Genomic DNA, 135818 nt, shown 5'->3' with positions numbered 1-135818 from the left:
ATATGCAGCTCAACTCACAAAACTTACTTGATATTTTCCACACAACAGCAAGATCTAGAACATCTTGTCCATTCCAATCATCGTATGGGAACTTTCTACGTGCAGCCCAAAATACACAGGGAATCCAGGAGAACACATTATAATAGGTATGGGAACACAGTCTGAACAAATAACTGGCCTAACAGTAAAAATTATTCAGCCCCTACTTATCAACGCTGACTAGTAATGTCCCGAACAGTTCGCTGGGAACACGCGCGATGTTCGGTCCGCCCCCTATTTGTCATCATTGAGTAAACTTTGACCCTGTACCTCACAGTCAGCAGACACATTCCAGCCAGTCAGCAGCAGACCCTCCCACCTCCATAACGAATTGGGGGCGGACCAAACATTGCGCGTGTTCGCTGGCGAACTGTTCGGGACATCACTAACGCTGACCGCTATATACAGAACCCCAAAACGACCTACAAATACTACACTGGTAAACATGGACATAGATCTTTCTACAGTAATGTGACGGATCACATTGCACCCCGACTAGGTACTTCCGTCTATCGCTGCTTCCCAGTACTTCCGAGTACAATCAGCACTGCACCAGAACACCACAACCACCGCAGAACTCATGAACCGCCGGAGCTTGGTTGGGGTCTTGCCGTCTTCCACCCACTCTGGACCCAAAACCAGGATCTAGCTTCTAGTAGGCAGATCTTAGTCCAGAGAGCTGGAACAGCTCTTACAAGAGCTTAGTGATTATACTCTGGGGAGTAGAGTGATTATAGCAATCCCCAGATTGTAGGTAGTTCTCCAATCCCTCAAACCTGAGCCAAGACTTCATGAAGGGTATAACAAGTCTGTTTAATGCAAGCACTTAAAATTTATACATACAGTTAAACCCCCAACAGACTCATTTACATACATTAGGTTACATATAGCACTATAGTACAAGGAAGGGTGGGGTCAGACAATATCAAGGGCTTATGGGAGATTGAGGAGGGGCAAAGCAGCATGTTTAAACTGGTCTGGCAGTGTCCCTGGGACAACACTCTGCTAGGGAAACAATGGGACAGGAAAAAGTGGGAGGGGAAGAGGCACAGACGAGCAATACACTCTGAGAGATAATTGAGTCAGGAACTGTACAAATTCTATCTCCAGGTACAGAAAAACACACAATTTACAAACACCCCAAAAGTACCCCCCAAGATCCATGGAAACCCCACAAGGGTCACATCCTCGTATAGCCTTGATCTGGGTGACCAACATATCCAAAAATCACCCAGATCGGTTCAGTGGTTTTTTGTTTTTTTTGAAGTCACTTTTTAACATGTCTTTTTGCAGAGCCCATAGTCTTTGGCAATAGGCTAGCCTGCAGGCCCCTCCAGGAACACGTGGCAGAGGCATTTCTGCCACAAGCCAAATAAGTCACAGGGGCCATAATCACAAGGCAAAAGGCTGGCCATTAGTCCTCTCCAAAAACCAGTGGCGAAGTTGCCTTTGTCACACATCTTCCCTTTCCAGGGGAGACTAACCAGGTACCTGACCTTCTGTTAGTCGTTACCGGAGTTAGTCGAGTAGCCCACCCACATCAAGCAATTACTGGACCTGCTGACTCCTGTTGTCTGTCTCCGCCCTATAGCCAGTAATACAGCCGCGTAGTGGGGGAAGATGTTAGTTCCTGGATCAAGGACCACGGGAGGGCAAAGGCTAACTGTGCTCTGCCCAGTTGCCAGCGCTTCTGCTGGGGTGACCTGCAGGTAGTCAGGCCCAGGGCAAAAGGAAAGGGGAGGGCAGAGGCCAGCAGCGCTCTGCCTTGATGCCAGCTCTTCTGCTGGAAGGGGGTCAGTGGGTATGGTAGTCCCATCCAGTAACCCCAGAGCCCGGCTGGAAATTGGCTTTGGAGGGGAGACATCGCTTACCTCCTCCTCCTTGTACCCCTGTGAGGTTAGTTGGAGATCTGGACAGGCTGTCCAGCATCCCTGTAGATCTGGTGCAGAGACCACGGTCCCATCTGCACCATCGGGGATAGGAGTGCCTCCCCTCTGTAGCTGGGGAGAGGGACTGGTTGTCTCCTCACCCTGTAGGGTAAGCTGCCGCTGGGGAGAGAGGGCGATTTGCTCCTCTCCCTGTAACACATACTGCCGCTAGAGAGTGAGACTGACCGTCTCCACTCCCAATAGCTTGTCCTACCATTGGGAGAGACTGTCTCTTCTCCCTTTAATGTAAACTTCCGCTGGGGAGGGAGACAGGTTGTCTCCTCTCCCTGAAACTCACTCTGCTGCTGGGGAGGGCTGCCGGTTGTCTCCACTCCCTGTAGGATACACTCCCGCTGGGGAGAGAGGCCGGTTGCCTCCTTTCCCTGCAATTTACACTGCCACTGGGGAGAGAGACCGACTATCTCTTCTCCCAATAACATATTATACCGCTGGGGAGTCAAACCAACTATCTCGACTCCCGGTAACGCTGCCTGGTGCCGAACTGCTGGCTGCTGCTGGGAAGAGGGGCTGACAATCTCCTCTCCCTGTAACCCTGCCGCTGTGGAGAGAGACCGGTTGTTTCCCCTCCCTGTATGGTACACTGCCACTGTGGAGTAGGACTGACTGTCCCTACTCCCGGTAACTCCGGCTGTAGGTGGGGATCTGGGCCGGCTGCCCAGCATTCCTGTAGGGCCAGTGGAAAGACCTCAGTCCCATCTCCACCTGCCGTCTGTAGGTCATACCAGAACCAGTCTATGAGGTTCCCCCCTGCGGTAGCTGGTAGGGAAGCAGGGGGTACCTCAGCCAGGTCTTCCCTACTAACTTCAGTTTCCTAACTATGCCTGGATTCGAGAAACGCATGGACATGCGGAGAAAAAGTATCACTATGCAATAACTTATGTTGAATTTACCAAATTACCGTACGGTAGGGGCAGCATTGCCGATGTAGGTGTAGTGGCTGGTGCCTGCTCTGACTACTTAAAACGTGCAGGCTATTCAAAGACTTGCCAGTTGTGAGGGATTGTGGATCTTTCTATGCACATGTGCCAAGATAATTTAAGCAGGCCCCCACTCCCTGTAGTAATGCTGCGAGTATTAATACCCTAACATGAGTGTTTTGGTTTTCATGGAATAAGTGTGACGTAATAGTGACTGTGCGAATGATATAATTCCGTAACCAGCTCTGTAAGAGCCAGGAGTTTGGTCAGAAGTGTTGATGGAGAGTGCAGTTGATGATTGTTAACGTTGAGATCGGGATAGTGTATCTGCAGTGATGTTATGCCCTTCTTGGACCAGCGCTTGAACCTAAAGGTTAGTACTCTGTCCGGTATGGGGCTTGATACTTTCCGAATTTGCCCGTAATGATTAATGTACGTTTCTTGTAAACAAGAAGGTCTCTAAGAGAGAACCTGGAAAGTACATCCCTACGGAGATGTGATAGCCAGATTACTAGGAAGCGTGAATAAATAATAGGGAAAGTGGAAAGAAGAACGTGACTCTGCTTACCCTCAATAGAAGATGGTACGCGTATTTTGCTTGAGAGGGAAGAGCCTGACCTATGAGTAATATCTTATATGTAACATCTGATATCTATAGACTGAGAAAAATTTGAGAATACGGTATACCTGTGGAGATTAGGGGGGCAGATGAGGAACTTCTACGTAAGGTAGCAGACAATATGAGAGAAGTGAATTCCCCTTAGAACGAAAGCGTAGACAAAGAGCATGAATGAGGAGGAATCCCAAATTGATGAGAACGGTTGAAAGTATACTTGCGGTGGACCATGCATGGGTCAAGTATAAGGAACTTGACCTCTTGACATCCTGTGTATAATGGTGAATTTGGCGAGTAACCTGTGGGTTTTAGAAGTGCCCAGGCAGAGTGGCAGAGTGATACCTGAACGATTGAAAATAAATGTAGATGCCAATGAAGGACCACGTACCTGTAACACGAATAGTATATAAACAGTGAGCCTTGGTGACAGCGAATTGCTGGGAGACCCCTAATGGTCCAATTTGAAATACCTTATAAATGCTGAGGGGATGCGTTGTAGGTTGAGAGGCTGGAGTCTGTCGAACACGTGAGCCATACGAGGCCTAAGGTAAAATTTATGTAAAAATATGAGTGACAAACCAACAAATACCTTGCAAGTAATTTAGGGGTTAACACGTTGGTCGCCTGAAAAGGAAGATTAGTATAAGCGACGAGTTAGCCAGGTGTCGTGTGTACTTAACCGTGTATAACGTGAAATTAAACCTTATAGCAATATGTTGTTTAAAAATTCTAGGAATTATGAAACTCTAGCATGAATGTGAATTATGAACTTGTGACGTGGCCATAGTTCTTTGCAGGTAAGTGCTTAATATGTAGGCCCGACTGGAACTGGAAAATGGCACCTGATGAAACCACCGATTGTGATGAGGGTAAATACAGTGTCCCATCTACAAGAACCCATCTTTTCTTTCCATTAGACACTGTATTTACCCTCATCACAATCGGTGGTTTCATCAGGTGCCATTTTCCAGTTCCAGTCGGAAGCATTGCTTCCCTGTTTCTCTCATTTTTGTCTCCATTTTTTGAGGTCTCTTCATATTCTATGAATACTGGAAAGGACTGTATAATCATTTGTAACCTCTCCTAAAGTTTTACAGGAGTAAGTGTTTTATTTTATTTACAAGCGCTCCACCCTTTACACCGTTTTTGCATGTATTTGCTCAACAGTGTTTTTTTTGTACGTCATTGATTGTTAGTAGGTGGGAGAGTTCCTACTTTAGGTGTGTTAGCTGCTACTACTTAAGTGTATACTTTAACATTTTTATTAAGCGCCTTTGATCACAGAAACCACATTCTTTTCACTTCATTGTAATAATTGTTTACCTGAGGAAGTTAAAATCCCTTTGGAAATCTTGAAATGAAAAGGAATGTAGTAAGACATATTTAATAAAGAATTTATGTTGCGTATGTTCAAAAGCGTTTTGAGAACTTTGCGAGGGTCAGGCGTACTGAGACAAGCCCCTAGTTGATATTGAGGGTTTTTTAATTGTATTCGGTAGTCGTAATGAAGGCAGAGTGAGGCCTTGATATTTGATATGAACATGAATGAAAAACATAATGTTTGAATACCTGAAAAACTTAAAATTTACATAAAAACTCTGTATGCTGTATCTTTTAAGTAGACCTGCTAATGGCTTTTACCTAAATGTTTTGTAGTGATTGACGTAGACGTGTTTGAATGTTAGTCAATGTTAAACTCTCTTTTCTCTTATTTACTCACAATGTGTGTAACTTTATCATCTAATGCGACCGAAAGTGTATAGCAGCTTATCGTGCTTACAAACATGGTTAGGTCTATCTGTGCGAATACACCAACTTGGACGAGAGGTATCCGCTGCACCTCTTCTCTGGGGATAGATGCCATAACATATGTAACCAGTCACACACTCAGATCTTTAGATTGCGATTAGACATGATATGATTGCCTGTACTTTGCTGAAAGCATACTTTAATGTTTATCTTGTTAACCTATGGAACAATGTACCCCTTTTTCCGGCCTACGAGCCGACTTGATGTACTCGCTATATTTCAATAAACAGATTTTCAAAAAAAAAAAAGAATGTTAGTCAATGTATCTGTACCTAATGTTAGTTTAATGCCAGATGACGTTTGAAACTTAGTATTACTGTAACATGAGGATGAACAATACTACGATCTGAATTGGATAATGAAAAGAGTTTACCTGAATGGATTATACCTGAAAGGTTCAATATTTATTTTATTTTTATTTACTTTTTAAGAAAAGGGGTAATAATCGTATTAAAGGGTATAAATCAGAAACTGGATGGGCTGAAAACCCACTAATGGGTTGCCAAAGTAATGAACAGTACACCCAATTGATGAATTACAGGCGGGATTTAGTAGTTTGTGACCACATAAATTAACCTAATAGTACTTGCTACGTAACGCTTTAAACGTGAATCTTTCTACGTTTAACTATATGTATTCTGACTTGCGTACATGTGATTTTAAAACAGTTTTATAGATAACACAATTCTCTAGTATGAGCTTTATATCTGAACAGAAAGCCACGAACCGTAAACCCCCTGAAATGTATAACAGCGTAAATGAGGATTGAGCATTTGTTGATTTGACGCGGTACGTCTGTTTAGCCTTTATCATTTCGAGAGTAACTGTATATGAACAACCTTCGTTCGTTTCCGAGGGGTCGAAAACCACAGAACATTCGTTCCCTGGAATAAAGACAATCCTAGCATGGTGATCATACAGAAACCCCTGGTGGGAGAGAAATAGTAGTTAACGAAGCATTAATATTTATATGAATTTAAACAAATGACATGATCGAATGTACGAATCATATGAGGAAATCAAATGCATGCGAGTGACTTGATTGAAACCAGTATATTGACTATGCGAATGAAGCAGGTGAGGTCATCTTTACACCTTCGGGGACCCTAAAGGGGCCGACCAGCTCTCTTCCCATGATTCCGGGCCAAAACATGACTCCACCATTGCCTTGTTGACGTTGCAGCCTAGTTGGAACAGGATGGCCGTCCACCAACCATCCACTACTTCATCCATCTGGACCATCCAGGGTTGTACGGCATTCATCAGTGAACAGGACTGTTTGAAAATTAGTCTTCATGTATTTTTCTGCCCAATGCAGCCTTTTCTGTTTGTGAGCATTGGTTAGTGGTGGCCGAATAGAAGGTTTATGCACAGTTAAAAGAGTCCCTAAATGAAAGGCCCTGGGCGTCCTTGCCTGCCTCTGTGAGGGCGAGGTTGGCCAGTTTGGGTTCCAACTAAAACAGAATAGCTTTACTCCTTTCAATGGACAGGGAAGTGTTTACGCTGCCCGCAATGCAGATAGCCCTCTGCACCCAGCCACGGAGTTCCTCTGGGTCAACTTGCCGGTTCTCGGGTCTGGTGATTTCAGCCAGGTCAAACAGTTTGGCCAAAGGGCCAAATATGTTGAGATGTTTATCTTGGCATGGTTTAAGTGCTGAATCTAGACCCATTTTGGAGAGGAATTGGGTTATCTTTGGGTCCACTACAAGGGTCTCACAGATTTTGCCAGGTACCAATGGTCTTGGGCATCCCGCCCTTAGTTTATTACACGCCTCCTTACTGAGGGGGCATCGTACCCAGTTTTCACGGTAACGTGCCACACAGTCTGCCGGGAGCCATTCCGCCAACCTCGGATGATGGAGAGCATCCAGGTCAAACATGGGCTCCCCAGACGGATCCATGAAGGTGGAACCCACAGTAGCGGGGGAGTCGCTCCTAGGGCCCCTCACAACCAGGGGCCAAAAGGGTCAGATTTCTGCCCACAAAATTCATCATCGGAGTCATCCACAGACTCTGCGTCTGCCTCCTCACTAGACCCGATTTCTGAGTCGGAGTCACTCTCTTGTTGTGCTCTAGCACATTTCCACTGCCGCGCCCGTTCTGCCTGGCGCGGAAAGGCTCTCTTGCGTGACATAGGCATGCTGTCATGGGTGGCTGTAGTCACTCCAGTCGTGTTGGTTCTGGAGGACGGGAGATTTGAGTGCCTGGATTTGGCAGTAGCCTTTTTTGGTGCCTCCCCTATAGGGTCAGTAACCGGGCGCGCTAAGCATGTCAGTGTGGCTGAGCCTTCTGCGGCCAAAGGGCGTGCAAGTAAGGCCTGTGAGATGGTCTGGGAGAGGACGGAGGACATGGAGCCCATAGCAGCCATAATGGCGTCAGAGACTGAGCGCAGTAGCACCAGGGACTGGGTCTCATCAGACAGGGGCATAGGGTCCCCAACAGAAGAAGGGGAAGCAGAATTGGAAGAGGAGTTATCCAAAACCTGGGGCATGTCCATCTCCCTAGGGGAGGAGGGTCTGGCAGGCACTTTAGATCTGGGCATGGTAGTGCTGTGAAATATTCCCCAACAAAAGAATAACAACTATATAAACAGTATAATTGTATGGGATAAAGCTAAAATTAGAGTAGAGGAGACTAGCAGGAGTTAATCACCCCAAACTAGTATAACCTAGGAGGGTATAGTTAGGGAGCTCACCAGGATCCAGACCGGCAGATAGGAAGAGAACACGCACAAAGTCAGAGAGACAGGAAGTCAGGAAATGGCCACCGGCAATCTCGCGAGATTTGCGGCCAAAAATATAGTAAATTTGTCAAGTTTAAAGAGCCAAACGTTCGGCAAAAAAGAGATGAATTCAATGGGATAAATAGATGAAAGTAATGAATAGGAAACAGGCGAATGCACTGACTGTTCGAATAAAAGTAGCCGAACGCGGCAAAACAGACGAATGAAGTGTTCGAAAAAAACAAACGAATGGCATGTGTTCGTGACAAATTTGCTGAACTGGTTAGAATTCTTTCACGAAAACAACCGAACAGAACGGAAAACAGGTGCAAAAGTGGCGCCAAATAAACGGAGAGAGGGAGAAAATGGAGCCAAAAAGGAGCAATAGAAACTCAAATAACAATAAATAAATGATATAAATAACCAGAAATCAATAAGAGAATACTAGTATGTATGAGAGAAAATTTGTCATGTACTTATCTTTGGTAGGAGCAGCAAAGAAAGGAAATGTGTGGGGATGTGCTGACTATTATACTGGGACTTGCTATGGGTGTGGCCTATCACTATGGTTACCATTTTTCTTACTGTTGTATTCTTTGCTGCTATTGGTGGACAGTAAAGAAAGGGTTAAGCAATATGAGCCTCCATGTCTGGACATAAAATAGTAATTTGTTGTGTTTGCAGCATATTTACTGAAATCAAAAGCTATTTCAATCAAACTTATAACAACATTTTAACTTTTTAAACATTTTAACAGGTCACGTTACATTTTAACATAGGACCCCTTATTTGATAGCAGCTTCACAAATCTTGCATCCATTGAACTTGTGAGTTTTTGGACAGTTTCTGCTTGAATTTGTTTGCAAGATGTCAGAATAGCCTCCCAGAGCTGCTGTTTGGATGTAAACTGCCTCCCACCCTCATAGATCTTTTGCTTTAGGATGCTCCAAAGGTTCTTAATAGGATTGAGGTCAGGGGAGGATGGAGGCCACACCATGACTTTCTCTCCTTTTATCCCCATAGCAGTCATTGATGCAGAGGTATTCTTTGCAGCATGAGATGGTGCATTGTCATGCATGAAGATGATTTTATTATGGAAAGCATAGTTCTTCCCTCTGTACCAGGGAAGAAAGTGGTCAGTCAGAAACTCCGCATGCTTTGCAGAGGTCATCTTTTCACCTTTGGGGACCCTAAAGGGGCCGACCAGCTCTCTTCCCATGATTCCGGGCCAAAACATGACTCCACCACCGCCTTGCTGACGTCGTAGCCTTGTTTGAACACGGTGGCCGTCCACCAACCATCCACTGCTCCATCCATCTGGACCATCCAGGGTTGCACGGCATTCATCAGTGAACAGGATTGTTTGAAAATTAGTCTTCATGTATTTTTCTGCCCAATGCAGCCATTTCTGCTTGTGAGCATTGGTTAGTGGTGGCCGAATAGAAGGTTTATGCACAGTTGCAAGACTCTGGAGGACTCTACACCTTGATGTCCGTGGGACTCCAGAGGCAGCTTCAAATATCTGTTTGCTGCTATGTAATGGTATTTTAGCAGCTACTCTCTTGATCCGATGCATGGATCTGGCAGAAATCATCCTCAATGTGCCTTTATCTGCACAAACCCGTCAAATCACAGAGCCTTAAATAACCACCAGTTTAAAGGGGTAGTGTAAAGGAGTGGTGACAAAACCATTTAGGGAGTAATTAAAATGAGCCATATAGACAGAATGGCAAAAACAAGGTAATTCACAACAAAATATGAAGAAGCTAGAGAAATGTACAACTTAGTATACACTTTAATAAAACATTTGTCAAACGCAATGTAATTGGAATAGACTCACCTGGGAGGCAAGCAGCAAAGAAAGAGGGAGTGGGAGGAGCTTGATAGCACTATTTTATTCCATGACTGTACACTCTGATTGGTTAATGTTTTTTTCACTACTGTTAACTTTTTCTTTGCTGCTGGGAGGTTCAGTAAATAAAGATAAGCAAATATTAAAGGGACATTATAGTCACCTGAACAACTTTAGCTTAATGAAGCAGTTTTGGTGTATAGAACATGCCCCTGCAGCCTCACTGCTCAATCCTCTGCCATTTAGGAGTTAAATCCCTTTGTTTATGAACCCTAGTCACACCTCCCTGCATGTGACTTGCACAGCCTTCCATAAACACTTCCTGTAAAGATAGCCCTAATTAGGCTTTCTTTATTGCAAGTTCTGTTTAATTAAGATTCTTATCCCCTGCTATGTTAATAGCTTGCTAGACCCTGCAAGAGCCTCCTGTATGTTATTAAAGTTCAATTTAGAGATTGAGATACAATTATTTAAGGTAAATTACATCTGTTTGAAAGTGAAACCAGTTTTGTGGCTGGGCTGCCACAAGTTTTGTGGCTAGGGCTGCATAAACAGAAACAAAGTGATTTAACTCCTAAATGACAGTGAATTGAGCAGTGAAATTGCAGGGGAATGATCTATACACTAAAACTGCTTTATTTAGCTAAAGTAATTTAGGTGACTATTGTGTTCCTTTAAGCCTTCTGTCTTGCCATAAAATTGATATCTTATGACCTATCACCTATACAGTGTAGCACTTATAGAGCTATTAGCCCAATCTCCGCCTTAGATACATTTCTTGGCGTTTTTTGAAATAGTATCTATCTGGTTTTACTTTGTTGCAATAGGCATTACCCTAAGAATAGCTAGCTAGCTGCTAAGCGTTGTGTAACCGTTTTACCATTAGCTGATGATATATTATAAATAGACTTTCCTACTGACGTACATTAGCATTTGCCTTACCCGTGGCTATTATAATATAGATATCATTGAGTTACCCATGTCTATATTGTGGTAATTATTAGCCTCTTTACTGTAGCCATTTCTGTCGGTACATCTTATAGATTTATAAATATTTACGTTTTTTTATTTTCACTTATATCACTTGTATATAGTTTATTGTGTGCTGTGTGCTTTCTCTCCAACTCGGACTTTTAAATTACTTAATAAATACTTGGTTTTAGATATAGTTTGTTTAATTGTTACCCTCTCCATTTTCTTTTTTCTTTGCTATTATTCCCACAGGGGTTATCCCCCACAGGGAGAAGTGTGACTCCTGGCTCCACTTCTTTTCTTTCATTTCAGCTTATCAATACGCCAATAGGGAATATATTTATTTAATTCTGGATCATCAATTAACTGTTGTTGCTTGGCTAGTTTTGGGAATCTTGAATTCACAACTCAAGGCAACTTATCAGAAGCATATGCAACAGGTATTAAAGTTAATTATCAACCAGCCTAGAAATTTTAATCTGATTAGTGCTTGAATAGGTCTTTGGAACCCCTCAATGCCTCTCTTCCTAGAATCATACATTTTTTCTTATCAAACTGCTTTGACCAGGGTAAAGTGTATCGGACTATTAATGTGTATAGATAAGCTATTTCTGCCAAACATGTATTTATTGACCATTTACCGGTTGGTAGACATAATTTGTTTGCAAACTCATGAGAGGTATATGCATGAAATGTATTCTTCACCCTAAGTATTTCCATACTTGGAACGTCTCTTTGATTCAAGATGTTTTTGATTCTAGGGGGTAATAATGGAAATCAGTCATTAAAATTTCTTTCCATTTAATTTGCCATTCTGTGTCTTATTTCTTTAACCCAGATGTTAAAGCTCTTGATATCCACAATAAAAGTTTTTCCCCAGATGGAGTCAATTTGTTAGGCAGTAAGACACAGACAAAACTAATTTTCTTCTGTATTTTATCCTTCATTTGCTCACAATCCTAAATTATGTGTTGTTCGTTGCTTAAAAATTTCTGAATTGAAGACCGCTCCATTCAGAACCTCTAACTTTTGATTTCTTTTCATAAACCTTACCTTCCAGTATCTAGACCCACTATTGATAGATGGTAAAAATCTGTTATATACCTAGCAGGCATTCTTGTCAATCATCTATGGCTACTAAAGCCTATCATACTGGTGGTAGTCTTCATGACATTTTATATACACTTTTCTTCCCTAAATGACACAATATCAATAATCTATGTTTGGCAATACCACCGATTCCTTAAGGTGGTGCTATCCCAACACGGACTTAGAATCATCACCAAAAAAATGTCCGAGACTGTTATTCATAAACCTTAAATTCCAATAAGACTCAACTTAAAATTAGAACACCGAGACTCAGTCTACCAATATTAGCTTAGGTTCACCCCTTAGGTTTAGACTACTTACGGCCAAACATGTCCGCCATCATTTAATGAGTTTTTTTCGCCCATTCATATTACTTCCATGCATCGATCATTAAATATTCTTAATACTTTTCATATTTATATCCACTATTCTTTATTTTACAAGTTCACTTTTCGTTCTAAACAAATCTTTTGTTTCAGAGATCGGGACTCTACATTGATGGGTTTAGTATCTGGCTTCCTAGGGTATATTAGAATTTGGGGTGTACGAATACTAAAAAAAAAATGTGTGCAGAACCCTCCACATGCTGACCAACTGTTAACAAATGTTATGTATATGCTTGTCAAAGCTGTTTGGGCATGACGAGCCCACTTGTTATGTTTTACTTGCACGCAAAAATAAAGAATTAAAAAAAAAAAAAAAAAGAATTTGGGCCTTGGGTTATTACATCTGGTTAACTCTAACTTGACTAACTGTTGGCATCTTTTACCCTGGGCTTTCTGACATGGAGGGAACATGTGCTGGCTGTCAAATATGCAGGGACTAGCTACCTATGTATTTTTGTAATATTTAGTATATTATAATATTTAGTATATTTTTTGACAAGTGCAGGGACCAACCAGCACATGCACCCTCCATGCTATTCCAAATACAAGCCAATATACTTAGGGTGGAAGGTTACAACTGTTCAAAACCTCTGATGACTATCTAATTTCTTGAGAAACATTAAACAATACAATATTAAACTTACCCCTCATTGGGTTTTGCTATTTCAAGTTGGGAATTACCCTTTAGTGACATCTAGCGGTGGATTAAAAACATTACTTCCCACTATCAAAATAAAGGGACACTTTTTCGGAAAACTGATTAACTTTGTATCAATTGATTTCTGTCACTAGCAGTGTCCTTGCCTCCTAGGAGAAACCAATTAGACTTCGCCAAATACGACCTTTTTAGAATGCGGTGCCTCGGCACTGTATGTCTAATCAACTATCTTTTACAACCCATATACGGTATATGTTTTCTTTGGAAGTTGTTCATCTTTAATATGTACTCAATTCTTTACTCTTCTATTACTTTGGAGTATGTATATATTCTGAATATCTCTATACATCCTTTTTAGGATATTTTAACTATATCTAAGAAAAGTTATATTTTAGGATTCATTACTCAAGTGTCTCACCACACTTGATTTATTGATCTATATTCTCTTAGGGCTTAAACCCCCTAGTTACAGTGGTGGAGCATTTCTGTCCAACCATTTTCTCTACCTATCACCAATAGTGGTGGACAAGAAAGACCTCCATTTTTTATAGTCTTCATTACATCCTCAAACCAGCTGATAATTCTCTAGAATCCACATTTAAATATATTTTAAACCTTCCTCCTCACCTTCAGTATGTATGTGTTCAATTAGATAGTTTCTAGCTTTCAACTAGCATAGTATGAGTCCCTTGTCTTAATTAAAATTCCAGATTTTACTTTGTTTACTTTTGTGCATAAAAGAAAAGCAGTTACAAATGTATTTGCAATGCCCGGACAGCATAGAGAATTACTATAACTTCAAACATTGTGATATCAAGGCATGACATGTAAATACAATGCACAATTTTTATAATAGTAGGAAGAATGGTTTTGACAAGCTAGATAACTGAAGAAGCTGGCATGTAGCCACCTTCATATCACAAGTTAGATAATGAGTCAAATGGAAAGCAAAGAAAGAAAAATAAGTGAAATAATAAGGGAGCTATCCAGACTAGTAAGGTTATATGACATGAGTATTAGTATACTGATCGAGTGAAAACTGGCCTTGTTTTAGAGGATTTGTGGTGTTATCTTAGGACTACGCAACCCGAAGCCTATGGGAGGGAGGCTGCTGATACAAAAAATCAAGAGTTCACAGAGCCGCAGGCGGGGTCCCCACAAGCCTCTGGCACCGTTGCACTCCGAATCTCATTCACAGGCTTCAGGTAAAGTCCATGACTGCTGACCCTCTCCCTTTACCTTCCGTTACCCTTCCCCCCAATAACTCACAGACAACCAAATTGTGGGTAAGGGCAACGACCACAGCTTTTATTATTAAGCCAGCATAATTTAAACCAACTGTCAGCAGCTGCTAACATAACAATTCTTCCAGAGCCTCTTCAGCCTGAAGTCCATCCTCAACCAGACCAGGCTGCGACTCCCCAAGCCCGTCCGGGCACTGCTCTCAGTTCCACTTGCTGGCGAAGGACAAACCACAGCTGTGACAAAATAAACAGAAAAAGAAACCACACCAAACACAACACATATAACAATAACATATCCGTATTCACACCAACCCAGGGAGGGTGGGCGGGAAACAGCACTGCTAGGTTCCCTCAGCGTGCTCTCCAGTGGTCTGGTAAGTATTACCCAGTGTCCCCGGTCCAGGTGCATCCCAAACATTGTATCCCCTTGTCGCCATGCCAACCTCTCCGGGCAGCAGTCATGCTCCCTCCTTCTTAACCACTCCGGGGGTTGGCCTTGACTGCTGACCCTCTCCCTTTACCTTCCGTTACCCTTCCCCCCAATAACTCACAGACAACCAAATTGTGGGTAAGGGCAACGGCCACAGCTTTTATTATTAAGCCAGCATAATTTAAACCAACTGTCAGCTGCTGGATTTTCCCAGCAGACCGCTAACATAACAATTCTTCCAGAGCCTCTTCAGCCTGAAGTCCGTCCTCAACCAGACCAGGCTGCGACTCCCCAAGCCCGTCCGGGCACTGCTCTCAGTTCCACTTGCTGGCGAAGGACAAACCGCCACCGCAGCCTCTCCCTTATCCCTGGAGAGGACTGCGTCCCCCCCGAAGCCAGCGCCTGTTCAATGGCTAACTGTAATCCCACATTAAATATATCCAGCCCAATTTAGTTTAGGTGGACCCCATCAGCCATCATTATGTTTGCGTTGTTCCCTTCCAGCTCCACATGACGAGCCATAAAGCCACCCAACCTACGCACAAAACGTGAAATCGTCATGTTGAACCGCCGCCTGCCGCGCTTCACCGCCCTGGCGGGTGGCAGCGCCCCCCAAGCCGGACGAGGAATGACTTCAGACCACACCAGTGTGCCCTCGCTGAAAAGCGCCATACAGCGAGCCAAGTCATGCTTGCAAGCGTAAATTAAATCCACTGCACGGCACTGTACCAAGTCATTCCCCCCGGCATGAAGTACCAGAACCACTGACCCTGTCACGAAGCGACGGAGCGCGACACACTCCGGATACACTTGGTGCCACTCCAAACCCCGTATCCCCCGCCATCGAACCCTAACCTGCTCATGCGGGAGCCCTAGATTCCGGCCATATGGTCTCTGCTCGGCATGCCTAGCCGCCCAATAAATAAATGAGTGACCGATGGACCACACTCATGTTGTCCGTGCGGAAAACCACCTGCCTGTAAGCGAGCTCCTTCCCCTACAATTCCCCCACTGCCACCACAATAGGGAAAAGCTTGAGAAAAGTCAAGTTACGTATCAGGTCCACCTCGTGCCATGCCGCAGGCCAAGGCTCCGCACACCAACGTCCCCGAAAAAATGCCACGAAGCCCAAGGAGCCAGAGGCATCCGTAAACAACTCCAGGGCCACATTAGATATCGCTTCCCGTCACCAAAATGTCCGACCATTGTACCCTGCGAGGAACTCACTCTAGGCATTGAAATCGTCCTTAAGCCGCTTGGTAACCCGGATAAAATGATAGGGAAGACTAATGCCGATGGTAGCCAGAGACAGCCGTCTACAAAACACCCGACCCATAGGCATGATCCGACATGCAAAGTTCAAGTGGCCCAACAGGGATTGCATCTGACGAAGCTGCACCTTCCGTGCACCCCTCACCCGATCAACCATGGTAGTAAGGATCCCCAATTTATCACTGGGCAAACGAAAAACCAAGCTGATGGAGTCAATCTCTATACCCAGGAAGGAAATCACCGCCCTCGGGCCCTCCGTCTTGTCCTCTGCCACTGGAACCCCCAAATCTCGCATAACTGCCTTAAACTGTCCCAACAAATCCTCACATCGCGAAGAATGTGCCAGACCGACGAACAGAAAATCGTCAAGATAGTGCAACCCATGGGAAGGCACATATCGTAGAAAAAATCCCCTTGAAACTGACACCCCAACAAATGAAAACAGGAAGGGTGAACTGGGAGCAACCGAAAGGCCGATTGAATATCCGAACGAGATCCAGAGCCCGATCAAAAGAAGCGTATCGGACCCGACTATCCTCCTTCGCAATCCCGTCGTTGACAGAAGCCCCCGCTGGAAAAGACAGGTGATGAAGCAGCCGAAACACCCCCGGTTCCTTCTTGGGAACGAGGCCCAATGGGGACACCCGCAAATTATCAAACGGAGGAACGGAAAACGGTCCCGCCATCCGTCCCAAGTCCACTTCTTTTTTCAGTTTAGCCGTCAGCATCCCTTCCTTACCCCGAATAGAGGACAAATTGTGCGCAAACGACGCATCCCCCGACGGAGTAAATGGGATCCTAAAACCGTTGGTGAAACCTTCCCAAAGCACCCGCGCGTCCCACGGAAGCAGTCTTTCCGCCCGTACCGGGGTCCTCCCCCCGAGGAACGTCATCCTTTGATGCTGTCCTGGGGAGGGGTTTTCCTCTTCTAAAACACCAAACCGCCGGGTGAGCCCCACCACAGTGGGAACACTCATGTTTAAATCGACAACTGTTGTACCACCTGCAATGACTCTCATTGAAGAGCCAGCAGATGCCCTTCTTGATCCCGGCCGACGCTCCACCAGGAGCCGAAGGAAAGGACGGTGTGGCTGGACAGCATCATGAGAAGCAACCAAAGATTACCATCTTGCATGCCAAAATGTATGTGCGGTCGCAACCAATCCTTGCAACCAATTACCGAAGGTACGGGGGAGCTCCTTACCTTTTCCACTCTCCGTCGCCTCACCGCGTCGCGGTTTATCAGCGGATTCCCTATCAAACGGTACTAACGATATGAGGTCCACATACTCACCCTTCAAGATCTTCTCCCTCACCTCTAGCGACACATGCATCCCCAGGGGGGCCATGTCACACACCGGCCCCCCTGCAGTACCCTCCATAGTACCCAATGGAGCGTCCTGCGCAGCTAAGCCAACCTGCCCTAAGCGATCTAATACTAAGCGCAGCAATTTTATGACTTCCCCTGTAATCCCTTGTTCTAGCCCAGAGACCCCCTCTGCCCCTAACCAAGCGCGAGCGCACTCCAACTCACTGTTCTGGAGCAGGGGTCTCTCCATCAGCTCCACATCTGAACCATCCGTCAGTATAGGTCCTGTGGCCAGCCTGCCAGCTGCCCCTCCAGGGGCCTGGCGGCTCACCCCCATGTGAGCTCCAGATCTTCTGGGGTGGATGTGTGGAGGGGAATCCTGTGTCCCTCCCTCCTCTCTGACTGCAGAAACACCTTCAGGTCTCCTGGGGTTATGAAGAAGTGGAATCCTGTATCCCTCTCCGCTCCCTGGCGGTCCAAAGAGGCACTGGCGAGTTCCTCCGCCGGCCCGCTTGCACCCGCTGGCCATCTCCACTTTCGGGGGGCCAGCGGTGCTCCGTTTCAGAATCCCCGGATCCATCTTCACCCGGACTTCCGGGTTCGGCAGTGGCCTGTGACGTCTGCACTCCCTGACCCGCAGACGTCACATACGCGCCACCAGCGTTCCGGCGTGCGGCGCACCGCCTCTTCCGGCGTGCGGCCGCACGCCCTGACGTCACATCTGCCGCAGCCGAAAAAGAAGGGTGAGGATTGCGCGACCTCACCTCTGCCACAGAGCCATCATGTTATATATGTTGTTTCTATATATTGTATACCTTTTCAAGTTTGTTTGCACTGTACTCATTTTTGCTACTGTGTGAGTAGTAAAGAAAGATAAAGCATAACATGTCAGGAGGACTTAATACAATTGTGACTTTGTCACTAAAGTCAGAAAAATCTAGAATTGTATTAAATCTAGCAGTAAGTTGGTTATGTTTATTTGTTTTCAACATTAAATACATATTTATCTGTAAAAGGTGAATTTCATGGGCCTTGTATATCCAAATACTTTAGTTACCCCAGATTTGCATCCTGTTGCATGTCCAAAATACAGCAACACCCCACATGTGTACCTGTCAGATTTGTATTAGCTGTCATTTGAAATGCCTGAAATGCCAGAGGAGCTGTTTGTTGAAGTGACACTACCAATGTCACCATTTGTACTAACCTCACACTTTAACACTATTTCTAACTCCAACACTATTTAACACTAATCCCACTACTTATACACTAGCGAACTTTAATTAACCGTTAATACTTTTTATTTTTACATAACTTTTAACAATTGCATTACTTCAAGGAGATGCAAATTACATTCAACAGATGTTCAGTGAATGAGTATTTGGTAATTTCTCTGTCTGTTTGGATAAATAGCTGTTCCTTTTAGCATTTTTGTTGTTGAGTAATCGTATATCAATACATGTTCAGAGGGTGAGATTGAGTTGCTTAAGTTAGCTATGTACAATCTATTGCCCATTGGTTTTTAACCTAAATACTTAAATAGTTTAAGGATTTTTTGCTTGCGTCATATTTGGTACACAAAACAGGAAAGAGAGCTTCCCTAGAGATAGTTAACCATTTAACCTGTACAACACGGTGTGCTTTAATGTATGTTCTATACAGGGGTGTTGGATTTTCTTAGTAAAAATATATCTCTCAAATAATGGATCGCTGTATAGTCATGGTGCTCCAGGCCTTGGGGTTGGCCACAACTCTAGTGACCGATTCAAAGAAGCAAAAAGGATTCAGACATTTAATGTGTTAAAGTTTGAGAGTTTTTAAATGAAGCACTACACAAGGCAATAACGGTGTGATAAAGGTCATGGTTTGTGAAAATTGTGGCTGAAAAGTTGCCTTGTGTAATGCTGTATTAAATGGCTGTCTAGGTTTAACACAATGAATAAACGGAGGGCTGCTTGAACTTACCTGAATATGCATAAATAAGGTGCTGCTGGGTTACCTGAATATGTGTATCGGTACTTACCTTATCCAGGGGCCGGTCGAGGTCCTCAGTTCCCGCCGCACACGGCTCGCTCGGGGCTCAGATGACGGCGGGCACTGACCGCGGGATGCGGTCACGTGTCCTGCCTAGCTCCAAGAGCGCGCCGCGCGTCTCGGGCACACTCTTAAAGGGGAAGTGGGAGCCGAAAACTAAACCGGTCTCCCATTGTCCCCTGTCATCCCACATTCCCCATACACTCACATTTTGGGGGCGTGGATATGACAGGGGCCGATCAAATTAAATGTTAGGGTATTTATACTTACCTCTCCCTTAACTCCGTGCCCTATCGTGGTTTCTGTTTCAGTTCCCTTTAGCGCTGGTTGTGTTCAGTTGTGATTTTTTGTACTTGACCTTGGCTTTGTATCTGACTCCGTTTATCTCTTTATCCCTGTTTTGTCCTGTTTGCCGGCTTACTGATTACTGTGTACCAGACCTTGGCTAGTTCTTGTTTTCACTGTCTCTTTGTACCCTTGACCTCGGATCGTTTCTGACTCTGTATTTCTCTCCTCTACGTCGAGTCCGGCCATTCTTGGGTCCGGTAAGACGTATCTCTGCTCTATATTGTCAATTGTTGGACTAAATCTTGCGAGTTGGGGTAAACTACTGTGACATTATGCATAAACAGGGTGCTGCTGGGTAAGTGTGCTAGGCTGGTAGTGTAGGACCTGCCAAAGATGGGGTACATTGACGTTGTGGCAGGCTCATGCAATGTATGATCATATAATGTAACTAAACCCCCATTATTTTTTGCCTGGATTAGGTGTTTTAAAAAAAACAAAAAACTAACAATCTGTCAGCACTGGAGTTGCTGTTTAGGGGATAATGGAGTGCGCTGGATTTTTTTTTTTTTAAACACAATGAGTGCCTGGACACATTTTGCTTCTTTTAGCCTAAAATTGAAAGCATTATTTTGTTGATGTATCACTGAGTGCTGTATCAAAATAATAAGTAACGCTCCATTGGGAGTACATATGCGGGCTCCATTCTCTCTGCCCGGACCTCTGGGCCTATCTTGTGTTCTATGATTGAACCCTCAAAAATTTCACGAGAATTTACACATTGTTATCAGGTTGCAGATAATGGGAGAACTGCTGTGATTTTGATCACTTAGATGGCAAAATCTCTTTTATTAAAATCAGTTTGATAGGAGCTCGGAGAGATGGAATATGTCTCCGTCAAGCTCTGCTTCTGTACGTTGTGGTGTTGGCTCTTTTAAAAACACATTTTTTTATTTATTCAAATATTAGGTCAAATGTGTAAAACATTGGTACACACAGAAGTAGTGGTAGGAATAGCACAATAATCCATAAAATGTGGCTCAAATCTCCAGTTTTTCTCTTGAATTTATTAGTTTGAAATTGCAATGAAATACTTAACCTAATTTGTGTATTTTTCAGAATTTGTTTAGTCTATATTGCATAATGTCTTAGTTATAGCATGTCTGTTTCTTAATACTGTAACTGAACATAGAGCAAAAAAAGATCTCTTAATTTATCAAGCAAACTTTAGCTAGTCCTACGTGACTGTGCTGCATCGTCTGTGCTCGTTTTTACCAAAATATTCACTGAATAAGAATCCAGACATGTCTTTATTCTGTGAAATGTAATTTTATATTTAGGGCAACAAAATATCTAACCAAGATTTGTATAATGTCAATCCAAAAATCAAACTTCGTCCTCCTAACAGTAGAATAAATATCAAGTAAAGATGTCAAATATGAAGCATGAAAGAAAGATTATATTTAAGGGTCATTGTTCGAGGGACATTGCGGGATTTCATGACATGTCTACCTGTCCATGGGGAATGAATCTGGAATAGTTTGTTTGTTGTAAGAATTTTCTGAATAACATTTTCTGCTTGCTTCCTTCCAGTTCTCATAGTGGTGTTGTTCCTGGGAATGTCAGCCAAAGGGAATCCCATGCCCAGGTCAATAGTGGGAATCTGCCAGCTGGTTCACACAACAGTGCGTCAGTCCCACTTAATCCAGGAAAGCCGGGCGGTGAGATCTGAAACGGAATAAACGGATTGAGCCGATCCTACATAAAGAACTTGAAATAAGTCTTTTTTAAAAAAAACAAAAAAAAAAACAACAAAACTGCCAAGAAACAGAATAGCACTTCTGATGATTTGTAATCAATTGATACTCAAGTGCATCTCATCCTCAGAAAGAGCTTGACAATAGTACAAGGAGTCAGAGCAGCAAACAACACTGTTTTCTGCACAAGAGGCGTGAGACCAAAACAAACAGCACTCTGAAAAATGTACTTGCACGTTTTGTCTAACATGCAGCATGCAGAAATACTTACAGGTGTGAGAGTTATGAGAATACTACCACAGTCCTCTCCAGACCAGCCGACCCAATGGGGATCATTTACTAAACTAGGAACTTTGTAGAGTAGTAAGGGGAAGCAGATTTCAGGACAAAACAGGGAACATTTAAAAAATTTCCAACTATGTTGGCAGCTATTTCAGTCTAAAAATGTGTCATTTCTTTCCTCTCTACAATTTCCAGTTAGTGAAATCTTAATTTCTCTTAAAATTACACCAATGAATAAACCATTGAACATCACCTATAACTTGTTACTCATTTTTTAATTTTTGCTCTAATTTGTAAAATTACATCAACCCATGTATGACCAATGGTGTTTGTAATTCTGTCCATTCGTGACTGAGACCTTCTTGGCACGTTTGCAATTTGTGTTTCACCATAAATTTGTTTATTCTTTCAGTGCGCCCATACATACACTATAACATGTGTAATAGACAGATAGGGCTGTCTTCGAATACCTCATATGTATATGTAACACAGCACTAATTATGTTGGAAGCAAAAAAACTTAAAATGTGGAAAAAATATGAAAAAATAAAAAATACTTTTTTCACAGATTTGTGCACAAAATAATCTCCACGCAGATAGTGGACCTAAAGAAATAACTTGAAATAGAGTCACATATTAGTCCTAATTGTGAAATTATCTCATAATTCTAGGATTTCAAAATTTTTTAAAAAAAGAAATACGGATAATATGTTAAGGATTGAAATGTGGTTTTAGAATAATAGCCACTACACAAAAGGAAATACCGTATTTGTAAATGTAGACCCACAATGGTATTTAAGTATGAGAATTTTGACAGTCTTCATGTAACCATTTCATAACCAACCCAGCCAAAACTGTTGGATATATTTCATTTTTTGTGTGCATTTTTCACACACATTTCATTTTCAGATTAGTTCCACATTCCACTTATGGTGAGATAATAGTGGAGGCCATTTCTGAGTGATTCCCTCTCTGGTTATTAGGAGGTCCTGAGAAATTTTACCTCTACAATTCTATAACTTCCACCTTAATATTTTAACAGAAACATATTGAATGGTTACCATTAATGTTTTTTTCTGTCTGTTACAGTTCTGTTCTGTTCTGTTACATCTGCTTAGGGTCACTATAATTAGCTGTATTAACCAAGTATTTTGGAACACCAAGAGTAGAGAATAGTGATAATACATAAATATGTTTTCCAGTATGAATAGCAAGGATAGGCGAAGTATTTTTGCTCTTTGACACATGATAAACCAGAGACATGCTGTGTTAAATGTGCTCTTATTGTACATTTCCATTTAAATTTTAATATGCGGGTTTTTTTGCATTAAAAAAAAAACAATACAATTATTCACCAAAATATAAAAAAATCCCCAAATAAAAAGTTACCTGCACCATTTGTCAAGGGTTCAAATATAAAAAATATAACATATCAAATATAAGTTACATTTGGTATTGTAGACTATTTAGCAGTTACCTATTTTACTCATTGTGAAAGGTAATAATGACGTAAGGAGTGCATGATAGGGATAAGACAACTTCAGTATCCTGAACATAGAATAAGACAACAACAAAAAACTAAAACAAATAAACAAGATAGAAAGTTAAAGAAAGAGTGGAAGGGATGTGTTCTAATGATTTTGACTTCCTGAAGTAAAAAAGGTTAATGCCAAAGTAACTCACCACTTGTGTTCCAGATAGCACTGTATGCGCCACTGGATCCGTTCCTCACAAATTCATTGACATAAGATTTAGGATCAATTCCTGAGGTCAGGATGTCGCTTAACAATGCTATGTAGGCAATAGCCAGACGAAGTGTGTCTATCTTGGAAAGGCGCTTTTCATAGGGAAATGTGGGGACTCTGCTTCTGAGCTCCTCAAAAGCAGAATTAATGCTCAGCATTCGCCTCCTCTCCCGGACGTTTGCTGCCTGTCTGTGCACTTTGCCTGGGACGCTTGGACAACTACATCCTTCAGTTGAGATGTCCCCTTCTATGTCAAGGTTTGCCATGGGAAATGAAATGTCAGGGCTCAGTTGGGGCAGTAGAGGTTGAGGGGGCAAGGGTCCTGCTGAGGCTATTAAGTCCAGTAGGCAGTGGTCCAGCATTGACTGAGACTCAAATGTGTGGTCTATTTGACTCCACAATTGACTTTCATCTAACTCTTGTGTATCCCATACAATCTCCTCCATGATATCTGAAGTTACCTGTTTACACAGGTTATTTAATCTAACACTGATAAGAACAATCTGAGAGTATCTGCTGCCTGTTGGGTTTAAATACCCTTTACATTCTCTCCCAATTCTCTCTCTGTCCCTTACGGTCTTTGTTTTTTTCCTTCTAAGCTAACTAAAGATTAAACGATGCTTTGGTTCCTCAATGAAAACTCATTGCTTTTCTATGGACTTTCTCTGTCAAAGAATACACAGGGTGCTCATGATATGGGCAGGGGGTGTAAGAGATTAAAATTGAGTGTTTTTTGGGTAGCAGAAGGAGGGAGGCCTAATTTAATTAATCTAGACACTTAACAGTCTGTCAGGAACATATGATGTTTTGTGTCTCATTAATTGGGATCACAGCTTGTGCTCTTGTGGACATTGTGAGTGACACCCAACACTATGCAGTAATTCCATGGAGGTACACAGATATCAATACATACTACAAAGCATGTCAATCTAACTATATGTCATCCTCAACTGGATATCTAGTCATTCTGATGCTATTTTTATATTTTAGTGGCACTTTATATTAAATTGTTCTTACTATTTATTTATTTGACTCTTAAATGGCTCCTATATTGTTCTTGGTATTTAATTATATAGCCCTTGTGCCTAGTTTTGCCGGCGTTCAGTCTGAATGACAGGACGTTTGGGAATATTGACAGGAAGCATCGCAAGATCACGGAGGAAAGGTGAGAATTGTGGGAAATCGCTCTGACTACAGGAAACAGAATATTTTGTTCCTCCGCTGGTCAGAGATGGTCAGGCGTAGGAAACATTCATAAGACAAAATACTCCCTGCTTTGTCTTATGTTTTAAAGAAAACTAGAGCAGATAGGAAGAAATGAAGAACATATCCTGACAGAGGGATCACTCACCTGAACATGCATCCATTATAGGGTGCTACTGGGGCAATAATATACAAAATACACATTGTTTATTGTTTAGTGAATTAGCGAGTGCGCTGGATTGTGTATTTTGTATATTTTGGCCCCAGCAGCACCCTATAATGTATGCATGCTCAGGTGAGTGCAGCCCTCTTGGTTTCATATATATATATATATATATTTGGGAGTCCAGGCCAACGCCTTGGTTTTGCACCCCTCCCTGTTACAGGTGCCTCATTCCAGGACCCTATTTAGCCTTGACTTGCAGAGAGTCCCAGTAAGGAAGCATTTCCCAAGTAAGTGGATTAATCTCATAAGAGCAGACATTAGACTGTGAGAGTAGGACCTGCCAAGAATGGGGTACATTGACGTTGTGGCAGGCTTATGCAATATATGATCATACAATGTAACTAAGCCCCCATTATTTTTTGCCTAGGTGACGTTTTTTTAAATAAAACTATTACAATCTCTAAGATTTGAAAACATTGTTTAGTGAATTAGCGAGTGCGCTGGATTCTGTATTTTGTATATTTTGGCCCCAGCAGCACCCTATAATGTATGCATGTTCAGGTGAGTGCAGCCCTCTTGGTTTCATATATATATACACTTCATCTGATTTTTGAGTAAACGTATAGAATTGTTCTATATCTGACTGCATATATTAAGTGTACGCATGCACTTCCTAAAAATAAAACCTACCAACTTACACCCACTGACCATTTAAAAGAGGGTAACACTGAGATAGTCAGCTGTCAATTTTGCTTTGCTGTGATCCCTGCAAACCATACACTGACACATGATGTTTATCGTCTACAAAGAAATGCCTTAGAGTTATACATCCTCCCAACTCCAATGTGATCCTCTTGTAAATGGAAGAGAGTTTTGGAAGTTGAAGTTCATCAATTGCCACAATTTCTGCACCTGCAACTGTATGTATTTGTTCTTGATTCAGCAACAAACTGCCTATTGTGTATAATGTGTGCAGTAGCAATGTAAATACTGCATTATTTATTCTATTCGTTGTTTTCAAAAATGTGTCTAGTTTCACACACACAATTTATATTTCTAGCTCCACATTAACTCACATTGTTTGGAAGGATCCCTTAATGTATCTGCTACCTGATGTCAGAAGCAGCTGACTGCAATCAACAGGGGACAAACCGCATTTGTCAGTAACAGACCTCCATTGCAGACTGCTGAGCTCTTTTAAGTAGTATACTCTGTTTGGATCAAATCATGGTAACAGTGCTGGTCATATAGACTGAACATGGAAGCAGTGGCGTCTCCAGGTTTCATACTTAGGGGGAGGCACACAAGGGGCCAGAGACAAAAGTAGGGGGGCAGTTATACAATGTGTGTGTGTGTAATATATATTACACACACACGTATACACCCTGTTTCAAATTATTATGCAAATTCTATTTAAGTGTCACAAAGATTAAATATTTAGTTTTTCAGTTTAACTCATGGATGGCATTGTGTCTCGGGGCTCTTTTGATCACTGAAAACAATCTCTGACATCTGTGATAATTAGATTGCCAGGTGAACCCAATTTAAGGAAAAACTACTAAAGGAGGGTGTTCCACATTATTAAGCAGAGCACCATTTTCATGCAATATGGGAAAGAAAAAGGATCTCTCTGCTGCCGAAAAGAGTGAAATAGTTCAATGCCTTTACGAGGTATGAAAACATTAGATATTTCACGAAAACTTAAGCGTGATCATCGCACTATTAAGAGATTTGTGGCTGATTCGGTTCGTGCAGATAAAGGCACATTGAGGAAGATTTCTGCCAGATCCATGCATCGGATCAAGAGAGCAGCTGCTAAAATACCATTACATAGCAGCAAACCGATATTTGAAGCTGCTGGTGCCTCTGGAGTCCCACAGACATCAAGATGTAGATTCCTCCAGTATTGCAACTGTGCATAAACCTTCTATTCGGCCACCACTAACCAATGCTCACAAGCAGAAACGGCTGCATTGGGCAGAAAAATACATGAAGACTAATTTTCAAACAGTCCTGTTCACTGATGAGTGCCGTGCAACCCTGGATGGTCCAGATGGATGGAGTAGTGGATGGTTGGTGGACGCCCACCCTGTTCCAACAAGGCTGTGACGTCACCAAGGTGATGGTGGTCATGTTTTGGGCCGGAATCATGCGAAGAGAGCTGGTCGCCCCTTTAGGGTTCCCGAAGGTGTAAAGATGACCTCTGCAAAGTATGTGGAGTTTCGGACTGACCACTTTCTTCCCTGGTACAGAAGGAAGAACTATGCTTTCCGTAATAAAATCATCTTCATGCATGACAATGCACCATCTCATGTTGCAAAGAATACCTCTGCATCAATGGCTGCTATGGGGATAAAAGGATAGAATGTCATGGTGTGGCCTCCATCCTCCCCTGGCCTCAATCCTATTGAGAACCTTTGGAGCATTCTCAAGCAAAAGATCTATGAGGGTGGGAGTCAGTTTACATCCAAACAGCAGCTCTGGGAGGCTATGCTGACATCTTCCAAACAAATTCAAGCAGAAACTGTCCAAAAACTCACAAGTTCAATGGATGCTAGACTTGTGAAGCTGCTATCAAATAAGGGGTCCTATGTTAAAATGTAACGTGACCTGTTAAAATGTTTAAAAAGTTAAAATGTTGTTATAAGTTTGATTGAAATAGCTTTTTTTTTTTTTTTTTTTTTTTGTGCAGGTGGTTACAGGATATCGACATACGCCACAACAGCGTGATTCAAGGTATACAGAAGTTAGGCAGTGGCATGAAATTTTGGAAATTTTTATATATTTAGAACAAGCTTGGTTAAACGAGATATTGTGTATATTTGTGTGTGTTAGGATGAATAACAGTCGATTGGGTGTCGTTTATATAATCATGTTGCTATCAGTTAGATTGAAGTTGTGTGCACATTTTAAGATTCAAGAATGTTAACCCTGTTATACATAGTGATTGGTGTCTAATTTTGCATGACAGTTGGTTGTGTTCAGGGTGATGCGTAATGTATGGAGATATGCCCAGTGGGTTACAGGTCGATGGGATTGCACCTTATAGGGCAGCCAGCCAGATATCTATGTATAGTTAACAAGATGTTTTATGTCCCAGGGGCAGCAGGATGTTGTATGTCCCAGGGGGAGCAGGATGTTGTATGTCCCAGGGGGAGCAGGATGTTGTATGTCCCAGGGGCAGCAAGATGTTGTATTTCCCAGGGGCAGCAAGATGTTGTATGTCCCAGGGGCAGCAAGATGTTGTATGTCCCAGGGGCAGCAAGATGTTGTATGTCCCAGGGGCAGCAAGATGTTGTATGACCCAGGGGCAGCAAGATGTTGTATGACCCAGGGGCAGCAAGATGTTGTATGACCCAGGGGCAGCAAGATGTTGTATGTCCCAGGGGCGCACTAAACCTCCAGTTGTTGGAGGCAATGGTATATACGTGGTTAGGAAGGTAGCCCCACCATATATTGCTTGGTATTCGTTAAGCTAGGCAAGGTAAACAAAGAAGAACATTATGCTCACAGACATTTAGAATTCACTATAATGCGTTGGTTTACAAGTTATGCATGTTGCCCCGTTTGGTATGTTGAGGTAGGCGGGGAGCATTATTATCCCGTGGAGCCTAGCATCATGGTGGTCTGTTGTCGCTGTCATCTGTGCCTTGGTAAAAAAAGTTCATCTTTTTCGGGTACAGCGCTGATGAGGTTACGCCAGGGTAGTGGAGTGAGATGTGTTCTCGGTTCTCCATTGTGTTGAAGTTGTGTTGCTTTGTGGCGTCTTCCACGCTGGTTAAAGTGTGGTCTTCCGTAAGTGGTGTGCGGCTCGTTGTGTGGGAGACCTGCTTCCCGGCTTGTCTGGGATGGAGGTGTTCGCTTGCGTGCCTTCAGTGTGATCCTTTGTGGTGCGGGTACTGGTTTGCTGTGCCCCCGGCTTTTCCGCATGATTTGCTTGATTTGGGCCAGCATTGGAGCTGTGGTCAGAGCCCCGGATCGTGTCCCAGAGGTTGTGTGTCTTGTCGGGGCACTTTGCTGTGAGTTTCCCTCTGGTTGTTGTGGGTATCGGTCTGGCTTGAGCTTGTGAGCGCTTTGTGTAGTGGGACCCTGATACACACTGACACAGAGCAGAATAGGGACTGTTCCTCCTACATAGGGTCACTTGGCAGATATGGATTGACACCTGTCCTCAGGGACCCTGATACACACCGACACAGAGCAGAATAGGGACTGTTCCCCCTACATAGGGTCACTTGTCAGATATGGATTGACACCTGTCCTCAGGGACCCTGATACACACTGACACAGAGCAGAATAGGGACTGTTCCCCCTACATAGGGTCACTTGGCAGATATGGATTGACACCTGTCCTCAGGGACCCTGATACACACTGACACAGAGCAGAATAGGGACTGTTCCTCCTACATAGGGTCACTTGGCAGATATGGATTGACACCTGTCCTCAGGGACCCTGATACACACTGACACAGAGCAGAATAGGGACTGTTCCCCCTATGTAGGGTCACTTGGCAGATATGGATTGACACCTGTCCTCAGGGACCCTGATACACACTGACACAGAGCAGAATAGGGACTGTCCCTCCTACATAGGGTCACCATTTTTAGCCCAAGGCAGCTCATCTCATCAGGCCTTTTTTAGTCAAATGTATCGCCCAGTGTCAGTCCCTTTGGGATCCATCCCTCATTCATCTTAATAAAGGTGAGGTAATCTAGATTTTTTTGACCTAGGCGACTTCTCTTCTCAGTGACAATACCTCCTGCTGCACTGAAGGTCCTTTCTGACAGGACACTTGAAGCGGGGCAGGCCAGAAGTTCTATCGCAAATTGGGATAGCTCAGGCCACAGGTCAAGCCTGCACACCCACTAGTCAAGGGTTTCATCGCTCCTCAGAGTGTCGATATCTGCAGTTAAGGCGAGGTAGTCTGCTACCTGTCGGTCGAGTCCTTCTCTGAGGGTGGATCCTGAAGGGCTGTGGCGATGCGTAGGACTTAAAAAGCTCTGCATGTCCTCCATCAACAACACGTCTTTAAAGCATCCTGTCCTTGCCGGCGTGGTCGCGGGAGGAGGAGGAGGATTACTTTCACCTCTTCCCCTGTTAGATTCCCGTTGTGCTGTGACATCACCCTTATACACTGTGTAAAGCATACTTTTTAATTTATTTAGCAAATGCTGCATCGTTTCCGACTTGTTGTAATTTTGTAACATTTCAGCCACTTTCTGCTTATACCGGGGTTCTAGTAGCGTGGACACCCAGTACAGGTCGTTCTCCTTCAGCCTTTTTATACGAGGGTCCCTCAACAGGCACGACAGCATGAAAGACCCCATTTGCACAAGGTTGGATGCCGAGCTACTCATTTCCCGTTCCTCCTCAGTGATCTCAATGAAGGTATGTTCTTCCCCCCAGCCACGTACAACACCACGGGTACCAGATAGGTGACAACGAGCACCCTGGGATGCCTGTTGTGGTTGGTCTTCCTCCTCCTCCTCAAAGCCACATTCCTCCTCTGACTCCTCTTCCTCACAATAATCTTCCAGCGTTGCCGCAGGTCCAGCAAGCAATGCTGATAAGGCTGTTTCTGGTGGTGATGGTGACCACAACTCTTCCTCTTCCTCTTCACGCTCATCTACGGCCTGATCCAGCACTCTTCACAGCGCACGCTCCAGGAATAAAACAAATGGTATGATGTCGCTGATGGTGCCTTCGGTGCGACTGACTAGGTTTGTCACCTCCTCAAAAGGACGCATGAGCCTACAGGCATTGCGCATGAGCGTCCAGTAACGTGGCAAAAAAATTCCCAGCTCCCCAGAGGCTGTCCTAGCACCCGGTCATACAAATATTCATCAACGGCTTTTTCTTGTTGGAGCAGGTGGTCGAACATTAGGAGTGTTGAATTCCAACTTGTCGGGCTATCGCAGATCAAGCACCTCACTGGCATGTTGTTTCGCCGCTGGATATCTGCAAAGTGCGCCATGGCCATGTAGGAACGCCTGAAATGGCCACACACCTTCCTGGCCTGCTTCAGGACGTCCTGTAAGCCTGTGTACTTATGCACAAAGCGTTGTACGATCAGATTACACACATGTGCCATGCACGGCACATGTGTGAACTTGCCCAACTTCAATGCCGCCAACAAATTTGTTCCGTTGTCACAAACCACTTTGCCGATATCCAGTTGCTATGGAGTCAGCCACTTTTCCACCTGTGTGTTCAGGGCGGGGAGGAGTGCTTGTCCGGTGTGACTCTCTGCTTTCAAGCAAGTCAAACCCAAGATGGCGTGACACTGCCGTATCCGGGATGTGGAATAGTACCTGGGGAGCTGGGGGGGTACTGTTGATGTGGAGCAAGACACAGCCGCAGAAGAGGACTCAGCCGAGGAGGTTATGGAAGAGGATGGAGTAGGAGGAGTAGAGGAGGTGGCAGCAGGCCTGCCTGCAAGTCGTGGCGGTGTCACCAACTCCTCTGCAGAGCCACGCATTCCATGCTTGGCAGCCATCAGCAGGTTTACCCAATGCGCAGTGTAGGTGATATACCTGCCCTGACCTTGCTTTGCAGACCAGGTATCAGTGGTCAGATGAACCCTTGCCCCAACACTGAGTGCCAGACATGCCATTACTTCCTTTTGCACAATCGAGTACAGGTTGGGGATTGCCTTTTGTGAAAAGAAATTTTGTCCGGGTACCTTCCACTGCGGTGTCCCAATAGCCACAAATGTTTTGAACGCCTCAGACTCCACCAGCTTGCATGGTAAATGCTGGCGGGCTAATAGTTCAGACAAGCCAGCTGTCAAACGCTGGGCAAGGGGGTGACTTTCTGACATTGGCTTCTTACGCTCAAACATGGCCTTGACAGACACCTGACTGTGGGCAGATGAGCGGGAACTGCTCAAGGCGAGAGACGGAGTGGCGGATGGTTGAGAGGGGGCAAGGAGGACAGCAGTGGTTGACGTGGCTGAAGATGCTGGACCAGGAGGAGGATGGCGGCTTTGAGTTTGTGTGCTGCTTGTACTCATGTGTTGATCCCATAGGCGTTTGTGATGTGCGATCATGTGCCTACGCAAAGCAGTTGTACCTAGGTGGGTGTTGGACTTCCCACGACTCAGTTTCTTTTGGCACAGGTTGCAAATGGCATCGCTGTTGTCAGAGGCAGACACACACAAAAAATGCCACACTGCTGAGCTCTGCAATGACGGAATTCTGTTGGTGGACACAGCCTGCGTTGATTGGCGTGCTGTCGGGCTGACCCCGGGTGCCGATGCATGCTGTCTGACTGTGCCACTAGCTCCTTGCGACGACCTCCCCCTGCTTCCAACTCGTCTCCTCCTCCTCTCTGTCTCCATATCTGAACTTTCGCCCTGTTCTTCTTCTTGCCGAGCGGGCACCCACGTGACATTCATGGACACATCGTCATCATCAACCGCTTCACTTGTATCTGACAACTCAGCAAAGTAAGCAGCAGCGAGTACAACATCATCATCATCACACCGTACGTCCATGTGTGTAATGCTGCCTGACTGAGACATATCCCTGTTATCTACATCCTTTGGCAATAATGGTTGAGCATCACTCATTTCTTCAAACGGATCTGTAAATAACTCCTCTGATAGATAAAGTGAAGCGGCTGTGGTGCTAGTGTTGGTGGTGGCTGCACACGGGTGAGTGGTATCTTGAGAGGTGCCCGAAGCTAAGCTGGAGGAGGATGGTGCGTCAAGGTTCCGAGCGGAAGCTGTAGAAGATTGGGTGTCCTGTGTTAGCCAGTCAACTATGTCCTCAGAACTTTTCAAGTTCAGGGTACGTGGCCTCTGAAAATTGGGCATTATTCTAGGGCAAAAGGGAATCACAGCACCATGACCACGACGGCCCTTGCGGGGTGGCCTGCCTCTGCCTGTCATTTTTTTTTTGATTAGTGGTACTATGCGTGCAAGCTGTGAGACCAGATATGAGTGGCAATGTGCACTTGCAGAGGTTGGCAGAGTACACGCTGTAGGCCTGACACACCCGCTTGAAGACAACTAACTGCTATTCAATCTATAACAGTGAAAAAACTTTTTTGGTTTTAAATGCACGCTATTGTGACACCAGATATTAGTGGCAATGTGCACTTGCAGAGGTTGGCAGAGTACACGTTGTAGGCCTGACACACGCGCTTGAAGACAACTAACTGCTATTCAATCTATAACAGTGGAAAAAGTGTTTTGGTTTTAGCAGAGATCAGATGAGTCCTTCAGGACTGTAGTGGACACTGAATACACTAGCCTGGCTATACATTTCCCTATCAAATGAGCAGCAGCTACACTTTCCCTCCTCTATCTAAGAATGCAGCTTCAGAATGAATCTAAAATGGATGCTGTACAGGAGGTGGGAGGGTCTGGAAGGGAGGGTCTGCTGCTGATTGGTTGGAATGTGTCTGCTGACTGTGAGGCACAGGGTCAAAGTTTAGTCAATGATGACGAATAGGGGGCGGATCGAACCGCGAATGTGTTCACCCGCCGTGGCGAACGCGATCACGCTATGTTCGCCAGGAACTATTCGCCAGCGAACAGTTCGGTACATCACTATTGATAACATGAGAATTATGCTGACTGTTATTTACATCAATTATTTAGGTAAATGAGAAAAATATAATTAGTATAATAATTTGGAACAGGGTGTACATACATACACAGAGCTCGACAAATCCCAGGTCGCCATGCAACGACATTTCGCCCTGGCACCTGGCATTTGTCAGCCCTTTGCTAAGCTGCACAGGAAATATTAAAGCCGGCCACCTAGGGGAGTTCCTCTCTGCATCCTTGCGCGCGCCCTTAAATGTTTCCTGCGCAACTTAGCAAAGGGTTGACAAATAAAAATAGCAATTTGTGAGTGTGTGAGAAAATGTGTGTATGTGTGTGTGTCTCAGTCAATGTGTGTGTCTCAGTCAGAGAGTCTGTGCCTGTCACTGTATGTCTGTCAGAAAGTGTGTATGTCTGTCAGTGTATGTGTCAATCAGAGATTGGAGGCGGATCTTGCGTACGGGGAGGCGATCTTCCATGCAGGAGCCGTGCTTGTGTCCCGGGGAAGCTGCTACACAGTGGCGGAACTAACGATGAGTGGGCCCTGGTGCAAAAACTGTTTTGGGCCTCTGGAAACACATGCCCATCAGGTGCACGGGCCACTCGATGGGCCCCGGTGTAACCGCAACACTAGCACTCCCTGTAGTTCCACCGCTGTGCCTTCCTTATTACAGGCAAGAAACCTTTTTTTTTACAAAAACTAGAAAAACTTTTCAGGAGATGCAAGATAATTTTCCATGGTGTTTAGAAGAGGTTGTGGTGAAGTGTGTGTGTGTGTATATAGGAGTCTGTTTATGGTGTACTATGTGCATCTAAGGACTGTAGTGTGAGTGTATGTGTATTTGGGTTGCATTGTGTGCTTAACAAAGAGCTGTAGTTATATATATATATATAATGTGTGTGTGTGTGTGTGTGTATATATATATATATATATACAAAAATTGATAGGATTTGCACTCCAGCCTTCCTCAAGTGTCTGCCCGGTGCTCGGCTGCACAAATGTATAGCGTTTAGAAAAAAGCCAGCACTCAAGGACTTTTTAGTTGTCAAAAGAAAAAACCTTTTATTCCAATTTGTCTGAAGGACGACATTTCAGTCCACCGTTGTGGACTTTCATCAGGACACCATATATATATTAGATTCGGTGTGTAATGGGGTTAAGCATGTATGTATGTGGGTGAACAGATGATGTGTGTGAGGGGGTGCACTGTGTGTGTATGCAAAGGTGTACTCTGTGTTGGTGGGAGTGTACTGTATGCGAGGGGTTCAATGTCTCAATGTGAAGGGTGTACTGTGTTCAGGGGGGTGTAGAGAGTGGGATAGGAAAGAGCTTTACAATTTTTACTTTCATAATTAAAAAAAAATATTTTTTTTAAGGAATATTCCCCTTTCCCTGATCTTACCTTGCAGGGAGGGGGTCGCACAATCAGATCCATGGTGGGTGAGAAAGCTGCCTATCCATCAGGTACAGGGGAGTTCACGGGATGAGAGGTACTCAAGCACTTACACAAACTGACCCATACAAAACCACAGACTGACCCATACACACACAGACAGACTGCCCCTCCACCCCCCCCCCCACCCCCCACACACGCACACACACACACGGGTACAGGGGAGGTCATGAGATGAAAGGTTTCTCTCTTGGAGCTCAAGCACTTACACAGACTGACCCATACAAAGCCACAGATTGACACATACACACACAGACTGACCCACACACACATAGACCGACCCCCACACACTGACCCATATACACAGACTGATCTCCCCCTCCCCCCCACACACACTGACCCACCCCAAACACAGACTGGCCCATACACACACAAACTGACCCCCTCACGCACAGACTGATCCCCCACACTACACACAGACTGACCCATACACACACAGACTGACACCCCAAAGCCCCCTACACAGAGCGTCACCCCCCCCCACACACACACACAGACTGACCCATACACACTGACTCTCACACACACACAGACTGAATCACACATAGGGTTGCCACCTTTTTTGGAAAACAATCCCAGGTGTGCTCACCTCTGTCCCCCCCTAGTGATGCCACTGCCTGGAAGATCTGGATGCAGTCACCATAATGAATACATACAATCCCTTACATTGGCAAATATTTCCATTTTCATAGCTACTTTGGTTGGTTTAGCTCATCTCCTCTATAGGTGGATTTAGGAGGTGAATAGAAGGGCTGGGCGTGATTTTAGTTCTGTACATGTCCATGTTTGAGAAAACTTTGTTCGTCTCGGTGTGAGCAGGTAATTAATTAATTACTGACTTTTTAGGTTTTTTTTTAATCCGCTTTTTAAATAAAAATTACTCCTGCTGCTCTGCTTTTTTCATTAATGTACAAGATTACAAAAAGAAATACAAGTTTTACCTTAATATGTTTTTAATACAGATGTGACAGAAGCTCCCATGCCAATGCCTTTTGTAGAGGGTTAAAGGCCAGCCTCTTACCCACAGACTATGGATGGAGGGATGTGACCGCCGCAATTCACAGATTTTACGATTAACATGACGTAAAGTCATGATTTCATTAATGACACGGAGGCTCCCATTATGCTGCACTCTTTCTTTATTTCCCTCAGCAGCAAAGAAAAATAACATTAAATCACTATAAAAAGAAACCAGTAAATAACCTGGACCTCAAGTCAAGCTGGAAGAGAAAGGAGAATATTGTAATATCCAAGTTTAAAGCTGTGAAATTATGTCTCCTGTGAAGTGTTGAATAGGTCTAAAGTAGAAATCATGGAATGTAGACTCTGAAGACTAGCCGCTCTCATAATATCCTCCAAGCGACAACCAATCAAGGAAGCCTTAGAAGCCATTGCCCCACAAACTGAATGAGGCGCAAAACACATAGGTATCAATACCTGCTAGAGACATAACGTATTTGACCCATCAGGCTAGGGTAAACACCGGAAGACATGACTTTTGGAAGGAGATGAAGAGTTCCTGTTTCAAAGTATTCTGTAACATAGTGGAATGAAGTTCATACTCCCATAAGTATGCAACAGGGCAAAAGAGAGATCTATCAGGGGAAGCTGGGTATAAAACAACTTTAGAGGAGGTTTTTGTCCTCCGAGAAATTTAAAGAGGACACCTTCTGGAGTAAAGGAACGAGCAACAACATTAAGAGCTTGTACGTCAGAAACCCTCTTGCAAAAAAAAAAAATTCAAGACAATAGAGACGTCCCACAAGAATGAGTATCGAGGTAAGGGTGGATGAGCAAAACAAATTCATGGCAGGATTTCAACCGACAGGCATCCAATCGAAACTTTGATGACCAGCAGAAATGGACGATCGGTAAGGTCGGTAAGGTTCACAGTGAGATAGAGAAGTCAGAAAATGGAGGACAGACATAAAAGGAGCCAATATGGGATCCAAATTTAATTTCATGCACCAACTATGCCATCTGCTCCAAGCAAATTTCTAAACCTGTCTTGTGTCAGGTGCCCATGCACCCTCGATATGTCGGATAATTGATTGCATAACTCCTTCAACAGACCAAGGTGCCCTGAGTCAACCATACCATGAGATGCAAGAGACCTTGGAGAGCAAGGAGATGAGGCAGACCGTCTGGATCCTAAAGAAGGCACTCGAGAGATGGAAGGAGACGTGGAAGGTCGATAGCCATCTCCTGAAGAGGAGGGAACTATGGTTGGGACGGCGATAGAGGAGCCACGATCACCAGGTGCTGGATTGGTGACGTAGATGAAGGCTACCGGGAATCAGTGCAAAGGGCGGAAAAGCGTAATTCCTTGAAGACCAATCTTGGGAGAAAACATTCATAGCCAGGGCTGTCGGATCTGCTCTCCAACTGAAAAAATGGGGAAGTTGAGCATTCAAACGAGAAGCAAAAAGGTCTATTTCCAATAGACCTCATATGTTCCAGATGTCCTGGAAGACCGTGGAATCCAAGTGCCAGACGCTGGAACCTCTGAGTTGGCGTGAATATCAGTCCGCTGTAGTGTTAGAGAGACCTTGAATATATTCTGCCGTGACTGAAATGCCGTGCATAAGGCAAAATTGCCAGAAATCGTGAGCCATGCAGGTCAGAATTTTGTATTTTGTGTCTCCAGGTGATTGATGTACCGGACAGCTGAAATATCTTCAGAAGGATAGCACATTGGGCTTGAGTTGGGGAGAAACTGCGGACTGCAAAGGAACCATCCAGAAGTTCCAAACAATTGATGTGGAGTGTCGATTCAAGGTGTGACCATCTGTCCTTGGTGGAAATATTTCTGCATTAAACGCCCCAACCGTGCAAATTTGCATCGGATATGATTATTAGATCTGGAACTGTACAGAATATGGTGCGTTCATTCCAAGATTCCATGTGAAGAAGCCACCATTGGAGTTCGTCCTTTGCTTCTGAGTCCAGAGTAATCATAAAATAGAAATATAACAACAAGTGAAAAGGTGGCACTTTAAAAATTGAGACACAAACTGGTAATGTGAACCTTAGCAAATGAAGCAGCACCTATAAGTGTATTAGCCCATAAAACCCTGAAATATAGTAAAAACAGAAAAATATGTGCGCTAAAATTCAAAGTGCAAATTTGTCTAGCAGCATCAACTATGTGAAATAAAGTGCAATATGCTTTCCGTTCATAAAAAGTGAATGTGCATGTCCAATCAATACTGTGGCGGAACCAGCCTCCCCACTGGGCCTTGGAGAAGACTGATTGCCAGCCTCCTGCCCTGTGACTATGGCCCCATGTTGAAATGCTTGACTTTGCCCTGCAAAGACCCGAAAGCTGGGTCATTCGGTACTTTCCCTATTTGAACAGTGATACCCCAGATAGCTATGCCATGAAGCCCATTCGTATAACGAAAGACTATGTGAAAGACTTTGGCTCCATGGCAATTGAACTGTATGTATGTGATCTGAGCGCCATTCAGTAATAATGTGCGCTCAGATCTAAGCTATCTGGGGATATGTTGAATGTACCTGTTTTATGCAATGACTGCACAGTTATATATATTTATGTATTTTATTGTCTTTTGCTACCATGTGGCTAATGGAGTTTTGCCTCTCTCCTTGGAGATAATTGGATTACTTCCCAATTATCTCCAGGATAGAAGACTCTGTGGAACCTGTTTTGGGCAGAAAAGCCATGCTTCATTTGGTCACAAAGGACTTCGATCTAACTTTTGACACACTGGACCAATTTGTATGATTTTGACGTATGTTTGTATTTGGAGTGTGATTCTGAAAATGTAAGTTTTATGTGAATGTGATGCATACTTTTAAAGTTATGAATATTGTGTACAACTTATGTATTTTCCTGCCTGTGATAATTACATTAACCCATTGTGTAAGGTAATTGTATCACAGGCAAAGGGGAGGATTTTGTGTGGGAGTGTATTGTACGTGTTTATTGGTTGTTTTACAAAACCCTGTGGGTGGTACTAATGTGTAAGAATGTGTATATAAGAACAATAAACCCACAGCTCTGGCAGTTCTACTTCACCCTCAATTTGGAGTGCCATCTCCTATTGGGGGAATCTGCTACAAGGGATTGCTATGCTAGTCATTAGTCATACTCCCTTGCTATATCACTACTAAGCTCTTGTAAGAGCTTGTTCCTGTCTTGCTCTCTGAAGGAGTCTACAGTGGTTATGGTGTCGGCTGGAGTACTTGGAGCCCTCAGGAAGCGATACGAGCATCCTTCAATGGAGGTACCCAGTCGGGGTGCCCGTCAATCCGTTACAAATACATATTAGTATAAAAGTGCAAATTGCAGAAAACACTTTAAAGTGATCTAGTGCACAAATAAATATGAACTTACACTAATAACACATCTGAAGTCAATCACAGATTCAAAAGGCAATACATAGAAGAAAATACAAAATGTATATAGTGTAATATTGCAAGGTAAAAGTGTTAAGTGAATAATAGGATAAGAGATTCAGTCACAGACATAGAGCAGATGAGTCTGCTCTACCTTGAATAGCCCAAATGTGCAGAGATTTCCACTGCAGCCAATAAGGATAAAACAATGTATTTTCACAAATACAGATAAAACAGCTGGATAGCAAAATTCACCGTACATAAGTTCTCCGTACACGCTTACATTATCTGAAGAAGCCGATCCCTCGGCAAACGCGTCATCTGACCAGGAGTGTGACGTCATCACATACGCTCCACCTCCCGGAAGTATCCTGAGGACACTACCTAACTCGAGCGTGTCCGGGGAACTTTTATTAGCCGGCGGCTACATGAACTCGTGACAGGACTGTCATATCTAGGATCCGGTGAATTTTGCTATCCAGATGTTTATCTGTATTTGTGAAAATAAATCGTAAATCGTTCTTGGGAACCAAGAAAAGGTTGCTCACATAACCCAGGGTATGGGCTGGAATCTCTACGATGGCTTGTTTGCGCATCAGTTCTTTTATTTCCACAAAGACAAGGTCTGCGTCTCGTTGGGAAAAAACAATTTCCCGCGATGGGGAACATTGAACAGGTAGAGAAAGGAAGTCTATGCAATACCCTTTCACAGTGTGAAGAACCTAAGCATCTGGTGAAATGAGGGACCATACATGGGAAAAATGTGTGAGCCTGCCCCCCCCCCCACTATCAGTACGGAAGAATGGAGATTGTGAAGACTTACCATAAGGTCTTCATCCTGAAGGAGCACCTCTTGGGCCACTAACAACCCAGGGTCGACCACGTTGTGGGAAGAAGGTTGGTATAGTGCATTGTTCAAAGAAATCAGCTCGGCTAGTATAAGAGCCTTGGTTCTATCTAAAATAACTTTTTATTCAGCCTGACAGACGGCTCCTGACTTTTCTGGCCCTAGCAAAAAAAACACAATTTTTTTTTGTTAAATAGCTTGTGCTTTTTCTAGAGCAGTCAATGGGTGGACAAAGGAGCCCAATTCTGTTACAAAATTGTCCTCAAAGAGAGAACCTTTTGCCTGTGCATCCCACTTGTTTAGAGCCTTAGTTACTCGTTTGGGCTCAATCTTGAGCAAGATCGATTTGCTGCATTCTATAACAACCGCATTGTTGGTGTTGCAAACTTAAATTACTCTCTGGATCTAACCACTTAGGAGTGTTTAGCCTTATACGAGGCCTTGCGGCCAGGCTGAAGCAGAGCAGGTGTAAGTACAGGTACTGCCACCTGAGTAGTCGGCTGAGCTGATCTCTGTACCTGTAACAGGGCCTGGGCAAATGTCTTTGAAAGTGAATCAGACATAAACCCCATCACTGACACCAGGGCCTTCGTCATTGCTTTTGCCATGGAAGTGTCAATCTTCCCCAAGCCTAAAGTCCTTTAAAGAGGGGATCTCTCTCTACATACCTCAAAACAGAATGCACGTGTCATGGTTGATTATATATTTATATATAGGCCCATACCCTAAGGGCCACCCAGTGAGCATGTTCCAGCAGGGGTCCGGTCGGCGCTGTGGCCCTTTAACAGCGCGACCGGTCACCGGGCCCTTGCTTAACGGCTGCATGGGAGGAAGTGATGTTCGCGAATCACTTCCTCCCACCTCAAAGACATCGGGCCGCGCAGGAGGCTGCTGAGCCAGGATCCAGAGAGCAGGGGGAGCAAGCAGAGCCAGACCCCCAACTACCCCAGCCAGCACACTGGACCCCAGGGAAGGAAGCCTCTTTCAAAGGTAGGAAACTGAAGAGTGTCTGTGTGTGTGTGTGTCAGTATGTCTGTGTGTGTGTCAGTATGTCTGTGTGTGTGTCAGTATGTATGTCTGTGTGTGTCTCAGTATGTATGTCTGTGTGTCAGCATGTATGTGTGTGTGTCAGTATGTATGTCAGTATGTATGTATGTCTGTGTGTGTCTGTGTGCCATTTTTTTTGTGTGTGTCAATATGTCTGTGTGTGTGTCAATATGTCTGTGTGTGTGTCAGTATGTATGTCTGTGTGTGTGTCAGTATGTCTGTCTGTGTGTCAGTTTGTATGTCTGTGTGTCAGTTTGTATGTCTTTGTGTGTGTCAGTATGTCTGTGTGTGCGTCAGTATGTGCGTGTGTGTGTCAGTATGTATGTATGTCTTTGTGTGTGTCAGTATGTATGTCTTTGTGTGTGTCAGTATGTATGTCTGTGTGTGTGTATGTATGTCTGTGGGTCAGTATGTATGTGTCAGTCAGTATATGTCTGTGTGTCAGTATGTATGTGTCAGTCAGTATATGTCTGTGTGTCAGTTTGTATATCTGTGTGTGTGTCAGTATGTATGTGTGTTTGTCAGTATGTATGTGTGTGTCAGTTTGTATGTCTGTGTGTGTGTGTGTCATTATGTATGTCTGTGTGTGTGTGTCAGTATGTCTGTTTGTGTCAGTTTGTGTGTCTGTATGTATGTCGGTGTGCCATACGTATGCCATATGTATGTCTGTCACAGTGTCTGTGTGTGTGTGTGTGTGTGTCAGTGTGTATCTGTATGTTGTCAGTATGTATGTATCTGTGTGTGTGCCAGTGTGTATACCTGTGCATGTATCTGTATGTAGCCAATGTGTGTATCTGCATGTGTGTCAGTGTTTGCATTTGTCAGGTTATGTATCTGTGTGTCTGTATGTTGTCATTGTGTGTGTCTGTATGTCTGTCTGTGTGTCAGCATGTATGTGTGTGTGTCAGTATGTCTGTCAGTATGTATGTTTGTGTGTGTGTCAGTATGTATGTGTGTGTGTCTGTGTGTCAGTTTTTTTGTCTGTGTGTGTCAATATGTGTGTGTGTCAGTATGTATGTCTGTGTGTCAGTATGTATGTGTGTCAGTAGGTCTGTCGGTATGTATGTCTGTCTGTGTGTCAGTATGTTTGTCTGTGTGTCAGTATGTATGTCTGTGTGTGTGTCAGTATGTCTGTGTGTGTGTCAGTATGTCTGTGTGTGTGTCAGTATGTCTGTCAGTATGTATGTCTGTGTGTGTGTCAGTATGTCTGTCAGTATGTATGTCTGTGTGTGTGTGTCAGTATGTATGTCTGTGTGTGTCAATATGTCTGTGTGTGTGTGTCAGTATGTATGTCTGTGTGTCAGTATGTATGTGTGTCAGTAGGTCTGTCGGTATGTATGTCTGTGTGTGTGTCAGTATGTCTGTCTGTGTGTCAGTATGTCTGTCTGTGTGTCAGTATGTATGTCTGTGTGTGTGTCAGTATGTATGTCTGTGTGTGTGTCAGTATGTCTGTGTGTGTGTCAGTATGTCTGTCAGTATGTATGTCTGTGTGTGTCTGTCAGTATGTATGTCTGTGTGTGTGTGTCATTATGTCTGTCTGTGTATCAGTATGTCTGTCTGTGTGTCAGTTTGTATGTCTGTGTGTCAGTTTGTATGTCTGTGTGTCAGTATGTATGTATTTGTGTGTGTCAGTGTCTATGTCTGTCTTTGTGTGTGTCAGTATGTCTGTCTTTGTGTGTCAGTATGTCTGTGTGTGTGTCAGTATGTATGTCTGTGTGTGTGTCAGTATGTATGTCTGTGTGTGTGTCAGTATGTATGTCTGTGTGTGTGTCAGTATGTATGTGTCAGTCAGTTTGTATGTCTGTGTGTGTGTGTCAGTTTGTATGTCTGTGTGTGTGTGTCAGTATGTCTGTTTGTGTCAGTTTGTGTGTCTGTATGTATGTCGGTGTGCCAGTCAGAATGTCTGTGTGTGTCAGTTTGTGTGTCTGTATGTATGTCGGTGTGCCAGTCAGTATGTCTGTGTATGTGTCAGTATGTATGTCTGTCACAGTGTGTGTGTGTGTGTGTCAGTGTGTATCTGTATGTTGTCAGTATGTATGTATCTGTGTGTGTGCCAGTGTGTATACCTGTGCATGTATCTGTATGTAGCCAATGTGTGTATCTGCATGTGTGTCCGTGTTTGCATTTATCAGGTTATGTATCTGTGTTTCTGTATGTTGTCATTGTGTGTGTATCTGTATGTTGTCAGTGTATCTGCGTGTGTGTCAGTGTGTGCATCTGTGTGTCTGCATGTGTGCCTGGTTGTGTGTCTGTATGTGTGTGTGTCAGTGTGAGTAAATGTGTCTGTATAGCTGCATCTGTATGATTGTGTATATCTGTGTATCTGCAAGTGTTTCTGTGTGTGTATGTGTATCACAGTGTGCGTGTGTGTGTGTTTGTGACAGTCATGTGTATTTGTGCATACATCTCGGCATTCAACACTACACGCAAATACACACCTGCATTCAAACTTCAACACTACATATAAACACACCTTTTTTTTAAACAACAAAATTATATATAAACACACCAGTGTATTCATAAACCAACACTACACATAAATGCATACTTGCATTTAAATGCCATCTCCACATACAAACACACCCCTACATTCACACAAACATGCTCCATACAAAAACATGCTTACACTCAAACAAATACTGCTCAGTGCTAAATACAACCCTGCATGCATGGGAAAATGGTAGCGCCCCAGCTGTCAAAGCATTGTTGGAGTTGCATGACAGATGGGGATCTACCTTTTGCCCCCTCTTGCCCAAAATAATTAATGCACCAGAGCCCTCTCTACTTTACGTCCACCTCTGCGTTGGGGTGGGGGGCATGATTGCATGCCAGGGAGGGGACAGGGGGCCCAAGCAAATGTTTGCCCAGGGTCCAATCCATATTAAAGACGGCCCTGACCCCAGTCAAGCTTCAGCGCCTCGGGCTGAAGCATTCCAGGCTCCCTTCCTGGATCCTGGCAAGTGACTAGGAAGTGGCCTGGACAGAGGTACTCAGTCAGAGTACAGGGGCTCGATCACAGCGGATATAATAATTGTGAGCGAAAACTCAATGTTGGCAAGATATGCCAATATCAGTATTACAATAGGCCTGTTACTGCCTAGCTAGATAATAATTTAGCCATTTTTGCATTGCACCACACTAATGGTGCATTTTGGCTCCTCCAAATATTTTTTCCTGAAATAATCACATGGATGAAATTCGTTGGAACAAACATGCGACATTGACGAAACTGTTCGTCCAAACCCAAATTTTTTTGGGACAAAGCTATTTCCTTTTACATGTGTAGCTGGAACAGAGGTAGCTGTGGCCCTTGGCTTTGGATCCAGACGTTCTTGGTAAAATCCTCCTCTTAAACAGCCAGCTCACTTTTTCTTCTTACCTTTGGCCTTGTGCAGATCCTTCAGTGTAGCTCGCTTTAATTGTTAGTAGTCATGTTCCATACACTGCTCGGTTGCTGTGTCTCCCCCTGCTGGGCTGGTCTCAATGGTTGGCCATTTCCTGCAGAGTAAAGGTTCCATTGGTGGTTTGGATAACCAAAAAGAGGGCTGTAGTGGAGGCCTGATATACCACAGGTTAACTCCACTATAGATCCCAGTGAGGCTCAGGAACAAGTAGTAAAAACACCATGAAGCAGTAATTCCAGCAAATAAAGTAATCCAAGAATATCCCCATACAGATCCCAATGACTGGACGACACACAGCATCAGGAGACACACAGTCTCCTTATAAAGCATTCTCCCATGCAAGGGAGGGATTCACATTAATTAGGACAGTATCCAATAGTATAACCGTTACCTCCCACACATCTCCTCCCCTCAGTATGACACTTAATCCTATTACACATACTGTAGTTTTCCCCCAGTTCTGAATGTACCTCAAAACAAGCAGTTACAATAATCCTGGGGGTACCCCCTGGTAGCCCTGATCTGGGTGACTAACATATCCAAAAACCACCCAGATCGGTCCAGGGGTTCGGGAGTTAGGTGGAGGGTGTAATTTGACCGACCGCACACGAGGTGGTATCCGAAAAGAGTTCCATAGGTTTTGGCCCTGCGGTCGGTCTTTGTTCGGGAGGTAAAATACACATCAAATACTGCCATCCACGATTGATCTTGGATTCATATGAATCCCCTTGTTCGGTACTTTGAAACTACCGAACGGGAGACTGATTAGCCTTCCCGTTCGGGAGTTACGGAGCCATGGAGGTCTCAGCAGTGTTCGGGTAATCGAGTGTCCGATTTGAGTTCCAGACACTCGACGACCAAACCCCGCTGAGATTTTCGTGCGTAAGATGGCCACCGCCACGTGTTCGTATACAGAACAGCAGCCACCCAGATACAGCACTAAAGTACCGATTAACCTGCTAGAGAAGTGTGAACGATTAATAAGGTACACACTTCTCTCTGGGGTGGTCTATTGGTTCGGTAGTTTACATTCGTATGGAGTACGGATGGAAACTACCGAACAATTATATGAATCCCACATACATTTTAACCATAGGAACAAAAATAACACATGAATTGCAATAATATTACAGTCTTTTAGGACAGCCCTGATACCATCTGCTACAAGGGCTATACCACCACTAGCCACCAGTTGTAGCAGAAACCGATGCAGCCAGTCCCTGGCTTTGGATCCAGACCTATCCTACTATATCATCCGTCCCTTCTCATCTGGTACCAGAAGCCACCCTAACCACGATTCTTCAGAGTAAGATATGGCCTTCTACCTACTGGACAGGTAGATATCAACTCTTCTGCTCACTCTTTCCACACAGCAATCAATTTCGATGGCTGCTCCTGACATCATCCTTATAAAGACGGTTTCGGCTCAGAGGCCCAAATGATTAAACTCAGTATAGGTCCGCTGACTCTGTCACCATGCCCTCCAAATACCAGAGACAACACTTCAGGTTGGAAAAAGGGGGCAAAAATACCCTAGATGCTTTAAATGCTCTATTGAACAAAGAACTAGCCACCAACAATCCAACAGTGAACTTATAGTGTCACAAACAAAACAAAATATGCAAATTCCTTAGCTTAAACATTATCACAACAATGAAAATCGAAGACTTCAATAGCAGTGTCACTCTCAGAAGACCATTACATTACACCATACACAAGTTTTATGTACATTTTATTGAATAAAACATTGACAATTGTAGATTATGCAAACATAGTGTACTTATCTTAATTTTGGTAATGACAGGAAGCAAGTATTTTGCATTGACTTTCTTTACTTAAAACTCCAGCAGCAACAAGTCAATCAAAAAGCTTTAACAAATTAAAACCAACAGTCATTACAGATATAAGGTAGGACAGCCCCCAACTCCTCCTCTTTCTTTGGTGTGAATATAGATAGTCCCTTTAAAGGGACACTCTAGACACCCAGACCACTTCTGCCCATTGAAGTGGTCTGGGTGTCAACTCCCATCACCCTTAACCCTGCAAGTATAATTATTGCAGTTTTTATAAACTGCAATAATTACCTTGCAGGGTTAAGTCCTCCTCTAGTGGCTGTCTATCAGACAGCCACTAGAGGGACTTCCGGCTTCTTAGAACACGAAAAGTGTTTTAAATGATGCTGGACGTCCTCACACTACGCATGAGGACCTCCAGCATCGCCGGAATCCTTATAGGAAAGTATTGAATAATGCTTTCCTACGGGAAGGTCTAATGCGCGTGTGCAGCCATTGCCACACATGTCAAATCCAGATTGCTGTCGATAGAGGTTTTCATACTGAAAAGGAGAAGAAACAAATGAAAGGTACTGGTAATAACCATATTCCACATCTCAATTCTGTTCAGAAATACATATTATAATGTTTATAAAATTGAATAGTATGAAACTCAATAATTTAGATGAATTAGACAGGATATATCAATACTACTAGCCAACCCATTTAGAAGTCGTAGATAATCAAAATTAAAATCCAAACTATAGATAAAGTAATTAATAGACAAGAGTAAGCACAAATATATAAAAGAGAGGGAAAAAAGGGATGGAAAATACTTGCCTCCTGTCATTACTAAAATTAAGATTATAAATACACTACGTTAGCATAATCTACAATTTTACCACATGACAGGAGGCTTCCTATTTTGTGATTTTAACGCTATTCGAGTAGAGAAAAATAAGCATGAGAGGAAGGACGGAAATAAAAAATCAGAATGGTCTCTTCCTAAGACCAGTCCGCCGTACACATGATATCTGAGAGAGATGCTCTCGTCGAAAAATCATGCTTCGCCACGCACAGAGTGAGCGCCGAAACAAGATTTGACACCTGCCAAATTCAGAAGCCATCTAGCGTACCCATCTAGCAAGAGTAGTAGTAGAGACCAGTTTGTGCAGTTTGGTATATGACACGAGAAGTAGTGGAGTATTGTTTTGACCACGCAAAGTTGAGGTTCCGTAGGGAAAAAAGGGTAAATAAACATTGTTAAGTTTGTCTTAGTACACTGGGAAATCGGGAAAGACGCGCCATTCGGGTTGAAGGATAAACCATTGATGTCAAAGGCCCAAACGTCCGCAACCCGACGAAAAGAAACCAGACCAAACAGTACTGTCCGTTTCGCTGAGAGTTGTTGTAAGGACAGCGAAGCGTTGTCCGACCATTCCCGTTAAAATCATAACACCACGTCGACGTCTCAAAGCCTCGAATATTTCAGAGCGGGAAGATTTGATAACTGAATATCTCTCAAGAGTCTACAGATCAGAGGATCCTGACTCACTGGTCAGCCCTGGATCGGAATGTGAGCTGCCGAAATCACTGATCGTGTAATATTGATGGACCAATACGATCTACCTGAAGAGAATAAGTGAGATAGGAAGTTTAAAATCATGGGGGTAGGTGCCGTAAAGGGATTGGAGTCCCTCTCCAAACACCAGCTAGGCCATTTGTTTCAGGTGGCGAGGTAACTCCGTCTAGTTCCGGGTGCCCACGAGTTCCATAGCAGTTCCCTAGTGATCTGCGATAGGCCATCTGTAGACCAAGTTCCCCTGAAATCGTCCAAGCCACTAGTTCTAGTCGTTCTTGTAGTACAAGAGGGTGAGGTTCTCCCTGAGGGCTGGATAATAGAAGGGGAATGGAGAGGAGGAGGATAGTTCCAGTAGGTCCAGGAACCACGCTTGACTCTGCGACAGTGGTGTCAGGAGGAGCAGAGATATCTTCTGGGTGCGTACCTGGTGTACTTTCGCCAACATGGAGAACAGGCATAAGCCCCCAGGTTCGGGCAGTTCTGGCAGAAGATGTCTACTGCTTTGCATTCCGGATCCGGTAATAAGCTGAAGAATCTGGGAAGTTGGCGATTGGTCTGTGAAGCAAATAGAACGATAATTAGAGGGCCCCTGCATTTGTACAATTTGTGGAATATTGACTTGTGAAGGTGCCAGTTGCTGCCGTCCCGCCAATGTTGGGAGTACCAGTCCAGGGCCGCCATCAGGGGGTCCCGGCGGCCCTGGGGGGCCCGGCCGCCCGGGCCCCACGTGGAGCGGCAAAACTGCCGCAGGGGCATCTGCACCAGGGCCCATCAGGTGGCCCAAGCATTTAGGGCCACCCGATGGGCCCCATATCTTCAGGGGCCCGGTCAGCGCTGCGGCCGGGTAATTGTGCGACCGGGCCCCTTTAAAAAAAAATTGCGGCAGCACCGCAAGGGCTGCTGGGAGGAAGTGACGGCCGGTCACTTCCTCCCAGCTTACTGCGAGCGGGAGGAGACCGGAGGGAGAGGAATAAGGAGAGGAGAGAGGAGAGGCATCCGCTCACTCCCATCATCCCCAGCCACCCTCCTGCAACTTAAAGGTAAGTATGTATCTCTGTGTGTATGTCTGTGTGTATGTATGTCTGTATGTATGTCTGTGTGTATGTGTGTGTGTATGTCTGTGTGTATGTATCTCTGTGTGTATGTCTGTATGTATGTATCTCTGTGTGTGTCTGTGTGTATGTATCTCTGTGTATGTATGTCTGTGTGTATGTGTGTATGTATGTCTGTGTGTATGTGTATGTATGTGTATGTATGTGTGTGTATGTCTGTGTGTATCTCTGTGTGTATGTCTGTGTGTATGTCTGTGTGTATGTCTGTGTGTATCTCTGTGTGTATGTCTGTGTGTATGTCTGTGTGTATGTCTGTGTGTATGTCTGTGTGTATGTCTCTGTGTATGTATGTATGTCTGTCTGTGTGTATGTCTGTCTGTGTGTATCTATGTCTGTGTGTATGTCTGTATGTGTATGTATGTCTGTGTGTCTGTGTGTATGTCAGTATGTATGTCTGTGTGTATGTATGTATACATCTGTCAGTATGCATGTATGTCTGTGAGTGTGTATGTCAGTATGCCATTATGTATGTATGTATGTCTGTTTGTATATCTGTATGTCAGTTTTTATGTATGTCTGTTTGTCAGTATGTATGTATGTATGTGTGTCTGTCAGTATGTGAGTATGTACGTCAGTGTGTGTGTCTGTATATCAGTGTCTGTGTATGTGTCTATATGTGTGTGTCTGTTAGTATGTGTGTATCTTTCTGTGTCTGTGTCCTTTTGTGTCTGTGTGTGTGTATTCCTGTGGGCGGGATTTGGAGGCGGGGCTTGGGGCAGGCACACAGGGGCCCAGACCTTGAGCTGTGTTAGGGGCCCCACAATTTCTGATGGCAGCCCTGTACCAGTCCACCTGTAGCATGATATTGCAGAAGAGACAGAAACTGTAAATGTATTTCGTTCCATCTGATAGTGCCCAAGAGTGGGCTCTGCCCAGACAATTGATATATTGGACCTCTGAGATGTTGTCCATGCGTAACAGAATGCAGTAATCGGACATGTGGCCGGCCAAACTGCAGATGGCAAAGGAGCTTGCCATCAGTTCCAGGCAATTAATGTGCAACTCCTTTTCCTCGAGTAACCAAGGTCCTCCTATGGATGATCCTGCACAATGTGCTCTCCAGCCTTATACGCTGGCGTCCAATTCTACCACCCTTTCCAATTCCAGGCTTGCATGTGGAGAAGCCACCATCGGAGTTCTGTCCATACCTCGGATGTGAGAGTTATTGTCTGGTTTTGTGAGGTTCCGGAGTGCAGATAGTGTGCCTTCAGTCGCTGCATGGCTCAGTAGTGTAGAGGACTGGGGTAGATAGCCTGTATGGAAGTGGAGAGGAGTCCCACGACCCGAGCGAGGAGACGTAGTTGGATGTGATCCATACACAGTACCTTCAACATTTATTTGCGCATAGTGGCTATCTTTTTGAGGGGTAGTCGGAGTATGTAGGAGGTTGAGTCGATTTCAAACCCCAGAAATTGAACGACGCGTGACGGTTCCAACACGGACTTGTCGTGATTCACCGCAAATCACAGACTTTGTTTGAGAGTGCAGTCATGAAACCTTGTCGCAGAATAGCAGAGAATTGTCCAAACAGATTATACACTGTATCCCTAGTGATCGAAGGCGAGCCATGACCAGTTTCAGCAGCTTTGTGAAGCACCACGGAGCCAAGCTGAGTCTGAAAGGTAGGCAGGTGAACTGACATGTCCGGTTGTGCCAATGGAATCGTAAGAATCTTCAGCATGACTGAGCTACCGGTACCGAAAGGTACGCATCCTTGAGGTCCAGTCGGGTGAACCAATAGTCTTTGAGGAGCAGATCTTGAAGCAAGTGGATCCCTTCCATCTTGAAATGATGGTATACTACGAATAAGTTGAGTTGTTGTAGTGATGACAGGTTGAAAGTCTCCGGTGTTCTTTCGCACAAGGAAACCATTCTTGCCTTGAGCATACTGAACCGCGCCTTTGGAATAGAGAGTTCGGATTTCTTAGTCAATCAGGGCCTCGTGTTCAGTTGAGGTTCGTAACAGTGGCCGTGGTTGTACTTGATAGGGTAGGTAGGGTGTGGAACTCAATAACGTACCCTTGTACGGTTTGCAAGATCCATGCGTCTGACAAGGTTTCTTCCCAATTCTGTAAATAAAGGGATAACCTGCCTGCTGTTAGTGTAGACACATTTGTATAGAACGGTGGACCTGTGTTAAAATGTCCTCATTCCCCTGTAGAGGGATGAGGTCTGTGAGGTGGACGCTGGGTAGAAGGCCGATGATGGTGGGTTTGGTTTGGAGCCTTAATTCCAAAATCGGCTGGTGGTTCGGCCCCTCTGTCGACCAGCCCTCCCAAAAACACCACGGTGAACAATGAGATATGTTTTTTGAGTTCTGCAATAAATGAATTGCCTAAAAAAGCAGGCCGTTGGCTGAAGACCCCAGTTCTTTATGGGCCATATTCATTAGCTTCGAGTTGATTCGTAAAAGGGCCGCTCTGCGTCTTTCTGTGCATAACGCTGCGTTGGCATTCCCCCAGCATACAGATACAGTGTTGTGCCCATTCTCTGATGGCGTTGGGGTCTGTGAGAGTGGCAGGTCCGCGAAATACAGAAAAACAGGGGCCAAGCAGATCCAGTAATTTGTCGTGAGACGCTTTGAGTCCCTTCTCGATTCATTTTGCGTGGGTTGCGTCAAATTCCGGAACATGAAGATGACCACCGTCTGGTCAAATTCGGGGGTACATGTAAATTTATCTGGCAGCATGGGTCGTGGGCATTCCACCCTAAGGCGTGCTCGTACCATCCGATATATCGGCTTGCGCATCCAGAAGTTGTCGAACTTGCCTGGGTGCTTAGGCAGGTTCCATTCTGAGGACAGTGGATGGCGGATGGTCCGAGGGTCAAAGAGAGGGTAACCTTGAGAGGTAGTCGGAGGATAACCCCTCACTTTCAATTGTGAAGGATCCTTGTGTATCCTGTAAGACAAAATCCTCGGCATAAGATTCTTTGACGTATTTCGATTCCAAGTAGCTAACATTTTTCCAGTCACACTCTTCATCCGACTTAACCCCTTAAGGACACATGACATGTCTGACACGTCATAATTCCCTTTTATTCCAGAAGTTTGGTCCTTAAGGGGTTAAAGGCCCTTCAATGATGACATCATAATTCGGGGGATAGGCCTCTTCCTCCTCCGAGGAAACCACCAGTGGGGGTAATTTCGGTCTAGACATATGTTTGCTGCGTTTAGCAGGTGCCTTCCCTTTTGTCCAGGCATATGGCACATTGAGGCCAGCTCCTTGGCGTTTCATAAGGGATTGGAGGTCCTTAGAGGGAGCCTAAGACCCCATAGTATCGTCCGCATCTTGCTGTTTTGGCCCCATAGCTTGATTGGGTAGTTCAGGCGGGATCTGTGATAACATTTTGGAGATTGCTTTCTCCATGGAAGCTGCCACTGCAGCGTTTATCATCACCTGAAAATCCTGTGTTTGTTGTATACATGTTGTCTTGTAGAATAGAGGACATATGTGTTAGACCACTTGCCTATTCAAGGCCTGGTGGGCAGACCCCTTGATCATTGCAATTGGAGTTCGCCTGGTATATGGGTGTACAAATCACCACTTAGTATGCTGTGATGTGAGGGCTCGGGCACAGTGCCGGTCGTATTGAGTGGCTGATCATAGAAGGGGATGAAACTCTTGTAAATATGGGGAGGCGTTAAGAGACACCAATAGCCAAAGGGGTGACCACTAAGACCCAACTGGGTGGGGTTGTACCATATACATGGGTAATGGTATCCTTGGGGCCTCACGTATTGAATTCCAGGAACGATTTAGGTAGGTACCACAATCAGGGGTTTTACCTCTAATGCTCTGCTATAGGGCCAGGCCATAGAACAAATCTGTAGGGCATGTGGGCTTTACCACTTATCAAGAACAGGGGGCTCACCCCTGTGTGCAGCTGTAGCAAACAGTCTGCACACCAGGCATGTCCAGCACATATGCAGAAATTGGTTGTTCGTGTACATAGTAATTGTATATCGTTAAGACGTACATGTATCACTAGCTCCTTGATATCTTGCGCATTCTTATCGGTATTTGATCTTCTTGTTGGTCTTGTTTTTGGGGTGGGGTACGAAGACGAAAGGGATGAAGGGGGGGGGTGAATGGGTGAGATATATTTTTCTTAGTAGCATGTAGCATGCAGTGTGGCAATAGTGGGCGTCTGTATTTTAGCGAGTGTAGCCAGGTTCAGTGGTATTGTCTGGTAGTGTGAGGGTGCAGGCAATGTAAGGGAGGGTCGGGATAGTTATCTTGTGTCCTCTCTATGTGTTTGTAGGTCGCGTATATTTCTTGTGTTAGCTCTTTCGAGTAGTTGATAAGGGTGGCTTGTGTCGTCTTGTTGGTTCACAATATTTTCTGTGCTCATAGCATGTGTTCGTATTTGTTATACTCTTGAGGGTGAGGGTATGGGTGGGGGAAGGGGGGGGGTTAGGGTAGTCTAACATGGTTGTTAGTCATCCTGGGTTTGTCGTTTAGTGTCGTCATGTGGTGGAGTGGTTTTACTGATGTGGTTTTGTGGTTATTGTACGATTTCTGTTTGTCCTCTGTGGGGATATTCCTCGTGGTGGTCTACGAGGTGTGTGGTGTTTATGGTTTGTCATCTGGTCGTGTGGGGAGGGAGGTGTGGGTTGAGGTTAGGGAGGGGGGTATATGGGTATCCGGTTCTCCGTCTCCTCCATGGGGTTGACCTCTGGATTTCTGGTCTCCGTGTTGTGTCTAGTAGCTTCAATGTATATGAGTTGTGTTTCGGTTGGATGAGTATGGTCAGTTGGTGTCTGCCCCTGTGGGGGGGGGGGCCTAATTTGCCGTTGGTGGGATGGGTTTTGTTTGCTGAGTAGAGTTCATTTGGTTTTCATAGCGTTGATGGGGGGGTGTCGAGTGTCAGGTGTGGGAGATGTGGGTCAGTTGGATGGGTGCTTGTTTGTCAGGCCTTATCGGTTGTGTTAGGTAGTGTATCAGCCATGGGTCCCAGATTTTGTTGTGGTGGTGAGTAGTGTGGTGAATAAGGGCAGAGAGTTTGTCCATCTCCATAGCATCTTTCGTTTTGTGTATCACGGTCTCAAGGGTGGGTGAATTTTGGTTGCCCCACTGTTCCGCAATTGTGCGTCTAGTGGCTAGTGCGATCTTTGCTAGTAGTTTGTTCTGAGATCTGATCAGTGGGGCGTGGGGTTTAGAGAGTAGCCATATCCACGGGTCCATGGGAATGTCTGTGTGTAAGATTTTGGACGCAAGGTCGATAATTGGTATATGTGGGGGCATTCCCACCATTGGTGAATGTAGGTACCTTGGGCTCCGCAGCCCTTCCAGCATGTATCTGTGGTGGAGCATCCCATCTGTTTTACTCGTAGGGGTGGCACTAGCTGTATTTTAGGGTGACTATCACCTTGTATGAGATCATGTGTGCCAGCATATAGTAATTGCCCATACTGTATGTTAATATTCATAGATAGACATTTCCAGCATAAGTTGACTGTAGTACTTGCTTTAAAGAGTGATGATTATCACCTGTATTATAAATCCTGTGTGTTGGGAGTGTGGTTTCTCCCTTGCGGTTTGCTGCAGGACGGTTCACCGAGTGCCTGTAAGTAAAAATAAAATGGCCACCATGAATCTCGGGTCCTCATGGGATCCAAGATGGCCGCCGCATGCGAGGACGCGGCGGGAAGAACTCCTGCGGGTCCGAGAAAGTAAATGCAGCGTTAGAAGCCCTGACAGCCCCAGAGGTTAGTTAGGTTAGCTGGGCAAGGCCCCCCCATGCACAGGGGGTCAGGTTAGTAACAGTCTAAGATAGTGAAAGGGGAGAGCCCAGGGAGCCACCCAAAATTGCTTAGAAGCTGCCAGGCAAAAACAGTATATAGTGGATAAGTGAGAGGCTACAGGTAGTAGTGTACAGGAGTATAGATCAAATATAGGATAGGCAAGAAAACCTGTTGTGACAGAATGAAGTATCAAATCAGTAAAATAGGATTGTATAATACAGTGACAAGCTAAGAAGCATATACTATGACATATACTCTGACCTGTTCCTGCAGGAGGAGCAAAGAAAGAGCAGGAGTTGGGGGCTGCCCTACCTTATATCTGTAATGGCTTTTGGTTTTGATTGGTTAAGGTTTTTTCATTGACTTGTTGCTGCTAGAGTTTTAAGTAAAGAAAGTTAATGCAAAATATGAAGCCTCCTGTCATGTGGTAAAATCACCTATAACCTGTGTTAATCTAGTTTTATGTGATTCCCCATTTTTCAATGAATAGATGTAGCAGTTGACGTCACAAAAAGATGGAATGGGGGAGGGGAAAGAGAAACATTGTTTTTGTCTTTTCACCTATACTTATGTTTAATGACATAAAAAGGCAGAGGTGGTAACAAGGAATGATAGGAAGAAAAAATGGAGACACTCAGTTCCATGATAGAGCATATACTCTCATTGACTGTCATTTTTTTTTCTGATTGTTATTCAACCTCTAGTTTTTCTGTCTGGGAAAGGAAATTTTTTTGATATTTCATGCTCACTTCTATGTATACACATTGAAGATTATATGTGTTGTCTTTATATTTCTGCATCTCTATTGCGGAATTAGATTGGCTTCAATGTTTTGAATCTTTGAAATTGCATTGCCTATTAGACTGTATTCACACTTTATATTACTATGAAAAAGGCTCTGAAAATGAAGATTTGAAAAAAATTACAAAATGAAATTGGGCATTGTCTCTTTAACCTCTTAGGGACAGAGGCAATTGTAAAATTGTTTTGAACCAAAACAAAACCTGGAATTTGAACTATATGTCGGTTCAAAAATAATTTACCTCTCGTGGCATTACATCAGCTAGCGGGGGAGGAGTGTGACCCAGCACGGAGGGACATCAGTGCTGGATTCAGGTAAGTGACTGAAGGGGTTTTAACCCCTTCAGCTGCGCGGGAGGGAGGCGCTGTAGGATTCTACAGTACCAGGGAAATGGCTTTGTTTTCCTGGCACTATAGAATCCCTTTAAGTGCACCCACATTTATTATATATCATTTTGTTCAGGAGAAATAGGGCTTTCATATAACATCATATATTCATGTATGAAAAATAATTTAAAATGAATAAAATCTAAAAAACTGTGAGAAATTAAGAAATGTTGTTCTTTTCCAAGTTCTGCTTGGCATTTTGACAGTGAATGTCATAATACTGTTAGCTTTTACTGCAATAAAATACATTAAAAAAAACTTTTTTTGAGTGATGTCTCAAGAGTATAACCGTACCCAGGGCTGGATTTTCCTATAGGCTAACTAGGCTTTAGCCTAGGGCCTCAAGATCAAGAGGGGCCTACATTCAAATTGTTAGCAAAATTAAAATTACACTATTCTAAAAACAGTGAACACTAAAACACTGAACCGAAAATAAGGAGAAATTCTACGCATATGATATGACCAGTGGCGTACTAAGGGGGGGGGAGGCGGGGGGGGGGGCGGTCGGGCCCCGGGTGCCACTTACTAGGGGGTGCCCAGGGCAGACTGCAATGCCCCTCCTTCCACGATCGCCGAGACCGGCGGTCTGAAACTCCGCAATGTGCAGAGCTGCAGACCATGGATCTCGCGTGCACTGCCCAATCAGAGCGTTGCCGCGGGTTACCACGGCAACGCTCTGATTGAGTCTCGCGAGATCCATGGTCTGCCGCTCTGCGGAGCTGCAGACCGGAAATGAGGGCCACCGGACCACCAGGGCAGGGCTGCCATCAGAAATTTTGGGGCCCCTGACAAAGCACAAGGTCTGGGCCCCCCCTCCCCCGCCCCCTCCCTCCCGGGCCCGCCCACGCCCTACCTAGTCTGCTGACAATGATGCGGGACTGAATGTGGTGTGTATAGTGGAAGTGAATTAGAATGTGTGTAATGGATGTAGTGTTTGTGTGTATTAGATACTGTTTGTGCAGTGAATGCAGAGTGTGTGTTTGTGTAGCGGATGCAGTGTGTATAGTGAACGCAGAGTGTGTTTGAGTAGTGGATGTAGTGTGTGTACAGTGATGTAGTGTGTGTTTGTGTAGTGAATGTAGTGTTTGTATGTACTAGATGAAATGTGTTTAGTGGATGCAGTGTCTGTAGTGGATGTAGTGTGTGTATTAGACACAGTGTCTGTGTATAGTGAATGCAGAGTGTTTCAATTTGTGGTGGATGTAGTGTGTGTACTGTGAATACAGGATGTTTGTGTAGTGGATGCTGTGTGCACAGTTGATGCAGAGTGTATGTTAGTGTAGTGAATGCAGAGTGTGTGCATAGTTTAGTGAATGCAGAGTGTGTGTTAGTGTGTAATAAATGCAGAGTGTGTGTTAGGGTGTAGTGAATGCAGAGTGTGTCATTGTAATGAATGTAGTGTGTGTGTAAATTTGTAGTGAATGCAGAGTGTGTGTTAATGTGTAGTGAATGCAGAGAGTGTGTTAATGTGTAGTGAATGCAGAGAGTGTGTTAATGTGTAGTGAATGCAGAGAGTGTGTTAATGTATAGTGAATGCAGAGAGTGTTAATGCGTAGTGAATGCAGAGAGTGTGTTAATGCGTAGTGAATGCAGAGAGTGTGTTAGTGTAGTGAATGCAGAGAGTGTGTTAGTGTAGTGAATGCAGAGAGTGTGTTAGTGTAGTGAATGCAGAAAGTGTGTTAGTGTAGTGAATGCAGAGAGTGTGTTAATGTGTAGTGAATGCACAGAGTGTGTTAATGTGTAGTGAATGCAGAGAGTGTGTTAATGCGTAGTGAATGCAGAGAGTGTGTTAATGCGTAGTGAATGCAGAGAGTGTGTTAGTGTAGTGAATGCAGAGAGTGTGTTAGTGTAGTGAATGCAGAAAGTGTGTTAGTGTAGTGAATGCAGAGAGTGTGTTAATGTGTAGTGAATACAGAGAGTATGTTAGTGTGTAGCGGATGCAGAGTGTTAATGTGTAGTGAATGCAGAGAGTGTGTTAGTGTGTAGCGGATGCAGAGTGTGTGTTAGTGTAGTGAATGCAGAGTGTGTTAATGTGTAGCGAATGCAGAGAGTGTGTTAGTGTAGTGAATGCAAAAAGTGTGTTAGTGTAGTGAATGCAGAGAGTGTGTTAATGTGTAGTGAATGCAGAGAGTGTGTTAGTGTGTAGCGGATGCAGAGTTTGTGTTAGTGTAGTGAATGCAGAGAGTGTGTTAGTGTGTAGCGGATGCAGAGTGTGTGTTAGTGTAGTGAATGCAGAGTGTTAATGTGTAGTGAATGCAGAGAGTGTGTTAGTGTGTAGCGGATGCAGAGTGTGTGTTAGTGTAGTGAATACAGAGTGTGTTAATGTGTAGCGAATGCAGAGTGTGTGTCAGTATAGTGGATGCAGTGAGTGTGTTAGTGTGTAGTGTATGCAGAGTGCATGTTGTATTAGTGAATGCAGTGTGTGTATTGTATTAGTGTATGCAGTGTGTTTGTTGTGTTAGTGTATGCAGTATGTATGTTGTGTTAGTGTATGCAGTATGTATGTTGTGTTAGTGTATGCAGTGTGTGTGTTAGTGTATGCAGTGTGTGTTGTATTAGTGTATGCAGTGTGTGTTGTATTAGTGTATGCAGTGTGTGTTGTATTAGTGTATGCAGTGTGTGTTGTGTCAGTGTATGCAGTGTGTGTTGTGTCAGTGTATGCAGAGTGTGTTGTGTTGGTGTATGCAGAGTGTGTTGGTGTATGCATAGTGTGTTGTGTTGGTGTATGCATAGTGTTTTGTGTCAGTGTATGCAGAGTGTGTGTTGTGTTAGTGCATGCAGTGTGTGTTGTGTTAGTCTATGCAGAATGTGTTGTGTCAGTGTATGCAGAGTGTGTGTGTGTTGTGTTAGTGTATGTAGTGTGTGTGTGTTGTGTTATTGTATATAGTGTGTGTGTGTGTGTTGTGTCAGTGTATGCAGTGTGTGTGCTGTGTCAGTGTATGTAGTGTGTGTGTGTGTGTTGTGTCAGTGTATGCAGTGTGTGTGTGTGTGTGTTGTGTCAGTGTATGCAATGTGTGTGTGTGTGTGTGTTGTGTCAGTGTATGCAAGGTGTGTGTGTGTGTGTTGTGTCAGTGTATGCAAGGTGTGTGTGTTGTGTCAGTGTATGTAGTGTGTGTGTTGTGTCAGTGTATGTAGTGTGTGTGTGTGTGTGTGTGTTGTGTCAGTGTATGCAGTGTGTGTGTGTGTTGTGTCAGTGTATGCAGTGTGTGTGTGTGTTGTGTCAGTGTATGCAGTGTGTGTGTGTTGTGTCAGAGTATGTAGTGTGTGTGTGCTGTGTCAGTGTATGTAGTGTGTGTGTGTGTTGTGTCAGTGTATGCAGTGTGTGTGCTGTGTCAGTGTGTGTAGTGTGTGTGTGTGTGTGTGTGTGTGTTGTCAGTGTATGCAGTGTGTGTGTGTGTTGTGTCAGTGTATGCAGTGTGTGTGTGTGTTGTGTCAGTGTATGCAGTGTGTGTGTGTTGTGTCAGTGTATGCAGTGTGTGTGTGTTGTGTCAGTGTATGCAGTGTGTGTGTGTGTTGTGTCAGTGTATGCAGTGTGTGTGTGTGTGTTGTGTCAGTGTATGCAGTGTGTGTGTGTGTTGTGTCAGTGTATGCAGTGTGTGTATGTGTGTGTTGTGTCAGTGTATGCAGTGTGTGTGTGATGTGTCAGTGTATGCAGTGTGTGTGTGATGTGTCAGTGTATGCAGTGTGTGTGTGTGTGTTGTGTCAGTGTATGCAGTGTGTGTGTGTGTTGTGTCAGTGTATGCAGTATGTGTGTGTGTTGTGTCAGTGTGTGTGTGTTGTGTCAGTGTATGCAGTGTGTGTGTGTGTGTTGTGTCAGTGTATGCAGTGTGTGTGTGTGTGTTGTGTCAGTGTATGCAGTGTGTGTGTGTGTGTTGTGTCAGTGTATGCAGTGTGTGTGTGTGTGTGTGTGTTGTGTCAGTGTATGCAGTGTGTGTGTGTGTGTGTGTGTGTGTGTGTGTGTTGTGTCAGTGTATGCAGTGTATGTGTGTGTGTGTTGTGTCAGTGTATGCAGTGTGTGTGTGTAAATGTGCTGGGGTGTGGGGGAGGGGGGGGGGCATTTTAACATAATTAAAAAAAAAAAAAATTAAATTGTTTCTCCCCCCTCCCTGCTTACCTGTGTCTAGGGAGGGGGGAGATTCCATCCCTGGTGGTCCGGTGGCATGGTGGGGCCCCCCGGCTTCCTGTTACCGCAGAGGGGGCCCAGGCAGCACACAGCCTCCTCTCTCCTCCAATAACTCTCGCGAGACCCGCGGAGCGTTGCCATGGCAACCGGGTCTCGCGAGAGTTATTAGCAGAAACGAGAAGAAGAGAAGCTGTGTGCTGCCTGGGCCCCCTCTGCGGTAACTGGGAAGCCGGGGGCCCGGGGCTGCACACATAGATAGCGATATTCGCTATCTATGTGTGCAGAGAGGGAAAGTGGGGCCCAGGACTGCCAGAGCAGTCCGGGCCCCCCAGGGCCGCCGGGCCCGTGACAACTGTCACGGTTGTCACCCCCTGATGGCGGCCCTGCACCAGGGACCCCACCGGACCACCAGGCAGCCCCCACTGGACCACCAGGGATTTAAGGTAATTTTTTTAGTCACCCCCCCCCTCTCCTCATCACCCCCCTCCCTCTCACAATCACCCCCCTCTCCTCATCACCCCCTCCCTCTCACAATCACCCCCCCTCTCCTCATCACCCCTCCCTCCTACAATCACCCCCCCTCTCCTCATCACCCCCTCCCTCTTACAATCACCCCCCTCCCTCTTACAATCACCCCCCTTCCTCTCACAATCACCCCCCCTCTCCTCATCACCCCTCCCTCTTACAATCACCCCCCTCTCCTCATCACCCCCCTCCCTCTCACAATGACCCCCCTCTCCTCATCACCCCCCTCACTCTCACAATCACCCCCCCATCTCGACTTTTTTTAAATTTATTATCTGTGCCACATTTTTTATAAAGGTTAGTACCAATCACAACATGTTTCATTAAACATATTGATATATATCACAGTAATGATGTATTTTATTGTCTCTCATGTAATTTACAAACTTAAAAATGGGAGGTGAAAGGGCCTCATAAGTGGAATAGCCTAGGGCCTCTTTTCATCTAAATCCAGCCCTGACTGTACCCCCATGCACGGGATCTATATGGTTATGGAAAGTTATAGGGTCAGATATAGTACTATCTTCTTTTCATTTTTTACATATTAAAATCTGCCAGATTGGTTTGCTGGGCCTATGTTGCCTTTGAGACCATATGGCAGCCCAGAGATGAAAATGATCCCCATCCTGGCATACCTTTTGCAAAAGTAGACAACCCAGGGTATGTAAAATAGGTTATGTCGGGGGGCGGAGCCTGGGCATCATGGCGGCTTGCTGAACCTCGGGTGAGCTCCAGATCTCACCATCCAAATCAGCCTGAAAAAACAGCAGCCAGCCCGCACAAATCACACTACTCTGCTAAGTAATAGTTGCTTAGGCTCAGGGGGAGGCTCTTGAAAATTGGAGAAGCTCACCTGCTGCTTTTCACTAACGGACAGTTGAAACAGCCGATCGCCCTGGACTACGTGGCGCAGCTACAAGTGGAACCTGCCACATACCTGTTCTCCCCCCCTCTGGACCGGTGGGGGATATCCCGGTCCCCACTGAGTTAAAAAATGCCAAACAGCGATCTGCTCGCAGCAACGCGGCCCAGGAGGCAAATCCAGAATGGACGCCGGACGGGAGACACCGTAAGCACTAACAAACAAGGGGGCGCAGGAGTGGCTGGACTCCTTCAATGACAGGTTTAAAGCTATATGTCAGAAATTCTGGTGCCGGCTTGCCAACCAACCTCGGGGGATATCACCCCAAGCCGCCACAGGGCCCTACAAGGACCCTCTTGTAACTAACCTCCCACCCCAGCCAGAGGCTTCTCTGGAGCAGAGCACACGTCTGCCCGCACCTCCTGCAGCACAGCTGGATGGTACTGCTGGACTCCATGCCTGTTCTTCTTCCAAGCTGGGGGCCCAAATGGAGGTAACCCTCCACCGACGTCCATATACCCAGGGGTCTGTCCGGAACCTGGAAGACCCACAGGCCCACGATCCTGATGAAAGGATCAATGGACTTCAGGAAAGGGCTCCCGCAAAGCCCTTGGGCCGAAGACCTCGCTAACCTACATCCTGGCGGCAGGTGACAGTACCCAGTCCACACAGACTTGGAAACTGGAAAGGTGAAGCGAGAGCAGATGCGCCTCATCAATCATGGCATGGGCTGTCTAACTACCTGAAGGGACGACCACACAAGGGAGTCGGCTGAATGCCAAGCTCGCTCAGGGGGATTCTGACAAGCTGAATCTCAGCGATATCTGCAAGACCGACTGCTCAACATGCTTGTGTTTATGTTTCCTTTAGGCCTGTTGCCTCTTATTTTCTTTTCTTTAAATAATGCCTTGACACCACCCTGCCACTAAGTCACCTCCCCCTCAGCGGAGCTCCTTAACGCTGTCAGCGGCCTGCAAGTACTCGCCCTGAGCTAACCTGGCGATCTTACTGGCCTCAGTGGTTTAACCCTATCCACTATATGATACGCTACTAACCTGCACTTTTATCATACCTTAGCATGTTACTTACACTAGTTTTCTTTCTCCTTTTGTAACTCTGGCATATTTTGTTTTATCACATACATCGATCATACTATCAATAAGCTCAGCCTACGTTCCGAATAACTCACAAGTATCTCTCTATAGTAGCATCCTGCCTCGATGTGTGTGAAATGCTTACCATTCAAGTAATTTTTACATGCCATAATATACCTTGTTTAATTAACTCTTGCAAACAAAATCTTTAATGTTTAAACTTTACATCTGTTCATAGTCTTGACGCACCAGTTTAGTGTAATTATCTCTTACTTAATCAAAAAAAATTAGGCAGTCATATCTAGGAGATGTTAAACCATGCTGTGATAACCCAATCTTGTGTATATCTCGTCCATCTCCCTTTCTGTATCACCCAAATCAAATGCCTTAATAAAAGAAAAATTGACAAAATAGGTTATGTCCAGTCTTTTTTTTAGTAACCACTGGATCTGGCACAAAGGGACTTTGGGCTCAATTGTTAGAGCACTCTCTAACGTCAGGAAAGGGTTAAATATCACCCATTGTTTAAAATTAGACACCGTCTCTTTAACTGTCAGTGTCTCTAAGTGTCAGGGCTCATGAATATGACATCACAGTCTAGGCCAGGGATAGGCAACCTTCGGCACTGCAGATGATGTGGACTACCTCCCCCATAATGCTCTTTCACCCTTAATGCTGGCAAAGAATTATGGTAGGTGTAGTCCAAAACATCTGGAGTGCCGAAGGATGCCTATGCCTAGTCTAGGCCTTTAACCCCTTAAGGACCAAACATCTGGAATAAAAGTGAATCATGACATGTCAGACATGTCATGTGTCCTTAAGGGGTTAAAAGGGGCTCTCCCTTGGCTTTTTGCCAGCGCATGTTTTTTTTGTGCTGTTCTTTTGGCTCAGAGTTTGGAGTTTTCTGTGTTCCTGTTTAATTTAATTTAATTCTTTTTTTTAAATTCTTTATTTTGCAGTGCATAGTTAACAGTAAACATTTGTATGAGTACGCCACAACAGCGATTGCATGAGATATAACATTTGTCTGAACGTTTTGCTGCTGGGGTGGGGGTAATCTGTGCACCTTTTTTGTTACTATGGTCTGTGTGGTTATATCGGTCGGTCCCCTATGTCGGGGTGATACGTGCGGATCTGGGCTAACGTCTCGTTAGTGAGTCAGGATCGCCAGGTTGCGACACCGGCATAGGTTGATGCTGGACAGTCTCCTATCCCTTATGGCTATGTTCCGTACTATGGATTATGCGTTTATGTAAGGGCTAGGTGCTAAATGGTTGTCTATGTGTGAGCTAGTTGTCCTTTGGAGCCTGGGAGCGTGTGTGCCTTTGCGGGGCTCTGTTGCTTTGGTTGGGAAGTGGGGCCGTGTGGCACCATTGGGCTAGTACAGCTTGTGTGGGTAGACGCTCAGTGGTTTGCTATGCCCCCTAACCCCGGGGCATTAGGGGGGGGGTGTTTTTGGAGCACCAGCGTAATCCAGTCGCCCATATGGTGCGACTTGGGCCTTATATAGCTGTTTGCGGGGCTGGGTGCCTCGGGTGCAGTGGCGTGTCAGAGGTTTAGCGTTTGTTAAAAAAAAAAAAAAAAAAAATAAAAAAAAAAAACAAACATGTCTAACAGGTAACTTGAATGATAGTAACAGTAACAATTGAAGCTCAATTTAAGGTTCAGGTCGCAGGTTCCGGGTGCTGTGCGCCTGGTCCCGTGGTATGGTCGGAAAGTCCCAATGTGTTCAATAGGGCTGGGCCTTCTTCGATGGTGGTGATTTTGTAATGTTGTTCGCCCTTGGTCACCCATAGGGTTCTCGGGGTCGCCCATCTATATTTGAGTCCCGCCGATTGCAGGGTGGTGGTTATCGGTTGCAGGCTCTTGCGCCATAACAGCGTGTCCCTGCTTAGGTCCTGGAAAAAGGACAGCCTGTGCGTTTCGAAATTATAAGGAGTCATTCCTTTTAAGGCTGTCATGAGGGCCATTTTGTCCGTCATGGTTTGGCAGCGTAAAATAATGTCCCGTGGGGCCGCGTTCGGTGCTTGTTGTGGCTTGGCGATACGATATATGCCGTCAAACGTAAAGTGTTTAGCTTGTTTGTTGGGGATTATTGAGGTCACTAGACGCCTGATAAAGTGGGGTAAGTCCTCTAGTGGTACTGCTTCAGATACCCCTCTAATCTTAACATTCTTCCTCCTTCCCCTGTCATCTATTACATTGACTTGCCTGATAATATTCGCCTGTTCTGTTCGCAGCTGGGCGATATTGGTTTGCATCGATAGTAGGTCCTGGCGCAGATCGTTTACGTCTTGTGCCGTGGTCTGGGCCCGGGCCGTCACCGCGTGCACCTCCGCAGCCAGCCCCTTCAGGTCTGCCTGCCACATTTGTTGGAGGTTATTTTGCAGTCCAGCTAGCATTGCATGTATGTCTTGCTTAGTTGCCGGGGCCGTGTCACCCGTGGTTGGAGTGTGCAGTCTGTCCGTTTCAACCACGGATATGCTGTGCAGAGAGTCCTCATCGTCGGATCTCTCTAGTGTGACTGCTGTGGCAGCTCTGGTCCGTGCAGGTGGGGGATTTTGCAGCATGCTGCCAATGTCTTTTTGTGAGGCACTTACGGTTGGCGTGGGTTTGTGGGACTTCTTCCCCATGTCGTCCGAGAAGTAGGGGTCTGCAGTGGCAAGCTGCGAGCCCGCTCCCAGCCACGATGTGAGCTCCCTGGCGAGGTTCTGGTCACGCGTGCGGTAGGCCCCAGCTCCCTTGGTGCGGCGTTTAGTGCCCGGCGTTTGAAAAAACGGCATCTGCAGGTTCGGCAGGGTGTCAGGGATCCATGCCCGTTTTCCGTTTTCGGCGACGGGCCGCGAGAAAACTGTTATCGCCCGGTATGTGAGCTGGCTGGCCGGAGCTAGCAGAGATGGCGACCGTCTCGGTGCGCTGTTGGCTCCGCCCCCAATTTAATTTATTCTTATTTAGTCTTGTTTAATTTTATTTGTTCTTGACCATTCTTACTTGCTGCCTGCCCTGACTTTTGCTTGACTATCTAATTTCCCGCTACTGAACTGACTACCTGATTTCTGGATCCCTGACTTTGGCTAGTTTCAGTATATGTTTTTTACATTGTTCTGGTATCTTTTTTTTTCTTTCTCATGTTAAGCCCAGCCATGAGTTACTCATCTGTACCTGTTAACCTGGTCTATAGCTGCATTTTGGATCTACAGATTATACCTACCTTTGTGAGGCCTAGACCCTACTGCAATGAGATTCTCGGCAGCTAAGGTATCATTTAGATTAATTTAATTAATCCCTACTTCTAGTGATATTGTAGAGAGCAATCTACGCACATTAAAGGAAAATTCTAAGCACCAACATAACTTAAGTGCACTGTGTGTGTTTTGCTGCTATGTCCAATATGTTTTGTCCACCATTGATATGTGTATAATTTTTTCACAAAAAAGTTTTTCTGACTGGCTTTGGAGTGTATTTATTTTTTGAAAATCTTTATTGATCAAATATTTTTTAAGAGAAGCAGAAAAGGGACAAAAAAAAAGAGAGTGTAGAAAAGAGAGGAGGAGGGGAAGGGGGAGAGAAAAAGAATAAGGTGGACCAGCAATACACACCCATCTCAAGTGCAAACTATAAAATAAACCCTACATAATGTGACCAAATATAAACCTAACCCCCGCTTAAAAAATATCTAAGCCGCATGGAACCCCAAGCTATATACATGAGCCAAAGGTACTACAATTTAGCAGATCTGCTGTATAAAGAGGCAGTGAGTGCTTTCATGCTAGAAATTTTCCCAGCCTTACAAATCCAAAGCTGGAGAATGGGCAAGTGTAGGACATCAAATACACAGAAACAAGAGCCTTCACTGCATTAAAGCGGCACGGTCACGCCGAACTTACTGTATATACTCGAGTATAAGCCGACCCGAATATAAGCCGAGGCCCCTAATTTTACCCCAAAAAACTGGGAAAACGTGTTGACTCGAGTATAAGACTAGGGTGGGAAATGCAGCAGCTACTGGTAAATTTCTAAATAAAATTAGATCCTAAAAAAATTATATTAATTGAATATTTATTTACAGTGTGTGTATATAATGAATGCAGCGTGTGTGTATGAGTGCAGCGTGTGTGTATGAATGTAGTGTTTGTATGAATGCAGTGTGTGTATGAGTGCAGTGTGTGTGTGTTTGTGTTGTAGAGCCTTGGTGGGGGGTCGGCAATTTTATTATTTTTTTATTTATTTTTTTATTATTGTAATAATTTTTTTATTATTTTTTATTTAATTTAATTATTATTTTGTATTATTATATTATATTTTATTTTATTTGCTTGTTAGCTAGCCAGGGAGGGGGGCTCTCACTCCCTGGTGGTCCAGTGGTGTGCACTCTGTAGAAGGGGGCTGTCAGAGAGTTTACTTACCTCCTCTGCAGCTCCTGTCAGCTCCCTTCTCCTCCGCGCCGGTCCGGTCAGCTCCCTCTGCCAGCTCACAGTGTAAGTCTCGTGGACGCACTATGACCCCGCGTCTCTCGCGAGACTTACACTGGGAGCTGACAGAGGTGCTGAACGGACTGGCGCGGAGGAGGAGGGAGCTGACAGGAGCTGCAGGAGAGGTAAGTAAACTCTCTGCCAGCCCCCAGTCTGTATTATGGCAATGTATATTGCCATAATACAGACACTGACTCGAGTATAAGCCGAGTTGGGGGTTTTCAGCACAAAAAATGTGCTGAAAAACTCTGCTTATACTCAAGTATATACGGTACCTTTCCCCAATCTCTTCCACTTCTCTTCCTCTCTCAGAATCTGTTCATAATTTCTTCCTATATGATCTAGTTTTCTTTAAAACATAAGACTAAGTAAGGACTTTGTGGGGGCTACAAAACTAAACAGGGGACCTAGTGTCCTCTTCGGTCCAAACCCATGAGCGGTAGGTGCGGGCCCTAAGTTACAAAAGGGGAGGATCTATTGTCTCCACCCACCAATGTGCGGTAGGTGGGAGCACTGACATAAGAGGGGGGGGGATCTACTGCCTCCCACACCTCCTACCCCCACCCATTGGCGACGGGTGGAGGCTAAATGTAAAAAATGTCCTCCCCAGGTGAGTAGGGGTCCCCAAGCCTCTAGTCACCCGCCCCAATAAAATAAAACCCTACCTACCTCCCTCACTACAAATAGTGAGGGGGGGGGGGGGGGGAGGAAGCAATACGCTAAATACCTAAAAAAAAAATAAAAAAAATCACTTAACATTAGAGGTCTTCTTTTTTTATAAAACCTTAATTTTCAGACCCAAAAAGGCCATAATTCCTGTTGAACTTAAAAAAAAACAAAAAAACCTAACAGAGCATTTAAAAAAAAAAAATGTAATCCATCTTAATAATCCATCTTCACCCAGTGATGGCACCGCGCAGACTGAGCTCCGCAGGGCGGAGAAAGGCTTTTAAGTCAACCAATACGAGTGGCTCTGACAGGAAAATCTTGAGCCTTACCTGTATGTAACAAAATAGGAGACCAGATTCTTGCCATTACAGACACTGTAGGCGCAACCTGTTTTCCTTTGTACAGTCTTACCTCAAGCTGTTAAGGCAATTTGAAACACCTAACACCTAGGATGCTCCTGAGGACGCTCTCCAGCCCTTTCTCTGCTTGGTCACTGTTCTGAGCAGAGAAGGGAATCACTAAGAAGCATTGGGAGTTTGTCTCAGCCTATCACTAGCTGCTAATTGCTAGTACAGTACAATCACCAGCACCCAAAAAACATGCAGCTATCCCAAATCCTTATCCACATAGATTTGGGTATCTGTGACTATACCACACTTATTGATGAAGTGGACATTAAGTAGAAGGTATTAATACAGTATACATTGTGATTAGTACAGTGTACATTTGAAACCTATATAAATTAAACAGACTACACATTGGAGTATTAGCATGTTGTGACACTATTTATTTAGTGTTTTTGTTTGTTTTTCTTTATCGTTGTAAAGCGTAATACCACTCATATATGATTTCATTAATAAATTAACCATAAAAGCAATTCTAAGCACCCCCATTCAGTTAATCGTTTTTCTATTCTTGTACAGAGGCTAAAATACCTCCTTAAAATTGTGTCCTCTCCTTCAACTACAAATTAAAGTTGGTTTAGCAGGTTATTCTTTTATCCCAATTAACCTCCTTAATCAAGTAAATGAAAACAACAAGTATGTTTATATCCCCTGAATATAAACAGAAAAAAAAAAACATGCATTGCTTGTAGAAAAGGTTTTACACTGGTGATACAGATTAAATAATAAATAGTTATTTCCACATTATAGTGCAATACCTTTCTTTTCCTTGGTTTTCTTAAAAGAACCACAATGAGTTTAATAATACAAAAAATGGTGGCATGCAGGCATGTAAGGCATGAACGCACGTGGCAGGTCAAACAGATAAGTCATGCCTAGGAAGAAAATACACTCAAGGCCACACGCTTACATACAACTTTTGGAGTAAGTAATTATTGACTGCTCCAGCAATACCATAAGACATTTGTTCTGTACTCTCTAGTGACTCACCAGTGACATGAGCATCTTCGTGTAATTTTTTTAACTTATAATAAGCAATAAGGCACTCTCAAAGAAAACAAGTTCCCCCAGCAGAGGAAACATGCATCATATGATTTCAGCGTGGAGCACATTCCTAAGTGTGATGTGTTTTTGGTTTCCTCAGGTGCAGGTGTTGCATGTGTCTTCATACAGAAGGAAGCTCAGGACGCGGGGAGGTAGAGGCAGCCTGCAGGCAGAGGACAGTCTGTGTTTTCCAAGTGCCCTTCTCACAGTTATACGGCACATCTGGGAGAGGGTCCTTGGACAACCTACAATAGATGTAGCAATTTACCATCATCAACAAAGGGGCTATGTTAGAAAGGGAAAAAAGTAAAAGATGCAGGACACTGATATATTCAGTGATCCAGTGGTGAGAAAAAAAAATAACCGAATCCATGTAGATATAAAACCAATTGAAATTTGATTTACAATAACATATGAATTGGTGACTAAATGGCTTGGTTTGCAAATATTAATAAGTATTCATGGCACGACACATAATTTCAAGTCCTACAGTTCTAGCCATGTCTTATAAGTTACTCATCACAATATACATGCACGCACAGTACTTCTTTTCCGTAGGGTAGAATGAAAGTCTGTGACTACAGGGCTATACATGTATTTGCACACCTCTACCCAATTCCATGTTACTCAAAACATTTGCCTTCTTTCCTATGTCACAGGTCCACTCATTCCTCATGTAACCAAACCTTCGCAATAACCTTACACTTTGCTCTCCTTACCTTGCCATTTACCCATAGTTCATAAATAATTTTTTCACATTATTATGCTTCCTGTTTCTACTTTTTCCATAATAGGGAGGACACATCTCTGATGTCTAGCAGACTGCAAGGTAAAGCATCGAACTGTGCCTCTTGCAGTTATGATCTGCACAGCTCCTTGCTAATTCTGTAATTATGCAGGGATCTGAGAAGATAAATACTAGCAAAGGTAGAGTTCAATTGACTTTATTAACTTTTTTAACATATTCTGCAGCAAAGCTATACAGTGGGCATATACAACTGCATTTTTTTGACAGAAATAAAGTTGACAGGAGACGGAGAAAGCATGCTTAAATCTTACAATCTGGTATGTGTTACTTTCAACTAACAATAGTTCTATTTCTTGGGCCTCCATGAACAAGAATTTTCTCCACTATAAGAAGGCCACAAAATCAACAGTGGCATGTACTATGTAGCCACCTGTAAAAGTAAAATGGTATTCCAAATGGCATCCAACATTTGCACCATTTACCCCCACCCTCCGCCATATCTCTTGGCCTGCTCAGAATTCCCAAGGCTGTACTACCACTTCCCAATGGCAAGTAACAATGTTGGGCCCTGTTCTACAGTTTTTAGTGCTTGCTCAGTATATCAGTAACAGGGGTTAAGGTTAAAGTCTTGAAATAAATTAATACCTATAGAGCTTTCTACAACAAGCAAGGGAATGTTTTTGACGTTATGTATGTTATGTATGTTTCATTGACCTGCATTCCACACCCATGGAAAGTATGAATTCAACACACACTGCTTGCCTTTACTTACATGTTCTCATATAGCCTTTTGTTTACAGACTTACTTTTTGCCTCTTTGAATAGTTGTATAGCTCTGGGGTTCAAACTTATTTGTGGGTGCTGTTCCACAGCTGGGACACCGTGCACCAAATTCAGATCTGCTCCAAAGTCATTAAGAAGTTTCACAAATTCATGGTCGAATCCATGACGCAAGATAGCCTCTAGCAAACAGGATGGTCCTGATCGTGGAAGGTTCACCAAACACTCAGTGTTCCAGCAGTTATAATCTGGATTAGCACCCGCTTGAAGTAAGAGGAAGAAGCAGGACACATTGTGATATGCTGCACTGATATACAATGGGCTGGAGGCCAGAGACCGAAGTGAACAGCCAGAACCACGAAACAACAGCTGGTGATCAATGTCAACATCAGCACCAAACCTAAGAGGAGGAGAATAGATAAGTATTAACTTGTCTCTATCAAATTAAGTTTCTTAAAAGCCTTATGCAATTATTCATCTCAACAGAGTCTTTATTGAGTGTTTAAGGAATTTTAGAACGGCTATGCCTGTGGAAAGGTTTTTATTTTTTTATGCCTTACAATATAGAGAAGTTTAGGGATTAGAAACACATATGTTTATGCATAATTAGTGATTAGTTTGTCACTTTTTTATCTCATCGCTACTTTAAAAGACATACTCAGCAGCAAAGCAATTTTACCATGTGAAGCAATTTTGTTGTACGCTATGCCACCTCACCTTCTCAAGCAGAGATAGAATACACCTCAAATCACTAAAGATTAATTAGTATATCTCCACCACTACCAAGGTTAACAATAAAAATACAACGAAAGATAAGCAATTGTGAAGAAAAAAAAAAAAAAAAGAGAAGTGAAATGCTGCAGCAGAGCTAGACTCATTGCTCGTAAACACACACAAAAAAATAAAAGTTGCTATAGACATATTGACAGGTTGCAACTATCCAATTACAGAAAATGGTGGCACTTTGAGCCTAACTAGCGTGGCTCAGCACTGTCTGGGCTTTTTGAAACCGTACTAATACTGCTAGAGCCTTAAAATTAGGAATGGGTTGTGAGATAAATCTAAAAGAAAACTATTGCCACCCAGTTCCATGTCCCTTACAAATCACATCTCCATAACAAAACAATACTAAAAATAGTAGAAAACCAGAAAATTTACACCATACTCACCAATATTTTCTTTTCCCGGATATAAGCCATGGCAGCACTACGTATGGGTATAGCTCCTCCCCTTCTGAATTGAACAGGAACCATCTCCTAATTAATTAATAAAAGAGACTTCCTCCCCTGTCCCTTTCAGTCTTAGTTCAAAGCCACGAACAAAAAAAAAATTAGAAAGGGTGGGACCGTAGTGCTGCCATGGCTCATATCTGGGAAAAGAAAATATTGGTGAGTATGGTGTAAATTTTCTGCTTTCCCCGGATATATCCATGGCAGCACTACATAAGCCGAAAGGTACAAGGGAGGGGAAGCTGAAAGGTACAAGGGAGGGGGAAATTCCAAGAAAATCAGTGTTCTATCGAGTGGAACATTTGGGGTTTCAGTATTCATCCATGTCTGGATGCTAAATGGAAATATAAGCAAATATTTCTGTAGATTTAATTTTACAGTAGTAAAATAAAGCAAATTGGGATATTTATTCCAGAGTACCTTACCCAGGCAATAGCATAAAAAAGGATTTACTCAATGTAACGAAAAAAGGTTGTCTTTGCAAAGCTGGTCAATGGACAGATCAACACTCACTGCATTATGCGGATAAAAGCTGGCTTAAACCGACTCAGGCCTCCCAAACAAATCTTGCTAATGCAGAAACAGCTATTCTCTTTCTATGTTCACACACATATAATACAGCTTTTTACTGGAACTATGCAAAACATTTTCTTTTAATATATCCATTACAAACAAACAGACATTGTAGACACTCTATTATGCACACAATGTGTATGGGTACTCACTGAATAAGTTCATGTAAAATATCAGCACGCCCTACACGTGCAGCATTGTACACTGGAGAGCTTCGGTTATGAGGACTGCCATTGGGGTTTGCTCCAGCTTTCAGAAGAACTTGCACACATTCCAAGTGTCCATTTTCTGTCGCTACATACAGAGGCGTTTGTCCTTTAACATCTACGAGCTCCAGTTGTGCCCCGAAGTGGATAAGAAGAGCCACACAGTCCGCATGACCAGCAGTGGCTGCAATTCTCAAGGGAGTGCAGGGCAGCCAACCACTGCACCACACGGCTCGCTCATCTATACACCTGAATAATGAATAATAAAAAAGGTGGTATAGAGAAGAGGGCAAATCGCAAGTTAGCATAAGTGAAAAACTTGTTAAAAATTGAGTGGGACACAAGTTACTAAAAAATAAAAACTCCTTGGTGGACGGTGACGAAGATATTACTTACGATGAACATGCAGTGTCTCTGGTTGCCTGTTATATAACTCTGTTCAAATGTATGACATGTTACTTGGCTTTTGCACAAGCCACTATGCTAATGATCTATTACTATGTCTGCCAAGATGGAAAAATAAAGAATAATAAAAAAAAAAAATAAAAAAAAAATTGAGTCGGACAGAACAATGTGATCTTAAATGTCGTAAGTAGATACAATGAATGAAAAGGTAATGTGGGTATTTTAGCAGTGGGAAAGGAACAAAATATTCTAGGGGTTAAGGGATTACTTATGAGGCATATAAATGTTAAAAAAAGACTGTAGAGCAGAAGAGACGAAAACATGCTAAAATGTAGATCAAAGATAGTTATGGTGACATTTTTTATTTATTTATAAAATATTTTACCAGGAAGGATACATTGATATTTATTGTTTTCAAGTACTATCCACAGATAGTGAAAAAAAGAAAAGTGCAAAAGCATTTTGGGGTAGGACATGATATCTTTGAAAATATCCCTGGGTTAAGATAACAGTGCAAGTACATGATGATGACTTAAACAGGCTATATGTAAGTGTCTTAGGTTTCCCGAGGACGAGATTTAAAAGCAGTCTAAGAAAATATAACTTCTTAATAAGATGAAGAGAAACATATTGCAAGTTTGTAAGAGAATTACAACTTGACAGGTATAAAGGGATATCATATTTGTTTGTGTAAGTCTCTATATTTGAATATGATGAAATATTTAGGTTTGTATGTGGGTTGTAAACCTGTCTCTTTGACTCAGTATCTCCAGAGCCCATTTCTTTTGCCTGGAATTACCGCAGGAAACGCTCATCCTGTAACAGGGTTCTCAGAGTGTCAATGTCTCCCACACAAGCTGCGTTGTGTAAACGTGTGTCCTGGCATTGATCCGAAGGGTGGTCACAGTACTGATCCTGAAGCCAGGCTTTCAGATTGCGTCCTGCAAGAGATAATCACAGGCTGTCATGACAGATAAAAATAGCCCCAAAAGTAAGCAAATCTCCTCAGAAACAAAACAAAATCACATCAATGAATGCAAGCAGTGGGACACGTAACACAGTTTATATGTTATGTCAATGCTTTGTTTATTGTTTTCACAGGTATAAAGATATTTCGATGAGATCATTTACACTTTTAATATCAATACCCTTGGTAAAAAAACAGCATACAGTCACGTGGACTCTAAAAGCATACAAACCAGCTGTGCCAATTACTACTACTAACCATGAGTGCTGCAATTAAGCTATATTGAGTGCAGCACTCAAACCTCACCACCCCAGTTATGCCCAACGAGCATTGTTCATTGGTTCACTGCAGAAATGTTGCTAATAAATGTGAGGTGTGTTGTGGATGCATGGAGTGGTTGCCAAATGGGGTTGTATGACTGATTACAGCACCGGAAACTTTAATTTGGATGCCTCTTCCACTAGAAGAATGTGCCTTTTGTTAGATCACAGGGAAAGGTTTGTAAATTAGGTTCCTTTCTCTTAAACTAAACATCCGGCTTTGTCACACTGGCCTGATGTAAAACCTTACATTTATAAGTGGATATGAAACATGGGGGGTGGTTGCACTCACCTGAACATGCTTAAATGGGATGCTGCTCATTTAAAGTATGTGCAGGTGAGTGCAACCACCCCCCATGTTTCATATACACATATATACACATATATATATATATATATATATATATATATATATATATATATATATATATATATACACACACACATATATATATATTTTGGGAGTCTAGCCAACTCCTTGGTTTTGCACCCCTCCCTGTTACAGGTGCCTCATCACAGGTCCCTATTTAGCCTTGTACTGCAGAGAGCCTCAGATGGAATTTTCCCCCCCAAGTAAGTGAGTTATTCACATAAGAGTAGACATTAGACTGTGAGAGTAGGACCTGCCAAAGATGGGGTACATTGATGTTCTGGCAGGCTTATGCAATTTATGATCATATAATGTAACTAAATTTAAAAAGAAAAAAACCTTTAGAAAAAAACTTAAAAAAAAAAAATCTGTCAACATTGAAGTTGCTGTTTAGTAGATAGGAGAGTGCGCTGGATCTTGAACATTTATAGGTGGGGAGTAATATATATCTACAGACCAGTTGGCTGCCCATCTTTTGAGGTGCTCTGCTCAGCATTCCTTGGGCCCTTTTGATATGCAAATTAATAATAATCCAGAGAGGAATTATGCCTCCTATGATATATATATTCAGAATGAGGAGGGTAATCTCTACAAAAGAAGACTAAACATGACCAGCGTACAAAGGACTTAATAGTAATTAAGGTGATGATCTAATAAATGAGAGGTAGTGTTAGTTCTGATAGTAATTAAGGTGATGATATAATAAATGAGATGTAGTGTTGGCTCTGATAGTAATTAAGGTGATATAATAAATGAGATGTAGTGTTGGCTCTGATAGTAATTAAGGTGATGATATAATAAATGAGAGGTAGTGTTGGTTCTGATAGTAATTAAGGTGATGATATAATAAATGAGAGGTAGTGCTAGTTCTGATAGTAATTAAGGTGATGATATAATAAATGAGAGGTAGTGTTGGTTCTGATAGTAATTAAGGTGATATAATTAATGAGAGGTAGTGTTGGTTCTGATAGTAATTAAGGTGATGATATAATAAATGAGAGGTAGTGCTAGTTCTGATAGTAATTAAGGTGATGATATAATAAATGAGAGGTAGTGTTGGTTCTGATAGTAATTAAGGTGATGATATAATAAATGAGAGGTAGTGCTGGTTCTGATAGTAATTAAGGTGATGATATAATAAATGAGAGGTAGTGCTAGTTCTGATAGTAATTAAGGTGATGATATAATAAATGAGAGGTAGTGTTGGTTCTGATAGTAATTAAGGTGATATAATTAATGAGAGGTAGTGTTGGTTCTGATAGTAATTAAGGTGATGATATAATAAATGAGAGGTAGTGCTAGTTCTGATAGTAATTAAGGTGATGATATAATAAATGAGAGGTAGTGTTGGTTCTGATAGTAATTAAGGTGATGATATAATAAATGAGAGGTAGTGTTGGTTCTGATAGTAATTAAGGTGATATAATTAATGAGAGGTAGTGCTGGTTCTGATAGTAATTAAGGTGATGATATAATAAATGAGAGATTGTTGGTTCTGATAGTAATTAAGGTGATGATATGATAAATGAGAGGGAGTGTTGGCTGTGATAGTAATTAAGGTGATGATATAATAAATGAGAGGGAGTGTTGGTTCTGATAGTAATTAAGGTGATGATATAATAAATGAGAGGTAGTGTTGGTTCTGATAGTAATTAAGGTGATATAATAAATGAGAGGTAGTGTTGGCTCTGATAGTAATTAAGGCGATGATATAATAAATGAAAGGTAGTGTTGGTTCTGATAGTAATTAAGGTGATGATATAATAAATGAGAGGTAGTGCTGGTTCTGATAGTAATTAAGGTGATATAATAAATGAGAGCTAGTGTTGGTTCTGATAGTAATTAAGGTGATATAATAAATGAGAGCTAGTGTTGGCTCTGATAGTAATTAAGGTGATGATATAATAAATGAAAGGTAGTGTTGGTTCTGATAGTAATTAAGGTGATGATATAATAAATGAGAGGGAGTGTTGGTTCTGATAGTAATTAAGGTGATGATATAATAAATGAGAGGGAGTGCTGGTTCAGATAGTAATTAAGGTGATGATATAATAAATGAGAGCTAGTGTTGGTTCAGATAGTAATTAAGGTGATGATATAATAAATGAGAGGGAGTGTTGGTTCTGATAGTAATTAAGGTGATGATATAATAAATGAGAGGTAGTGCTGGTTCTGATAGTAATTAAGGTGATGATATAATAAATGAGAGGGAGTGTTGGTTCTGATAGTAATTAAGGTGATGATATAATAAATGAGAGGTAGTGCTGGTTCTGATAGTAATTAAGGTGATGATATAATAAATGAGAGGTAGTGTTGGCTCTGATAGTAATTAAGGTGATATAATAAATGAGAGCTAGTGTTGGTTCTGATAGTAATTAAGGTGATGATATAATAAATGAGAGGTAGTGCTGGTTCTTTTTTGTCAATCTTTATTTTATTAAAGGCATACAAGATGGGGTACAGAAGAGATATTGGGGGAAATGTACGGTTGTTTCACAGTATAGGGTTGATACATTAGTCAGCAAGAGTATATTACATTTCCAGTATCGCAATGCCTTTTGTTTTTTGTTTTATGGTTGTTAAGCTTTAGTTTGAAAATACATGCTAGGAATTGTTGTTATCAACTGAAGCTAGAGACAAGAACAGTGTGGACGCATTAGCAGTATAAGTATGCATATAACTAATATAATATAATATATAAGCTCACGTTTGCTGAAGGCGGTATATGCAGGTCTCGTGTGGAGCTTATAAGGAAAAAATGTGTAAAACACGCAAGGTTTACGCCAGGTATAGACTGAGGCTTAAAATATGAGTAATATTAGCAGTGTGGACAGTAAAGGCACGGGACTCAGCTGTGTGAGATGAACATTGCATGGCTTACGTATCTGGCATTGATCATTAGGGATAGTCTACCAAAGGAAATGAAACATGCTTGCATTGAGATCAACAAGGTAGTAAAGCATCGACCCTGATAGACTTAGTAAGAACAGGCTCTGTTTGTTACACCCATGGAGCATCTGCATCAGTAATTTAGACATCAGTACAAGGCTCAACACCATCAGGTTAATAGCATGGGGAAAAGATTGGAGGATGGAGCTGAAGTTGTTAACAGTATTAGGACTGATAGAGTACTGAGAGGAGAGTGCAGCAGGGTGTTAGTTAAGGGTGCGGAGACAGCCAGCAATAAACGTATAGAGTCTGCTTTGCCCCAGCCAATACAATCCCTGCCCGCCGAACCCAGAGGTTTTGAGGCCAGCATAGTGATTAAAGTAATACATGCAACTAGGGATGTCCCAGCTGGTAACAGTTACGATTCTGAGGCCCAAGTCCCAGCCATGCTAAGTTATATGGCAATAGCCAGTGAGTCCGTTACTGTCCAAGTCTGCACTCATCTCACTCCGCCGGGTGTTGCGCTGTACCTCGGGGTGAGTGTCGCTTGATGTTTAGCCGGGTTGTCGACCAGCACCATGCACCTGATCATCCCGGTGTCGTGGCGACTCTGCGTCCGGGGCCGCCGTTCTTCGGCCTTGGTGGGGGCTCATGTGCGATCGCCATTGGTCCCATCAACAGGACCGTGGGCCCAGGGTTCCGTCGGTTGCCGGCTTTCCCCCGGGGGGTATGGCGCGCTGTGGAGGGGAACCTCCCGGTGAGCTCCCAGCTCAGAAGAAGGATGAGCGGTCTCTTCCGCCGCGCCGTCCACGTGGGTGGTGCTTCGTGCCGGGTTACCAGCGCCATGCCTCCAAAGTGTCTCCTTACTCGGGTGTTGCCGCAAGGCATGAGTCGCTTGGCTCGTGTTGCCGTCGGGTCAGATGGTGTCCGGAGATTGCCATGGGCTCTGCGGTGCAGTTCCCGCGCACCTGACATCCGCCATCTTGGGTTTGGGCCCGATGGTCCGGTGGAGTCTCCGGGTGTGACACTGGGGCATGGACCGGGATCACCCCCCCGGGTCCGGCGTGTTCCATGCTCGAGTCAGGCTCCGTTGGGCAGGATAGTGGAGCGGCGGCCGTCCACTCCACTCACCGCCAGGTTGGCCTTCCGCCTGGTACAGCAGGGGCCTCTCCTCCGAGGGACTAGAACTCAAGGAGCAAGCCTCTCCTCAGCTCCGGTAGCCTGTATGCATCGAGGGTCGTGGATGGTAACCGTTTATTCCCCCAAGAAACTCCATTCATAGGCTTAACGGGTCATATTGTGCGGGAGCCGATCTGTCTTGCGACCGCTCGGCGGCCCGGCCCCGCCCCCCGGTAGTGCTGGTTCTGATAGTAATTAAGGTGATATAATAAATGAGAGCTAGTGTTGGTTCTGATAGTAATTAAGGTGATGATATAATAAATGAGAGGGAGTGTTGGTTCTGATAGTAATTAAGGTGATATAATAAATGAGAGCTAGTGTTGGTTCTGATAGTAATTAAGGTGATGATATGATAAATGAGAGGTAGTGCTGGTTCTGATAGTAATTAAGGTGATGATATGATAAATGAGAGGTAGTGCTGGTTCTGATAGTAATTAAGGTGATATAATAAATGAGAGCTAGTGTTGGCTCTGATAGTAATTAAGGTGATGATATAATAAATGAGAGGTAGTGCTGGTTCTGATAGTAATTAAGGTGATGATATGATAAATGAGAGGTAGTGCTGGTTCTGATAGTAATTAAGGTGATATAATAAATGAGAGCTAGTGTTGGTTCTGATAGTAATTAAGGTGATATAATAAATGAGAGCTAGTGTTGGTTCTGATAGTAATTAAGGTGATGATATAATAAATGAGAGGGAGTGTTGGTTCTGATAGTAATTAAGGTGATATAATAAATGAGAGCTAGTGTTGGTTCTGATAGTAATTAAGGTGATGATATAATAAATGAGAGGTAGTGCTGGTTCTGATAGTAATTAAGGTGATGATATGATAAATGAGAGGTAGTGCTGGTTATGATAGTAATTAAGGTGATATAATAAATGAGAGCTAGTGTTGGTTCTGATAGTAATTAAGGTGATGATATAATAAATGAGAGGTAGTGCTGGTTCTGATAGTAATTAAGGTGGTGATATAATAAATGAGAGGTAGTGTTGGTTCTGATAGTAATTAAGGTGATATAATAAATGAGGGGTAGTGTTGGCTCTGATAGTAATTAAGGTGATATAATAAATGAGAGCTAGTGTTGGTTCTGATAGTAATTAAGGTGATGATATAATTAATGAGAGGTAGTGCTGGTTCTGATAGTAATTAAGGTGATATAATAAATGAGAGGGAGTGTTGGTTCTGATAGTAATTAAGGTGGTAATATAAAAATGAGAGAGTGTTGGTTCTGATAGTAATTTAGGTGATGATATGATAAATGAGAGCTAGTGTTGGTTCTGATAGTAATTAAGGTGATGATATAATAAATGAGAGGTAGTGTTGGCTCTGATAGTAATTAAGGTGATGATATAATAAATGAGAGGTAGTGTTGGTTCTGATAGTAATTAAGGTGATGATATAATAAATGAGAGGTAGTGTTGGCTCTGATAGTAATTTTTTTTTTTTTTTTTTATTCTTTATTTAGTCGTGCGCATTTTAAACAGGCGCACCCCTCCTGCCACAACAGCAGAGTGGTGCGATAAAACAGGCATACATTTGTGTAACATAGGTAAAGATCGTGTAACAATATTATTTTCTATCGGTGATACCGCACGTATTTTGATGTATCTACAGCATGTGATAAGACATGTCAAAGGGTAATTGGATGTCATTCAAGTTAACTTGAGCATGTCAGTACTCATGGAAGGTGTTTAAGCTTCGGATTACGGGTCTGAGACTAGGATTGGAGTCACAGTGAGTTTGTGTCATTGTGTCGTTGGTGGTCCAGTCCCCTGCTACTAGCTGTCAATGTGTTGGTTGTACCCCTTACCAAGGGGGTCTACGGGGGGGGGGGGGGGGGTTGTGATCTCGTGATTGGCTGGTCAGTGGGTGATGCCGAAGCAGGTCCGGGCGCCCTTATGGGGGATCCCAGGTAGTTTGGGCAGTTCAGGTAAGGTCCCTTGTCACCTAGGGTGGGGGTGGGACTTGCAATACTTTGTGCAACATACAGGCTTGTAAATATGACGTCTAAATTATAAACATGGAAACAAAACAAAACAAAGCAAGGCAAAACAGTCACGTTTTTGTTATCAAGTGGCCGGGCGGTGGGTCAGGCCAGATCTGGAAGCCGAGGGAGCACTGGCATCGGGTTCCTCCCGTCCCTCCGATACTTGTGTGTCTGCGGTTGTCAGTCCCAGCATTTCCAGGAAGGATGAGGCTTCTGTGATCGAGGTCAGTGTATGGGTAGTCCCGTTGTGGGTTGACAGTAGTGAGCCCGGTGCTCCCCACCTGTAGGTTATGTTGGCGGCTCGTAATCGTTGGGTCACTGTGTGGAGTGATCGGCGCCACTGTAGGGTGGCCCTTGTTAAGTCCTGGTAAAAGGAAAGATTTGAGTCCTCAAAAGATAGTGGGGTCTTGCCCCGCAGTGCCGCCATGATTTGTCCTTTTTCAGAGGAGGATGTGCATCGCAGGATAACGTCCCTGGCGGTTTGTGGTGATGTTCGTGGGGGACCTGCGACCCTGTATATTCCGTCGATTACCAATTTGCGGGCTGTCGCTGGAGGTAAAATAGTTGCTAGTAATCGCCTTATGTAATGCGGCAGCTCTTCCGCAGTGACCTTGATAGGGATGCCTCTTACTTTTATGTTGTTGCGTCTGTGGCTGTTTTCGAGGGCATTTAGGTGTAGGGCCATATTATGGTGTGATTTCTGGAGCTCTTGTACCGAGTCTTGTATATGAGTCAGGTTGGTTGAGACTTCTGCCACGTCAGTCTCCATGGCCTGTACTTTGTCTTTTGTGCTTTGTAGGTCTGCCGTGAGTCCTGCCAATTCTTTTGAGAGAATTTTGTGGAAGTCGTGTAAAAGGATTTGCAGGTCATGCTTAGTCGCTGGTGGCGATCCCTCTGGGGGTGCTGGTGGTGCTGTACAAAGGCTGCCACCCTCTGCTTGCTCAGCCTGTCCTGTGTGTGTTGGGGAGGGCTGGCGTTCCTCTAAGGCCTGTTTGGGCCTAGTGGGCCGCTGGAGCATGGCCCCGATATCTCTCCCTTCCATCTGGGTTCCAGCTTTCTGGGAACGTCGTCCCATGGCAGGCATATGAGTCCCTGGGTTGGGAGAGGATCCAATGTTCGGGCTGTGTAAGATGCCTTGGTAGGCTCCGCCGAAGAGCGCCTCCAGGGCGGGCAGGGTATGTGTGGGGTAGGCCCCGGATTTGCGTTTCCGCTTCGGTACCGTCTTTTTCGCCAAGAAGGGCATCTATCGATGCAGTGCACCTTCCTGAGTTGAGGTATGTGACTTTGGTGATGGAGTTTGAGTCGGTACTCCTGATTTAGACGAGATTGTAGAGTCGAGATCAGAGCCGTCAGAAATGGCGTCTGAGCAGCTCGGTAGTTGGCTCCGCCCCCTCTGATAGTAATTAAGGTGATGATATAATAAATGAGAGGTAGTGCTGGTTCTGATAGTAATTAAGGTGATGATATAATAAATGAGAGGGAGTGTTGGTTCTGATAGTAATTAAGGTGATGATATGATAAATGAGAGGGAGTGTTGGCTGTGATAGTAATTATGGTGGTGATATAATAAATGAGAGGTAGTGTTGGTTGTGATAGTAATTAAGGTGATATAATAAATGAGAGGTAGTGTTGGTTCTGATAGTAATTAAGGTGATGATATAATAAATGAGAGGTAGTGCTAGTTCTGATAGTAATTAAGGTGATATAATAAATGAGAGGTAGTGTTGGTTCTGATAGTAATTAAGGTGATGATATAATAAATGAGAGGTAGTGTTGGTTCTGATAGTAATTAAGGTGATGATATAATAAATGAGAGGTAGTGTTGGTTCTGATAGTAATTAAGGTGATGATATAATAAATGAGAGGTAGTGTTGGCTCTGATAGTAATTAAGGTGATGATATAATAAATGAGAGGTAGTGCTGGTTCTGATAGTAATTAAGGTGATATAATAAATGAGAGGGAGTGTTGGTTCTGATAGTAATTAAGGTGATGATATAATAAATGAGAGGTAGTGTTGGCTCTGATAGTAATTAAGGTGGTGATATAATAAATGAGAGGTAGTGTTGGTTCTGATAGTAATTAAGGTGGTAATATAAAAATGAGAGAGTGTTGGTTCTGATAGTAATTAAGGTGATGATATGATAAATGAGAGCTAGTGTTGGTTCTGATAGTAATTAAGGTGATGATATAATAAATGAGAGGTAGTGTTGTCTCTTAGTAATTAAGGTGATGATATAATAAATGAGAGGTAGTGTTGGTTCTGATAGTAATTAAGGTGATATAATAAATGAGAGGTAGTGTTGGCTCTGATAGTAATTAAGGTGATGATATAATAAATGAGAGGTAGTGTTGGTTCTGATAGTAATTAAGGTGATGATATAATAAATGAGAGGTAGTGTTGGTTCTGATAGTAATTAAGGTAATGATATAATAAATGAGAGGTAGTGCTAGTTCTGATAGTAATTAAGGTAATGATATAATAAATGAGAGGTAGTGCTAGTTCTGATAGTAATTAAGGTGATATAATAAATGAGAGGTAGTGTTGGTTCTGATAGTAATTAAGGTGATGATATAATAAATGAGAGGTAGTGTTGGTTCTGATAGTAATTAAGGTGATGATATAATAAATGAGAGGTAGTGTTGGTTCTGATAGTAATTAAGGTGATGATATAATAAATGAGAGGTAGTGTTGGTTCTGATAGTAATTAAGGTGATGATATAATAAATGAGAGGTAGTGTTGGCTCTGATAGTAATTAAGGTGATGATATAATAAATGAGAGGTAGTGCTGGTTCTGATAGTAATTAAGGTGATATAATAAATGAGAGGGAGTGTTGGCTCTGATAGTAATTAAGGTGATGATATAATAAATGAGAGGTAGTGTTGGCTCTGATAGTAATTAAGGTGGTGATATAATAAATGAGAGGTAGTGTTGGTTCTGATAGTAATTAAGGTGGTAATATAAAAATGAGAGAGTGTTGGTTCTGATAGTAATTAAGGTGATGATATGATAAATGAGAGCTAGTGTTGGTTCTGATAGTAATTAAGGTGATGATATAATAAATGAGAGGTAGTGTTGGCTCTGATAGTAATTAAGGTGATGATATAATAAATGAGAGGTAGTGTTGGTTCTGATAGTAATTAAGGTGATATAATAAATGAGAGGTAGTGTTGGCTCTGATAGTAATTAAGGTGATGATATAATAAATGAGAGGTAGTGTTGGCTCTGATAGTAATTAAGGTGATGATATAATAAATGAGAGGTAGTGTTGGTTCTGATAGTAATTAAGGTGATATAATAAATGAGAGGTAGTGCTAGTTCTGATAGTAATTAATGTGATGATATAATAAATGAGAGGTAGTGTTGGTTCTGATAGTAATTAAGGTAATGATATAATAAATGAGGTAGTGCTAGTTCTGATAGTAATTAAGGTGATATAATAAATGAGAGGTAGTGTTGGTTCTGATAGTAATTAAGGTGATGATATAATAAATGAGAGGTAGTGTTGGTTCTGATAGTAATTAAGGTAATGATATAATAAATGAGGTAGTGCTAGTTCTGATAGTAATTAAGGTGATATAATAAATGAGAGGTAGTGTTGGTTCTGATAGTAATTAAGGTGATGATATAATAAATGAGAGGTAGTGTTGGTTCTGATAGTAATTAAGGTGATGATATAATAAATGAGGTAGTGCTGGTTCTGATAGTAATTAAGGTGATATAATAAATGAGAGGTAGTGCTAGTTCTGATAGTAATTAAGGTGATATAATAAATGAGAGGTAGTGTTGGTTCTGATAGTAATTAAGGTGATGATATAATAAATGAGAGCTAGTGTTGGTTCTGATAGTAATTAAGGTATTGATATAATAAATGAGAGGTAGTGCTGGTTCTGATAGTAATTAAGGTGATGATATGATAAATGAGAGGGAGTGTTGGTTCTGATAGTAATTAAGGTGGTGATATAATAAATGAGAGGTAGTGCTGGTTCTGATAGTAATTAAGGTGATGATATAATAAATGAGAGGTAGTGTTGGTTCTGATAGTAATTAAGGTGATGATATAATAAATGAGAGGGAGTGTTGGTTCTGATAGTAATTAAGGTGATGATCTAATAAATGAGAGGTAGTGTTGGTTCTGATAGTAATTAAGGTGATGATATAATAAATGAGACGTAGTGTTGGTTCTGATAGTAATTAAGGTGGTGATATAATAAATGAGAGGTAGTGCTAGTTCTGATAGTAATTAAGGTGATGATATAATAAATGAGAGGTAGTGCTAGTTCTGATAGTAATTAAGGTGATGATATAATAAATGAGAGGGAGTGTTGGTTCTGATAGTAATTAAGGTGATGCTATAATAAATGAGAGGGAGTGTTGGTTCTGATAGTAATTAAGGTGATGCTATAGCAGGGCTGTTAGACAGGTTACAGTAGCAATGCAGCGTTTGGTAAAGCCATAATAATAACCAAGCAGCACTGTGACCTGTTACCTGCCCTCATGACGTCACTAGTACCCCCTCTCCGGGTGGTCTCAGGACCTTCCTCCATTAGTCTATGGCCGCGTCCACGAAACCCTGATAGGCCTTTTTACTTACAGCAGAAGCCCCGCCCACTCCAAACATTTCATTGGACAGTCTCGGCGTCACTCCTTGGCTAGCAGATGACGTCAGGAGTGTGGGCGTGGTTTGAGGAGAGAGGTGAGTCCCTCAGTTAAAGACACAGAGCACACTGTGGTCTTCCTCATTGACTGTCATCTACTCTCCATGTCAGTCAACTCAAGGGATAAAGTCATAATAAGGGATAAGCTACTCCACCATAGGGAGAGGAGGGGAGCCTGACAGGCTGCTCTGAAAGCAAAGCAATGGGCTGCAGGGAGATGTTTACAAGTTGGAGAAGTGGGGCAGTCACTATGGAAACCAAAGTAAAGTCCCTGCTGATTGCTCCACTCTTAGAAATTTGCTCTTAAATTGTTCTTTACACATGGTGGCGAAAAAAAAATAAAAGATTAAGAAATAGAAAGATCACTTTTCCATAGCACTTCCATTTACTTTGTCTCCATATTGTACGGTGAATTGTATAGAAGTAACAAGTGAATTAATTGCTAGCTTTAGGACTTGTGACGAAAGCACCTTCATCACTGGGATTCGGAGAGGCCTGCTTGCCATGTATTATGTATTGCCCTTTAAACACTGTATTTGGGCATATTGGATTTTTACATACTGTTTCTGCCCCTTTAAATTATATGGGAACAGCTTTGCACCTTTGAAAGGGCACTTCGGATGCAGCCGAAGTAGTCAAAGTGGCCGCCATTCGACATACGAACATGTGGCTGCGGTCATTTTAATTCAGCCAAACGCGGTCAGCAGTGTTTTGCCGTCGAGTTCATGGAACTAAAATCAGATAATTGACGGCATGAAAACCGCTAAAGTTTTATCTTCTCCAGACTTCGACTCATTCGACTATTCGAATGCCACATTAATACTGGATATTTGCACGAACAGCACTATTACACTATTCACTATTCTAAAAACAGTGAACACTAAAACACTGAACCGAAAATAAGGAGTAATTCTACAAATATGATATGACCAGTGGCATCCCAAAGGGGTGCGGACCGCCCCGGATGCCACTTACTAGGGGGGTGCCCGGGGCAGACTGCAATGCCCCTCCTGCCGCGATTGCCGAGACCGGCGGTCTGCAGCTCCGCAATGTGCAGAGCTGCAGACCATGGATCTCGCGTGCACTGCCCAATCAGAGCGTTGCCGCGGATTACCACGGCAACGCTCTTATTGGGTCTCGCGAGATCCATGGTGTGCAGCTCTGCGGAGCTGCAGACCGGAAATGAGGGCCACCGGACCACCAGGGACCCCACCGGACCACCAGAGATTTAAGGTAATTTTTTTAGTCACCCCCCTCTCCTCATCACCCCCCTCCCTGTCACAATCACCCCCCCCCCCTTCTCCTCATCTCGACTTTTTTTTAATTTATTATCCATGCCACATTTTTTTATAAAGGTTAGTACCAATCACAACATGTTTCATTTAACATATTGATATATATCCCAGTAATGATGTATTTTATTGTCTCTCATGTAATTTACAAACTTAAAAATGGGAGGTGAAAGGGCCTCATAAGTGGAATAGCCTAGGGCCTCTTTTCATCTAAATCCGGCCCTGCCTACCAGCACAACTACAGTGTATAATCGACATTCATAAACAAATTAATATTGGCGCTGTGGGAGTGCCCTAAGCCATTATGTACGTATATGGTGGTTCTGTCCTACATTAGCCCAGTTTTGGTCTGTAATCCAGAAAATTATTACTAATGTTGTAGCACGATTTGTCTATCAAAATGTATAAAAGCTCCTTATTGAGACAATCCCATATTCCTTTTCATTGAAGGAGGTTGTGCTCTGCTACCATTTGCCAAAGGCTCGGCAAGGTGGAGGAAATCCAATCGATGGAACTTTTTGCAACATCCTCCAGAGGTAGCTTGAAGAAAACTGCACAATTATGGTATGCTTAGGATAGGTTTCTGGAATCTAAGCACTTTTGTGCCTTAGGGTTGTCTAATCCCAGAACCAAGTGTATACTGTGTCCTAATTTGCATGGAGGCCTCTATTTACTAAATCTCTAAGCGGATTTAGGGTTTTTGTGGTCGGGTCTACAACTTTCTTTTGGCTTACTAAGATATTTTTGATCATGGTTATAAGTATGTAGAATTTGCTGGAATTTTGTTTGTGTATTTTTTTTACATGCATTTTGCACTTTAGTAGTTTATTTTGTAAATTTGATGTGTGCTACTTTTGATAAAATTATTATTTTTTTTAAAATAACAATATTGTGCTCAGCTATATTTCCCACATTCAGATTGACCCTCTTCAGATACCCTTGTCAACTGTTTGTGGAAATACACAATAAATAACCTACGTTAAATCAAAATACTGTATTCCTCCATAGGAAAAAAACACTAATCATCTCAATCCACAAGACATAAGGAGATAACCGCCAAATTACTTCAAATACTCCCTACAGCTTCTAATCAAGAAATGCACTTTAAGAGAGGCTTGGCTTGAGCAGCACCAAGAGCAGTCGCATGTCCGCAGAGCTCCGGTACCACTACACGATAATCGGCAGATGTAGCGGACTGGACCCTGCACCAGAGTCTGCCCCAGTTTCCTGGAGGGGACTGCTTGCTCGCCTCCTGCCCAGTGATTATGGTCCCGGGAAGATGGGACCCTTTAAAGAACTGCATTTGGACATATTGTACTGTGCTGGCCTTTTGACAACAGTGAAGGGAAATACTGAAACTTTTTGGACACTTCCTCTTCCCCTCCCCCGGATCCATTGTTCTCCAGCAGGGTGTTGTCCCAGGGACACTGCCAGACTCTTGTGAAACTGGCTTGGGCCGGAAACGTAACGTTTGGAGCTACAAATGGAGGGTAAAGCTAGTATGCGTACAGCGGCCCTATCTTCAAAGGGACTAACTTTCGGCAAAACAAGCATGGCGCTCAATTGCACTGAGGCAAAGTTTGACGAGATGCTGAAGGAGCGACTGGCTTACTTCGGACCCAACCGAGGAAATTGTGCAATTCTCGAGGAATCTACTGATCGAGTTCCTGCTGCGCATAGCAGAACAGGACAATAGGAAGGCTCGGGGTGGGTTACCCACGCCCCAGCAACCGGATACAGTTCAGGGAGAGAAGCGTGTTGTCCTTCCTCCCCAGCGGCAGTGTGTGTTGCAGGGAGCTGAAGGTGCCGTCCTTCCTCCCCAGCGACAGAGTGTGTTACAGGGAGCTGAAGGTGTCATCCTTCCTCCCCAGCAGCAGGGCAATATATTGAAAGGGGAGACAGTTGTAACCCCTCTTCAACAGCAGACGAGTATGGAAGGCTCTGGAGATAATTGGCTGGCCGAAGTAAGGCAGCGAGTGGCCCAGTATAGGGATGATGTACCCATGGAGACACGCCGGGTGATCTGGAACCAGGTCATGGCCGAGCGAAACACAAGGCTGGGCCGAGAATTCCAGCTGGCGAAAAAGAGAGTGTCAGGGAGAGGAGCCTGTGACCCCCTCTCCCCAGCGGCTGAAAGTGTGTAAGGGAGAGGAGTTTGTTACCCCCTCTCTCCAGCGGCAGCGTAGCCCACCAAGGGCAGACACTAAGCCCCAAAACAGCGCAGATGGGACCGTGGTCTCTGGGCCCAAGCTACAGGGAGTACGGAGGGTCAACCCTGCTCCCCAGCGGCTGGAAGTGTGTAAAGGAGAGGGGTTTGTTACCCCCTATCCCCAGCGGCAGCATAAACCACCAAGGGGAGACACTAAGCCCCTCACCAGCGCAGATGGGACCGTGGTCTCTGCGCCCAGGCTACAGAGAGTACAGCCGGTCAGCCCTGCTCCCCAGCGGCTGGAAGTGTGTAAGGGAGAGGAGTTTGTTACCCCCTCTCCCTAGCGGCAGCCTAGCCCACCAAGGGGAGACACTAAGCCCCTTACCAGCGCAGATGGGGCCGTGGTCTCTGCGCCCAAGCTACAGGGAGTACGAATGGTCAGCCCGGCTCCCCAGCGGCTGGAAGTGTGTAAGGGAGAGGAGTTTGTTACCCCCTCTCCCCAGCGGCAGCCTGGCCCACCAAGGGGAGACAGTAAATCCCACAACAGGGCAGATGGGACCGTAGTCTCTGCACCTGCACCACTGGAGATATGGACAGTCTGTCCTGGTCCCCAACAACAGGACAATGTATTGGAAGAGGAGGCAGTGTGTTTTCCCCTACTACAAGAAAGGACGTCGCAGGGAGAGGAGCCGGTTACCCCTTCTCCCCAGCAACCGCTTTGTCCAACCAGGAGAGAGAGCACCCTGGTTACTTTTCCACCAGACTATGGATTTCCAACTGGGCACATGTGGCAGGAGAACACTGGGACAGCTACAAAGGGTGAGAAAGGCCGACCGAATATCAGAGCCCCAGACCGATTGAAGGTCTGGAGCCTGGATAGTCTCTTTTTGGTAAAGGGGAGAAATGTAGCGGACTGGACCCTGCACCATAGTCTGCCCCAGTTTCCTGGAGGGGACTGCTTGCTCGCCTCCTGCCCAGTGATTATGGTCCCGGGAAGATGGGACCCTTTAAAGAACTGCATTTGGACATTTTGTACTTTATTGTACTGTGCTGGCCTTTTAACAACTTTTTGGACACTTCCTCTTCCCCTCCCCCGGATCCATTGTTCTCCAGCAGGGTGTTGTCCCAGGGACACTGCCAGACTCTTGAGAACTGGTTTGGGCCGGAAAGCCATACTGGCAGTGGGTTTTAAAAATACTTTTGCTTACTTTTGAACCCCTGGTCTGATTCGTGCCATTTTTTAATATGTTGTTCCCCTGAATGGATTGATTATGAAAATGTATGTTTTATGTTTGTGACATGTATATTTTAGAAGTTATAAATATTGTGTAAAAACTGTATTCCTCTGCCTGTGATAATGAGATTAACCATTGTGTTCAGTAATCGTATCACAGGCAGAGTGGAGGAGTTTGTGTGGGAGTGCCTGTGTGTATTGTACGGATTGATTGGTTGTTCTGTAAAACCCTGTGGGCTCTACTGTGTTTTGGGGATTGGGAATAAAAGAGGCTGTATGGGCCAGAACAGGGAGTTCCTGTTTGAACCCTCAAAGTGAAGTGTCGTCTCATTCTTGGGGGAGGATTTATTGTATGCTGTTCCAGTTTGACTGCTAGGAGTGTAAACCTATTCGTATGGTTTCCTATTCAACTGTCAGCGTTCATATGCTTGAGAGGATTTATATGCTTCTTCGGTTCGGTGATTGTGGTGTCTGCCAGAGTGCTTGGAGTCCTCAGGAAACGCTAGGAGCATCCTTTAACGGAGGCACCCAGTCGGGGTGCCAGGCGATTCGTTACAGCAGATTACCCCACTCATACAATGGTAGCTCAACCCCATCGGTGCCTCTGATACTCGGACAGCATGGGAAAGAAGGCAAATAAGCTCAAAACCCTCTCTATGGAGGGCAGCAGGACTATCGGAGACCTCCTCCAGGCGAGGCCTAGGCCAAAGATGGCATTGTGGAGGAACTACTGGACACTAGATCCTATACAGGGAGCTGATCACCCAGAGAAACCACTACAGTCTGAAGACAGAGGGGCTGCAACCAAAGGTGACATCATGGACCTGATGGTTCACATATGCACCTTCTTCCATGCCGGCCTGGCGGTGGTACAGGAAGAACTGACAGCTGTCAGACAGGGTAAAAGCAACAGAGAAAGAGGTGTCCTCCCTCACCACCATGCAGATGCAGCGGAGCAGATCAGACTCCTGCAGGCCTCACATGAGGCTATACAGGCCTGAATGGACACTGTGGATAATGCAAGTCGGCGCAAAAAAACCCTGCAAAATCAGAGGCATTTTAGAGTCTATCTTCGACGGTGAACTACCCCCACTTCCTCCGTCTCCTCTCTCACATCTTACCTCATCAACAATCCAAGAGCCTACAGATGGAGGGCGCTCACAGGCTCCCCAAATCCACCTGGTGCCGGCAGCAGCCTCCCGGGATGTCCTGCTCCGTTTCCAATCATTCAATGACAAGCAGTCAGTCATGGAGGCAATACGTTCCAATGTCCCCTTTAAGTTTGAAAACCTGCAACATCGCCTCCACGGCGCCTAGCTCAGTTGAAAGTTTCCCAAGCTGAGATGTTCAACCATTAACTTTTTATTTTTTGTTTGCATTGAATGTTATATTTTCATTTAGAGCAAATTCTAGGCTTCACACACCTACCCACAGAATTTCAGTCCTTCACGGCGTAGTGTGTTACCAATTGTTTTCTTGGTGACTATGGTCCAGCTGCCTTGAGATCATTAACAAGATCCTCCTGTGTAGTTCTGGGCTGATTCATCACTGTTCTCATGATCATTAAAACTCCACTAGGTGAGATCTTGCATGGAGCACCAGACTGACAGTTATTTTGTTTTTCTTCCATTTGCAAATAATCGCATCAACTATTGTCACCTTCTCACCAAGCAGCTGCTGGTCGATGGTCTTGTAGCCCATTCCAGCCTTGCGTAGGTCTACAATCTTGTCCCTGACATCCTTGGACAGCTCTTTGGTCTTGGCCATGGTGGAGAGTTTGGAATCTGATTGATTGCTTCTGTGGACAGGTGTCTTTTATACAGGTAACAAGCTGAGATTAGGAGCACTACTTTTAAGAGAGTGCTCCTAATCTCAGCTTGTTACCTGTATAAAAGACACCTGGAAGCCAGAAATCTTACTGATTGATAGGGGATCAAATACTTATTTCACTTATTGTTAACTAAAAGTATGCTAACAAAAAAAAAATGTTTGTTACTTGGCAACTATATATTGACTCCTTAGATAAAGATACACAATCTGGGGGGGGAAAAAACGATTTTGAGTTTGACTGGTACTTGACCAGGGTGATTGTGTATTGCCTTGTAATGTAGATTTCAAGGAACAGAAAACCTCAAGCTGGTCGCCCCTAAGGTAGCGCTAAATCCATGCCTAAATAGCCGAAACACATAAAAGAGCATTTTTTTTGTTGTGTTTAATTTTAACTTAATGTTTTGTCTGTTGTACTTTCTTATTTTTCTATATTCTGTATATGTTATCAGTCTAAAACATAATGAACAATGTGATACCTACAAAGCTTGCTATGTGTAATGGTGTAATGCAATATTCATAACCGTCTTATTTATGGATATCAGATACTTGACAATAAAAAATAAAACAAAAAAAACTTTGAAACTAGATTGTCAGTTCCACAGGAAACAGAATCCTTTACTCCTCCTAGATTTGTCAGATTTTGTATTGTCTCTCTTAGATGTTTTATACCTTTGCCTTTTTACGCATCCACTTTAACAGCAAAGCAACTAAAGCTCACATCATGTCTACGTAGATAAACTATTCATAATAATATGCCTGCAGCTACAGTCTGTCCTGGTCCCCAACAACAGGACAATGTATTGGAAGAGGAGGCAGTGTGTTTTCCCCTACTACAAGAAAGGACGTCGCAGGGAGAGGAGCCGGTTACCCCTTCTCCCCAGCAACCGCTTTGTCCAACCAGGAGAGAGAGCACCCTGGTTACTTTTCCACCAGACTATGGATTTCCAACTGGGCACATGTGGCAGGAGAACACTGGGACAGCTACAAAGGGTGAGAAAGGCCGACCGAATATCAGAGCCCCAGACCGATTGAAGGTCTGGAGCCTGGATAGTCTCTTTTTGGTAAAGGGGAGAAATGTAGCGGACTGGACCCTGCACCATAGTCTGCCCCAGTTTCCTGGAGGGGACTGCTTGCTCGCCTCCTGCCCAGTGATTATGGTCCCGGGAAGATGGGACCCTTTAAAGAACTGCATTTGGACATTTTGTACTTTATTGTACTGTGCTGGCCTTTTAACAACTTTTTGGACACTTCCTCTTCCCCTCCCCCGGATCCATTGTTCTCCAGCAGGGTGTTGTCCCAGGGACACTGCCAGACTCTTGAGAACTGGTTTGGGCCGGAAAGCCATACTGGCAGTGGGTTTTAAAAATACTTTTGCTTACTTTTGAACCCCTGGTCTGATTCGTGCCATTTTTTAATATGTTGTTCCCCTGAATGGATTGATTATGAAAATGTATGTTTTATGTTTGTGACATGTATATTTTAGAAGTTATAAATATTGTGTAAAAACGGTATTCCTCTGCCTGTGATAATGAGATTAACCATTGTGTTCAGTAATCGTATCACAGGCAGAGTGGAGGAGTTTGTGTGGGAGTGCCTGTGTGTATTGTACGGATTGATTGGTTGTTCTGTAAAACCCTGTGGGCTCTACTGTGTTTTGGGGATTGGGAATAAAAGAGGCTGTATGGGCCAGAACAGGGAGTTCCTGTTTGAACCCTCAAAGTGAAGTGTCGTCTCATTCTTGGGGGAGGATTTATTGTATGCTGTTCCAGTTTGACTGCTAGGAGTGTAAACCTATTCGTATGGTTTCCTATTCAACTGTCAGCGTTCATATGCTTGAGAGGATTTATATGCTTCTTCGGTTCGGTGATTGTGGTGTCTGCCAGAGTGCTTGGAGTCCTCAGGAAACGCTAGGAGCATCCTTTAACGGAGGCACCCAGTCGGGGTGCCAGGCGATTCGTTACAGCAGATTACCCCACTCATACAATGGTAGCTCAACCCCATCGGTGCCTCTGATACTCGGACAGCATGGGAAAGAAGGCAAATAAGCTCAAAACCCTCTCTATGGAGGGCAGCAGGACTATCGGAGACCTCCTCCAGGCGAGGCCTAGGCCAAAGATGGCATTGTGGAGGAACTACTGGACACTAGATCCTATACAGGGAGCTGATCACCCAGAGAAACCACTACAGTCTGAAGACAGAGGGGCTGCAACCAAAGGTGACATCATGGACCTGATGGTTCACATATGCACCTTCTTCCATGCCGGCCTGGCGGTGGTACAGGAAGAACTGACAGCTGTCAGACAGGGTAAAAGCAACAGAGAAAGAGGTGTCCTCCCTCACCACCATGCAGATGCAGCGGAGCAGATCAGACTCCTGCAGGCCTCACATGAGGCTATACAGGCCTGAATGGACACTGTGGATAATGCAAGTCGGCGCAAAAAAACCCTGCAAAATCAGAGGCATTTTAGAGTCTATCTTCGACGGTGAACTACCCCCACTTCCTCCGTCTCCTCTCTCACATCTTACCTCATCAACAATCCAAGAGCCTACAGATGGAGGGCGCTCACAGGCTCCCCAAATCCACCTGGTGCCGGCAGCAGCCTCCCGGGATGTCCTGCTCCGTTTCCAATCATTCAATGACAAGCAGTCAGTCATGGAGGCAATACGTTCCAATGTCCCCTTTAAGTTTGAAAACCTGCAACATCGCCTCCACGGCGCCTAGCTCAGTTGAAAGTTTCCCAAGCTGAGATGTTCAACCATTAACTTTTTATTTTTTGTTTGCATTGAATGTTATATTTTCATTTAGAGCAAATTCTAGGCTTCACACACCTACCCACAGAATTTCAGTCCTTCACGGCGTAGTGTGTTACCAATTGTTTTCTTGGTGACTATGGTCCAGCTGCCTTGAGATCATTAACAAGATCCTCCTGTGTAGTTCTGGGCTGATTCATCACTGTTCTCATGATCATTAAAACTCCACTAGGTGAGATCTTGCATGGAGCACCAGACTGACAGTTATTTTGTTTTTCTTCCATTTGCAAATAATCGCATCAACTATTGTCACCTTCTCACCAAGCAGCTGCTGGTCGATGGTCTTGTAGCCCATTCCAGCCTTGCGTAGGTCTACAATCTTGTCCCTGACATCCTTGGACAGCTCTTTGGTCTTGGCCATGGTGGAGAGTTTGGAATCTGATTGATTGCTTCTGTGGACAGGTGTCTTTTATACAGGTAACAAGCTGAGATTAGGAGCACTACTTTTAAGAGAGTGCTCCTAATCTCAGCTTGTTACCTGTATAAAAGACACCTGGAAGCCAGAAATCTTACTGATTGATAGGGGATCAAATACTTATTTCACTTATTGTTAACTAAAAGTATGCTAACAAAAAAAAAATGTTTGTTACTTGGCAACTATATATTGACTCCTTAGATAAAGATACACAATCTGGGGGGGGAAAAAACGATTTTGAGTTTGACTGGTACTTGACCAGGGTGATTGTGTATTGCCTTGTAATGTAGATTTCAAGGAACAGAAAACCTCAAGCTGGTCGCCCCTAAGGTAGCGCTAAATCCATGCCTAAATAGCCGAAACACATAAAAGAGCATTTTTTTTGTTGTGTTTAATTTTAACTTAATGTTTTGTCTGTTGTACTTTCTTATTTTTCTATATTCTGTATATGTTATCAGTCTAAAACATAATGAACAATGTGATACCTACAAAGCTTGCTATGTGTAATGGTGTAATGCAATATTCATAACCGTCTTATTTATGGATATCAGATACTTGACAATAAAAAATAAAACAAAAAAAACTTTGAAACTAGATTGTCAGTTCCACAGGAAACAGAATCCTTTACTCCTCCTAGATTTGTCAGATTTTGTATTGTCTCTCTTAGATGTTTTATACCTTTGCCTTTTTACGCATCCACTTTAACAGCAAAGCAACTAAAGCTCACATCATGTCTACGTAGATAAACTATTCATAATAATATGCCTGCAGCTACATGTTCGAAGTGGAGCACGTATCTTAAAATGCATATCGGGTGCAACAGTTTTAATTGATACTTAATTCTAATCATCACATAGCAGGTGTCTCACCCAACTGGCCAAGAATAAGGGGGGGGGGGGGGGGGGGGGGGGAGGGGGAGAAAAGATAGTAATCAGTATTCCTATACATCGTCTTCAGTAACAATTGCTGGGTATGTTGCATAGCATGTTTACTAGTATTTGGTTGAATCTTGAAAATTAGTATATATAAATATTGCTGGCTAATGTGGTATTATTTTGTCTCTATGTAATTATTTGTGGATTATCAGTAAAAGATCAGAGTGTGGAAATTACTGAGAAGTAGTAATTTAATTTGCTCTTTTTGCAAGTGATATGTGGTGTTGGTTTATTTACTGAAAGGATTATCCTTGGTTTTAAGTATCATTGTAGGCTAATGTTATAACCATTCATGATAGAATGCACCAGAATTGGTGATTTATACTTTATATTACCTGAATTCTTAAACATACATTCAAACTTTGTATTAACAAATATTTTTTATAATAGTATGTTATTTGTATAATAAATATAATTTGGGGGAGGGTGGAGCTTAGCTACTGAGCTGAACGGTCGCATGGCACTCGAGCTCCTGCAGTTTCAGGCCCAAATCTGCTCATTTGGCACACCTAATCATAAATTTCCCCAATTGCCGACACTACCGGGGACAAAGCAACAAGATGGGTCGCAAGACAAAGAAGCCCAGACCGGACAAGCCGAGACAGGGGCCAAACATTGCCGTGCTCCTGCGGCAGACACATTAGGCAAGTGGGACCAAGATGGCCGCCTACCCGGAGACCTACTCGGAGCAATCTGATTAATTCTCCTCGCGGGAAGAGGCGGCTGACTTACCCCCGGTGCAGATGTCAGTGCCGGTTAACCAGAAAGCTGATACCTCGCCGGTAACGACGGCAGTTCTGAAGTCGCTGTTTGATGACCTGCAAAAGACCATCCAGTCAGACGTGGCCTCGCTCCGCACAGACATCCACGGCCTGACAGGACGAATCGGAACTCTGGAGTCAGCCTCAAGCGTCTGCACTGATCAAATTACCTCGCTACAACAAGCGATCCTGGGCCTTTAACTACAAAATGGGTCATATGAGCGCCGGTTTGCGGCACTAGAAGATGCATGCCGTGCCAAAAACCTGAAAGTCCGGGGCATCCCGGAGAAAACCACAGAGGCCGAACTACCGCATGTATAGATGCTTGCTGGTGGCCCTGCTCTCACCCAAGCAGGTTAACTCAGTACAGCTGGACGGCTTCTTCAGAGCCCCAAAGCTGGCCAAAGCACCCAGCACGGCACCTAGATATCATTCTAAAATTCCAGCAACACAAAGATAAAGCAGCAGTCATAGCGGCGGTCAGTGACTGCTCACCCGATCAATTTGAAGCGACGGACCTAACGTTTTATGCAGATCTTACAGGGGGCACACTCGCCTGGCGGAGATTGCTTACAATACAAGTGGCAACTGGCTCGCCAGTTGCTGATCCTGCACAGAGAAACCAAACACATCGTACGTGACATCCAAGAAGCAGCAGCCTTATTACCCACTCATGGAATACCAGTGGACTCTTCGCCCTGCAGTGATCCATGGAGCAACAACATCGACCCACCAATGGAACCCAGAGTGGCTCCCTTGTACCACGCGGACCCAAATGAGACCACACGGTGAAGGCAACCACCTGAAACACACAGCCACACACCAGAGACTCTGTTGACTCAATTACTAAGCAGTTCTACTAGTTATGTTTTGTTACAGTGCCTTTAGTACCCCTATGAAAAGACAATCCTTCGACCATGTCTTTTCTCTCCCCCCGTCTGAATCCAGTTTATCCTAGCCCACACGCACTGCACTACCACAGCCAGGCGTAATACTTTTACAGCACAAAGAGCATTCCTTTATTTAGGAAGTGACCAAACAAATTCCACACAGGCAACGGTACAGCTCAGTAGGCACGACATGGGTCCGTAGTATTCACATACCGACCACCTCATATCCCCACATGGGCCAACATTAGGAATCCTCTACTAATAGCCCACCGGGAACACAAAGCAAGCCATCTTTGCCTTAGAGACGGGGCATTATGGTGACCAGAGGCTATCACACAAGGCCCGTCACTTTAGAGCACACACCTGCGCATATAACACACCTACTCTTGCAAGGCACTTCGACTATAGTGCCGAGCTTCCTTATTGTTTAGCCCCTCAGGCCAATATAACTAGCTAGGCTCTGAAATGTTACCATCTTGCCTGACTGCCGAGATACTGCTCGACATATAGTGTGCGCTTACCATATCGTCCTCTGTTACTCGCCCACTTCCTCTCCCTAAATAAAAGAGGTTAGAATACTCCTAACGTGACTTACAACCCAGTGGATATGTGTCCGTACCCATGTGCTTACATCTTTTGTCTTGTAATACCTTGTTTATCCTTATATTATGTTTTCATTGTTATAACGAAAAAAAAGAAAAAAAAACACCAGTGCAGCTATCTAAATATTTGCTGATCTTATGACATTTTTATGACACTCTGACATTATTTGAACTGAATTGTTGAGAAATGTAACGTAAATGTTCAAGCACTTCTTTATGATACGCTCTGCACTACAAAAATAAATAATACTATATATATATATATATATATATATATATATATATATATATATATATAAATATATATACATACATAGTAGTTTTGAAAAGCACTCCAAGGACTTCATATAGGTGAAAATAAACTTAGCTTTATTCTGCAACAACCAAAGGTGATCGACGTTTCAGTCCTACAGCAGGACTTTCATCAGGCTCACCTATATGAAGTCCTTGGAGTGCTTTTCAAAACTACTATGTGTATAATTGATGCCGACAAGCACCGGGCCACATAATTTTGACTATACTGGAGTGCAAGCTTTTGGACATTGTTTTATTTATATATATATATATATATATATATATATATATATATATATATATATATATATAAAATGTGTTTAGGTTAATCACTTGGATAAATAACTATTGAGGTAAGTAGTATATACATAGCTGCCATTTTTTTTCTTGCCGCTATATTTATACGAGTTTTGTAAAAACACTCATAATACCTGACACAGGACAGTTTGTTTCATGGATGAGTGTGATGTTCACAAACAATTGATTCTGGAATACATCCTCTCAAACCTAGACAAGCAGCCGCACAGACAAGCGATTGCTTCATTGTTGAAAACCATCACCAGGATGGGGTAAATTGTAAGTGAACAAAACTAAAATCATAGATACTTTTCTGAAGCACCTCCACTCTTCAGTTTCGTCTATATATTATTGGGTATATTAACAAAATTAACAGAGGGATTGTATATTTAGACCAAAACTGTTGAAAAATTAAGAGTTGTAATCTTTCCAAACTGGCTTATTGTGGTCATCAACATCACTCCTTTCCCAGTAGTTGTAAATATATTGGTGCCATATAAAAAGGTCCATATTCCATAGTTTTGCCAGAATAAATGTGTTAGAGAGACCTTTAAACAAGATAGCCAAATACAGTCTTACTTATAAAATCCGGAAATGACTCGCCGACAGCCTAAATATATATTTTTTCATTTTACATTATATTTTATAGAAAATACAATTTGCTAGAATATAATATTCCAAGTTTTACAAAAATGCTCGCACAAACATGTGATTTACATGTATATAAATAATTTGTACATAACATACAAAACCTACAGTGCCTACGTCTTATTCTTGGGATGTCACATGTGCAATATAGGTGATCATCAAACGAAGGGAACAGGTTTTGTATGAATAAGGGATGAATTATTCTAAGGCTCTGTATGTTTTCCAAAAAAATATATGAGTTAATGGTGTACCTGCCTGCAGCACAGAAAAGGACAAAGGTTGTTACTATCATGGGGTATGGTCACAAAATTTAACTAAAATCAAAATAAAGTCTTCAGTACCTAAGAAATGGCTTTTTGTTGAGAAAGTGCTTAAGTGTTACTTGTTTAAGGACCATGAAAAGAAACAGGCATACGAAGCAACTGTGCAGAAAGAAGAGCAAGTTGTGAAAAACGTTTTTCCTCAAATGTATTACGCTGGGGGAAATGCGTACTTAACGCAGCACACAACATTAAGAATTGGGGATCCTGTAGTTGCAATAGAAAACAAAAAATGCTTTTTTTTAGAAGGAACTCATCACATGACTTTACAGTTCTGATTGAGAAACAACGAATAAGTGAAACACGCTGCACACCAGCTGAACCAAGTTCAATAACAGTTTGCGGGAGGAACAGTGCTTTCTTAGGATGGTACAGCAATGCTCTGAACCATCTTTTTTATTTTTTCTTCATTGCGTAGGAGGTTTCCTTTTACCGTGCAGATTTTATCCTCCTGTTCTTTAATCAGTAGCTCAAGCTCCGCTAGCTTTGCTTTCAGAGGCTCAACGGCTGTATCAGTGACACTAAGAAGAAAAATCATAGTCATATATAATGATCTTAGAGGCAACAATACATTAGACAGTCCCACACAGTTATTTCAATATTAACTAGATCATTACATACAGTGATAAAACAAAAAAAAAAACACTGTAAACTTATTTTAGAATGGAAAAGAATAATGTGCTATACAAAATGCACAGAAATTGAGAAATGAGGTTTGACTCAAAAGAAGAAAAATCTTATGTACATGTTAGAACGTTAGAATATATTGTAATCCTATTTTTACTATCACAATACACGACTATATTTAAAAATAGTGGTGATCAAGTCAGGTAATGTACAGTAGAGGTACAGCACAACTCCCATTTGCCTGTACAAGTACTTGTATGATGTGCATCCACTTCTATTACTGGCTCCTTCAAAGTGTTTCATGAAAGTATTCCTGCTGGAGTTAAATCTACCACAGAAAGTATCACTTTACTCAGTTGATCCACTGAAAAGGTGCGAGTGTGAGGACTGGTTGAAAGCCGCAGTCTACAGTTTTTAGGATTCCCAACCAGGACAATCAGTTCAGTGCAGACAAAAATAATGCTGACATTAAATATACAGCCCTTATGCTTTAATTTCTGGTCCTAAAGGACATCCTGGTCACCCTGCCAAGGCATTGTTGTCCAGGCATCTTACATCTACTTGAAACACTGTGGGCACTTTTGTTTTTCATGAGCTGCATTATTCTCTCCTTATGGTCTATTCATACACAATTACCTCTAATTTTTAGACAAAACAAACCTTAATTGAAGCAGAAATAAATATTGCTACCTTCTTACATATTATCTGTGTACATGGGTTTACAGCAATGTATTTTATTTACCTATCTACTTATTTTCTATACAAAAATATAAAGAAAAATTAAAAACACACCAACAAACAATACATACAAATATTTTTAGCAAGCGAATATTTAACTTTCCTATTATTTTGGAATTCTTGTGTTTTCCAACAATGCTTAGAAAGGCGTTATGCAAGCTTATACAAATATGGTAATATTACAATCAAAGGGATTGGCTAAAATATCTGGAGGACTTCATTGGAATTTAAGCAAATGGGTAAAACTGGCACCACATGCTTTCAGTTGTGTATTCCCTCATCATGTTGGGAATTGAAAGTGAATTTTAATTTTTTGGGGCAAGATCGGTAAACTGTAAAAATAAGTGATTATAATTACAATTTTGGCCATAAAATTACATTCTCGTTCAATCCCTGACAATTCCCACTTTAGAGAATAACTTGGTATTGTTATGCTAGTAGCAGCTAATGATACCTTTGCTCTCTGAGAAGCTCTTCTGCGTGTTGACGATTTTCTTTCCTCCAAACCTGCAGCTCATTCTGCATAGTGTCCATATCCTCCTGAATGTAGTCCATGATTTTACCCAATGGTAGGGCACTACGACACAATGTCTGAATGGAACTACGCAGCTTCTCAATTTCCTTCACCACCAAGTCTTTCTCCTTTTTTCTTCCAGCATCTGACAGCAAAATCTTATCCTGAAGAATAATGAAAGACTTGTAAAAGGATACTCCAATTTAAAGGTGAATGCCAACGTGTTTGTGGGTTTTTGTTTTATTTTTAAATATTGTTTGGATTCTTGTATTGTGATACATGCAAGTAAATTACCTATTTTAGCAAAAAGTAATTGATGGCCCTCACTGTAGACAGTTTATTGGGTGGACAAGTTATTATTAAGATATGAAAAGTCATTCAATATAGGGAGAAGAAAGTGTGTGAATATTTTATGTATACACATTTATTTTTAATGCTTCGAATACTTAGGCCGCATGTTAGTGCAGTGACTAGATTATACATTGACCAGTGGAGGAAGGACTAACAGAACCTTTATGGCTTCTCCACAGACATATAGCAGTTTGTATATAGTCAAGTGTAGTGTAAAGGAGACTAGCCGACATACAGGATTTCACAGATTATACATTCCTATTCTACAATAGTCTTCGGATTAGCACAGTGTCTGATATATACCCAAAAAAATTGATAAGAGAGAGCACACTACAAGAAACCTTTATACAGCGATCATCACATGGTTTTGCAGCTGCTCAAGGTATGGCCTGTATGTTTCTGTAATCTTCAAATATGTGTAGGCCCAGCTGGTTGGCTAGCAAGACTGTTGCACATGCTCACTGGCTAGTTCCACGGCACTTACATTATTTGCTGCATCGGGCCGTGTCTCATAATCCTTCTTGGTCTCCAAGATTTTATTGACAAGACTGCCTGTAAAAGTAAAAGGACAAGATACTCTGGGAAACATAACATGAAAATAAATGTATTTCTCTGTTTGCTTCAAATAACAGGTTTGACACTTTTCTTTGCTTTGTGTATAACTGCATGAATCTAGACTGGTCTGCAATTCCACTGAATAAGGGCATATTTTTGTTTTGAAAATGGGTTAAAACATTCTAAATAATTACCGTATATACTCGTGTATAAGCCGACCCGAATATAAGCCGAGGCCCCTAATTTTATCCCAAAAAACTGGGAAAACTTATTGACTCGAGTATAAGACTAGGGTGGGAAATGCAGCAGCTACTGGTAAATTTCTAAATAAAATTAGATCCTAAAAAAAATATATTAATTGAATATTTATTTACAGTGTGTGTATAATGAATGCAGTGTGTGCGTATGTGTGTGTGTATGAGTGCAGCGTGTGTGTATGAGTGCAGTGTGTGTGTGCATGAGTGCAGTGTGTGTGTGCATGAGTGCAGTGTGTGTGTGTGCATGAGTGCAGTGTGTGTGTGCATGAGTGCAGTGTGTGTGTGCATGAGTGCAGTGTGTGTGTGCATGAGTGCAGTGTGTGTGTGCATGAGTGCAGTGTGTGTGTGCATGAGTGCAGTGTGTGTGTGCATGAGTGCAGTGTGTGTGTGCATGAGTGCAGTGTGTGTGTGCAGGGCCGGTGCAAGGATATTTGCCGCCGTAGGCAAAACATTTTTTGCCGCCCCCTCCCCCCCCATATGTCCTGACTTCCCCTCCTCCTCCCTCAGTGGTCCTTCACTCCCCCCCCCCCCCCGTGTTCCTTCACTCCCCCCCCCCCCCCCCCCGTGTTCCTTCACTCCCCCCCCCCAGTGGTCCTGACTCACCCCTCCCCTAGTGGTCCTTACCCTCCCCTCCCCTAGTGGTCCTTACTTCCCCCTCCCCTCCCATAGTGGTCCTTATCCCACCCCCTCCCTCTCATAGTGGTCCTTATCCCCCTTCTCCCTCCCATAGTGGTCCTTATCCCCCTTCTCCCTCCCATAGTGGTCCTTATCCCCCCCCATCCCTCCCATAGTGGTCCATATACCCCCCCCCCCTCCCTCCCATAATGGTCCTTATACCCCCCCTCCCTCCCATAGTGGTCCTTATCCCACCCCCTCCCATAGTGGTCCTTATACCCCCCCTCCCTCCCATAGTGGTCCTTATACCCCCCCTCCCTCCCATAGTGGTCCTTATACCCCCCTCCCTCCCATAGTGGTCCTTATACCCCCCCTCCCTCCCATAGTGGTCCTTATACCCCCCTCCCTCCCATAGTGGTCCTTATCCCCCCTCCCTCCCTCCCATAGTGGTCCTTATACCCCCCTCCCTCCCATAGTGGTCCTTATACCCCCCTCCCTCCCATAGTGGTCCTTATACCCCCCCCTCCCTCCCATAGTGGTCCTTATACCCCCCCTCCCTCCCATAGTGGTCCTTATCCCCCCCCCCCTCCCATAGTGGTCCTTATCCCCCCCCCCCCTCCCTCCCATAGTGGTCCTTATACCCCCCCTCCCTCCCATAGCGGTCCTTATACCCCCCTCCCTCCCATAGTGGTCCTTATACCCCCCTCCCTCCCATAGTGGTCCTTAACCCACCCCCTCCCTCCCATAGTGGTCCTTAACCCACCCCCTCCCTCCCATAGTGGTCCTTAACCCACCCCCTCCCTCCCATAGTGGTCCTTATACCCCCCCTCCCTCCCATAGTGGTCCTTATACCCCCCCTCCCTCCCATAGTGGTCCTTATACCCCCCCTCCCTCCCATAGTGGTCCTTATACCCCCCCTCCCTCCCATAGTGGTCCTTATACCCCCCTCCCTCCCATAGTGGTCCTTATCCCCCCTCCCTCCCTCCCATAGTGGTCCTTATACCCCCCTCCCTCCCATAGTGGTCCTTATACCCCCCTCCCTCCCATAGTGGTCCTTATACCCCCCCCTCCCTCCCATAGTGGTCCTTATACCCCCCCTCCCTCCCATAGTGGTCCTTATCCCCCCCCCCTCCCTCCCATAGTGGTCCTTATCCCCCCCCCCTCCCTCCCATAGTGGTCCTTAACCCCCCCCCCCCTAGTGGTCCTTATACCCCCCCTCCCTCCCATAGCGGTCCTTATACCCCCCTCCCTCCCATAGTGGTCCTTATACCCCCCTCCCTCCCATAGTGGTCCTTAACCCACCCCCTCCCTCCCATAGTGGTCCTTAACCCACCCCCTCCCTCCCATAGTGGTCCTTAACCCACCCCCTCCCTCCCATAGTGGTCCTTATACCCACCCCCTCCCTCCCATAGTGGTCCTTATACCCCCCCCCCCCTCCCATAGTGGTCCTTATACCCCCCCCCCCTCCCATAGTGGTCCTTATACCCCCCCCCCCCTCCCATAGTGGTCCTTATACCCCTTTTTTTTATTATTAATTTTTTTTTAATTATTTTATTTCTTATTTTATTTATTTATTTATTTTTCGTCCCCCCTCCCTGCTTGATATATGGCAGGGAGGGGGGCTCTCCTTCCCTGGTGGTCCAGTGGCAGTTCAGTGGGGGGGAGAGGGGGGCTGGCAGAGCTGTAACTTACCTGTCCTGCAGCTCCTGTCAGCTCTCTCCTCCTCTGCGCCGTCCGTTCTGCTCTTCTGTCAGCTCCCAGTGTAAATCTCGCGAGAGCCGCGGCTCTCGCGAGACTTACACTGGGAGCTGACCGAGGTGCTGAACGGACGGCGCGGAGGAGGAGAGAGCTGACAGGAGCTGCAGGACAGGTAAGTACAGCTCTGCCAGCCCCCCTCTCCCCCCAGTCTGTATTATGGCAATGCAAATTGCCATAATACAGACTCTGACTCGAGTATAAGCCGAGTTGGGGTTTTTCAGCCCAAAAAATGGGCTGAAAAACTCTGCTTATACTCGAGTATATACGGTACTGGGAGAATGTTATTCTGTACACAAGATGTATTGATATGGACTTCAGAGCTTTATTAAATAAACCTGCACACACTAAAGTAGTAGATATCTTGAATTTTAGACTTGAACTATATAAGCTATTAGGAAATACATTTACTGTAACGCATTGGTATATGCAAAAGCTTTCATCCAACAAACATTTGAAATCCTTTATACTAAACAGAACGTGACATTACAGTAGCTTTTATTAAATTAGATGAAAAGTTTGAGTAATCAGTTCCCTCAAGAACAACACTCCTTCATGAAGATGACATGTAAGCTTCATCTACAGCAAACAGGTCTTTAAACAGAAGTGAATGAATAAATTTTTTAAACCAGTTTTTAATTAAAGGGACACTTTAAGCGCTAAATTAACTTTAGCTTAATGAAGCAGTTTTGCAGTACAGATCATGCCCCTGCTGTCTCACTGCTCAATTCTTTACCACTTATGATTTAAATCACTTTGTTTAAACTCTAGCCATGCCTGCTTAGGCTGAGACTCATACAGCCTCCATGAAAAGAAAAAAAGTTTATTTTTAAGTAGATCTGATGGCAAAATGTATTTAGTTATTAAATTATTATCGGGGGCGGGGCCTGGCTGCCGAGCGGGAAAGACGCACAGCTACATAGCTCCTGACCACAGCGACATATTCGGGGACAAAATCCCCCAAAATCGGAACAATTCACGGCAGAGAAGGCATGATGCAGGCAGGGGAAACCCGGGGGTATCCAATGACCCCAAAAGCGAGACACACACCCCTCGGGAACCCTCAAAAGCCACTGGGGCCTACCCGAGACCGCACTGGGGAGAGGCGGCCGCTCTCCCTGGCAGCAAAGGCACACACAGACCTCTCGGCGTGCTTGCCTCCTATCCCCCCCCTATGGACCGGAGGGGGTTATCCCGATCCCCCATGAACAACAGGGGCAGCTCAGCTAAGCCACACCGCAAGACCAAACCTGTCACACAAAGGGGCGACCCGGCACACGATGCTTCCAAGATGGCGGCGGACTGGGAGGCCTCCCACATCGCAGCGGATACAGAGCTCCGACTGGCTGCAATCTTTGACACTTTTTGGGAGAAGCTGGAGGCATATTTGCGACCTCCCTACCCAGTGACCAAGACAGAAGGCAAGCTACTAAGATCAGACCAGGTGGCTGCTCAGCGGAAAACAACCGCGTCCAAAAGCTCCATGCGCCCGGAAGGCCTGCGCCGCTGGGGCGCCATCTCGGAGAAACACCCAGGGAGACCCATTACCAGCAAAAGCATCCTGAAACCAACCCACAGGGTCAAGAAAGTGTCTAAGACAGACCACGCAGGCCCCACACACCGACAAGCACTGGCCAGCAAAAGACCCAGCAGGAACATAGCGAGACTTGATCGGCAATGGAGGAGACAAGAAACGAGGCCCAAAAAGGCGTCAACACCAAACCAGTCCAACAAAGGTACACAATCACGGAAGTGGGAACCTCCCGAGCACAAGCAGTCCCCGGGATCAAGACAGCATCACCTACAGCAGGGGGCATTCACTCAGCCCCGTCAAGGCATCGGCTGACCCCAAACGGACTGAGACTTTAACACAGGCATAGTATTGTCTTACACCTGACTCTTTGCCCCACTGGAAATGGACATATCTTTATTATTTAACCTTTTGTTTAATGTTTAGTTTTGCTTCTCACGACTCCCATCACTCGTAGCCAGCATGGAGGTCTGCATATTAAGCTGCTATGCTAATGTACCTAGGGAGCCTTACTTTAACCTTAGATGGAACCACTGTCTCAGCCACAACCATGCCACTAGTTTAGCCAGAATAAATAGCCCTCTATTGAAATAGCATGGCATAACGGCAATGCAACTAAACGTGTGTTAATAATTTATGTTTTTCTATTTGTTCCTCTTATGTATAACAAACTACTACAAAGCAATGTTTAAATGAAGCAGAAATGTTTGGATGACAGTCCACTTATTTCACTATTATTTTTTTTTATTTCTATAGTATTATAGCGAGATACAACAGTATTATAGCGAGATACAACAGTATTATAGCGAGATACAACAGTATTGAAGCGAGAGACAACAGTATTGAAGCGAGAGACAACAGTATTGAAGCGAGAGACAACAGTATTGAAGCGAGAGATAACAGTATTGAAGCGAGAGATAACAAGATTCAAACGAGAGAAAACAGTATTAATGCGAGAGAATGCAGTATTAAAGCGAGAGCATGTTACTTTATATAAAATGAGGTAGATAATCATAGGAGACTTTGTTCATATGTTATGTCGACCCTGTTTTGTGCAGCTCTTGAACGTCTCCCTCTCTTTTTTCTGTACCCCCATAATCATATGCCTCAACAAAAATAAAGAATTTAAAAAAAAATTTAAAAAAATTATTATCGCCTGATTTGTTAATTGAACTTTAAATCACACACAGGAGGATGTTTTCAGATTCTAGCAGGTGGTTAACAGGGGGAGACCTAATGCGCATGCGCGGCATCAGACCTCCCCATAGGAAAATAGAAGGAAATGAGATACCATTATTCAATGCTTTCCTGTGGGGATTTCGGCGACGCTGGAGGTCCTCATGCATAGCGCAAGGACGTTCAGCGTTGTTTTAAACACTTTTCATGTTTTAAGAACACGGCAGTCCCTCAGCTCAATATCTTAAGTAAAGTTGTTTGAGCAAGGATACATTCAATACGGAATGTGTAGACGGCCCCATTTCCTGGTTTAATATTGGACCTACATCTTTCAGTAATCTTGATTGCTGAGTGAGTACACAATATAACTCAGTTTGGAAGGCCTATAGCGTAGCAGAAGATGAAGAAAACAATTAAAAGAAGAAACTCACCATGCTTCTCGTTGCCTGTCAGGTTAAGATCTGCCTCCTGGAAAAAGAACAGCATGCTTTTAACAAATTCTCAGTGATCTGTTTTCCAGAGTTAGCAGAGCAAGAATAACTAGGTTTGCAGCTTGCAGTTCCATACAGCTTACCAGTTCCATTTCAGGCATATCTGGAGCATGAGGGGATACCTCTTCTACTACAAACTCATCGTCATCATCTTCTCTTTTCTGCTTATCCAAAATTACACTTGAAGTAGCCTTTCCACTGTTTATTCTGGGACAAAAAAATGGATACACATGTTTTAGTATTTAATTGTTGAAGTAAAACAGTAGTAGAGACTCTTTCCAATATTCTGTTTGTAATTTATACATAATATAACATCAAAGTCCATTATTTTGTTCTAAATTTTGCCATTCAGTTTCAATTCACTACAGTTCACCCATAGTAAATAAACTACTTTGAGAACCAGTCTAGTTAGCAAAGTGTCAAGCAAATGAATTTCGGAAGAAAGTACTCACCAGAAATCAACTCAAAATTACAAATAGTGAATTCCCAAAGCATTAGTCATTGTCAAATGGACAAGCAATGGAAATGGCCATTCCACTGCAGATTGATAAAGCTATTTTAATTCACTTATTAAATCTCGGGGTTCTTCTGGGAGCCACCTAACCTTAACAGGAGTACGCATTTTCCATTTGTGTTTTCCCTAATCTGTAAACTGACAGTGATGAATGTAGATTCTGAGCTGGAAGTGACTGTTAATACATTCTTTGTTGTTGTAGAATCAGCAGCAACAAGGAAGTAGATTAACATTTTTAAGCCAATCTATGTTCTCTAAATATGTGGGAGTAGTATTGATCGTGTTTACAAAAGACATCATGCACAGGTCACATTAGCGATATCACAAGCTCGCACATTTTACATTTCAATACTGTAAAGGTTTTAGGAATGTGCAGTGGTGTTCTCTATATCATTATGCAAATATACCGTGTTGTATTGTTTCAACTAATGTAACATGGCAGTACATTCATTTTTAATTTATCCAACTTATCACCTTTCCGGAACAGGAGTTTCTGTGCTTCCTTGACGCTTCACTCTAGGTGGAGCAGGCCGTGCACTTCCAGGACGAGGTAATCGCCTATTGCACAATAAGAAGCAATTTTAAAAGACATGAAAGATAGATCTGCTAAACCTTGACTACATCAATTTCTATAAAGAAAACAAAGAGAGGTTTAGGCACTCCAAGGTTCAAATAGGCAATTTATTCAAACCCAATGTCACACCGGCAATGTTTTGATCTCCAAGGTCTTTATCAATCTACCAATCTGAAAACTTTATGAATATTCAATATATTCAATATTCAAATAGACTGCCAAGAGAAAAGTGCTTTAAATGCCCCAACTGTCCAAAGTAAAAGGTACAAAATATCTGTAAAACCTAAGAAATTAGCCCCACACAATGTATTTAAAAATAGTTAATCTCTTGAGTAGGACGACCAGAAAAATGCAATTACCTCTGTGAAACTTTATTGGACAGTCCATCAGGAGTGTCTGTATTTTCTGATGTTGGGATTTCTGTAGCACCAAATTCTGAAATAGCAAGAAAAATGTAATAAATGTGCTAGCACCGTCACAGTATCATCTGCATGTTCTTCTAATCTTTTTTCACAGTCGCTTTTTTTTTTTTAACTAAAAGGTAAATATATATCAAAGTAAAACTGATGACACTCTGGTAAAAAAAATTAAAAAAAATAAAAAAATTGGCTAAAACAATATGGATATAATTTAATTGTTTTGCTGATTGCTATAAATATAGTGTAATGATATTGATGTTACAAAGGTTTGGTTTCCAGTAGCCAGATCAGCAATGTTTTCTGCCAGAAGTAGCCACTCGTTACCCAGGTGGTTGTGCACCCCTGAGCCTTAAGTGGCCATCTGGTGTTAAGCAGAGATGAGAGACTGGAACAGAAAGATGGTAATCGTAGTAAGGTAAGCCAAGGTTAGTGGGAAGAAGAAGCAGCAAAGTCAAACGTTTCAAATTCAGCAACAGGTAGAAGAAACAGGAACAGGCTTGATTATAGCGTACAGGAACCACAGTAATCTGGCAAAGGTACAGAGACAGGAAGAGGCTTATATGGGCCAAGAACTAGATACCTGACCAGACACAGCTGAAGAGAGTTGGTACTAATATCATTGCTTGTAGAGTCTAGGTTATCAGATCTCAGGTAAATCAGCAAATAGCAGGCTGGTGAACTGGTAAGGAAGAGGATCAGCTGCATGGAAACCAGGGTTCGAAACCCAGCAGAGTAAGTTCCTCAAAAATAGAGCTTTGCCCATTAACTGCTTCAGTTCGGCTTTGCTAACCATGACTCACAATATCATATCTATCAGTATTCAGTAGTTCTCTACAAACCAGTTTACACGGTAAGTAACTGGATTTAATGTGAAAATTTGCAGTTTTACTTAAAAAATATTTTGATATTTAATAATATACATCATTTAATAATTTTGCATGTACAAAGCTGGATTTGAGGTGTACTGAAGTGAAAGAAGGCTTGAGACATTCCATCAAATTTCAATTAATACAAACAAAATTAAAACTATTAAACTGGAGATCAAGTTCATTTATCTTGTATTCGTTGTAAATGGCTAGTCTTAAAGGGACACTATAGTCACCAGAAGAACTACAGCTTAATACAGCTCTTCTGGCTTTTTGCTGTAAACACTGCCTTTTCAGAGAAAATGCAGTGTTTACATTAGAGCCTAGTGATAACTCCACTGGCCATTCCTTAGATTGCTGCTAGAGTTGCTTCCTATCTCAGTGCTGCAGAGTAAGCAGCACTTCTGTTCAATGTCTCCACTCTCTGCATGCATATCCTGAACTTTCCTCAGACACGCATTAATTAAATTCATCTCTATGAGGAGATGCTGATTGGCCAGGACTTGTGCTGACTCTGCCCCTGATCTGCCTCCTTGACGGTCTCAGCCAATCCTATGGGGAAGCATTGTGATTGGCTCAGATCACCACTTCTGATGATGTCAGCAGACAGGTCAAAAGGCAGAAGCTACAGACTTGAATACAAGTAAGATTTTACTATATTTAGGGAGGCAACAGTGGGCCACAGGGGCTAGATGGTGGTTTTAACACTAGGGTCAGGGATACAGGTTTGTATTTATTACAGGTTTTTTTTATAGTGATCCTTTAAGTAATTTAGGAATACTAAGACATCAGACAACATTCAGTATGGGATACATGAAGGTATCTGATGTTGTCCTATCAGTTTGGTAAAGTACCCCAGTCACTTTAACCCCTTAAGGACCAAACTTCTGGAATAAAAGGGAATCATGACATGTCACACATGTCATGTGTCCTTAAGGGGTTAAACCTCACAAAGAAATAACATGTCCCACTTACAATGTTCTTTATATCTAGGTGAGTTTATTCAACTAATGTGGACAGACTGTATGATCTTTGCCTGGTTATTCCTTCAACACTATAAGATCTTACCTTGATCACTGCCAGAATCTCCTGCAAAGATAAAAGTAGACAGTTGTGACTCTATCCAAGCGGACTAGAGAAGGCTAAAAAAGAATGATTAATGCAAGGAAAAGACCAATACGGATTATGCATAAAGAGTAATTCTGGGGCAAAGTGAAGTAGTTTCCATGCAAACCAATAGGACTTTGCTATTTGTTCCACGCTTAGAACTTTTCACCAGAATTATTCTTTATACATTCTCTCCAATGTGTATTGTTGCAAACTATGAATTCACAATACAAGAACTATTTACAGCCTGCAAACAATGGAAAGGGGAACACCACATATGCCCTGGTAATTCCGATTAGAGATTTATCATTTGTCACTACCCAATCGGTGCGACCACACAAATGAATTACCTGAGCAGCAGCGAGCCGGGAGCCGACCCGCTGGGAGCCGACTGCGAGGTCACGCCCATTTGTAACCCCGCCTCCAGAAGTCACGAGAACATGCGTGTGACGTCACCACGACGACGCACACTCTGTGCTCAGAGGCCAAGCTCTGACCAATCACAGCCCAAGGAGGGGTATTTAAACCCCAGAATACCAAAGCTCATTGCCCTGTCGTGGTTTCCGTTCCTGGTATCCGAGAGAGCGTTTTTCTGATCTTGTTATTGATATTCTTGGCATTTGACTTCGGCTATTCCTGACTATTCTAATTTCTGGTTTCCCTGACTTGGCTTACTTATGGATCTTGTCTATTTCTGTCTCCCTTGACCTCGGCTTTCCCTTGACTATGCTCTATTTTTCAACGTATTAACCCGACCAGTTTACATTCTGTCTGTTTTTCTGTTCTATGTAGATGTTACATAGTTCTGCGTGTTGGATCATAAAGTTGTTGTGACACCATTACAATGTTGTTTCCTCTATTTTACTGCAACCCCACTGAGAGAGCACAGGGTCTCAAGGTGAAATAAAAATATATGTCTTCTATAATCTATACAACTAATCAGGTCACTGTAGTACTGTGGCAAAATGGAAGTATACAACAAAAGGATTTGCATTTCTTCTTTTACCAAAAGATTCAGTTTGTACTAGTGTTTGGCTGCCAATGAAAACTTTACCCTTATTAGAGGCCCACTATAACATTGCTTCATATTGTTGACACCAGAACCAACAAATAAATGTAGAACCTAGATAAAGGGATTCTGAGTAGTATGAAATATTATACTGGATAATGCTTGGGATGTATTTATAGCACTTAGATGGTGTGAACACAGCAAAGCATTTGGGTTTGTTTTTCTACCTAGGTCATGCCTTTAAGCAACTTGTGACAGACAGACCCACACACAATTAAATTTTTTGAGGCACACCTAGCCTCCCTACGTTTTGGAGAGCTGGTGTGGCTCTTCTCCCTGGGGCCCAGTGTGGGGCTGTGCTGTAACCAGGCATTTCCCCTCTCGCACTGTTTAGTATGCCGGGGCTGGAATTCGAGGGCGCGGGAGGGAAGAGAGCGGAAATGCCAGATCAGCCTCCCTCACCACCTGCCTCCTGTCCTCCCACCCCCTTGCAGTATATAATCGGCAGAGTAGGTACCTGGATCCAGGTAAGCAGGTGCCTACTCTGCCTCCCTGCGTAGGAGCAGACTCTGGGATGCGCTAGGGTGGCCAGATTGCCACCTCCTGGGCCCCCAGTAAGAGGGCTCCTCTCGTGAAGCTCACAGTCGCAGGGGTCAGCAGGGTGGCCGGGCCCCCTGGAATGACGGGCCCAGTCGCAGCTGCGACCCCTGCAGCCATGGTAGTTTTGCCACTGCATATATGATTGTTGGTGTCATATAAATCCTCTAATGTTGATGGCCTATAAATCCCACAATTCTTTGGTTGCAATGAATGGGCAGCAAATTGTGGGTTTTGTGGTTGTGTGTGCATAATTTTTTCTAACTATTTTTATTTATTAATATTAAAGTACAAACATATTCCACAGAGCTTTACAATGTATGAACAAAGTTATATACCGTATGTTAATTTTGTTAACCCTTGTTGCTTTTCATTGTGCATCCAAGGCACATCACCCTCCTTAGAATTTGTGCTTTTCTTACTGAATATTGTTTATGCACTGTTCTTATATAAATGAAGATTAAAATATCTGCTAATTCTGCTCAATTCCTTGGTGGGAGTATTACTGATCCTATAATCCGTGACAGAACAAGATTATCCAGAAGGCAGACTCAGCTCTTTTAGGCTTACAAAGGAAGAAACCCAGTGTACAAAACCTTTTAATGAATCTCTACTTGGGTTTAAACACCCCCCCGCCTCTCCCCCCACCAAAAAAACAAAAACAAAACTTTATATTGTCCTTTATTACTAACAAAAAACATTTTTTAAATGCAGTATATATTCTTACCTCCAGGTCTAGCTGGACGTCTCTCTCTAAGTTTTGAAGCAGAAGGACGTGCAATTTTCTATATTAAGAAAAGGAAAAGAAAATAATTTCAGAATACTACAATATATCAACATTTGAAGCATACCACACATGCAAAACGACTTAACACATTCTAAAGGGATATATCTCTAGCCAACCATCAGTGCGCTTCAGGAACAATGTAATAAACAAAGGCCAAAAATAAAATTAAATAAAGTAAATATGGTTCTCATGACATTACCAAAACTAGCTTAATAGAGTAAAGCATAAAAAAGTTCAGATGAACAGATGCATAGATATTTTTCTATTTACTGTGCATTATTCACTAATGAAATGAAACAATGTTATAGCTCAATGAGTTCGCAAGCTGCAGCATGTCAGAGTTAATTTTCCGGCATGATTTAAGCAGTATTTCTTTTAAGGTCAATAAAATGAGCACCATTAAGTTGGGTAATAACATCTAGACCTCAGGATGTATTTCTCATCTAGTGAAAAAAAAATAAAAAAATATTAATTAACGGGTTATTTGGGTGTGCGAATGACATACATTCAATATGCCCAGAAGTGGTATTCGCTGGTCCAGAATGTCCCAGGCTGGCAAACGGCACTGCCAGAGATGGAGCTACATCTCCAGCAGCAAAGGGATATATCTTTGTTTGTGCAGCATTTCATAGTGAAACGTTGAACACACAGACTCGAAGCCTCATGACCACCTCAAAACACTGAAGTGGTCATTTTGCATCTAGCGTTAAGAATATAAACCTGGATTCCCAATGCTATAGTGGCACTGCTCACATCTCTGCCTCCTATGAAGTCAATGAGGCATGGTTCCTCAAAGGATACAGCAAATGCCTCACTCGTATCCAATGCTTCGTATAGGAAAACACTGAATCCAATGCTTTCCTTTGAGCTGTAGCGTCACGTGACAGAGTTTTACTCTGTCAGTGCAGTGTAAGTGTCTCTACTGGCTGTCAGTATGAGGGGTGTTTAACCCTACAAGGTAAACATTGTCCTTTCTGCAAAACGGCAATGTTTTTCCTTGAAGGGTTAAACATTCAGGACCAGTACACCCAGACCACCACATTGAGATGAAGTGAAGTGGTCTGGGTGACTTTAGTGGTTTACTATATTGCCATTATTGATGCATAATCCACATTGCAAAACAGTTTTAGTTATTTTCTCGGTCATTTGGATGTTAAACTGCTGGCAGAAGCATGCCACAGAATGTTTTGTTTTAAAGTATTAGTAGGCAACATTGTCTCTACAAGCATGTGTGTGCAAGGACAGGGAGAAAGAGAAAAATGGGGTAAAACTGGCATTTTTGGTATGAGTTCTATCATGTTTAAATTGTATCTTGTTGGGAGTCCAGCAGGTAATTACAAAACTAAAGGGACACTATATGCACCTCAGACCACTTCATTTCATTGCAGGGTTAAGCCTGCCTCTAGTCTCTGTCTAAATATGCCTTTTAAAAAAAAATATATATATATATATATATATATATAAATGAAGTGGTCTGAGGTGCATATAGTGTCCCTCTAGTTTTGTAATTACCTGCTGGACTCCCAACAAGATACAATTTAAACATGATAGAACTCATACCAAAAATGCCAGTTTATGTATGTGTTTGCTTTTACAAAACCTGTAACCATTTGCTCATTTACATAATATTTAATGGGTTAGGTTCTATAATAGTATAAAAGTCTAGCCATGTATTTTAAAACAAAAGTTCAGATAGAAAAAGTGCTTACCCATAATGCACAACCCTTTTCCTATTTTCCAGAGCCTGCCATCTTGTAAAATGTTCTTTTAGACCAAGACGGTTTTTAAAAACCTCAGTAATGTAATGTGTTTTTTTTTTTTACATACCATTTTTATTTATTTTTTCATGTGAGATCAGGACTTTTTAATGAATATATTATTATAATTTATATATATATATATATATATATATATATATAAAATGTGTGATTATTATAATATATATATATATATATATATATATATATATATATATATAAATTATAATAATATATTCATTAAAAAGTCCTGATCTCACATGAAAAAATAAATAAAAATGGTATGTAAAAAAAAAAAAAATGGTAAAAGAAAACCAAACAATTTCTGCTTTTAGAGTAAAGTTAATTCCAAGGTTTCCTCACTACGGTTATGTTTTTTGTTCAGGTTACCTTATTGCATGACAAACTAATAAAAAAAAAAAAAAAAACTGAAAACCAAAACTAATAATAATAACAGGGAAAGTTTATTATGAACCTGCTGTGTCAGTTAAACAGGGATGAGCAATTAAAGACCTCACTTCCAATATTTCTTTACCTCTTTATCACCTGGACTTGCAGTCTTGCTTTCTTTCAGGGAAACTTCTGAAGCTTTCTTCGAAGAATCTTCTGATAATTTCTGCTAGGATCATAAATTAGCATTGGGTCACACAAACAGAAACTGATGCTGTACCTCTTCCTACTTATGAGGAGTTTTTATAAATAAACTGAATGGGAAAATGCCCACGTGGTCACCAAGTTCTGTACTTTTTAAATAAAATTGTCAGGAAAGAAGAAACAGAAGGAAATTTTGTCTTACAGTTACTGGGAAAATAAAAATTAGGTGCGTTTTTTGTAGAAACGGTCGCATTTGGAGAGTTGATTTGACTAAATATACTGTAAAATGTGTGATTTAAAACCTGGTTAAGAAAATCCAATTACAAGACATTACAGATTTATACCTGTGAATTTAAAGTTGTTAATTACCTTTCGTTCAGCCTTTTCTGGTTCCGGAGGTAGTTCTTCATTTTTTGTTCTTGACATCTCCTCCTCACGGATTCGTTCTCTTCTCTTTTCCCTTTCATGATCCCTTTCTCTGTTCCGATCTCTTTCCCTTCCTTTTTCCCTGTCTCTAGTTTGACCCTTCTCCCTCTCCTTCTCTCTGTCTTTATCTCTCTCTCTATCCTTATCCCTGTCCTTCTCTCTGTCTTTGTCTCTCTCTCTAACCTTATCCCTCTCTCGATCCTTGCCCCGGTCTCCTTCACTCCTCCTCTCTCTTCCTTTCTCACGCCCAGATTTCTCTTTACTGCCATCTTTTTCTAAATCAGAACGAGACTCCCTCACTTTGCTTTTTTCTTTGTCATTTCTATCCCCTTCACGTAAGCCGTCTCTCTCTGCCTCCAATGTTCTGTCTTGGTCTTTCTCTGTTTTGCGTTCTCTCTCTCTCTCTGAATGCTTCCGCTCTTCATCTTTTCGTGATCTGTCTTTTCTCTCCCTACTTCCACTTCTCTCTCTAATTTCAGACTCCTTTCGGTCCTAAAATAGAAGAAGAAAGACTAGGAATTCATATGAGGAATTAAGCAGAGCCAAAAGCTATTACAAACATTAAATCAGAAATTACCCAAATTGTTTCCTTCTTGTTTATTAAAGAAAGAAAGAAAGAATGTTTCTGGTTCAGTTATTTTATAGTGAGATTATTTTATTTGAAAGATTTTCTTTACATCTGAACTAATACAAGTAGAAAATCTACTGGAAGTTAGGGAAGTGGAGCCTTATCTAAAATAACTTCCTATCTCACTCTCTGTGCTGGCAAGTTCAGTGTTTTCCATAACCAGTCCCATAGAAATACTGAACTAAGATGTGAGCTGCTGTTCTACCTATTAACTGACAGGTTAGAACAAGCATTATGGATAATAAAGGAAAACTATAGTGTCAGGAATAAAAAACATGTATTTCTGATACTATAGCTCTAAGATTGCCGTTTAGGTCCCCAGGCCCCTGACAGAAGCTTAACCCCTTAGTGACCAGACCGCTTTTCAATTTTCTTACCGTTAAGGACCAGGGCTGTTTTTACATTTCTGCGGTGTTTGTGTTTAGCTGTAATTTTCCTCTTACTCATTTACTGTATCCACACATTATATACCGTTTGTCTCGCCATTAAATGGTCTTTCTAAAGATACCATTATTTTCCTCATATCATATAACTTACTATAATTTATTTATAAAAAAAAAATGGAAAAAATGTAGAAAAACAAAACACACATTTTCTAACTTTGACCCCCAAAATCTGTTTTTACAACCGCCAAAAAAAAAAAAAAACACTTGTGCTAAATAGTTTCTAGATTTTGTCCCGAGTTTAGAAATGCCCAATGTTAACAAGTTCTTAGCTTTTTTTGGAAAGTTATAGGACTATAAGTACAAGTAGCATTTAGCTATTTCCAAACCATTTTTTTTTTCAAAATTAAACGCAAGTTACATTGTAACACTGATATCTATCAGGAATCCCTGAATAACCCTTCACATGTATATATTTTTTTAAAGAAGACAACCTAATGTGTTAAACTTGGGGTATTTTGACTCTTTTCATGCAACCATTTTACCACCAATCTATGCAAAATTAAAAACAAATAATAATAATAATAATAATAATAATAGGTGACACACATAGCAATTTAAGAATACATGTACGGAGAACTTTAAGGGTTACTGCCAAAGAATACCCCAATATGTGTTCAGCAACATTTCATGAGTACAGTGATACCACCCATGTATAGGTGTGTCGCGTTCTCTGGGGGCTAAAAGACCTTATTTGGAGGGTGCGCATTCCAGTTTTCCAACTTGGAATTTTCACAGCTGGTCATCATGCACCGATGTCCTATTTGGGACATTTTTGAAGCCGCCCAATGTAATTTACCCTCATCAAACCATATATTTTTGAAAAGTAGACACCCTAGTGTATTTCAAATGGTGGGGTATGTCCAGGGTTTTGTAGTAGCCACTTAGCCACAAACGCTTGCTAAAGTTAGCGTTTATATTTGGTTTTTGCATTTTTTTAACACAAAAACTGCACTTTTAGTGGTGATTCCAAGTTTTACTGTTTTAAACACGCATTTTTGTGTTCAGCGAAGTCTCCAGAGTATAAAAATACAGGTTTTATCGTGTTTTAAAATAGTAAAGGGTCAATATAGGGCTTGCCCAATTCAGTTTGCCAGATTGGTTTGCTGGGTCTGTGTTGCCTTTTGAGACCATATGGTAGCCCAGGAATGTGATATAACCCCATCGTGGCATACCATTTTCAAATGTAGACAACCCAGGGTATTCCAAATGGGGTATTTCCACTCTTTTGTAGTAGCCAACATCGAGGCATCGCTGCAATACCATTAGAGATGCTGTAAGCGATCATGATCACTTCCAGCGCTCTAATTACCCGCGGACGTATCAGGTACATCCGTGGTCCTTTCGGACCGTTTTTTGTCGGACATACCTGATACGTCTTTGGTCGGGAAGGGGTTAAAAGGTGAGTGTACTCATCTTTTCTCCAGTGCAGCACGGGTCCGGTAGTGGCCGGCTCCGCCCCCTTAGCGCAGATCAAACTTTATTATCTCCGCAAATCCAATGCTTTCCTATAGGAAAGCATTAGGCGGCCATTGCACATGCGCAGCCAAACACCACGCTGCGCCAATCAGCATCTTCTCAGAGATGCACTGAATCAATGCATCTCTATGGGTAACATTTAGTGACTCCATGCCAAGCATGGAGACGCTAAACATCTGAAAAGGCAGTTTTTACATTAAAAAGCCTGCAGGGACATACTATATACACCAGAACAATAACACAAAGCTGTAATTGTTCTGGTGACTATAGTGTCCATTTAATTATACTTCTAAAACTAAGGAAAGCACACAGTAGAAGTAAAAGTGATATTTTACAAAAGTATTTTTAGAACATTTGTCGTAAAAGAGATACCTGTAATGTTTTACAAAATTATTTGTAGAACATTCGTGGACCCCTTAAAAAAAAAACAAAAAAAAACTTTAATGCCTATAACACTAGATAACAGTTTAAAGTTTTCTCATTGAGCAAATATTAATCAGAATGCAAACCTCCTTATGTATTCTCTGCTCTTCATCTTTGGCATCTCTGTTCTCTTTGTCATGAGATTTGGAACTTGCTGGAGGCTTTCCTTTAAGATCTGGTTTCTCCCCTGTCAGAATCCTTTTCACTGCATCATCGCTGGATAACTGGAAGCACAATGACAAAATGAAAATTAATGCACTTGGCAGTCCATGCAGAGGGGACACTATACAAACCAATCTTTTTTTTTTTTTTACTGCGTGTTGTCAAAACCAAATAACTAACTAAAAGTTCGCGGTTTTGTATTCTTGAATTTCATTTTTATTTTGAACGTATAAGATTTGCTTGGCACAACTAGCAAAGCATGCAGGTTAGTTAACCCCTGCAGTGCTGTACTCAAGGTGCATGTAAGTATATGGCATTGCATGAAATAAAATAATTAAATTTAAAAAAAAAAACGAATGGGGGCGGAGCCTGGCTTCCGGGCTGCATGGACGTGCTGCAACAGAGCTCCTGAACACAATGGCACAATTTGGGTCAAAAACACCAAAAAACAAGCACGCACAGCACCTGGAGGGTGATAGAAACGTGGGGGACACCCGGACGAAGCGATGGATACCAGCTGTTAACCCACTGCTTACCAGGAACCGGCACCAGCAACTTGAGGCCTACTTGAGACCCTGTAGGGGAGAGGCGGCCGCTCTCCTCGCGGGTAACCCTGTGCATGGAACCTCCACGCTACTCACCTCCTACCCCCCCCCCCTCTGGACCGGCGGGGGTCATCCCGGTCTGCAAAATGTGTCCGGATCCACCAGCAATACGGGGAAGCGAAGCGGTGATAAAGCAACGACGGCACCCACACAGCTCCCCCAAGATGGCGACAGCCGACACGCTGTCTGCAAACAATCAGCTACAGCTAAAGTTGATCCGACGAGACACCGCTCGGCGCCTGAACGCGATATTCAGCCGCTTCTGGGCACAACTCAACGACCGCATAAGAGCAGCACAAAGCACTCAGGAACCTGCACAGACGGCGGGTAAGAGAGGCAGCTGGCGGCAGGGGCGGAGAGGGGAACCCTCGGGCATAGCGACAGGCAACCCACACACCCCCATACCACAGAGCCCACCCGGGCTGAAGGCCAAAAGGGAGAAAACCCGGACGCATCGTCCACAAGCAAGGAGGCGTTATCGCCGCAAGCGGCCAAAGACCAGCGGGCCCTCCATTGCCCCCGAGAGGGGAAGCAACTCAAGCTCCAGTAGTCTTAGAGTTCGTGGCACCGAGATGCAGGCCTACAAAACAGCCTGGGGCTGGAAGGATGTCACCACACTGCTCACTGCCACCGCGGCCCTCAACATCACACCGACCACTACTCACTGTCCCACAAGAGAAGGCATCGGCTGATAGAGACTATCACTGAACCAGTTGTATGGCGGCAACCTGCAGAATCCCAATGGCGAACCCAAGGGGCCTTTGCCACGCCACTTACCAAACATTTGGACTGTACCGGGCAGCAGGACACCCGAGTCACTTGAGTATACCCCAGACAACAGTGAACACTTATTATGGGACTCATCCAAGGCTAACTAGTTTCTTGATAAAATATTGTGTTTTGCACTGTTAGCTAGTCTCTCCCCAAATTGTCTACCATGCTTTATCCGCATACCATTTATTTACGTCCCCTCTCATGCATTGTTAAAAGCATATTGCTAACTATTTCAATATTGTCTGAATGTGCCTTAATTTACTAGTTAGCAACTGCGCGATTTCTGAGGTGTAGTCCACAGTCAATAAGGTGTGCATAGCTTGTTAGAGACTCCCCACTTCTTGAGGGGGACATACTAGCTCAGCCTTGTTCAATTCGTAGCCTGTAATTTTATTTTTATTTTTTTGACCCTACATCGTTAATTGTATTAGCATGTTCCTACTGTTTGAGTTAAAACCTATGCGACAGGGAAATCTTGAACCTGCTTCTTTATTTTATACAAAGCTTACACATTTTAAACAGAGTGTGTTACCCGCATGTAACCTTATCCTGTACCTATTATACTAAAAATGTGCACTGTCTAACAATTACCCTACTTGTTATCTATGCCAAGCAGCTCAAGGAATGCCGTTGGGGTACCTAGAGCCAGTTGTAATTACTATATGCACTGCAAAAATAAAAAAAAACACTTTGCATACTTGCACTTGTATAAAAACTTCTCTGTAGATACCCTAATGCACTGAGCGCGCCCAAGGTATCACAGGCCACAATGTGGACATGTAGCAAATGTAAGGAAGGTTTTTGTTCGTTTGATTTATCTTTGCATATTTATTCACCCCAGTAAACACGAGTATTCACTGGGATATGGGAACAAGGAATTGTCACTTTTTTTGGCATGGGTAGTTCAGCTTTACACTGGAGTGATGTTCATAACCAATAGGTCTCTCCACAGCAGGGGTATATTATTAAGCAGAAAAAAAGTGCTTTTATTTATTTTTAAAAGTGTGATTTTTTTTTTTACTGAAGTTCCTGGATCTACTTACAGATCCCCCAAATACCAAATATCGTCCCATTTATGCCACTTCAATCACAATCCTGGCTGAGAACATTGTTAAATGAACACAGGAACTAGCTGGCTTCATATCCAATTTGGAGGCTGTCATTCTCAGGCAATCTGTTTTATCTCGTTTATTATTTATACTGTTTTGTACCTTATACTCAACCATTTTACTGCTGGCTCTCTTCCCATGCTCAATCCGTAAAGTACGGCTTATGCTGGGTTGTGATGTTACTCAATATTGTGCAGCCTGTAAGTCACGGTTATATTTTGAATGCTAGTGTGTATGATTTTGACTGCACTTCAAAATAAGGACTGTCAAAAAAAGTGATTTTTATGTGCTTGCCTAACTGCATTAGTTATGGGTTTTCTTCAACTAAGTGAAATAATTGCATCCATACATGCATGGAGAAAGCCTGTACATTAGAAGCCCATGTATATCACTTAGGTGTCAATAGAATGGGTCACAGAATGGGGCTGTGCATATAGCTGCAGCTATAATGAATAGGTAAATGTAAAGTAGAGAACTCAATGCTCCATTACATGTACAGTAAGCGTACATCGCTATTGTGCTTGGAAAGTCTCTTTAACTTTGCTCAAGTTCACCGACAAGACTTTCCTAGACTGTAGCACTGGGCCGAAAGACTTGGCAAGCATTATGTACTATAGTAATAAAACCTTAAATTAACGGAGACTCCCTAAGAATAAGGATTAACACGAACTCGTGTTGTCTAATGTATAATTTTCACATAGTGGAGTTACATCAATGCAAGAAGGAAAAAAAACAGATCTGGTCAAACAAAACAAGCATCTGAACACCAGAAAAGTGACAAAATATCATTGTAACGTAATGAATGCAAAAAGATTATATTCTAACGTGTCTCATGAGAAGATTAATGGGATTTACACTGCGAAACAGTGAAGGGTAACAAATTTTTTTTATATATATATATATATATATATATATATATATATATATATATATATATATATATATATATATATAAATAAAGGGATATAAGGATTTTTACAATGAACAGAATATATAATTATGTAATATTGCCTTAACAAGAATAATAAAATAAATACATGAAGAATGGCTATAAACAATATCTTAAAAGCTGGTATTCTTGTTTGTGGACTGTGTGTTTATATTAAATTAAAGGTGTCTGATCGCAGTCTGATCACCCAATGAGCTCACTTTATTCAAGCAACATTTGCCAATTGCTTGTAGCAGTTCATTGGTTCTCTCAGGTTCATGTCCAGCCACAATCCGAGCAGGCTTCACAGCTAAAGGCTCCCCAGTCACAAGAACCACCACATCTATGGCTTTCTGCAGGAAGCTAATCTTGGCATCCTTATCCTAAAAAGGGCAGACACAGTGTGATTAGTATCTCTGGTATTAAATCTTTACCATGTACATATTTGTTATGCATTAAAGCAGAAATTATCAGTACCGATCTTTAAATAAACCTGCATTCGGAGCATGATATTGGAAACGTGTGCAGTGCAGTAAAAAGTATTAATGAGTGCAATCACTTAACAGACACTACATACTAAATCCAGTTACTCAATAATCCATCCAGAAAAGCTTTAACTAAAAGTAATGGTTAATGATTCTCAAACATCTGACCATGAAAATATACGGTACTTTAGTCAGTTCTGTTATTCAATAAGGGTATTTGCTAGGCAAAGTGACAACAGTTGTGAGAAACTAGGTTTATAAGCACCAGAGAGATCTCTTTCAAACATTCAAATCTCCATTCTGAGTCACTGTATTCAGTAGTAACTGAGCAACAGTCATGGGCACTAAGTAAAAAGGGTATCTTACAACATGTTAAGAACTGTGCTGTACTTTATCCTGTGAAAATATAATCAGGTGCAGCAGTGGATAACAGAAAACACATAGCGACTAATAGGTTTTGCTTATTCATTGTGTTATATTGGTTTGTGGTTTTACTTTCAGACACAGTAGAGTGTTAAACAAATAGAGTAATACAAAGATTTTGAAACACTGGAAAAAAAATAGTTGTGAAGTCCAGATATAGAGAATTCCTGATCTTCCAGAAATGGTACATAATGCTTTTTTTTTTTAATGAATATATTATGCTATTTCTGCTAAAGGTTTGTTGAAATGTAAATTCATTTCTAAATTATTCCCTCAAAAAGTATATATTTCAGAATTATCATATACCTCAGGATATAATGTTTGGGGCATTTAAAGACTTTTCATTCACCTATATAAGCAAATGGTTTCCTTTAATATAATGATTTAGCGATAAAGTTACAACAATATATCCTATATCACAATAACTAACCAAAACTACATTATATAACCATAGGAAACAAACATTTTAATAATTAAACCTAATAATACACAAGAAAAAATAAAAATAAAATATATAATTAATATTTAATCAAATAAATATAAGTGTGCTGTCACGTTTCACATTCATGCAATTGTCTCGGCCTCATGCAAATCATACTGGGTGGGTGGGGGGGTGAGAGAGGATAGAACCAGCATTCAAAAAACACAATGGCTGCCTCAATTAATTCAATGCTTCATGTTACAGCCATCATATACATTGTACTGTTCATAACGTCATTGTACACAGACATCTGTGTCAATCTAGAAGTGCTGATCATGTCATCAGTGATGAATTGTATTAAATGATCATTCGAATGTTAAATGAAGAGTCCACTTCTTCAAAGCCATCATAGCTCATGGTGTTAAACTATTGTAGAATGGTTAAACACTTAAGTAGGTCTGCAGATGCATGGTTGTCTGCCTCCTTTGTTAGGATGCTGTAGGAGAATATGAAGGGAAGCAGGATGGCGCCAGTGATACTCTGACAGTGTCACTTAATGCTCTGAGCCGGCCTTTGGCTGCTCATTTCGAATAACAGTACGTACCTACAATCTGCAGCCAGTGACAGACGGAGAATCTGTTAGTCTATCACCGGCGTCCACGGTTTCCCTTCCAGCTCTCTTATGGCAGCCAAGCATAGGAGGAAGAATACCATGCGGCTAGGCGCCCAGGGTCCAACTTAGGTGTTTTAAACTGTACGGAAATACAGCACCCAGACTCCAGCCCCCAAAAACTATTACATAGAAAGTAATATTACTTCTAAAGAGCAGCTGGTGCCAGGCTCAGAGCATCAGCTGATATTATCAGCGGTCACTAAAGCAAACCATGACTTTGACAAAAGGTTATTATGCAGGCTGCACTCAATCCTGAGTGTTCCTTTAAAAACCATCTCCTTACGGAAATGTTAAACAGTAATGTTAACACATAGGTGAGTGCAACAAAATATTTTTTACGTAAAATGATTTAAGACAAATGTATTAAATGTAGTGATGCCATTATTCTTACCTTTACATTATCAGATTTCAATTCTGATTCAGTGTACAAACCCTTGAAAAACCCAGTGGTTCTGATCACCTAAGAGAGGAAAATAAATAAATAAATAAAAGAGCAAATGTAAAGAAAGATTTACTAATACTTGTATACAAATTGGATAAACTATATATGTATTTGTTAAAAGTAGTGGTAAAGGTTTAGTCTAGTAAAGCATTGATTATTAATATTATATTGCTAATGCATATTAAAAAAAAAAAACCATAACTCAGAAAAAAAATGTAATTCAAAGTTATTTTTTTGAAGGACAACTAAAGTCTCATCTGGTGTGGATGCAGTGGTAGGGTCATTGTAAAAACGTGCAGTCACTAGAGGCCCTTCAGAGCAACAACCGAGTAAAGCTCAGTCATGCGATTCGCCATTGCTTCTCTATGAATTGGATTGAATATCATCAAGAGAGTCAGATAATGTCACAGGAGACGGTATGGGCAGTAGTGCTAGGGCATTCTTGGTTCTGGAGGAAAAGGAAGTACCAAAAATTTGTATTACGAACGCTAGTGTCTCTTGGCACATGGCTACGTGGCTTTGCCTCCTGTTGTAGCAGACCCTCTTCCACATCAGGATGAGAAAATCCAGTCAGGAGTGTTTTGTTCAGGTGAATGGGCAGTTTTAATCATCACCTACGATAATTGCAACTGCTAAATAAATCCAGTTTGTCCGACTGCCCCTTGACATGTATTTTGGGCAAATTGTGAACAGTCGTTGCTCAGAAAAGCAATGTTTTACAAAGATAAAAGGGACGTCATCTACCCACTAGCCCATTAAATACATTTGTCAACTGCTGAGATATTATGGTAAATACTACGCACGTTATTCTGTCTTGGTACTGCATTATTAATGCACTTTTGCTTTTATATTCAATGTATTCACCGGTGTTTAGTCAAAATACCATGTGTTAAATTCTTTGGGTAACCTTTTAACTATTGACAGAACTGGTTTAGCAGTCGTCTTATCTCCCCCCTCTTGTTACAGCTATTAGTGATATATAAAACACTATCACTTCTATTACTTGGGAATACACTGATGTTATATTGTAGCAAAACAGTATTGCTTCAGCATTAGTGTTATGTTTACACTTTTACAGCTTATATAAGTAGTCACAGAGTTTTACTCGCTGTATAGTCTCCACTCACTCCCGCTGTTCATATTATTTTTATTTTAGATTTATTTATTAAAAGTTACTTTTTAAGCCTATAATCTTCTCAGTAAATCATACACATGTAGAATGGCATTTTTTTCTTTTTTGTTTATTCTCTGTCAAAATACCATGTGTTAAATTCTTTAGGTAACCTACTTTTCAAAAAATATATACACTGGAATCTTGGAACTTGAACGTTCCTGAACAATAAGGAAGTCGAACTAAACTTTTGAATAAAAAAAAAAATAATAATATTGGATGCGAACGATCCTCGGTACCCGATCACATCACGCGGCATTCACAGAGGGACACAAGTGTGGTGGAAGCATGGGATACAAGTGTGAGATGAGGAAATATGGGCAGATGGATTATGTAAAGGGATAGAGAGGAATATAGGGATAGGAAAACTAGAGGGCCACAAGTAAAGGGTGAAGGGATATGGACAGAATTATTATACAAGGGGAAAGAGGAAAATATGAGGAGAAGGATACCAGAGGACAAAGGGACATGAGTAAGGGAAGAGGGACTATGGACATAAGGATACAAGCAGAGGAAAGAGAGGTAGGGGATATTTTGAACCTGATACAGTCATTTTATATGCTTTTGTATATAATGTCAGAAGAACAGTTACCTAGCCCCATCCATGTAATTTTGGGGGTCTGGAACGGATTAAACAAATTTACATTACGGTAAATGTTTATTCGGTTCTCGAACAAATCGGAACTCGAACAGCCTTCTGGAACGGATTAAGTTTCGAGTTCTGAGGTTCCACTGTACTTTGTGTGGCATTCTTGGTTTAGGTGATAACTTTTAAAAGTTACAGTCTCCACTAATACCTAATAGATGGATATCAGGACAAAAATTATTTTCAGATATTATTCTCTAGCTGCTTTCCTATGGACACTCTGAATGTGCGCGCGGCACTTGCCACGCATGCGCATTCGGCTCCGCTGACGTCGGATGGGAGAGGAGAGGTCACCAGCGCCGGGCTGGACTAAGGTAAGTTGCTGAAGGAGTTTTAACCCCTTCAGCGCCACGGGAGGGGTCTCGGAGGGCACGATAGTGTAAGGAAAACCGCTTTGTTTTCCTGACATTATAGTGATCCTTTCATGCATTTACAAGACTACTTCAGTGATGCAACTCTTGGTTGATGATACAACAGAAGCTGAATAAAGAAGGTTGCAGCACCTGTGAGAGACAGCTTCAGTTGAGTACAAAACTCATCTCAGATGCACGTCCTCGCCTCTGCACACCAAGAAAGGATGTCTCTTTCAGGGGCATTTGCAAAAATATGCAAAGACCCACAAAAGGAATAAAGCCGTGTTAAATAGCACCCAATACCTTATTTGTGGAACATTAAAAGTGAGACAGGAATGCAGAAAATGCAAAATTGCTTGTCGTTTGGTATTGCAAAAAGAATCGCATACGCACAAATAAAGAAAAAAAAAACATGCAGTACTTATTCATCGGTTAACCGATTACTGTTTTATATAATAACAAAAAAGCCAGGCGGAACATCCAAGCTCCTGTGGGGTTTTTGATTTCTGTGGTGAACGGGAGTTGGGCATGCTTATGGGGATACGAGACAGGGTGACCTGGAAATTCATGCTAGTTCACTCCTCTTGTTGGTATTTCATGTAACGGTATCAATATACTTGCTTTATGTTTGGAATTTCTGTATTACTGTGCATGTATTGCTTGTGATGTTTTGCACTGGAATAAATAAAGAATTTAAAAAAAAAAAAAAAAAAAACATGCAGTAATACAGGTGATACTTGAAAAATTTGAATATCGTGCAAAAGTTCATTCATTTCAGTAATGCAACGTAAAAGGGGAAACTAATATATGAGATAGACGCATTACATGCAAAGCAAGATCGTTCAAGCCGTGATTTGTCATAAGTGCAATGATTATGGCTTACAGCTCATAAAAACCCCAAATCCACAAATTTGCTTTTGGTCACTATAATGAATACCCACGGTGTATATGAGGTATAATGAATACCCACGGTGTATATGAGGTATAATGAATACCCACGGTGTATATGAGGTATAATGAATACCCACGGTGTATATGAGGTATAATGAATACCCACGGTGTATATGAGGTATAATGAATACCCACGGTGTATATGAGGTATAATGAATACCCACGGTGTATATGAGGTATAATGAATACACACGGTGTATATGAGGTATAATGAATACACACGGTGTATATGAGGTATAATGAATACACACGGTGTATATGAGGTATAATGAATACACACGGTGTATATGAGGTATAATGAATACACACGGTGTATATGAGGTATAATGAATACACACGGTGTATATGAGGTATAATGAATACACACGGTGTATATGAGGTATAATGAATACACACGGTGTATATGAGGTATAATGAATACACACGGTGTATATGAGGTATAATGAATACACACGGTGTATATGAGGTATAATGAATACACACGGTGTATATGAGGTATAATGAATACACACGGTGTATATGAGGTATAATGAATACACACGGTGTATATGAGGTATAATGAATACACACGGTGTATATGAGGTATAATGAATACACACTGTGTATATGAGGTATAATGAATACACACGGTGTATACGAGGTATAATGAATACACACGGTGTATATTAGGTATACAGTGTTATGACAGGGTCTCACACTCTCCCCCCCGGTGTGTCTCACCTCGGTCAGGATGTCATGCAGATAACGAAATGGAGGCTTTCCGAGCAGCTTGTCGGTGAGCGGCGGTTTCTTGATCACCTTGCCCAGAGACTCCTGAGTCCTGCGGATAACGGTGGGATCCATTGGGTCAGCTCTACTTAGCACCGACTAGTCCTGTCCTTCCCACAATGCACCGCGTTCCCGGCTCTACGCATGCGTCGCCTCCGCTGTTACTAAGCGTCGGTCGTCATAGTAACAGACCTTAACACAGCAAGGGGTGAGGCCGCCCAGAGAGAGAGGGAGGGAGTGTGGGAGCTGGTGTAAGGTTTCGGAGAAATTCCCGTTAACCAACCACCACCCCTAGTGAAATTATTGTATCACTTCATATGACTGCATTCATAGTGTTTATTCACTCATTACATCTTTATAGGCAACTATAACAGAACACCATGAGGCACAGTGCAGCTTTTACATGGCTGCTCTAAGCACTGCAGTGTTTATGGTGGCAGGAGTGCCCTGGTACAGTATCAGGTTGTGTGACTGTTGACAGGTCGCTCGCAGTCCTTCCTGTTTGTACTGATGCAGGTACAGTACTTCCATAATATCACATGCCTCCCAATAGTTCCAGAGCCAGCAGGACTGTCCGTAATACCAGTATCGCCGTCTCGGGTATGTTGCCTGGTGTCCACAGATGCCACCGTTGACAGCATAGCGCAATTGCCCCATTAGATGCACAAATGCTTCACAGAATAAACTCATGCCATTAAAAAGAGACTATAGTCACCAGAACAACTGCAGCTCAATGCAGTGGTTATGGTGTATATAGCATGTCCCTGATGGCTTTTCAATCTAAACACTGCCTATTCAGAGAAAAGTCACTCAGACGGCCAGTATAAGTGCTTCCTATCTCAGTGCTGCACAGTGTGCCGCACCTACATTTAGCGTTTCCACACTCTGAATGGAAGTGCTAAATGCTCCCCAAAGAGATGCATTGATTCAAGTGTTGATTCAATGCATCTCTAGGAGGAGATACTGACTGGCACAGCATGGTGTTTTGACGAGCATGCACAATAGACCCCCAATGCTTTCCTATAGGAAAGCATTGGATTGGTTGAGATCATCAAGATTGACAATTTTAGGCATGGAGGCGTGTCCCATTGTGTGGGAAAGAAGGTTATGAAAAACACCTTTCCCATGGGATCAGTGGGGGCTGGGGACCCAAATAGTTAGCGCAATGTATAGATGAAATCTGAAGACATTAGTTTCTTTAAAGAGTACAGTGTCATGACAGGAACCACCTAAGAAACACCTAAACCAGTTAAGTGGGTTTATGAGACAAACAAGAGGTTAAAGAGGATTAGGAGAGACACAGAAGGAAGGTGAAAATATGCTCACAAGGGGTGAGAAAGGGTGTGGAGTAACAAGCAAAAAGAAAATTATTCTCTGGTGCCATGTAACCTAGGTACACTTCTGGAATTATGAACTTTCTCTTTTGCATATGATTGCACAACAGGAGGACCACAGGTGCCTAACACAGTTAGGTTAGTGTAAATGATATGACAACTTACTGTGGGATGGCACCCGGGGACTTCTAGGATTATAACCACTACAGTGTACTATGGTGCTTAGAGTATCCCTTAAAGGGATACTATAGTGCCAGGAAAACAAAGCCGTTCTCCTGGCACTATAGGCTTCTAAGGTGCCCCCTCCCTCGCGCCCACCCCTCCCGCAGGGCTGCGCCGATGTCCCTCAGCGCTGGGTTAGGCTCCGCCTACGGTCCTCCACTGCCAAGTCAGCAGAGAGAGAGACCTAATGCGCATGCGTGGCAATGGCCGTTCTCGCATTAGGATTTCCCAATAGGAAAGTATTAATTGATGCTTTCCTATGGGGAAAATCTGACGCTGGAGGACCTCATGCAGAGCGTGAGGACGTCCAGCATCAGATAACGGACCAAAGATCCGTTTAGATTCCAGAATCCCTCTAGGGGCTGTCTGGTAGACAGCCGCTGAGGGCAGACTTAGAGCTCCAATGTAAACAATGCAGTTCACTAAGTGCTATAGGGACACAGCACCCAAAACACTTCAGTTAGCTGAAGTGGTCTGGGTGCCTACAGTGTCCCTTTAAAGAAAGACAATGGAGGAATAAAAATAAGAAATAAAATACTATTCACTGTGTAAAAGTCCTCCTTGCCCACCGTGCCTGCTACAACATCTGCCTGCTTTGATCAATCTGCACATTTGTTTTTTTTAAATAAAGGTTGGAGTTCTTAAAAAATAGTTATAGCTGTTTTATCATTTGCATGAGTAACATTCTCGCAGGGTTATTATTCTCTAAAGTCAAATTGCCCATATTCCACATTAACAAAAATAATACAGGATCATCTGTGAGCCTCTACATGGCAGAATCCAGACATTGTTCTTACCATGTGTCAGTGTTTGGATTTTGGCAGCCTTACTTCAGTAGTGGGGAAAGTAATGGAAACCATGTTAAAGGATAGGATTGTTGAACATCTAAAATCACATGGATTTCAAGATCAGAGACAACATGGGTTTACTTCAGGGAGATATAGGGAGAGGTATTCGCAGTAGAAAGATGGAAGTGCTCATGCCATTGTACAGAACACTGGTAAAACCTCACTTGGAGTATTGTACGCTGTACTGGAGACCGTATCTCCAGAAGGATATTTATACTTTAGAGAGAGTTCAGAGAAGGGCTACTAAACTGGTTCATAGATTGCAGGCTAAAACTTCCAAGGAAAGGTTAAAGAAACTTAACATGTGTAGCTTGGAGGAAAGACGAGACAGGGGAGATATGATAGAAACATTGAAATACATAAAGGGAATCAAAACAGTAAAGGAGGAGACTATATTTAAAAGAAGTAAAACTACCACAACAAGATGACATGTTCTTTAATTAGAGGGGCAAAGGTTTAAAATTAATATCATAATAATACTGATAGGGTAGTGGATGCATGGAATAGCCTTCCTGCTGAAGTGGTAGAGGTTAACACAGTAAAGGAGTTTAAGCATGCGTGGGATAGTCATAAGACTATCCTAACTATAAGATAAGGCCAGGGACTAATAAAAGTATTTAGAAAATTGGGCAGATTAGATGCTTATTATTTTTTTTTATATATGTGATAATTAATAAAAGGATTTGTTAATTATTTTATTTTATTTGTTTAGGTTTATATTTATCAGCGCACTCACCCAATTTTTTATTTCTGAGTATACAACTCATCAAGTCGCTAGAGTGGGTTTGGAGCTGCTTTTTTAGAATGTTGCTGTGTTATTTTTGTGTGTACCGCTTTTATATAAATAGTCATAAGACTATCCTAACTATAAGATAAGGCCAGGGACTAATAAAAGTATTTAGAAAATTGGGCAGACTAGATGGGCCGAATGGTTATCTGCTGTCACATTCTATGTTTCTATGTAACATTTCTATGGACATGAATATCTACCAGATTTCATCATGTCTAATGCTAAAAATCCAAACTACTCTAATCAGCCACAACATTAAAATCATCTGACCAATATTGTATAGGTCCACCTCGTGCTGCCAAAACAGCTCTGATGCGTTGAGGCATGAACTTCACAAGACCGCTGAATATGTCCTGTAGTATCTGACACCAGACATTGGCAGCAGATCCTTTAAGTCCTGCAAATTGCGAGGTGAGGTCTCGATAGATCCGATTTGTTGTTCTAGCACATCACAAAGATGCTCAATCAGAGTGAGATCTGGGGAATTTTGACTACCAAGGCAACACGTTGAACTCTTTGTCATGTTCCTCAAACCATTCATGAACAATTTTTGCACTGTGGCAGGATGCATTAACTTGCCCGTAAGAGGCCACTGCAATCAGGAAACACCACTGTCATGAAGGCGTATACGTAGTCTGCAATAATCTCAAGGTAGGTGGTACTTGTCCAAGTAACATCCACATGTATTCCAGAACCCAAGGTTTCTCAGAATAACATTGCTCAGAGTATAACACTGCCTCCGCCAGCTTGCCTTATTGCCATAGTGCATCCTGCAGCCATCTGTTTCCCATGTAAACGATGCACATGCACCCAGCCATCCACCCCATCTAAAAGAAAATGTGATTCATCAGACCAAGCAATTTTCTTCCATTGCTCCATGGTCCAGTTCGTTGCTTACGTCCTCATTGAAGGTGCTTTTGGCAATGTTTCGGGGTTATCATGAGCACTCGGACCGATCTGCGGTTACTAAGCACCTTACGCAGCAAACTGCGATGCACTATCTATTCTGACTTTCTATCATTGCCAGCGTTAAGTTTTTCAGCTATTTAAGCTACAGTATCTCTTCTGTGTGATGGGACCAGACGGGCTAGCCTTTGCTCCCCACATAAGTCAATGTCCTTTGGGCACCCATGGCCCAGAAGCTGGTTCATTGGCTGTCCTTCCTTGCACCACTTTTGTTATGTATTAACCAGTGCATATAGGGACCATCCCACAAGACTTTGGTAATGCTCTGACCCAGTCATTTAGAAATCACTATGTGGCCCTTGTCAAAGTCACTCAGATCATTCTGCTTGCCCATTTTTCCTGCTTTCCTGCCACCTATCAGTGGCTTTAATGTTGTGGGTGATCAGTGTATTTGCTCTCTGTCAGCACAAACAGTCAGCAGGAAAATAGTTAAAAGTCCTTGCAGTGCTATGAATAATAATTATGGCTGCTGGTCAGCTCTCAATAGTTAACTGATACAGTAAAATGTTTTTAAAAAAGCATTTCAAGTCAAGTCTAAACAAAGCCTGAGGTAAACACCTTTGGACTGTACCCTTTTTGAACTCTACTTCTCCACTCCCTTGCTTCCCTGATTTCCTCTCCCCCACTCCTCATCCCACAATGTTCTTTGTTAGAGTTCATCCTTCATGTTTGCTTACATTTGTTTCCGGGGATGCACCGACTAGTACATATTTCATTGGGCTCTCCTTTATTGTGTCTTATCAACTATTTCATCACTATTGCTATAATTTATTTTTACAATGTGAGCTACCTTTTGAGAATCTGTTGTTGATGTATCACTATCTGAACTGCCTCTGTCATTTTATGTAATTTTATGTACACTGTTCAATTGCAACATTAAAAAATAAAAATTAATTAAAAAAAAAAAAAGCGGATCACTTCTTGTATGTGTTAACATTTACTTTGACAGACTTTACTTTTTGTTCTGTTTCCCGAATGGATATTTAAATAGAAAATTTCAGTTCAAAACAGCCAAACTGGAAACATTCGCTAACAGGGTTATTAAAGAAACAGTTCAGGCATCATAACAACTTCTCCTAATGTTGTGATGGGGTTTTATGGTGCCAGGAGGCCTCCGGCACACTCTTTCCTCAAGGAGTTAATCAGTTTGAGAAAAGTTGCCTTGAGCGCCGATCTCAACTCCTTCCAGGCAGCATACGGCTTCTGAAATATCAGTTTTCGGAAATGTGGAGTACCGTCACACAGGGGTGCCTCTGATTGGCTGAGAGCAGCAAGCTGACGCTTTCAGCCAATCAGTGACTTCCCATTCATAAAACTGGGCCCTTAAATTTTAAATTTACTTTAGTTAATAACGAAGAAGAAATTTCACATTTTGGGGTGAAACAGCCAAATTGATGACATAACTGACTTTTTCCATTTCTCTTTAAATTCACGTATGCTAAAAACTGAATTATAGTGAATTGCAATCTGAATTGCTAAATATAGGCAAAAACAACTGTTTAGGAAAAAAAATCTCATATTCAGTAATAGGTACAGGCCAAACTAGGTTATATGCTAAACTCCAGATTGAATCAAACTCATATCCAAATAGGAAAACTAAGATTAAAATAGCCAAGCTGTCACTATAGCTGAATTGGAGATTTTTTCCAAATCAGCTACTTTAGCTTCAGTTTGCCATTTGGATTTTTTTAATACCCCTGTAGATGAAGTCATAGTGAATTTAAATTG

The 135818-nt window shown here is 42.8% G+C and overlaps 3 protein-coding genes across 4 annotated transcripts; all 3 read right to left on the bottom strand.

Annotated features, from left to right (window-relative positions):
• Positions 1-20990: 20990 nt before the first annotated feature.
• LOC134570772 (helix-loop-helix protein 13-like) lies at positions 20991-24121 on the bottom strand. Its single transcript, XM_063428741.1, has 2 exons — positions 23305-24121; positions 20991-21311 (listed from the first exon to the last, which is right to left on the bottom strand). Exons 1-2 carry the CDS (start codon positions 23810-23812, stop codon positions 21274-21276), a joined length of 546 nt encoding a protein of 181 aa, XP_063284811.1. The 5' UTR covers positions 23813-24121; the 3' UTR covers positions 20991-21273.
• Positions 24122-68346: 44225 nt separating this feature from the next.
• ASB1 (ankyrin repeat and SOCS box containing 1) lies at positions 68347-85282 on the bottom strand. Its single transcript, XM_063428740.1, has 5 exons — positions 85140-85282; positions 73735-73876; positions 72477-72779; positions 70549-70922; positions 68347-69239 (listed from the first exon to the last, which is right to left on the bottom strand). The coding sequence occupies exons 1-5, from the start codon at positions 85195-85197 to the stop codon at positions 69091-69093; spliced, it is 1026 nt and encodes a 341-aa protein (XP_063284810.1). The 5' UTR covers positions 85198-85282; the 3' UTR covers positions 68347-69090.
• A 14203-nt stretch (positions 85283-99485) lies between these two features.
• On the bottom strand, positions 99486-130052 carry TRAF3IP1 (TRAF3 interacting protein 1). Of its 2 annotated transcripts, none has more exons than XM_063430030.1 (15): positions 129883-130052; positions 125991-126059; positions 123819-123980; positions 120106-120243; positions 116990-117538; positions 116562-116645; positions 114210-114267; positions 111838-111858; positions 109844-109919; positions 109385-109468; positions 108480-108603; positions 108337-108373; positions 102501-102568; positions 101606-101829; positions 99486-100307 (listed from the first exon to the last, which is right to left on the bottom strand). In XM_063430030.1, the coding sequence occupies exons 1-15, from the start codon at positions 130003-130005 to the stop codon at positions 100148-100150; spliced, it is 1977 nt and encodes a 658-aa protein (XP_063286100.1). In that variant the 5' UTR covers positions 130006-130052; the 3' UTR covers positions 99486-100147. The 2 variants fall into 2 exon arrangements, with proteins under 2 accessions (XP_063286100.1, XP_063286102.1); XM_063430032.1 differs by having other exon boundaries at positions 116562-116642.
• Positions 130053-135818: the final 5766 nt, after the last annotated feature.

Source organism: Pelobates fuscus, chromosome 8 (assembly GCF_036172605.1).
Source record: "Pelobates fuscus isolate aPelFus1 chromosome 8, aPelFus1.pri, whole genome shotgun sequence".
Lineage (NCBI taxonomy): Eukaryota > Metazoa > Chordata > Amphibia > Anura > Pelobatidae > Pelobates > Pelobates fuscus.
Note: the sequence above shows the minus strand (reverse complement) of the source record. Positions and strands in the feature narration are given on the sequence as shown.

What these genes read in the sequence shown, in the direction of transcription:
- LOC134570772 (XM_063428741.1), bottom strand. Translation starts at nt 23,812, where the DNA reads ATGGAGGAGATTGTATGGGATACACAAGAGTTAGATGAAAGTCAATTG. An exon ending in TGCTATCTGGAACACAAGTG is followed by an intron (nt 21,312 to 23,304) that starts GTGAGTTACTTT and finishes ATTCCGTTTCAG; the next exon opens with ATCTCACCGCCCGGCTTTCC.
- TRAF3IP1 (XM_063430030.1), bottom strand. Translation starts at nt 130,005, where the DNA reads ATGGATCCCACCGTTATCCGCAGGACTCAGGAGTCTCTGGGCAAGGTG. An exon ending in TGCATGACATCCTGACCGAG is followed by an intron (nt 126,060 to 129,882) that starts GTGAGACACACC and finishes TTCCTCTCTTAG; the next exon opens with GTGATCAGAACCACTGGGTT. An exon ending in CAGAAAAGGCTGAACGAAAG is followed by an intron (nt 116,646 to 116,989) that starts GTAATTAACAAC and finishes TTATGATCCTAG; the next exon opens with CAGAAATTATCAGAAGATTC.
- ASB1 (XM_063428740.1), bottom strand. Translation starts at nt 85,197, where the DNA reads ATGGAGGAAGGTCCTGAGACCACCCGGAGAGGGGGTACTAGTGACGTC. An exon ending in CAGGATGAGCGTTTCCTGCG is followed by an intron (nt 72,780 to 73,734) that starts GTAATTCCAGGC and finishes TTCATTATTCAG; the next exon opens with GTGTATAGATGAGCGAGCCG. An exon ending in ACTATTCAAAGAGGCAAAAA is followed by an intron (nt 69,240 to 70,548) that starts GTAAGTCTGTAA and finishes CATCTATTGTAG; the next exon opens with GTTGTCCAAGGACCCTCTCC.